The 144,179-nt window shown below is 40.1% G+C and overlaps 5 protein-coding genes across 13 annotated transcripts in view; 2 read left to right on the top strand and 3 right to left on the bottom strand.

Moving 5' to 3' along the window:
* Nucleotides 1–56,034: 56,034 nt before the first annotated feature.
* Nucleotides 56,035–90,494, bottom strand: gapvd1 (GTPase activating protein and VPS9 domains 1). Of its 7 annotated transcripts, none has more exons than XM_088076995.1 (30): nucleotides 90,346–90,494; nucleotides 83,456–83,674; nucleotides 82,299–82,566; nucleotides 81,620–82,192; nucleotides 81,451–81,534; nucleotides 81,223–81,357; nucleotides 80,166–80,358; nucleotides 79,464–79,544; nucleotides 79,168–79,191; nucleotides 77,060–77,214; nucleotides 76,595–76,724; nucleotides 76,130–76,255; nucleotides 75,793–75,966; nucleotides 71,637–71,774; nucleotides 70,210–70,344; nucleotides 69,449–69,568; nucleotides 69,040–69,117; nucleotides 67,900–68,246; nucleotides 66,897–66,984; nucleotides 66,056–66,088; nucleotides 64,677–64,748; nucleotides 64,448–64,576; nucleotides 64,231–64,357; nucleotides 63,362–63,474; nucleotides 62,495–62,654; nucleotides 62,157–62,344; nucleotides 60,850–61,063; nucleotides 59,609–59,681; nucleotides 59,282–59,479; nucleotides 56,035–59,001 (listed from the first exon to the last, which is right to left on the bottom strand). In XM_088076995.1, exons 2-30 carry the CDS (start codon nucleotides 83,638–83,640, stop codon nucleotides 58,861–58,863), a joined length of 4,482 nt encoding a protein of 1,493 aa, XP_087933121.1. In that variant the 5' UTR covers nucleotides 83,641–83,674; nucleotides 90,346–90,494; the 3' UTR covers nucleotides 56,035–58,860. The 7 variants fall into 7 exon arrangements, with proteins under 7 accessions (XP_087933121.1, XP_087933122.1, XP_087933124.1 ...); XM_088076996.1 differs by having other exon boundaries at nucleotides 64,457–64,576; XM_088076998.1 differs by lacking the exon at nucleotides 66,056–66,088.
* A 3,644-nt stretch (nucleotides 90,495–94,138) lies between these two features.
* unm_hu7912 (un-named hu7912) lies at nucleotides 94,139–102,405 on the bottom strand. Its single transcript, XM_042488286.2, has 2 exons — nucleotides 102,153–102,405; nucleotides 94,139–98,788 (listed from the first exon to the last, which is right to left on the bottom strand). Exon 2 carries the CDS (start codon nucleotides 98,734–98,736, stop codon nucleotides 95,527–95,529), a length of 3,210 nt encoding a protein of 1,069 aa, XP_042344220.2. The 5' UTR covers nucleotides 98,737–98,788; nucleotides 102,153–102,405; the 3' UTR covers nucleotides 94,139–95,526.
* Nucleotides 102,406–111,027: 8,622 nt separating this feature from the next.
* syn1 (synapsin I) lies at nucleotides 111,028–122,191 on the bottom strand. Of its 2 annotated transcripts, none has more exons than XM_042487959.2 (14): nucleotides 122,053–122,191; nucleotides 121,313–121,780; nucleotides 120,203–120,260; nucleotides 118,987–119,078; nucleotides 118,659–118,815; nucleotides 118,448–118,537; nucleotides 117,887–117,949; nucleotides 117,641–117,783; nucleotides 117,467–117,541; nucleotides 117,275–117,377; nucleotides 117,052–117,186; nucleotides 116,066–116,135; nucleotides 115,382–115,916; nucleotides 111,028–114,219 (listed from the first exon to the last, which is right to left on the bottom strand). In XM_042487959.2, exons 2-14 carry the CDS (start codon nucleotides 121,642–121,644, stop codon nucleotides 114,084–114,086), a joined length of 1,989 nt encoding a protein of 662 aa, XP_042343893.1. In that variant the 5' UTR covers nucleotides 121,645–121,780; nucleotides 122,053–122,191; the 3' UTR covers nucleotides 111,028–114,083. The 2 variants fall into 2 exon arrangements, with proteins under 2 accessions (XP_042343893.1, XP_042343894.1); XM_042487960.2 differs by having other exon boundaries at nucleotides 111,028–114,181.
* On the top strand, nucleotides 122,180–131,170 carry vgll4l (vestigial like 4 like). Of its 2 annotated transcripts, none has more exons than XM_088076994.1 (8): nucleotides 122,180–122,316; nucleotides 123,714–123,855; nucleotides 125,487–125,679; nucleotides 126,203–126,327; nucleotides 128,032–128,155; nucleotides 128,271–128,520; nucleotides 129,614–129,695; nucleotides 129,829–131,170. In XM_088076994.1, the coding sequence occupies exons 3-8, from the start codon at nucleotides 125,672–125,674 to the stop codon at nucleotides 130,116–130,118; spliced, it is 879 nt and encodes a 292-aa protein (XP_087933120.1). In that variant the 5' UTR covers nucleotides 122,180–122,316; nucleotides 123,714–123,855; nucleotides 125,487–125,671; the 3' UTR covers nucleotides 130,119–131,170. The 2 variants fall into 2 exon arrangements, with proteins under 2 accessions (XP_087933120.1, XP_042343896.2); XM_042487962.2 differs by having other exon boundaries at nucleotides 125,484–125,679.
* Nucleotides 131,171–135,869: 4,699 nt separating this feature from the next.
* The window catches only part of slc20a1a (solute carrier family 20 member 1a), an 8,410-nt gene continuing 100 nt past the window's right edge, over nucleotides 135,870–144,179 (top strand). The window contains exons 1-11 of the mRNA XM_042488800.2: nucleotides 135,870–136,035; nucleotides 137,409–138,028; nucleotides 138,171–138,311; nucleotides 139,061–139,146; nucleotides 139,533–139,629; nucleotides 140,914–141,033; nucleotides 141,303–141,512; nucleotides 142,713–143,184; nucleotides 143,274–143,459; nucleotides 143,540–143,624; nucleotides 143,716–144,179. The exon at nucleotides 143,716–144,179 is cut by the window's right edge and continues 100 nt beyond it. Of these exons, the coding sequence (XP_042344734.1) occupies nucleotides 137,683–138,028; nucleotides 138,171–138,311; nucleotides 139,061–139,146; nucleotides 139,533–139,629; nucleotides 140,914–141,033; nucleotides 141,303–141,512; nucleotides 142,713–143,184; nucleotides 143,274–143,459; nucleotides 143,540–143,624; nucleotides 143,716–143,871 (1,899 nt within the window). The 5' untranslated portion in view covers nucleotides 135,870–136,035; nucleotides 137,409–137,682 and the 3' untranslated portion in view covers nucleotides 143,872–144,179. The remainder of the gene's footprint in view (nucleotides 136,036–137,408; nucleotides 138,029–138,170; nucleotides 138,312–139,060; nucleotides 139,147–139,532; nucleotides 139,630–140,913; nucleotides 141,034–141,302; nucleotides 141,513–142,712; nucleotides 143,185–143,273; nucleotides 143,460–143,539; nucleotides 143,625–143,715) is intronic.

The raw sequence follows: 144,179 nt of genomic DNA, 5'->3' as shown, positions 1-144,179 counted from the left end.
CCGTTGTTGCACCTACCCCTTATTATTTCTGGCACATGGCTTGACAACGGTGTTAGTTTCACTGTGGCACTGATCGATTAGGCGTTTGTTTCTCTTATGACACAAATGGGATCCTTTTTCTTTTCAGCTTAGAAACTGTTTCATCTTGCGACGCCAGACGAATCAGTCAATGCATGGAAGTAATATTAATCAGTAAAATATTTAGTTTAATATTTGATATACTATACTGGATGTAAGTTTATCAGTTAGCATAAGGAAGTTCTTCCATATAAAAGAAAGAAAGAGTATTAAAAGCGAACAATTCCATGACAGATTTCCTCATGCTTGATTAAAGACACTATTTCTAATGTGAAATTTCCTTGAGTAGAAAAGCTCCCAGACCAGTAATAACCTAATTGGAGAGGAGCCTCTAACTAGTGTTGCTCCTCTGTGTCTCTGTGTATAAATAGAGTCTATAATGGACCGAGGTGTGATGCCATCATTCATCTCTGCTCAGAAACACTCCAGGTTCAGGTCTTTGCTCATTTTCCTAATGATGCTCTTGTTTTAGGTATGTTTTCACTTTAAGGTTTGTAAGATTCCAGCTTAATGGATACTATTCATCACAGGCTTCTGTACCCAAGTCCAGTTTACCCAGCAAACTTATTTGACGTAACAAATTGCCAAAATGAAGGAGCCAGGGAATTGGTATATTTGTCAAACCAAAAGGTAAATGTGTGAATGAAGAACGCGTCCCAGTCCTCCCTTCCAGGTCAGTCTCTATTTTCGGTTCAGTGTGAGCCTTTTCTCTGCTGTGGTTATATGATGGTTGCAACATCACTGACAAATGAATCTATTGTTTGCTAATTTACTTAACATGCCTGTGTAAAGTGCTTTTTAATTTTGAATGTTAATCGACTAAAAGAGGCTTTCAGTGCCAAATTCCATTGGCACCAGCTAATGGGAGGTCTCCTAAAAAAAAAATTGCGTCTTTTGGGAAGCATATCCCATATGATAGCCCCCGGTTATGCCATGCCTTTATGTGGTAGATTACTCCTTGGCTGTAGCCCAAAAAAAGCCTGCTTTTTAACCACTGCTTCTCCCATTTGCCTCAGGATGCTCATAGGCTGGCAGGTTGCACAACACATTACCATCCTGCAGCAGCTCTTAAAACACATTTTAGTCCTGAAACACAGCTGGCATCTTGGCCAGCACTGCTGTGTTGGGCATGGGAAGGACCAAACGTGGATGTTGGAGCGAAATTAAAATGGAACCCAGTTGGAATAATGAGAGTGGATCTATGCCGCGGTGTTTGCACGCTTCTCATTCCCAACACATCCCCTGTGCTGAACTAACAACTCTTTGCAAGAGCAGGCTTTGATTATTGCAAACTAATTTGGAAGACATTATACATTCGTGAAAGAGGGAGTTCACTGTAATGCAGTGCGTGAGAGGGTGCTCACATGCATGGCTGCCCCTGTGTGCACGGGCTCATGCCAAATTCAGGGTCTATGTGTAGAGTTATGTGTTGCTAAACATCACTAAGATCCAACAGCCCAGTGTGATGCCTTTGGTTTCCAATCTCATGCTTCACGCCTGCTGCCCCTCTATCATGGATTCTTATTTACAGGCAGGACCCTCGCCGAATCCCCTGAGGAGCAGATGATGTGCAGGTCCAGGTAGAGACCGTATCCCATGAATACTGTCCCTATCACTATGAATACTATTCAAGAGTTCCAGTAACTGATACAACTAGCTTTATACATGCAGGGCAATGAATGCTGTCAACCTGAAAACCCTTTAACTCCAGAATGAGGTTATCTCACATGAGTAGATGTCTATTGCCAGTTTCAGGAACCACAGTCAGTGAGAACCCTGCAGATTATTAATCTCTGTGATATAAATGAACTAATGGCATTGACCGATTCGTTTTCTATATCCTGGAGCCGCTGTGGTTTTATTTAACAGAGCGTACAACTCTGCTCCACATTCCCTCGTTTTAAATGCATCATAAATTATGTCCTATCTTTAAACCTGCCCAAAATGAAATGTGCAGGAGGAGGAGACAGTAAATATGAGCTGTCCGGTGCTCCTCTTGTCCATGTCATCAAGATGAGTGCATTCAAAAGCACCATGGGAAAGCTAATTGTGGATTTCTCACCCAGAAACGCAGGACACCATAAATAATTTTAAAATTTATTTATTGTTTTTAAGGATTGTACAGCTCATGTTCTCAGGACAAAGATAGATGAATGCTTAGAAGTTTGTGCGAAGGCACTCAAACACGAAATAATGATTCTGACGTGGCTAAATAAGTCACTTGTCACCCCTCACCATAAAAACTGCTGTGGATTTTTCTCTACGACACTGTAGCAGAAGCCATAAATGTAGACATATTATTCTACAAAAAGGCACATTTGAGGCCCACAGCAAGATTCCTGTAACCCCCCCACAAACAAGTAATATATATAATAATCATTATTATTGTTATAATGTGGTTATTACTATTTAATCAATATGTATTAAGATTAAGAGCCACTGAGAAATCAACACAAATAAACAACTTAGTTAGCAAACAATAATAAATAAATAACAAACAATAAAAAAAAAAACAATTGTTCTTCTGCTTCTTTCAGCTACCACACCCCAAAGTACAGAGTAGTAAAAATTAGACTTTCTGGCTCTGTGGACAGTTTGAAATGACAATTCAAAACTTTTTTTTTTTTTTTTTAAACATAGCCTATAACTAGCAGCAGCCTGTTTTGATCTTTAAATTTTATGATTTTGTCACATTTTTTATTGAATGAGCGTTGAATAGTCTTATGGGTTTTAATTTTATTTATTTATTTAACTTTTTACTTAACTGTCCAAATGGCTTTTCATTTTCATTTTCTCCTTCTCTAATGCACTCGACATATGTCCTAATTCACCTTTCCCATTTTGTTATGTCCATATTGTCCATTATGATTTTTTTTTATATCAAAAAATGGTGCCCAAGGCAGCTATCCACGCCGATAGAAAGATCCACCTCTGTCTACAACTAATACATTGTGATGACATTATGTTGGGCCACCACGTTGTAGCGTCACAATTATGTATATTTTAGGAATTCTTTTTAAAGTATACATACACTATTGTATGTAATACATGACACATAAATTCTGATGTTTTACAAAACCTTTAATTGTGGAAAAAGATTTCACACTTAAAATACTTGAGACAACTATTTTTACAGTTCTTTTTTTTTCCAATTTCTGACTCAAATCAGATAAAAAAAAAAAAGTCAGAAACAACATTTTACGTGCTTTTTCATTTTCCTGTAGGAGATAACAGATTAGAAAAAAGCATGCAGTGAGTGGCACTGCGCTGATGTAGAAGAGGTGCGCAGTGCAGAACTTTTACAATGGCACACGCTGTTTTCGGCAGTCAGATGGATGCAGGAAGTTTGCTGAAGTAACCTGATGTGGTGGGCTGAAGGTGGATATCCCACAATGCTGCAGCCCGCCACCTCCCATTGTCTTGATAGGGGAGCAAGAGATGTACAGCGGCCTCAAATGGAGGTGGCATCTGGTGCCCAATTTGTCATGCCTGAATTACCCAGGAGCTGATAAAGGCTGAAGTTTTAATAAAAGTTGGGAGCAGCAGATAGCAGGGTGAAGGACACTGATGAAGTGTCTTGGGGCCTATTTCCAGCTAGAGATAAGAACCTACAGAGAGAGGTGGGTCGAGGGTCCTGCGCAGTGTGATAATACGCTGATGCTGGGGAAAAAATAAAAAGTGCTGTTGAAATGCAACACAGCACACATAATGGAAAAAATAATAAATAAGCAAATAAATAATGATGATGATCTAAACGAGGAGAAGCCAGGGTGGAGGCTGTGGAGTCCTGAAGCGTCTCTGCCTGTAATTTGGCCACCCGCCAGCAGCCATTGCTCACCCTCAGCTGCGACGGCAAGCTCCAGATGTGCCAACGGCACGTTTTGGATTTTGCCAGCTGACTGCACCGTTTGATAGCCCGCTCTCTGGATGCCCATCACCGGCCGCAGAGATAGAATTAAATGATGATGATCTTCCCACAAGTTGGGTGAGGAAACAACGCATATAAATCTTGATTTCATCTCAGCGTGAGAAGTCTTTATCCATCATCACTCTTAATGAACAAGTCATTAGCCGCGATGAATGGCGCTCTGGGCTCCTGCTCGCCACTGCTGCTTTTGTTTGCAGCTTTCAGGGGCAACTTCCTGTGCCCTTTGAGAGGGTCAAACTCATTTCTCCAGATGTGGGGTAACCTCTCTGCTCCTGGGGTGGCTGCACACCCATGTACTAAACAGGGCTGGGAAAAATGAGGATATACTGAGGGTTTGTCTGTTTTTGCCACATTGTCTGCTCCTCAGCAAGTCTCTGCATGTGCTATCATCCAGAGAAGCACATTAGCAAACTCGGTGGCCGCCTATTATGGTAATTATATGTGCACAATCTTCCACTTGATGCAAGCGTGCTATGTAAACAGAAAAAGGCTTTTTGTTGTACTGTAATAGAAAACTACTGAGGAGATGTAAAAACCATGCTGTGCTCTACAGCTACACTGTTACACAAATGTATACCATCAACAGTGACTGCACAGGATATTTCCTGCATCTGCAAAACTTGATCAGTCTTTTATCTGAACTGATAATTCTTCTGTTTGAAATGAATGAGCTGCTTTTAAGAACAAGATTTTTTTTTCAAGACAAACATTTCCAGGGAGCCTTCGTTTTTATTTACAATCACTGTGCCGCTAAGAGCATTGTTAAAGAATTTAACAGTGTGCACCATATACCCCGAGGCTACCCGAATCTAAAACACCTACATAAAAGTTGGATGAAACTGTTGTGATCTTCTCCTCCTCCTCCTCTGAAGTACAACACTGCTTGAAATATGAAAAGAGGGAAGGCATCAATCCAGCTGCATGGCGGTAAATGTGAAGAGATAAAGGTTGACACAAGATAATTGAAAATATCTGGCACTAATACACCAGAGTCTGTGTTTGTATTTGAACATAAAGGAGAAGAGTGGCATGTGACTTTCCTTGTTAGTGACAGCTGCCATGTTCCCCAGTCTGCAGGGACGTACTGTAGTGGAGCATTCATCTGACTTGTACAGTATGTCTGAAGTTCCTCAAATCCCCCCGAGACACATCTTTACATGTTTGATGATTTTTCCTGAAGAGGTTCCAGTTAAATCTTTTCAGAAGTTTTGCGCCTTGAATTCCCCGAACGTTTAAGTCCTCGAAATAACAGAGGGACCAAACGCAGAGTGAAATTTGTAGCTGCAACTATTTTACCCATGGGATTATTTCTGCTCTTTTAAGATGTTATAATTTCTAATAGCAGCACACCCAGTGAGCAATGCGACCACTACGCTGTGGTTTCCTAGTGATCAGTCTAATGCTTCAGTTGATGAAATAGAAATTTACTGATGTTGTGGATACGCACCATATTTATCTGTGTTTCCAGTTTCAACACGCGCTCAGTATAGGTGCAGAAGTGAAATACCCATTACTGCATGTGTCAGTGTCATAAACAATAGCGTCGACTCCTCGGAAGGAGGCAGGGCGGTAATGGAGGCAGTGCATCAATGTTCAGCACAAGGTCTGCAATTCACACCAGGAGAACACTCACCTGAGCATCAGGAGCGCTGCTAGGAGACGGCATTACCAGGAGCAGATGTGAGGAGGAGGACCGGCTTGTAAAACCAGCTCTGTATGTACATACACGACTTAAAGGGTCAGTTCACTCAAAAATCACATATTTCAATTACCCTTCGTGGTATGTAGTGATGTAGATAGTGTCAGTTGCATTAGCTGAGGTTGGGAGATAACTGCCACAGAGACTTCTTCCAGCGCATTAATTCAGAGGAAGTGAATGGAATATCATTGTGGGGCTCAAACTGATAAACACAACAGAAATGACTCTTTCTAGAAATGCCCCGTTATCCACAGACCTCACTGTTAACTGTCTTTTTTTATACTCTGTATAAAATGAAATAAGTTAGAATTAAAATTAGAGTTAAAATTGATTCAGACAATAGATGTGTTGGGAACATCTGAAGTCTCAGTGTTGGGTAAACCTCAAAAAGTACAACCAAAACCATCCTCCTCACAAAATTCAAGGCAACATGTGGTGAGCAATAGATATACAAAAACTCAACCTGCAGGTGAAGTACCTCCTTAAAAAAGGTCAGAACTGGGGCGACAGTTCCTCATTAAGTTAAGAGACATGGCCGGCTGCCAACATTACCTTACTAACATCTTGAAATTTCGGTTTCAGCATGATTAGATGGGCAAACTGGCTCTCTAAATTGAAGGAATACGGCATACATGGTGCATGTGTGCCTGCTGTTCTCATTTACTGGTCTTATGTATACCCATGAAAATGCAACAGTAATGAATTAGTTTTTCTTGATGCAAAGAAAAACACCAAACACAAAACAGTTTATCAAAATCTAATCTTTACTAAAGTGATCAGGGGTCATACACATGTAGGCAGTCAGTGAAGACAGAAAAATCAGAAATAATCAAAAGCAGTTTGTATTTAGGCCTAGCATGCCCACTGAATGCATTTCCTTAATCATAAAACATTTGAAAACATAAATTTTAGTCTTTTAAATCCTGCATTGTTTGCATCCAGGTTTTCTACTTTGCAGTTTCCATTTTCCCTACTTTTGTTGGAACATTGTTAACTGACTGTCTGCAGGAGTGTGTACTGCACTGTGTACATGTGATACAGACAGAGCAAGGGCCCATTCATAAAAACACTGCTCCATGGCACTACTACTGGTCATAAGTCCACAGGGTACCTTTAATGGTGTACTAACGAGGGCTTTACCTGTCACTATTGTCAAAAATTATTAAGCGCCATTTCTGTTATTTAAAAAAAATACTATAATACTATAATTTAATTAACTTAAATTAAACTTTAATTGATTTCTCAGAAAAATGCCACGTACATATATCTGACATTAGTAATAGTTACCCCGGTTTCTTGCAGTGCGTTTAAATAATCCTAGAATAAAAAATAAGACAAAGAAAAGTATTCAGAAACTTTATGAGGCTTGTCTGTCTGTTCATTACCATTAGGACATTTATTTTGATCCTCCATATCGCAGGTCAATAAGTCTTCTTTACTCTTTCTCAGCATGAGTGCATCAAAATTCAGCTTGGCCACTTGAAAATGAATAATAGAGGAGCTAAAAGTCTTTAAAGGGTTTATGTCTATAAAGCAGTTACATGGGTCTCTCATGACCTGCCATGTGATGGTGCCTGAGGCAGAAAGTGCAATTACTTGAAGAAAAAACAAGCTCAGAGGGGATTCCTAATCTCTGAGAGAACATGTTTAGAAGTTTTATTCAGATTATAACAAGCAAAAAAAAGGGGGAAATTTAAAAAGGATTCCTATGTTGTTTTATTTTAAGCGACACAAAAAAATGTTGGTCTGAAGGATTTGTTGCAAAGTTCCTTTCACCCTTATTGAGACTCAATTAGTAAAACCTGTTTTCCAAAACGGAAACTGTGATTGCAGCTCAGGATGCTTCTTTGCCAACTCGAAGTGGAAAAAGCTAAAAGATTTAAAAAAAAATAAAAAAAATTAAAAAAAAAGAATAAAATGCAAATGGCCTCCTTGACAGTAACAAGCAGGTGCTACATCATGTAAAACTTTTATGTCATTTTAGTCATATAAAACAAAGCAATCACAGAACAGCAGGTAGGTAAATTCAAGCTCCCGTTCAGTCCTTCAGCGGTGCAAAGGTTTCGAGTAGTACCCAGTAGTGCAGCTTTGAATATGTGAATATGGCAGCATGATAAGAGGCTGAATGTGTGAGTGCTGCCAGCTCGTGGCACCTCTTCTCTTTGACAGTCTGTCACTCCTCCACCCCAGTGGTCATATCGGCAACCTTTCCATGCCGCGCTCTGTGTCCTTGAGTTTTGTTTGGTAGCAAGCTGGATATTTTCCCTAGGGGACCTCCCTCAGCTCGTTGTGCTGCCCCTGGGACCAGAGTCTCAGGTGAGGGTGCCGAATTTTTCGACGTGAGATGATGAGCTGTGGGTCATCTTGGTCTTACTACTGCAAAAGTGAGCTCATTCCCGCTGACCCAGGTAAAGGAAAATGACTCTTTTTACAATGATAGTGATGGTTATATACTGCCACTGCTTACACTCGCGCAATGTTGTTCTTTCTGCTTAATGTGCACCACAGAAGTCAAAATTCTCAAACTTGCTATGAACTGATACTTCATTAGTTAGTTTCTCCTATAAAATACAGAGCAGTATAATTCCACAGCTTCTGTCAATATGATGCGGTCCAATACAGCTGCATCATAAATACATGCCCTAAAAATGTGCCATTATATATATAAGGCATAAAACAGGCAGAAGTGGAGTTGATTTGAGCTGTTTTCTTGGCAGCTAGGAAAGAGACAGTTTAAAAAGAGGGAGAAATTTTAAGAACGCTTAAAGGTCTAGTGCGTAGGATTTTGTGGCATCTAGCAGTGAGGTCGCAGAACTGAAACTTCTCCTTTGCGAAAGTGTTCAGAACTACAGAGACAAAAAAAAAAATGCAAAATGCTATATTTAGAGCCAGTCAGTGCGTTTACGTGCACAATTTAGTCGAGCTACGGTTATTGATTAGGCCGTTTAATTGGATTGGGATACTTGATTTATTGATGAAGTGATTTCCTACTCTGACACGGTTGGTGGCGATTTGCCCCCTTTCAGCTAGTAGCTATTGGACCTTCTTCTGGTTAACCTATTACATCTCATACCAAACAAGTCAATGAGTGACAAACAGGTTTCGCGTCGAACGGTGAAAACACGGACAGCTTCTCGGCCCTGTACGTTTCGTACATACTCTTGTTTTTTTTTTTTTTCCCTTTTTCTTCTTCTATTGTTTTTTCCCAGCTTTTTTCTACAAATTTATGCTGCTCTATGGAACAACTATGGAACATGCATAGAACATCTAGGCCAATTCGTATTCGTATTCCATGCGTATTCATGAAAGAGTAAATCGACCCCCAATAACAGTATCTAGGAGTCTTGGTCCATCTTCGAAAAATGTGACTTATAACGATTTCAGTCAGACTAAAATGTTAACATGTATTTTAAAAGTCCAGTTTTAGTTGGACGAACATAATAATTCAGTTTTTTCTAACATTGTACTTAGTGTTTGGTTTGTCCATTCTGGGCTACTGTAGAAGAGGATCCACTACATACGGCTCCACTAATGAAAACTCAACAACTCTTATTTTCAGGTGATAATACACTAATGAAAACATAGTTATGAATACTGTATTCCATTTCTGCCAGTAGATGCCCCTAAATCCTACACATTCAACATTTGATATTAAATGTTACTAAAATGCTTAAAAACTTTAATGGATTAGAAAAATCATTAATTTTTTCAATTGAGACATTCAAAAGTACTTCCCACAGACACTGAAAAAAGCTAACTGGCTGGCTTTCAATATCCAAATAATATAAGAAATCTTGTCTCTGTGACACTGCGAGCTACAGCCCAGTAATACAGCAATAAGCAGAAATGCAGTCCTTCTGATAAAAGACACCGGTACTGAGAGTTTGATGGCACACTGGATCCAAGCAGCTTTTTTTTTTTTCCAGGGAGCTGTTATTTCCCTGGTTTAAGGTGAACGTAATGCAGCTGCTGATGGGTGTTGTTGGAGAGAGAGAGGCAGAGCGATACGGTGATGACTGTGGCCTTGTCAGTAATTCAGCAGATCAGATGACACTTCAATAGAAGAGCCAGAGTGTGGGGTGGAATTTGAAAATTGAGTTGACAACACCAACTATAAAGGCGTTATGGTCTCTGGTATTGGTCTTTAAACGGCTGGTGATTCTGTTGTTGAACAATGTGCTTGTGAAAGATTGCTCTATGAAACAGCAATATTGCCTCTTGTACTTAAAAGTTCTGGCTTTAATATTTTGGTGTAAATTGAATAACGGCACGACGGGGAGTCTGAGTAGGTGTGGATAAAGTCTAAATGTTGCAATTCAGCTTGGCCTGTGCGGCGTGATAAATGCTCATATTAGGTATTCAGTAATTCTTGCGAAAATAAGTCAGGAAGCAGCGTTTTTATTCTTTAAGACCATCAAAGAGTGAAATTGCGTAGAGATTATAAAGCGGCAGTGATGCAATATTTTTAAGAGGTGTGAATGTGCTGGATTTAAACAAAAGCAGCTGTGGTGTAACATTAGCATTGCGCTATCCTGTCAAGATTTTCCGTTTAAAGTGTTATTTTTCACCCTCGCAGTTCTGTCTGATTTAAAATGGTTTGGAGGAACAGTCTGCAAATCCTCCTTGAGCGGATTACAGCTGAGGTTGGAAAACTTGGGGCAATTTCATGTACTTGCTAAATTGCATAGATATCAGTGAGTCAGAGGCATATAATACTGTAAAGTCCATTTTCATGACATTTTTTTTTCCTCCTAAAAGCATCACTGTGACTTTGTTGCCTCCCTGTGCTGAACGTAGAAGTTCATCTAAAACATTTTGTCTGTATATATCAGTTGTTATTATCAGAAAATGTGCATGCATTTCATATAATGTATTATGTCTGTGTGGTCCTGTGTTAACAAAGCTATGGGCGTTCTGCATGTACTGAGAGTGTGTGATTTTCTAAAGGAATTGCGTCAGCTTCTGAAGAATGCCTTTATGTTTTCAAACCCGGCTCTTTAACACACATTTCAGAGGAGGGCTGTCAGCTTATGGCATATTAGCTGGATGGGTCTGTTTCCCATGGGACGCGAGAGGCTAGCTTGGAGGGATCCCAGGGAAGAAATGGAAGACACACTCTGTGAAATGCTTTGCTCTGTCATTCCAATTCAGCACAATAAAAATCAAATGCAGCTTGGCCACAGACCACAGCTTCACCTGGAGCCTTGCACAGTACAGTACCAGCCTCAGACGCCGCGCAGCTGCTGTAAAAATACTGCTGTCCACACTTATTTTATACTTTATAAAACAGCAGACTATAATTGAAAAATAAGCATTTTCCTGCACGGCGATAACTCACACACAGCATTCACAGCAATCTAAAACATAAAGAGTTTGTACTTTAAACAGCATCTGAATATGTCACATTGTTATGTTACTGTGGATCGCAACTCCTGTGTGTGCAGAGTAATTCTGAGGTTGAAATTAAAGAGAAAAACTATCATTTAAGACACTACATCTGATTTGCCCTCTATTTTATATATTAATAAAAGTATTCTTTCATCATGTCTTTTTATTGTTTTCTCGAAGCCATACTTTTTGCTCTCGGTGTTCGCTCCTTGTCGTCCTCTGCATTGCTGACTGAGTACAGTAAAACAACCTCCGCCACGCTACTTGCCCTTATGGACCCAGAAAAAACATGAAATCAATACTGCATGCATTTCAAGCAGGAAAATTCTGTTATTGAGTATACTGCTATATAATGGTTTCCATTATTGACATCTATGAGTTATGAAATAAAACCTAATGCAATGAGGATGAGGAAAATAGTATTTGAGGGTTTTTATTGGATCAATTTAAAGTCAGAGCAGTGCATTCTGATGACAATAAAATGCTAATCTTTTCCCGTATATACGACGCCAAGAAAGGTTAGAAAAGTGCAGAGGTATCAAAAATGTTAACACGAGCGAGCGTGAGAAATAATCGTGGCGTCTACTGGTTTGTCTTTCTTTATTTTTGGAGTTGAAATTCTGCTGGAATTTAACTTGACAGTGGTGAATGTGATCTGTTAGGTTCACCAAAGAGAGAGGGATGGGCTCAATGTAGGAAAATTTTTTTCACAGATAATTCAGGGAGAGATAGTTGATGTGATGTACATTTAAATAATTGAGTTATCGCTTTAACCCTTTGAAACCTAAGCAAATTGGCTTGATTTATTTCGAAAACATGGGATGAAGGCAATGAGCAACTTATCAAGAAATGGCCCAAAAATTAGCAAAAAATTAGTTAAAAGTTACGAGAAAATTAGCTGAAAACAAGAAAAGCAGAAAAGTTAAAAAAAACAAAAGTAGATATGAAAATGACTTTAATGAGACGTGAAAAATAAAATAACTGTGACATAATTTTAAAAGTATAACTATAAAAATTAAAAATATAGATTCCTTTTTTGGATAATCTCCCAACAGCTATTTTTCAAGTAATTTTCTTGTAACCTTTTACTTTTTTTTCTCTGTCAAATTTCAGGACATTTTTTTCCAGGTTACTCAGTGCCTTTTCCCCCCAAGTTTTCAAAAAGAAATCAATGTTCCATACATTTAAATGCCTGTGAAAGCCATCTGAACGCAGCGCAAGAAACCTGAGGTCCAATAAAGTTCTAAAGGGTTATTTATCTATGTGGGGAAAAAGCAACTTTATTTTCCTTCTCCTGCTTCTGACAAAAGAAATGTAGTGCATGCTGTTTCTATCTTTAACCTGCGCTCAGTCTTTTTTCCTTACCATTTTTATAATTATTATTTCCACGCTTGTGCAGCATTATTTGCCAAGTAATAATCGGGAAAATCCAAATGTGTTTAACGTTCTCTTCACAGAAGAGCTTGTGCATACAGTAGTCAGCAGGACTGTGCTATCGATGCAGCCCTCTGAACATGGCTGATCTCAGATGACCCGTCCTCTCTTCTCCCGCACAACCCCCCCGTCGCCCCCCACCCTCCCCTTTCTTATCCATTACATGGGAGCTGAATGATGGTGATTTGGTTGAGGCCCAGTGAGTGCCTGTAGAAAATTGGTTGGTTGATAAAAACCCTCCTATCAAAGGGGGCTACTTTCTCATTTACATTTAGATGAGTATTGATTATTTATTTACTCAGTGGAGTGGGATTCTTTTCCAATCTTATCTCTCGTCTGTGCCTGTCACCTGGAAAAAAAGAGATAGAGTTCTTGACACCGCACTAAGATAACGGCATTTTGTAGAGCAGATAAAACTTGGAATGGTGGTCTCTGCCTCTGTGTTCCCCCCCTTTTTTCCTCCCACCCAATTTTGACGGAAAAGAGAAAGTTTGGAAAATTAAAACTGATAGCCCTTGTTCAAAAGGGTGAGGGAGGGGGGTGCAGGTGAAGGAATCTCAATTTGCAGGGGGAACAAGTCAAATTGGTTGTCCAGATATGGTCAGGCTGTTTCCACTGGGAGAATTCTTATCTTCATTGTCTCAATAGTTTAGGATTTCTATCAGATATAATGTAATATTGTTTGATAATCGTGATGTGAAACAATACTGTACGTTTAATCTGATCCCCCCCTATAATAAGATTGTATCGCACAATGCATGCTGAGTTACATATGATCCCGGTGTTTGCAGACTGTGTGGAAATGAAGCCCCTGGACGTGTCTGTCATGTTCTAAGTGCTAAACTCTGGTGATGTTTGGCTGGTTGAGCTGGGGATTGGTCATGCATTGCCAATGAGTCTGGAGGCTTGTGGCAGCGTGAGGAGCTTTGCGAGACTGACTAAAGGTGTTTAGGGTGGGAGGTGCAGCATGTGGGTGCTCTGTAGGAATTGGGAACCCCTGACAGACCCTGCCTCTTCTTCTCAGCTCTTTGATGGAGAGTGAAGAGTCTCTTGAGGTGGCCTCTGTCAGCTCTACTCCTCCTCAAAGCAGACACGCGGCTTCGGCACAACGCTGCCGCGCCTTCTCACCCTTCACCCCCTGGGCCACTCCCATCCTCTCATGGTCACTTTTCATCTCCTCTGTCTTCGCGCAGAGGATGTTGCCACATGTAAATAGACTGGTAATCACTCTATTTGGAGTATCTAATGGGGAGCTTGCATATGCTTTGACCCCGGAGAAGATCAAGGTTGGCTGTTTGCTGTAGGTTGGCACAGTGAGCAGAGCTACATGGACAATGACTATTCGCTACTCCCTCACAGAAGGTGACTTATTATGCTGCTCAAGGATTACAGCCCATTTTTCTTTGTTAGCCAGTCAGTCATTAGCCTAGTTACACATCTGGATCCCCACAGCAATTTAAGGATATGGAAGGTTCCCTCAAAAAAACCTAATTAGTCCAACTGGAGAGGAGCATCTTGTTTTCCTACACCCCTAATGGATTGGACCAAGGTCTTTTGAAATGCAAACCCATCAAGGAGATGGCTGAAAACAGCCCCCACCCCCGCCCCCACCGTGCCTCAGAGCTAACATCCTCATTGCTAACCTGCTACCTTTGGTGCCTTCTGGAGCATATGCAGCTTTCTGCATTCATATCATTTCATATATCAAAAAGCTCATTTGCATGTGTAGCTTAGTGCCATTTTTAAAGCCAGCCCCATCGCATTATTTGCTAATTAGCTGCTTTTGATGGACTTGTGATACAGTAACCACAGTTTTAACATTTTCAGTGGCCTTCATGATGCTGTCTTCTGATGCATTTGGGATATTTAACGTGACACACCAGAAAAACGGACAGAAAAGGATTAGTGATTTTGTGTCAATGGGAGAGGAGTTTTAACTCCTTGTTTTTGTGTGTTTTTTTAAATGCACATGTGCATTTATTTTGGTGCAAAAGTGGTATTTGTGAGCAATGCTAACATTTTTGTTTTACCTTTACCTTCCTTTTGATCAGGAAAAACTGTATTTTTTATAAAATTGTTTTATATCGCGTCAAAAATGTGCATGGTATTATCCTCTGAAAAAAAATGCTATATCACCTATAAAGTATAATAGTATGATGCATAACTGAATCAACAGAATGAATCAAAATGTTCATTTTAGGAACTATATTATTTTTTTGTGATGTGTCAGAAAAAATGGAAGGTCATCTTTTTTTTTTTAATATTTGGAGGGCCGTCTATACTACTTGAGAGAGCAGAGGAGGATGTTTTAACTTCATCTCATCCACAGTATTGTGGTGTTTAAGTCCACCGCTGCTGGTTCACTCATTCAGTGGTTGTTATAGTGTATAAAAATAGGTGACAGACTGTAATAGTATAGGCTAATAGTTAAGCAGCTCCTTATTCAAAAATAGTGGCTGTATTTTTGCTATAATGTTATATTTGCCATAGATATATTATTGTGATGTTTTGGAGGAGTACAGTACATTTTTTTTTAAGTCAGCTACAAAAGACAATTTATTAATGCTGTGGATAGCATCTTTTTTTAATATATATAAAACATAACTATCTGCCTTCCTGCCCAACCTAATACTTTCTGCACAGTCCCTTAGCTCATTCTCAACTAAACAATACATAATGAAAATTTGATGCAGTCTGTAACAGCATCAAGATTTTGTCATGGAGGCAAGAGTAAATAAAAAACAACCAAATGTCGATGTTTGGATTTACAAAAAGTAGTATTATGGACTGCGTCTCTTTACATCTCAACATAGCACATCCACGTAACGTTGTGTCATAAACATGCCAAACATCACTGTGTCTTTGTCACACGAGTGCTTTACATAAAGCCTATAGCTGGCTGTAGTAATGTTAATCAAGGTTGTCAGAAACTTGCCGGACGGGAAAAGAGGGCCAACAAAATTCAGAAGCTCATCGTCAGTCAGCCTGTCATATCGCTCAGATAAGTAAACAAGCCAGAGTCTCTTGTAACTAACCCACATTACACTCACTGTTTTGCCCACAGGAGGAGACCCCGCATGTGACTGGAGCTGTGTGACAAGTTGCCATGTTGTGAAATCCAAATGTAAGTGACACGGAGCTGCACTACATTTCATGACCACACACATTAAGATCTTGGTCATCGTTTCTCCTTTTCAATTTAATCTTGTTTTTTTTTTCTATCATAAAGTATTCACAAACCAAAAAAAAAAAAAAAAATGTCAGTACGCATGTAGCACACTGAATCACCCTGACCTCTCAGAGTGCATGCGTGTCTCGGCTTTGTTGCTGTAGCCGTGAAGGAAGGGAAGTGAATTGGTCTATCAGCTTTCTAACAACAACAGAGAGTGAATGGCAAGGTAAGTACAGCACAGACTTGGTTAGCTCGCTGATTAGATGACAGGCTGTAAGGTTCGGTCAATCAAGTACACTTCAGAACTGCTCATTTAAGGCTCTCGGTGAGAAATGACGTTTTCAGCTATCCCCACAGGAAAGCACAAATCCAAGAAGAGATCTCATATTTCTATCTCTTCCTTGAGCTTGTTGTAACACGAAGATGAGACGAGGGAGTTTCCTCCGACTTGTCAAATTCAGCTGAAGACAACAACCACAAACCAATAAAATGAGAGGGCGCTCTAAAGGAGGAGGAACTACAAACTTATGTTTGCAAAAACAAGAACTATTGTGTTTTTAAAGTCAGCGTTTTCAGTGCAGTAATGAACTAAAAGAATAAATTACAAGAAGTCCTTATATGAAGAGGTTAAATAAACACTGTAATCTAGATTTATTTCTTGATTGTCCAAGTCCATATCAAATTAATACTAATATATGTATTTCATAATAATACATGCCATTCTATTTTTTTTTTTTATTGTATTGTTGAGTTGATATCATTTATGTTAATATCATTAATTATAAAAATTGAAGGCTTGAATTGTTTTTTTTTCTATATTTTTTAAGCATTAGGTCAAAACTATGTTCATGTTACTCTTGTTAAATTATAGTTAAAACAATTCAAAATATAAAAAAGCTTAAAAAAAATTTGCTTTCTGCTGTTTAAAAAAGTGTTGTTTTTTTCCCCTGTATGCTCTTAGCAAAATTCCTATCAGTGTGCAGGAGCAGATTATCAGACAAAAGGCCCCTCCACCTCTCCTACAGAGAAGCAACACACACATTTTATAGTTGTTTAGCCTCTGTTTGTGTTACATTTATTTATATTCAAAATGTCATAATATTTTTGTTGTTCTTGTATCTTTGTAGTTATTTTGTGTCTCTGAGCAAATTTTGCATCTTTTTGGTCATTTTGTATCTCTTTGCGCTAATTTTGCATCTTGTTTTGGTCATTTTGTGTCTCTTAGTGGTTGTTTTGCTCCTGTTTGTAGTTAATTTGTGTGTCTATGCAGCTCCTTTGTATCTCTTTGTGGTCATTTTGAATGTCTTTGTTGTCAGTAGGTTTTAACTAAAATTAAAGACAGTTGAGGGCCAGGGTGGGGTGGGGGGCCCCTTACTGGTCGGCCCATTGAGTAATCCTTCCATGCTAGCATAACCAACTACAACTCTGATTTCTTGCAACCACCAAATGCATTTTTATTATTATTTTTAATCATTTTTATTAATATTATTTGTGCGCCCAAACTCTTGACAGGTGCTTCTGCAGAGTTGGATTCCTGCTGCCAAAGTTTTGTGAACACGAGAAATTTCACCTTTGTCTCAGATTCCCATAACCCGTTTGCTTTCTGCAGAGAAACAGGGCCAAAGGGCTGAGAGGAGGACCTGTCTGAGGCATCACTACCTCCATTCCTCATGGCTACATCTGCCAGAGCCTCCTCCCACCTGTCTGATGCTGCTGAGATTTATGTGGCTGTATATGAGGAGGCCAATCCAGTGTGCCAGGCCATGTGTAGGCTTCCTCTTATACTGACAGTTGTGTGTATGATACTGTAGCTGGCTCTCAGCGAGGCTTGGCCCAGTGTATCTGAAATCTGTCATAAGTGAAAGCTTGAAAAGGTTAGGACAGTTCAGGGAAGATAAATGGTGAATTGGGAGGACAGCTGATGTAGGAACACAAACACTTCAAGACGATGGAGTGGAGGCCGGTCTTCCTATCCCACTACACACTGCGGTGGGTTCCTCCTCGGCTCACCCCCCTACCTGCTACAACCATCCATTGTGTGCTCCACTAACACAAGTTTTCACAGAGCAGGCCATTCGCATGAGCCACTCTATTACTCTCATCAAAACAAATGATAAAGAATGGTTATTGGGTTCTCACAATGTCTTTTGTATAATAAAGCTCGTTAACTGCATTGCGCAAAACAAATGGGCAGAATAATCAGTATACTTATTGACATTGTGTCATTTCTAGTTAGAGCAGGAAGAGGACTCTCACTACGGCTCCGGGCTTCGCCTTCTATCTCTCAAGAGGAAGAGCGCTAATGGCTTCTGAAAGCAGGGATCGAAGGAACTCATAAAGCTCTGCAGGATGAGACGAGAGGAGGAAGAGGATTATTAATCCTTTTTTCATCTGAATACACGACGCTCCGTGCTGCACAGCATCAGGGCTCCAGACCTGTATTGTGCCGCATCTCATTAACTGATTGCAGATGGCGTTCTTTATGGTGGACACTTAAGGAGTCAGACGGAGAAGGACTTTAACAGTAAACTTTTAAAGATTTTAGGGATGTGGGCTGAATTTACAGCTTTGTCTAAGAAAAAAGAAAAAAAACTCATGCAGAATTATTTACACCACCATTGATCACATTGAATTTAACTCCAAAACTGATCAAACGTTAAAAAACAATGAATTTTGTCTAACCCAAATAGTACATCCAAATTGTGCATATTCAGAAAGGCATAGCTTATATATTTTTGTCAGACAAGAAAAAAAAACTTCTTTTATAACACTGCAACAAAGAACTGTGTCTCCAGGATCTACAGAAACATTAGTCACAAAAAAGAAGTTCCAATTGTAAAATGTTGTTTATTATGGTCATATAATGAGCAATATATGCCTTTTAATCTGAACTAAATCACAATGCAAACAAAGCTTTTCTCTTCAGGGAAAAAACTAAACCTATTGTTTCCAGGTAATAATAATAATAATAATAATAATAATAACAATGCTATATTACCATTAAATTTATTTGTTTTCAACAGCAGAATGTGAAGATTACAGTACAACACTGTAGCTAACCTGCGTGTGGCTGCTGTCCCTCCATTACGCCTACTTTTGGTAAAATAAAAAATACTGCAAAACACCGTTAAATCATATCGCAGCCTACTGATATAAAGTACATTACTGTAAAAATCTGGACTTTTTTTTTTTTTTTTACAGCAATTTGTTTGGTATTTGTTGGCAGTGTATGGTAATATGAAGTAATTATGAAGTTATCACAGCAGGTTAGCTTAGCTTAACTCAGACACATAATCGTTTGTAAAACGGAGACATGTTTCGTCGCTTAAACAAACAAGATAAAACATGTTAATCATTGAGCTTCAGAGGTGGATTTTGTTACCTTCGAACAGAGCGAGGCTAGTAGTTTCCACCTGTTCACAGTCATTATGCTAAGCTAAGCTAACTGGCAGCTGGGTGTACCTGCATACGACCCCTCATTGAACTATTTTGGCAGAACATCTTCCAAAACTATTTTTTAAAGCATATTCTGCAGATTGTTTTTATGCTCGGCCAGTATATTATCCACCAGTGTTAACTGCTCCTCTGCTGTTTTAGATATTACTCATGCGTCACCCCCCGCTGTTTTATATTTGCTAATAAAATCTGATAGATAGATAAATCAAATGTGTGTGTGTCTATGTGGCCTCGCAGGTCAAACTCACAGCGAGCGAGCTGCTCCGCTTCCCCGTTATTAGGAGATGATTGACAGCTGTCATGTCTTCATCACTGCAGACTGATATTTGTCAGAAGCCATCTCTTTGACAGAGGATCTGAGGGTCTTCTCAGGCAGGAGACGGCTTACTGTATGACTGCTTCAGTGCGCCGCCAGGCTTCACCTACAGCAAAGTGATGCCTGTAATCAGCCTTTGCAGATGAAATTATGTCCGTGTTAATTTACATTACGTTTTGTCATATCAGAGTACAATATATCTCTGTTTTTATTATTATTATTATTATTATGCACTTTATTGTGTCATTTGATCATGTTGTTATTACCGCAAAAGCAATGTAGCATGAACACACCGCTGGATTTACGGTGATGATTATGAACTTGAACTACATTACTTGCAAGGAAGACAATATGCATACCTGTAATCTGTTTCTGCATCAAGCTTGTTGTCTGATTTTTAATGATGCATACTTTATAATTTATTTAAAAGTCTATCTTTCACCGCTCGGCTGTGCTGGGTGTTTATCATCATTTATCATCTGCATCAATCTGCCCGGCTGTAAAGAACCATGCTGGGAGAATGAGTCTCGGCTGTTACTGTTGCTTTGTACCGCTACCTTAACAACCCAATCAGCTGGCCCCCGCTCTCACTTCCCTCATCAATGCAAGCTCCGTAATGTATGATAGAGCTATGATTTATAATCCATGCTCAAAATTAAACAGCATAAATTACTCTTATTTACTCTGCAGGTGATAAAGATCCCGTCAAATAATGTCACTTGAGCATAATTTTTATAGAACAAATGAAATTTGTTATCAGGGAAAAGCGGGTCAAGTTCATCAATTAAAAGTCTGCTCTTTTTTTTCCCTGCCTTCGCCGTAAATGGTCCAGTGCTATTTAAAATGATTGATTTTATTATTTCTTCATTTATTAAAGTACTACGTGAGGCTGTAGCGTGAGTAATCAGGACAACAGAAACTGACTCAGCATGAATGTCTGAAACTGGCACCTCACAATTCAGCGGCTCAGACTTGTCTCTTTGTGACTGATTTGACCACATCCATTAGGCACAGCACACTGAGGAGGTTTCTTGTGACATTTAAGATGAAAATTCAGGGAAAGTGACATTTCATGTTGTAAAAAGAACCTATTTAAAGAAACACCCCGGTTCCAGTTTGAGTGCAGCACAGATGTTAAGTGCTTTTATGTCTGTCAACCCTTTTGGGAAATGACTCTGTGAATAATATATACAGCGGAGGGAAAGTGGACGTATTTTTAATAAATGCCTTGTCACTTTCTTAAAGCATCCTATGAATGAGACAAATCTATTTTTACGTAATGTATTTTAAATTTTCATTTTGTTATATCTATGTATTCCAAATTGACCCGCTGCTGCCGAGGCCTGAAGGGGTTAAAATCTGTGCTACTTGGACTGTGTCCCCCTCCCCACCCCCCCACCCCACCCAGAAAAGGGATGAGGTCCTGGGGAATGTTTTACAGATAAAATAAAAAGAATCAGGAGAATGAGGGAAAGAAGAGAAGTTGAATATATATTTCATGTGATAAGAGAAAGATGAAGCGCGAGAAAAAAGATTCCATTACAGCTGCGACAGTTACAAAACTGCTGCTGTGTGGAGTAGCCTCTGTTGAAAAGATTGATGCAATAAGGACTGACCTTGGCTTGGAGCAGGAGTCGGTGATGTATGTATGAGCATCTCCCTGCTAAATGGACCCAGATTTGTAGCACTAATATACATGGAAGCCCAGTACCAAACTCGCTGCGGCTATAAATCAACAGCCACTTTGGGTGTCATTTCTGGTTTATATTCTACTATTGTTCTGTGCTTTTAATTCGTGTCACTGCCATCTGTTCATTTGATGCAGTTTCATACTGTATGATTTGGCTGTGGAGATACTGCGGAGACAATCCCTGTTAGACCATCAGTGTAGATTAACTGTGCCGGGTAAATTCCACTGGGGCTCTCTCAGTCGTATGTAAATAGAATCTGAATTGAGTGAAATCTTTACACGTTGAAAAAAAAAAAAACTGGAATATAGAATGAAAACTTTTATGGTTTGTCAGAAACTCTGCAGGGAAGTGGTCCAATATAAAAGCCACTAAAAAGATGAACAGAAAGAAAAACTCCTGTTAAAACCCCCAGTTAAAGTGCTTTAGATCCAGGTCCAGTGTGTTTTGAAGTCACATAAATTCTATTTTATTCACAGTCGAACTGCAAGTTTTACTGAAAGCTAACATAAAACATTTTGAACAATTTCGTTTAAAAGCTGTACTATGCAGCCTCCTGATTAAGCTCATTCAGGGGCAAATTTTTCCTTATTCAAACCAAAGAGTGTATAGATAGAGCGGGTCAAATGTTAAACGCACTACAAAGCCCTTCGAGGTAAATTTGTGATTTGTACTACATGAAAAGAAGTGACTTGCCTTGACATTCTTATGCAGGAGCATTTACAGTACATACACTATAGAAAATGACAACTTTACCATTGTGTTAGGTGTTTGAAGATCTCTTGTTAGCACGTAGAAAAACATATGTTTTATCACCTTGATACTTTAAAATGTTTCCATTTTTTTGTGATATCTGCAATGTAAAAGAAATTGAACTGATAACAAGTTACAAAAGTCCATAACAGAAATGGACACATTACTTCTGTTTGGAGTCTTGGGGATGAGTTCTCAAAAAGGATTTTGTAGCTTTTGCAGTCGCTAAATCCACAAAAATAACATAAAAAGAAGCTGTGTAATTCTCAAAGCACCCGCAGGGCGTGAGATGCACCTCTAGCTACACTTGCCGAGCAAATACTATCTAAGTGCTCCTGTGCAATATGCATATATTTAAATGAGGTAATATGAAATACATTTGGTGCAAAATTGGCCCCTTTCTATGCAAAAGAGCCTCAATGCAAAAACAGCCCAATTCAGAGATATCAGCACTAATTTTTGAGGATTGTTTCTGCACCTCGCCAGTCAAGACCAAAAAAACTCACTCTTCGTTTCCTCTCTGCAGTCGTTCTTACTATACCGTGTTCTTGGCACAAAGGCAATACTTCTACATTGTCACATGGATAACTGCAATCAGACGCAAAAAAGGGGAAACTGCACTCAACTACAAAACTCCATGGGTGTGTTTGCGGTGTAAAATTCTTAGCGCAATATCTTTTGTGAATCGTACCTTGAGACAGGGCGGATAGCTTTTCAAGTGATGCCAAATTCGTTTTGCTATTAGTGGCCACAATCCATTCTTTGTGAATTCACTTGAGTCACCAGCGGGAAAATACGATAACATGGACACTACTGTACATTTCTTGCTTTGTGACTGACTTTTTGGCACACTAAACAAATAGAACAAAAAACATTAAATATTTCCTTGATTGGTGTAATGACAAATGTTTATTTTATTTTCATATTCTGCCACCTTCATCAAATGTGCAAGCCTAGTTGGTGGTACACAGAAGTGTTACCACTTCAATACTTTTCTACATACTGGGTTTTAATACAATAGAATATAATACTAAGGGGGAAAAAAATTATTATGACCCCAAACAATAAGGAAGTAAAGGCAATTTCAAAAAAGACACATGGGTATTTAGAAACATCTGTGAATTTGTTGTTTTTACACTGAAGCCAGATTTCAGCAAGCCTGGCAGCTACCTAGTGTTTTACATGCAGAGAGAGAGGCTCTGAAGGAACAATGTGACTGATTAAAAGAGTCATTACCAGACTAGATTAGATACTGGTCAACCCTGTCCTCATCTGCAACTATAATACACCAGGAAGACTGAGAAGGAATCTGCCACTAAGGAGAGATAAAATGACTTGATTCACCCATTGAAGGACCCCTTACTTTTGAATTAAGTGACGCTATAAGACACACAAAACAAACCATGGAAGACTAACCACACAAAAAAATAAAAATTCAAGATTCACTTTGAGAAAACATAAAAAAAACATCAACAAGACTCTCAAGAGCTGAATTCAATACCTTTGATGATGTAAAGTTCTCTATAAAAACTTTTAACTTCTCCCTTACATGCCCTAACCTCACTTTTCCTCTCATTCCCAGCACATATAGGATAATACTTTCTCCTCCTTTATGTGTGTGTGTGTGTGTGTGTGTGTGTGCGCGTGTAGGGGGTGGAAATACACTGACATAGGTCAAAAAGGCCATTTTTGTTTTCTCGTTTAAATCCCCTGGCAGTGTTGCAGGACATTGTGTCTTAAATTGTGTACATCACCCTAAACCTAAAATCATCCTCCGGCGCCTTTAATAAAGCCCCCGATAAGTCCCCTTTCATCCCGTGGCCGCTTCAATTTTAGTGTGCCACCGAAGTTATTTAATCAGCGCCGCAGTCTCCCATTCACAGTGTATTACCAATTCTGTCTGCGATCTTTATCAGTGCAGTGATGTATGTATGAGGCAGATGTTCCAAGAGGCAGAGGAAACAGAGGCCATGAATGAATGAATTATTGGACTCACGAAAAGGAGCTATAGATATAGAATTTTGAGCCCTGTAATATGTTTGCTTTCTCTCCCTTATCTTGCCCGACAAAAATATACCTTATCTCGGACTGCTGGGGTCTGCATGAATGTGGAGCCTCTCCAGATCATCCTCTTGTTCAATTTCTTTGTGTTGCATCTGGATAGGTTGTTGCTGTTTGTCGGGGCTGTTTGCTGTTGTGTTGCTCCTCTGCATGTAATTCAGGACGGGCTCTTCTGCTTTGTTTTGTGTCATTGCTGCTGTCGGTGAGGGCGAGGGGGGCGTGGGGAACTACTTTTGATACTGAGCGTACTTGAGTTTATGCAAACACAACATAATCACCAATCCAAACGCGCACGAGGCATACTCATGCAAGGCCACACCCTTCATTGTGCCACACACACACACACAAACACACACGTCCTCCCTGTGCCCCAATTTGGGCGCCTTGACAACAATAAAACACAAGGATGCCAAATGTTTTTGCCCATGTTTCCTGTTTTGTGAATTTGCAGTGAGTGTGTGGAGGAAGGAAAGGGCATCCACACACACACACACACACACACACACACACTTACACATACAGCTGCGAGCCAGAAATACACTAGGCTGCTGGATAATGAGGGTGGACAGGGCGGAATTATCACTTCACATCACAATAATATTATCCTTCTCACAACTCCCGCAGCATCTTCCATGACGGTGTGACATTTCCATTTTACTCGAGTTTAATCTTGGTCCTCTAAATAAAACTGTAGCCTACAGGCCCTTCCCAAACTGACCCAGTCCCATTTTAATCACATGGAATTAAATAACTACAGTTTAACACTGTACTTGTTCTGACAGCAGTCATGACAAGTAGTTTGCACAGCAAACTTCCCCTCTAGTCAAATAAAGAATAAAAACAAAGTAAATGGAGGCTGAGGATGACAGGAGTGATACTTACTATTACTGAGAACTAAACTTAAAGAAAAAATGTATTAACAAGAAATCACAATTTGCAGTGTGACTCCCTTATATTTTTCTCAATAAATACAGTTGCAATATACATTTACCAAACTGCATAATAGAAAAATGTATTTTTATAACTTGCACCGTCAAACATTTTAAGCTGGTTTGACTGAAAAAACCTACATTTTCCTAGGGACTTCATTGTAATTCTTCCCTTAGCAACTCAAATTCAACCATCAATAACTGAATTTTTAGCAACTTGGGTGCAGCAGAAACAAGTTGTTAGCGCAACATATTTTGAGTTGATATGGGGAACCTGTTAGCAGTTGCTTATTTTACACATCCAGCACTTACAGAGCAAATTATCATTTTTTTAGAGTCGTGTTTCAGGCCACCTTGTGAACTCAAGACTAATGTTCACTGACTTTTAGCTCTGTTTTTGGTCTCCACCAACTCCTGAGGGAAAAATCTAGCTCCATAGCCGTTAAATCCCTTGCTGTTCACTAGTCACTAACTGGAGTTTCCTTATGAGCCCAATTATGGTCAGCTTTTGTCTGTCTTGGGCCCAAGAACAAAAAATACCCAAGATCTAAGTGAAAAAATGCGAAAAAAAATATATAATTCAGTTCCTACCGCCCTTCACAACAAGATGAGGCATCCACAGACAGCGATGACAGTCCGGATGGCAGGTCAAGCAGCTCCACGATGTCACCGATCACAGAGCGAATCATCCCTCAAAAGAAACAATCCTGCACATAGGTGTGCAAGAAAATTAGCATATTGTCCTTATATAATTGTCCATTTCTCAAAATTGACTGAACCTCAGTTTACACAGAATAAAACACTTACTGTAACTTTAACATGAACATGAACTAAATTGTCTCTCTTAATTTCCTGCATGTACATTTTAAACAAAAACATATATTGGGCCATTCACATGAAAATACACACACACACTTGCTTTCAGCAGCATTTTAAATGTGCACAAATGGCTCACGTGCTCTGCAGGTCTACAGCTGCAGCTGCTGTATGTTACTCAGCTCAGCTAACGATAGCGAGCTTATAGCTTATAGCCAACAATAGCCAGCTGCTAAAAACATTACACCGCCAGCTATGTTCTCTTTAAACCACACAAGCATTATATCCTGACGAGTTTTGACTTTTCACCAAACATTATTAAATAAATAACACACAATTCAATCACCTCTGAACAACTCTTTAATGCTAACTCGCTAGCTTCGGGTGGCTAAACTCACCGGGATAATTAGGAGGGAAACGCCGGTCAGAGGTCCTGCTGAAGTTTCTGTCCACCAGCTCGCAGTTCTCCGTCTCTTACTCTCTGGCGACACACCAACTCACTTTATACTTCTGTGAAAATACAATTTTTGGACACACACACCTGCCCGTGCTCCAAATGATACATTTACTGAGGAGGAAACGAGGAAAACTCCTAGATAAATTTGTCTGCGCGCAGCTTCCGTCTCTGCCTGTGAGGCGTTCAGGGAACATCAGTAAACTGTTGCGTCACTAACACCTGGGTCATACTGTGGGGCGTTTAAGTGACACCTGTAAATTATAGCGTCTGAAAATAACCAGGGTTAAACTTCTTTGTAGGTTCATCACTATAAGTGACCACGTACACATTCTCATATAGTTTCACAATTAGATTTGATGCATTGTTAGTATAAAAGTAGTGATTATATGCCCCCTGAGCTGAGTGTACACTACATTTATTAAACATCAAATCACTAAAAATTTAGACTAAAAGCCAGAACAACTCATGTTTATAAGTCCTGATAATAAAAACTAGCAATTTGATTTGAATTAGCAAATTTAATGAAACTTTTTTTTTATGTTAAGCTTATGACAAAAGATTCAATTCCATAAAATTTCAGTACAATGTTTCAAATTGTGTTTAGATCAAAGCACAGCTAATTTTTGTCTCACGTTACTCGCACATATACTCACGTTACTCGCTTGCCCACTTTTCTCCAAGCCCTCTCCCTTTTTGTTCTGTCTTTTTAAAGTAGGTATTGACGTTGAGTTGTAGAGCTCCAGATACATAATGACAATAAGTTTGTCTTCCATTTCTGATTTTTAGTGACATCAGAAGAATATTTGTGCTGACAGGCTTTCACAACACAGCATCAGTCAAAGTTTTTACTAGAGTTTGAGATTAAATGAAAAATTTGTGTGATGCCACAGATGCATATTTTCCTGTTGTCCGGTGCAAACTTGTATCTATACATCTTTGCACTTTGGCTGTAATTGTGTTGCATGAAAACATTGTTCAGTCTGAACTCACCTTTGTACTGGGAAGTCTACAAGCTGCCGTCATTTACTTCTCTTAACAGCTTTATAAACAGCTAGTTTATTTAAAAGCAGGAGAGACTACATTGTATTTAATCGAAAATGTGTCAGTGATTCTCACGTTACGTTGCAAATGTTGTTATCATCACCTCTGGTTTATCAATGTGATGTCAGACTACACTGTTATTTTGACATTCTGTTCGTAATATGATTTCTTGGAAAGATGTGACACAAACATACAATCGCATGATATTTTTATTGGCACCTTTATTTTTTTGTTCAGGTCGAATAACACCACAAGAACTTCCATTTTGCATCTCTTGTCAATTCAAATGCTGTGCATCTCTCCCTGTGAGCCGGCTCTCCTCCTCCATCTCATTCCTTTGTTGCACTGGGGCTGAACACTATGTTAACCTAGTAATTGGCACTGGGCCTTCCCCATTATACGGCTTTCTATTGAGCCGTTCTACATGACTAGTTAAAGAAGATGGCATGAAGATTAATGAAGTCCAGCTAATACAGGAGGGGGGTACCTCTCCAACACTTCCACCGAGGAGATAGCAGAGACCAACAACAGTCTGGCCCCAGCTCAGCCGTCTTCCTACACCTTTTTTTTATATTGCCTGTTTTAACCCGTGAACTCTGGACCTTCCACTTGTGAAGCAAAGCCACCGCAGCGTCCTGTTTGATTGATGTCGCTTCAGCAGTCAGTCTTTTCCCTCTGAATTGAAAGGCCCAGCTCTCCAAAATAGATTTTCCAGCACAATTCACACTGGCTGCCAGTAGATAGAATGGCAGGGCAAGCCTTTATGCAGTTTCATTTAAAACCATGAGGTAGCTGACGTGTTCATTCATTTTTGGCAAATGCCCCCTTTGGATAAGGTCTGCAGTCTTCACTTTCATATTGTCTGAAATGGTTTCTTTGCTGATCTGGAGCAGTGAGATGGTAAAGCATAAAATGTGTCCTCAATGTTAAAATAGCAGGAAAAAAAAGCCAAAAACACAATATTACTGCAGAGTCGGTTTAATACAGAAATTATTATGTGTGTACCTGTGTTGAAATGTCCTGAACTCACTCCTTAATCTTTATATTTCTCCTTTTATGTTTGGATGTCTGTGATATTTTCTATTATATTTTTCTCTAAAATATCAATCATTGCAAATTATTATTTTTTATTGAAATGTGCATTAATTTCTGGATTATAGATATCCAAAATGTACAATAGGACTTGCATAATCTAAAAATAATCTTTAACAAAACATTTTTTGGCCACTTGGGGACAGCAGAAACAAGTTGTACACAAAACACTGACATTTAATCACCTTTTAAGCCAACATATTAGCAGACAGTTGCTTATTTACGTATCTAGCAGCTTCAGAGAAACATTACCATTCAGGGGAAGTTGTGTTTCTGGCCATGTGATAAATTTGTCCAATCATCACTCAACTTTCACCTCTGTTTTGGTCTCTACTAGCTCTGGACGGATTATTGCTGTGTTTAAATGGGGTCGTGTTTACTGTGCCCGTAGAAATTTTCTGAGAGCTAAGAGCTCCTAATCTCGTGTACACAACTCCCCTGTCAGGAGTTACTGTTGATTTCAGCAATATTATTATTAAATGTTCCACTATGTTCACTTGGTAGCTGCTAATGGGAGAATGTCTATGTTCCCTACGATCAGTGCCTCTGCCAATAAGGTGATGTTTTTGACCCCATAACAACATGGGCAACCCTAACCCCAAACTCTAACCCTGAACCCAGCAATGGAGGGACTGGTGCTGATGCTGAGGGAACATGGGGCTGAGGGAGATTAGGTTATTTGTTTAGTGTTTGGTGTTGGGCATGTAGCACTCAGTGGCGTTTTAGAGCTTCTTTTTTTTTTTTGCTGAAAACAGCTCCCTGATGAGAGACTAACATCAAACCCAAACATTAAAGTTGCAGTCCATTAAAACTAAAACAGCTACAAAAGCTACTAAGAAACTGCAGCAGGGTGATAATTCCCCTTTGGGTTCATCATACTAGTGACTCATGTCACAGTTGATGCATTGGCAATGCAAGAATATTGATTATAGCTACCTGATGAAAGACATTGGTGCATTTACCAAGCCAGCATATGTTGGCCTTTTCCCTGAGAGAAAAAGAGAAGCAGCACACCTCATTGCTAACCATGACCGTGCCACACTGATGGCCTCGAATACACTAAAACCCCAGAACTGCTTAGATGCAACACTTGTGAAAGGTTGCCTGCAGCTTGTTCTTTGGGTGCTCTTGTAATCAGATAAATTAACCAAAGCTATCAAAAGATTGCAATAACACTCAACGCCGCCATAAACCTAAGAGCTGCAACTGTGGCGGGAGCTTTATGACAGACGTCACTAGAGCACTCTGATTTATTTGTGCACCCCTGTCCTATCGATCTTTTGTACGGAGGCCTTACTCTGCCTCTCAGGAGAGACCTCTCAAGCCGGGTTCTCACCGGCAACCATCAAAATCAACTCTAACGCAGCGGGATATTGAATGTGCATGTGTGTGTGTGTGTTTGCACACACTTGTGTGTGTCACTGCTTTTATGACCGCGGACATGTGACAGCCAGTGGCTGCTTTTTTTTTTCATTTTTAGTATATGCGTGCATGTATTCCTCTGGTGTTTGTGTAACATTAGTACATCAGGAAAGAATGCCGCTAATGAAATTAAATAGAAAGCATGTGTGGGTAGCAAAGTGACCCGTATCCCGTTTGTGCATGTAATCAATATTATAGCTTGGCCTCTCTCGGTTGTTACTTTAATCAAGAACAAGCTCTACCTCTCTTAATCGCTTGGTCCCAAGATGAATGTTTCACAAATGCTGCTGAACATATGCTTTGATATATGCATCTGATTGGTGCGCATAATATACGAGGGCTTTCTTTTTCAATTGGTTCCGAGAAATTTTTATAATTTGGATGGCAAATTTCATTAATTATTCTTATATACTGAGACCTTTTAGGAATCTCTCTTTTTTCATGAAGACACCTTTTTGCAGTTTTTAATCATAAATGAAAAGTATGACACGTAAGGGCACCCAATCATATGGTACATATTGCCTCATCCTTTTAACAAATATGTTTCATAGCCCTATTAAAAGGGGTCTTCATCTGTCCTGTCAAAAGGCAGCCTAGCAGGGTTTTTTAGTTTAATTACACTATCCAATTAAAAAAAAAAAAAAAAAACTCAGCCGCATTCTGATCCGCCTCTCCTTGGGTTTGAGTGGATATGACATTTACAAGGCTCGCCTTTCAAGCAGACAATGGCGTGATTGATGAGGTGCAGACGCTATGAAGGAGGCGATTGCCATGTGGAAGCAGTGCTTAGTGCACTTTGATTTATTTATCATCTGTTTCTAAAGCAAGGCTGGCTGCTCCAGGTCCACGCTGCTAGGTGAGGCTGCAGGAGGACTGTAGCCTTGATGCTCTGTGCTCCGGGTTTAAACAGCAGCGAGGCTGCAACATGACACTTTAACATAAGAGGTACCCCTGTAAGACCCTGAGTGGCAGTATCTTAAGGAGTATCAGGCCTCCAAATTGTTGTCCTCATTGTGCGGTGGTGTTGAGTCCAGTAAATGTTGCTGTTATTGACATTGACACGCTGTGGTCAACCAGCAGGGGCCTCTTGTTAGCTGACTCTTGCTGTTTTGTGTGTTTAGAGAATGATTAATTCATTCAGTAGGGAGAAAAGCTGGATTCAGTCCACAGACAGATGCTGACGAGCAAAAAGAAAAGGCTGCGAGCACAAGGATGCATTGCCTTTACATCAAAAGTCTTTCATACAATATAAAAAATAAAACCGTTGATTTTTTTTTTGTTTCTGGGTCTTTGGATTTCCACAGAAGTACACAAAAGATTTCAGCAAGACACCAATAAAAATTTGTAAAGACTTTATTATTGCATTTCAATAGGCTTTTTATGAAACAAAAACATACTGAAATATTTTATTCCAAACCACATTATTAGGACTTTTTAGCCCAAATTCTGGGTCTAGTATGCTGTTACAAAACTCACTTTTCTAAAGGAGACGGTAACATCTTGATTGGAACATCTTGAAAAGCGCAGCTGCATTGAAACTCAGTGAGGCGTGCTCACTCGCTGCAGCAGCAGCACCAACCTCATCAGAATCCACTGATGAACTTAGCCTCTGACATCTCTCTTGTCTTCACACTTGTACAGCGATGGAGTCAGAATAATTTCAAGCAATATTTCATTTTTCAGCACGTATACCTCAGTTACGGGTTCACGAGCAGTTAACCACCAATCCTGGCCGCCTGAGGTATCCATAATGATGTCTCTCAATTGCTCTCACTTTGAAAAGTAATTACAAAGGGTCACACTTTTTTACTCAATACGAATGGCATCAAAACGAGAGAATCTTTATTCTGTCTTTTGCTTTTCTGGTTTAAATATGATCTTATTTTAGAACTGGGAAAAATGAATTAATTTGAGTCAATTTTAATAACATTAAAGGTAAACTTGTGAGTGAAGGTGATCCTTTTTGTGTTTAAAAAAAAGCACCTTAAATTTCCACATCATATGTAAAGAAAAATATCTAAGGCAGAAACTCTCTGATTCTTCAGCATTATCTCCTTCATCCCAGTCAGGCTCGGCAGTGATGGGTGGCACTGTTAACTCAGCGTGATGATGGTCAGCCCTTGGAGAGGGAGCAAGGGTGAGCCACCTTTGTTGTTTATGTGCTGCCTCCCTGGCAGCCTCCACCATACACAGACTGAAGGGGGGAGTCAGGAGACAGATGCTTAACGACTCCCTCAAGGCCACGGCTCCGGCCCTTATCTCATCCCCAGTTTGTGCAGGTTGCCATAGTAACTGACCTGAACACTTGAAAGGATGAGTAACACTACAGTATATATTGGCCCACAAGCTACTAGAAGAATTTATTGAACACATATACCAATAAAAGCCTGACGTAATGTTGGCTTAATGCGGTTATAATGCTCACTGCTTAGTGTTACTGTTATTACAATTACACAAGTGCATTTTTCTCAGCTAAAATAGGTGTAACACAGAGCGAAAGATAATGCATTTGCATGAAAAAGTCATTCTGCCATATCCATATGCCTATAGTGACTGTACCCCACAGTCCTCTGGTGTTATGGGCTACTTTTTAAATTGTACATTACATTTTCTAAGAAATATGAAGGTTATATGTAACATAGAAATCCACACAGATTCAATAAATGACATCATTGTCACGGAAGGGCAGTGCAAGGATTTTTTTAAGATCTCCACAACCTTATTTTCAATAGATATTTCAGTCAATTCATGTAGAAGAGCGCAGGAAAATAAAAGTCCATGTGCAGAACGAATACTGCATCCTGAACCAATCTGACTCTGAAAGAGACAACATGTTGGTGAGAGAACTTGTTACCTGTATTTACCTTCCATATTTTTAGTTAAAATTAAGTTGTTAGTAATCAACTAATTTGGCGTCAATGTGCAGCTGCTATGATGCATGCAGCTGTAATCTGTTTATTATGAAAAATTGACAAGGATAAATTATTCTACATACGCTGTCACAATATTATTTTATATCCATCGTCAATGTGTAACTCACCCAGAAAGTACATTTCTAAAAAAGAAAAGGGGATAAATCTAATAAACTCTATATAAATGCGACACCAGGTGAAATTCTGCCTCTTGGGTTTACTCTTGCACATGTTCAGTTATGTTAAGAAAAAAAATCTGCAGTGTGTTTGTCAGCAGAGGTGTCCATTGTGTAGTCACAGACTAGGCCTTGAAAAGAAGACTAAACTAACAAGGACTGGTTGCACTGTTGCTGGTTGCACCAGCATGTGCACCATGGTGATCAGACAGGTGTTTTGACATCTCCCTCTCTCCTCTCAGAGAAACATCTGGCACTGCTGCCAGGCCTAATTGTAACAGTATTTTGCAGGCTGTCAGTAACCTGGACACTAACAAGCAAAAACAAAATTATAATAATGATGCAAGTAAAACCGTATAGAAGACTTAAACTACATATTTCCAGGAGACATAACATGTATTTGGCTTGTTATTATTTATTTTGTGCTTGACTTCCCCAACCAATTTAAATTGTCTAGTGTAAGACTATATATCTGCAGTTGTTTTTTTTTTAACACACACTATGTATTGAGGTCACTTTTTTAAAATCGTTGTCACAACAGCAGTATGCAATACTTTGGTGAATAAAATGTGGATTTTTATTGTGGAGTTTTATTTTGATAATAAACACTTCTCAAAATGTATCACTATTGTTCATTATTACAGAAAAGCTCAACCTGCAGCAAAATCATATGCTGCTTACTGCCAACTTAACAAGTATATCTACTCTTTTTATTGTATTATGTTCTAGATTTTAAGGGTAACATAACACAAAAATTACAAAATCTATATGAAATGTTTCTGGAGCAATACTGTGAATATTTTCCCAGTGTTACAAAAATAGCTCAACCATTGCTGTTTCCTGTTTTCAGCTGTACATCTGGACACTGCCAAAGACAGACAAGTGACTGACACTTGTCTTCTCACTTTACTCTCCACTCCTTAACCCTGTCCACCCCTCACAGAGGTGGACAGTTTATGACCAGTGACCACATGGTCAGATGTCCCTTGTGGATGCAATGAATGCTGGCAGAACAGACAGCAGTATAAATGTCACTATTTTTTTAAATATAATATAATATAATATAAATAAATTAAAAAAAAAAAAAAACAGGTTGTGGTAATTTTAGCAAAACATAATTAAAACAATTCAGTTTTCAAACATAATTTTATACACAGCAACAGAATATCAGTATAGACTTTAGTTGATCACTACATTTTAGTGGTGCAGTTGGTAATAAGTGCTTTGCAATGATTTAATGTGGTGTTTCCCAAACCTCTCCTCAAGTCCTGCATGTTTTCGACCTCTCCCTGCTCCAACAACAGCTGATTCAAATGATCAACTCGTTATGAACCCCTGAAGCTGCTTGATAACGAGCTGATCATTTAATTCAGCTATGTTGCAGCAGGGAGAGATCTAACATGCAGGACAAGCGGTACTGGAGGAGAGATTTGGGAAACCCTGCTTTAATGCTTAAATGCCAAAATAAAGCATTGCAGTCTGTATCCCTATTCATACATTATATATTTATATTTATATTTATATTTATATTTATATTTATATTTATATTTATATTTATATTTATATTTATATTTATATATGGGGGGAGGGGGTTCTGTTTATTGTGAATGGTCTTTTTATTTCAATTTGTATCCATGCTTTGTTCTGTTATCAAGGATGAATGAATGGTGGCACAGTTAAATCAAACATTGTCAGTTTACCAATAAGATGTCATGCTATGTAGTCATTACCATATACTATAGAAATGACAGCATGTCAGTCAACAGGTGTTTATAGCAGACTGTAAACAAAGCTCCACCTCTGATTGACACTGCACTCTGTATGACTTTGATTATCCCATAATACCACAAGCCCTGAGCATCGGTGTGTGTGTGTGCTTGTGTGTATGTGTGTGTGCTTGTGTGTATGTGTGTCCTTTGACAAATAGAGAATGAACAGTTTTATAAATGTAGACAAAGGGTGTTAAGTAGAACTGTGCCAAAGAAATTAAATGAGTACAATAAAAATGGTATGAGCCATTTTACGAGTGACAAAAGATGCTTACTTTTACAGCATCCAGAGGACAAATTCCTGTGGCAATTGTAAGGAACAATTACTTAAATAATTGGGCTTTCAAAGAAAAGATTGATTGTCTAAAAGCTGTTTTCTGTGGAGAATCCATTAGGGGAAACCATTTTTTCTGGCTCCTTGACATAGTGTTTTTATTAATTTCTACTCGCAAAGATGCATGATTCTTTGGGTTTTTTGCTGCTCTGTCGCTGGCCTGTATGATGAACTGTGCTGCGTGGGGAAAAGTCATCAGATGAACAATTTAGATTCAACCTCTGATTTACTGTGGCTATATACATATATATATTTCTCAAGAACAAATTTTCTCTTTCAACTTAGGGAAATGCACTGAAATAAATGGGGCCAGTGCTGCTGGATGCTCTGAGATAACTTTGATGTCTTGAATGCAGATAGTGTGCATTGCTGTGGCCACAAAAGTATGGCATCTTCTTTATATTCACAAAGCTTAATTAGCACCTATTCAGTACATGCGCTTCACACTGCAAGGAAAGGCGAGGGATGGGAGGCTGCTGAAGGTTATCTCCCAGACAAGCTGCTCGGAGACGCTGCAGCCTCATTCATAGTCGACCACGAGGCACGTCAGGCAGGTCGTGCCCCGTCATCTTAAACCTGATTTTATTCTGTCTCATTTTAAAGAATATATTTCCTCACCTAGATCCCATTTTTAGGCTCTATGCGATAGGCTCTACCCTTGACTTTAATGTAATACTGTAAGTACCCAGATGATTGATTCAGCATCTCCAGCGTAGTGTGATGAGGGGGCTGGGGTGAGGGGGGATTTGGATGTTGTTAAAAACGTATCACGCTGGCGGGATGATAAGGCGTCTCCCTGAATGCTGTTAATGTGAGGGGGGCCTGTGGCCATCTTGAGTCCCCCTTCTGTTGTGCTGATGGGACGGAGCCACTGCCATCTGCTTCCCATCCTCCCCGTTCCCCCACCCATGGACGCGGCCGCTCTCCGATGCCCTTTCATCCAGCACGCCTGCATTGTCTTCCATCTCTCCTTGGAGGTCATGCGGTGTGCAAGTACAATGGCCTTAGCAGCAAGAGTGAAACCAGGCTGATATCCTCTGAATATGATTAGATCCAGCAGAAATTAGGAGCAGGTACTGCAGCAAAAAAAAAACAAAAACCAACACATATGTACAATATATGAAAAAAAACAATGCAATAAACATGTTTTGAATTGCACTGCTAATATTTAGGAACCTGATGTGAATTCCTGGCCAATCCTGCAGCTACATGCATCATCACATGACTCCATAAACCTTGGGGGCTGATAGAAGTGATGGTGTGCATGGTAGAGTATTATGTAAATGGGTGGAGAGGGAAGTGTATTCCAGGAAAAAAAAAATCGCTTTATTTATGTGTCCTACATCTCAACTTCTATTTCAATCATCCCACCCCCCCACCCCCATCCCTCCCTCTGAGAAGGGACCCGCAGCTTTGCTCCGGGGCAGTCTGGTCCTCCTGTGACTGACACCCTCCACTGCTGCCCCCCCACCAGGATGCTTCACACACAACCTGGGGGGCCCGTGTAGAATTAGCTTTAAAAGTAGGGCACAGATAATTGTCTGGACAAGAAAGTGTATCAGTGCTCTGTCATGTTCAAGTTCCTGCCACTCAGCCTCATAAGGCTAATCCTGGGGAACTACCTCGCGCTTAAGGGGCAGAGTCGCTCTGCTTTTTGACTTATTTCTCCACGCTGGTACATACATGTTAATGCACTCCTCAGCCCAAGGCAGCTGAATATAATTAATATGTATGAAAGGTGAAAAAGGGAAGAAAAGAGGTGTTTTTGATTAATTGTTCCTCTGTGTTGGCTTTACCATATTAATAACCAGGAGGATTAAGAAGGTCAGGACTGACCTGGTAAACATTAAAATTTCATGGAACTACTACACATAGCTGACAGTAAAAAGACAGTAAGCATACACACGCAGGCTCTCACGCTGGCATGAATATAAATTACTCACACAGCGTAACACCAACCAAATCTGAAAAGTGTGCTGGGATGTCATTAATAATAAACAGGCAGGCTCCCATTTATTAGAATAGTGAAAAGTCATGTTTTCTCCAATGTGGCCTATTTTAAAAGTGCGTCTGTGGGAATAGAGGAAGCGCTCCGTGCTTGTGTCAGAGCAGGCTCTCCGGGTCCCCGCTGGGAGGAGGTATGGCTCACGAGCAGCTGAACACACTCCTCATTCTGGTGGGACAGCACTGGGACAAATAGCAGAGGGAATATTTTGCAGAAGCTAGATTTCCTTTACACTGTGTCTCCATTGTGCTTATCATGTAAAGATCTGGGATTTTATTAGCCATGAAAATGTTCCGTATATTTTTATGCTTTGAGCTATAAAATGTAATGAAAGGGGAACACCCCACGGTGCATAAAAAAGTGTTCAGATTTTAGCACGGCACTGTAGGATCCAGCTGATACAAGGCCAAAGGGTCCATTTTTATCTTTTGATTCTCGCATTAACCTTCCATTAAAAATTATCTATGTTATCATCACCCTAGATTTAGCCTAATAAATTCCACTTTTATGAGCCATCTTGGAGGAGAATCATCATGATGTTATAGTTTAAGTAACATATGTTCCAATTTACTGACATCTACTGGATTTGACGCGGCATCAGCCATCCATTCACATCATCATCATCATTTCATGGCATGAAATTCCCCGCAATAAGTCGCCTTTGGATTTTGGTGATCAAGCAGCACATGGAGCCAGAAATGAATGAATGGGACTGGTGTAGAAATGAATGGGCTCTCCATGCTTATTATGATCATGCAACATAATGTAGCAGAGTCTCTTTAAATAAGAAAGGAGACAACCACTGCACTGAATAATGCGCCCCATTTTCTCTGTGAGAATCCAATTTGTCTGTTATGCTGAATCCCTATATTTAAGCACCTTATTGAGTGGAGCCCTATTAGCAAAAAATACAAGGGATATCCAGGTGATTAATGTTATGAAATTGTTTTTAAAAAATCATTTCAGTTTGTGCTATACTTTATTTCCTTTTGCTGATGTACTGGACAGTATGTAGCAGAGGCATAACTGTTGTATCCGGTGATTCATTTTGCGTGAGTGGTAATTGATGGTTGATATATAACTACAGTCAAATATTTTCTGAGGTCATGGGAGATGTTTGGAGTCTCGAAGGTGTTTATTGCCAGGTTTACCCGGTGGAGGCTGACAAATGCAGATGTAAATCTAATTTTTAAAGGTTAATGCTTTAGAGAATTCAGAGTCATAAAAAAGGGAGTTGCATTTATAAGTTTTCCTTCTGGAAAGCTGATAAACTTTTACCTCATGCTCACTTGATTTTTATGTCAGTGAAAAAAAATAATAATAAAGAAAATGCAGTATAAGTTTAATGGCATACATCATGTTTAAAATAAATATTTATGTATGTAGTTAAGGGTGATGATTTTGACTGAAAAAACGGTCTTTTTTTTCTTTTGTTCACGACACACTGATGGCAGTAATATGCTGCTGTACTGTAGAGAAATGAGTCATAAAAATGTGACAAAACTGGAGTGATATCACTGAATGTCTGACACCTCTACGCGGTGCGAGCGGTAGCCTTTCAGGAGGTCAGCTGGAGTCAGATGGTGGGAGGGAGACTCTGGGGCAAAAAATTAAGCTTTTCTGGACAGCTGCTGCAATAACGTGAATAGATGTCTTCCCCTCTGCAATTAAACCCTCCCTGATTACGTCTCTCTGGCTATCGATTGGAAACTTTCACTTAATAACCACTAACATGGTCTCTTATCTTAACCCCAAGGTCTAGCCTTCAAGGACTGACTGTGCCGAGATTTATGTTCGCTTCCTTTAGTGACTCCTCTGGGGCATTGTGTCATTTCTGTATTCCAAAGTGTGGAGAGGTCTGTTGATTTCTTGTTAAACCACATTATTAAACACTGTGCTTTCCCAGTTTGCAGGTCAAATCTTTTTGTAGAAGTGCAGTGGAAATAAATGAATAAGGGTATGAAACAGCTCTCTAACTTTCCTTGATTGCCATGGATTATAAGTTGGTAAAAAGCTGCATTAAAAGTGTATGACTTTATTGCTTTTCAAAACCATAACTCCAATTATGTAGCTCCAGTTCTTCTAAAAACTCAAAGACTCAAACACAAATGTTTAACACAATAACAATCAGTTCAGCTGCTCTCGACATAGGACTTCAGTATTGCTTACTTCATTATGCTGAAGTTATCATGAAACAAAAACTGCAGTGTAATGCAACCTGGTTCTTATTTTCTTAGTTTTTATGGTTATTAACAATCTGGAATCAATTTGGAAGAGCAAGAACTTGGGTCAAATTGTTACCTACTTTTAACTCACTATTACTGTCTGTTATCAGACTATAGTATATCCAAAAAAAAACCTGACAAAAAGTCATCATACAGCATGTCGGGAAAAAAAAGTCATAGTTTTGCATGTTGAGAAAAATGTCATGGAATGGTTTGTCAACAGAAAAAAAGTCAGAGTAGTCACATAGTCATAGCTATTGGGCCCAAAATTACTTTTTTTCTATTGTTTTTTTTTTTTTGACAATATGAAAGAAATGTCTGTTAGTCAGCAGCATTTTTTTTTCACTACAAATAGTCCACGTCCTAAAGGTTATGAAATCCACTAACAGCCAAATCCAGTTGTTTTCCTGCTGTCATTCACATAAACCAGACCGAGACTGAGCAGCTGGGGGGCAGGGTTAAAGGAAACATTAGTGAGCTTGTTCTGTGGACCCATGGATGCACATAATCTGGGTAACTGCAACCCTGGAAGTCCAACTTCCATAGGAATGAACAAGGCCTCAGCTCCAAAGCTTTATCCAGATCTCTTAATACATCCATGATCGAGTGTCATAAGTTGTTTGCCTGATGTTCGGATCAAGCTGCGTTACAGGGTGAAATGAGGGACAGTGTTGTTGCGGAGGGCCCCCGAAAACTTCTGTAGAATCAACTGGCAGCATTTGACGAAACTGTAAAAACAAATATGCAGGTTAAAAATAATGCAATTTATGCTTATAATCCGTGACATTCTGAAATTGAAATTCCCCAGAATCCAGTGCTGACTAGATATTTCCAAAAAACAATACGCCAATATACAGGAAGTGATGACTTTATGTCAGCATGAAATAAATAAATGGAACTGTGACAAGAGCAGTGATATATCTGTGACTGAATAAAGAGGCCCACCTACACAAAGTGAGAACTCATTCAGTAAATCCACAGACATTTAAAAACGTTTTAAAACAGCACAGCACTGACCACTTATTAGCATCATGCACATTTTAGGTAGCATCTCAGTACTTGTATTTTACTTGTCATGTTGATGAATGGGATTTCAGTCAATATTTACTCTTAACCCTCGTGCGATAACAAAATAAGACGGGGGATGCAAAATTCCTCACAGCCTTTGATAAGCTTGCCATGAAACAATAGAGGCGCACTCTGGCTTACGAGAGGAAAAAGTCACAATGCGTGTAAATGTTTCCTGGGACAGCTCCAAGCCGCTGTTTGCTCCAAAAGCAACATTGACTTGTATAAAAAATTCACCCTTCACAGCTCACGCCTCTGAATCATACACCTGTTTGGTTTCAGCGTGCCAGTCTTCCTCACTCGCTCTCTGCTCAGCCATGTGAACACAGCGCAGGTTGTCCACAGTACTGCCCTCAGGCCCCGCAATGTGTTCATAGCCCGGCTGGCTGGCTGGCTGGCTGGCTGACTGGGTGGGTGCATGCATGGAGGGAAAAAGAGTAGAAGAAAAGGAGGGGGAATTAAATAAATAATAGCATGGCCTTTCTCTGGGTGAGTAAGCAAAGAGGGAAGCAGAGTTTCCAAGTGGCAGACACAGTGCCCTTTTATTTTCCGGAGCTTAGAGACCATGCTCTTTATAGTAAACACGAAGCTTAAGATGATACAGTATGTTTGCTGAGTGTAGAAAAAGCAAACTGTACCATCAAAAAGAAGATCCACCTCAACTATGGTTTGAATTTGTTGGAAAACTAGAATTTGGATGTGAAATAAACCTGAGATGGTCATTTGAAGATGTCGCACATAGTGGGGTATCATCTTTTGAACTGCATCTTTCAGAGGGATAGATGGTTTGTTTTCTGTTCTCTCTGTCTGGTGTCTGATCTTCAGCTAACTGCTGCATTCATCAAAGGCCTAGTCAGACACACAGAGACAATAGCTAATGAGTAGAAGCTCCCAGTTGGGCTGATCCGGGCTTTGGTGCTCCAGACAATGCAACAACATCTGTGCTGCTGAGTGCTGGTGTGCGCTGACAGAAGCATCCCCAGAGAGAGAGGAGGGGGTGGTGGTGGTGGTGGTGTCTTCACATGTCCTGGACATACAACCCCCCCCTTAATCCAAGCCCTCTCATCACCCATCTGTACAGGGTCTCGCCGCGCAGAAGGGATTGGTGCAGCGAAACCGGGATCCATTTCTCACCCAGGTGCGCCACTTGCACAAAACTCGAAACGCCAACTAAAGGCGCATTCGAAATGTCAACAGTTTTGAGTTACCACTGGAAGAAAGAGAGAGATGATTTTTCCAGAGTGAGGAGCAAGAGGAGGGGGAGGAAACAGGTGTGGACCTCCCTGTGGATAGAGCTCCTCAAGGGGAGGGTTAGCAGTGACTGGGGCTGGATGGATACCTCCCCACAGGGAGAGAGGTGCACATAATTCAGGGAGGATGCCGGCCTCTCCCATATACAGAATTAGTTAGCAGTGACAGGCCAAGCATGAACAATAAGATCCCTTATTCGCGCTTGAGCATTATGTTACAACGTTTAGGGGAGGATCTCATTGTAAACATGCAGGTAGAGATAAAGCAGGTCTGGAAACAGGCACGTCTGCACACTCACTCCCACCAAGGCGGTGACCCATCAGGAGGACAAGGTGTACCTGGTAATTAAAATGCAATCTCTGCTGCTGTGCCCCCTGGAGTGGCAGTGGCAGCGGACTCACCCAGGAGCCTGGGGGCGAGAGGTGCCACCTGCACTGCCACACCACCTGCGCCACCACTGCCTCCCTTCATTAAGCCCGGTATTTATACGAGCGTCTGCCCCCCCTCCTCAACAGCTCTGGTCTTCATGGGCCCTGGTAAGGCAGCGCTTTATTAGAATTAATGTGGCACTTCAGAGGAGAGTGTCAGTGTGGCGCGTACCGGGGTGCCAGGAGAAAGAGTCCCCAGCTCTCCTCTGTCACATTGAATAAAGGCGCCACAGCCAGCCCAGAGCTGAGATGAGCGTGGACAGCACATGACAGAACTGTTTTCCAGGGCCAAGGGAAAGCAAAGTATTCTTTATTCAATCTGTTCTCATGTTTACAGGATGAGCTATTATATTGTACATGGAGAAGATCAAAGCCTGGTAGAGAGCGTAATAGCGCGAGACAGAACGTTGTGTCAGGCGTTTAGCAAAAACCGGACATTCGACAAAGCTCGCCGGAGAACACATGTGACAGTTAAAGAAAATTAATATCAAATGGCCCCTACAGTCGGAAGGTTTAGCGGAGCCTTCCCGTCGTTCTCTTTTGAATGATGTAACTCGATTGGGTCTCGATTTCATACATCACACGCGTGACACCCAGCTTTCTCACTTTACATGATGCTTTTTCACCCGTCACAAGCTTTCGAGGGCAGCCAAGACTCTACATCCTGGGGACTGATGGCGTAAGTATCACATTATAAACCAGTGCTTTAATATGGGCTGGTAATTAGAAAGCAAAATTAATCTAAAACAAACATGATTTAATAAAGTTCTTGCATGAGTCATAACGCTGCATCGTTGGCAGGATTGTCACAGATACTTTTGCACTTCTTCACACGCCAGGAAATAAAACAAAACTGTGGCATTTAGATGCATTTAGCATCTAATATCTGCATGTTGTGGGGGGAGTTTGTTAAGAGTGTGTTTCAGGCGTTGTTAGCGGTGTGTTTGGTCATCTCTGCAAGGATAGATGGAAAAGGAGGGGTGGCTACACTGATGCTACTTGTAGTCGGGCAGCAGGGGAGGGCATTAAAACCTAGTTTGCATCACTCAGCGCCTCCAATTAAACACGAATAACCAGATACAAGTTCCTGTCTTCAGATGTGTTTTATGAGCTCCTGTGCAGCAGGGGAATTCTCCAGAATATACTGTGCATCTCCCCGCAGTTTGGCGATCTCTACTGCACGCCTCAGTTCATTAGTGTTAAAAATGGTAAGCATTTTAGAGCCAGATGTACTTTTTTAAGTCTTATTAGCTTCAGATGATGTTGTTTAAGGGGCATATGAGGCTTCCAATTAAAGCTGTAGAAAACTAAAACAGAAGTTTCTCTAATATTTTTTTTCTTTCTCGAGTTGGATGCAACTTTTTCTAAGCCATGGGCCTAACTGTTAGCACCCTCCTTATCAAAGGCAGACATCAAAGGACTTCTGCAGTCTGTGCACACACGGCTATATTAATCCTTAAGACAAAATCTTACAAGCTGGACTCCAAAAGAAAAACGAACAGTTCGATTGCGATTTGTTGATGTTGTCCATCCTTAAAGTCGCTTGAAGGTAGCATAAGAGGAAATGTAAATCCTGGCAATAGAGTAGGAGTCTTTACATTTTTCGGGCCAAGAACCCCTTTGCTGAGAGAGACAGAGCAGGGACCACTTCCTACATTACCTATAAAAAAGTGAGTTGCACTTGAGATAATTCTCTGAATACTTTCAGAGAAGACTTGAGAGTATTCTCTCAAGTCTCTTGCCCAAAGAAAAGTTAAAAAACAATTAATTGTTGCTCACAAGAATGTCTGTACACTTGGCATACTGCTAATAATACAGCAGACTAACCAAAAGATAAAAAACAGAGGTGTCATAATTTAGCGTTAGTTAGCACACATTGCACAAGGATTTATGTGCAACAGTTAGCCTGTCAATAATGCTGTGTACTGTATGTCCTTATAGGACAGTTTGTATGGTATCGTCAGAAAAATGCACATACAAATGTTGGTATGAAATTCGTATAACATTAGCCCATGTTCTTCATGTAAAAGTTACGGAGGCTGGTTTTAGGCAGCATAATGAGGAGTTATCTTAAAATCAATCAAAGTTCACATAGTTGCAAACACCCATTTCCTGGGAAGAGTCCCTAATTTTGCGACCTAGCCACTACCCCAACATGCCTCCTTACAGACTGCTTGTTTACTTCCTTGTTTACTCCAGTCGCTGCATCGGTCACATGATCGCTGCTTCCAAAATGTTTTGCACGAATTACTGGCTCATTACTGGCATGATTACGAATTGACGTACAAATTTGGGTGCATTACTTTTTGCAGGAAAAAGTTTCATCAATTTATGAGAACAGCTTGACTGTAAACTAAAAAAGTGTTATGAATGGGCCAATTTATCTTCACATAATAATAATAATAATAATATGCTGAGTTCATGTTTATGTGTATTTTCAGACACATTTTGCATTTGAAAATAAAAAGTTACATTTTTAAGTAAACTATCAAGAGGTAATTTAGCGGCCCCCTGCTGTAACTTTGGGGCTCACTGAACCTCTGTTGAAGACCCAAGCAATTAAGCACATTAGTTTGATTTCTTTGCACATTACATTAATGTGATACAGTTGCTGAAGCTTCGGGAATGTTTTTAAAAAATCTGCGCTGTTTAAAAGTTATTTCAATTTGTCATCACAACTACTGGGAAAACGCTCCCAAGATTTTTTCCTAAATATGTCCAACTCTACTCTGACCAAAACACATCTCTTTTGGTGCTCTAATTTTGCACTGGGCCTGTTGTTATGGGTTCATCCTGAGCCACAGCAGAGGCAAAAACCCTTCAGCATCTCCCACTACGGGGAGGAGGTGCACCGAGGCCGGGCCATGCTGCACTCCCAATCCCCTTACAGTGCTGTCACTATTCATTCACGGTCTGCCCTTCCTCCTCGCGCCACAACCTCAACAGGGGCATCGCTCATGATAGAAAACAATGAGCATGATTTGTGAACTCTCGCCGTCTTTGTAATTTCATCAGTGTAATGGGATTATATTTCAAATCACCACTCCTTTGTTCATTACACATTTAAACTCCTCTGACAGACAAAAACTTAAATAAAATGTGCATGTCAACCCTGGTTGACTTTGCCTGCTCCCGCACTTGATTAGACAAACAGCGCACCGGGGCTGCGGAACGGGGGGAAATAATGTGCTCATTTATTCATTTTTCAGACAAGTCACAATAGATTTTTAACGACCAGTGTCTGACCTCCCTTAGGTACTTCTTGCTTAGGGGGGTTAATAAAGCCTAACGCTGTGGCGCTCAAGCACTACGGCGAGGAGCAAGCTGAGAAGATGCCTGTGATGAAATAAAGACAGGCCCAAATCAAGAGTCTCCGAATGCCGGCTCCAACCCCGGAGAGAAGAGCAGAAAGAGTGTATGGGGGTGGGGGGTTGGTGGTGTCAAGGGGGTGAGGCTGGAGAAAGAGACTGGTATTCCACTTAGATTCCAATTCCACAGGTCTCTGAGGGACAATTAAACCAAGTGAGGAAGAAGTACTCTCTTTTCTCAATGCACTGGGGCGTGCATATTAGACGCCGCAACCATGGTGATACACTCACACACAGAAGAGTCTGCCAAGATTTAAACTGGGAAGCTTGTAAAAAGCCGCTCTGAAAACTTCACATTGACATTTTAGAACACAGAGAGATCTCTCTGAATGGTCCTCAAACTTAATGTCAAAGCTGCGCAGTTAAAGGATCCCCTCTGAGTCATGGCAACATTAAAAAGAAATGTGTGTCTGCAAATCAAGAAATTGCGTAATTCGTCGAGTTTTAAGTTGCATGTTTGCGAGCCTTATTAAGCGCACATCCAGCCGGCTTTAGATGTGGTGTATCCGAGGGAAAATGTCAAAAGTTTGGCCACACCAAACACACATACACACACACACACACACTGCCAGAGAGAGAGGGAGCCTGTGCAGATGTGCTGCCACTAGACATCCATCTTGTTTTGCCGCTTAGCTCAGTGCTCTATTTGTCTGAATCTATGTCATTTTAGCTCACTCAGGTCAACGGCAATTCAACCTCCTCTTTCGTCTGAGGCACTTCAGAATCATAATGTGATGCATGTGGGATAGGAACCTGCTAAACACAGTCCCTGTCACTGCTCAGACATTGCTGGATATAAATGATACACGCCCTGCGCTTGCCTTCCCCATTCAGAGCCACACTACATCCTGTTTCCACCTGTCCATGATCACTACTTTGTGCAAGCGTTCTCTCCCACACCCTCTCAGGTACTGTTCGAGATGTGTCACGGCATTAGACTATAATCACACCTCCAGAAACGGCAGGAGAAAAAAAAATAACTCTCAGTGATCTGGAAGAAGAAATAGAAACAAAAGGATTTGTTGAGAACAGTCAATATTTCATACTTTTTCTGGGCTCAGCCTTGTTTCTCTCCTTTTAGTTGGTGCAGTTCTCTGCTGGGTGCCTCTTGGGAGCGGAGGAAATTACATCCTACCTGATAATTAGCAAAGTTCAGAGCAAACTAAAATCTGCCCCACTCTCTTAGCTCCCCACCACTGGCAGCTTTCTCTTAGCAACTAATTAAGTCCGCCTCTGAGGTTTTCAGACAGCAATGGTGCTGGATGCTGCAACAGCAGAAATATATATATATATTTTTTTTTTTTTCTTTAAAAAAGGGGAGAAGAAGGATGGAAATGAAGAGTGAGAGTTCATTTTTTATTATGTTTTTCCGTTTCATCTTTTTATACTGACAAATAAAATATGACAATGGTATTCCTGGAGGGAGTATTATTATTTCACACTTGGATGCATTCTTCAAATAGAAATAACAGTGTTGGCCGCCATTACGCATGGTAGCAAATAGCGAAGCGCCCTCTGTCCATAATGTTCTTTAATTATTATAATGTCATCATCCATATCCGGCAATGTTGCATGAAAAAGAAACAGCAGAGCACACCGGGTATTAAATGCAAATCACTAATCTCCCCGCAGTTGAATGAAATCGCACCACACAGACAGCATTATTAGTGATGTTATCATCACTGTTGCAAATCATATTCTTATATGAGACTTATAGAATCAGGCTTGACGCATGTTTTTTTTTTTAGCTTCATGTTATTCATTTGTGATGTTTTTTGTTTTTTTTTCATGAGTTGTCCCAATCACTTCAAATCTTAGGAGAGCCAGGAGAGCAAATAAGAATTAGTGAGAAAGTCTGTGATTCAAGTCTACAACAAAAAATAGCTAATTGTAATCTGTCATAAACCTTGAGTTAAACACTTGAATACAAGTTGCTCATTAGAGACGCTTGAGCCATTGGGCCGCTGATGACTAGCAGTGTAAATGGAGTCGGCTTTAAAAGGCAACTCCAACAGCCTCCTTGATAAGGCTCTTGGTTGCAGTGAGACTGTTTGTGATGTGCAATCCATGAGAGACGGAGGAAGCAGGCAGGCAGGCAGTCATTATTTTCTCCACAATTACCTGAAGTCCTTGATAACGAGCAAAAAAAAAAAAAAAGCCATATAATTAGAAAAACACCAGCAACACCATTATTGTCAAGAGAACACAACAGTATAATGAAGCAATTATAAATGAGCAGCTTTGTGCTTGTCATTAATTTCTGCTTTTAAGGATGTGGAGATGAAGCATGGCTAAACGTCAGAGGGAGCTGAGAGGATGTTTAGGTGGGGTTAGACTACGAGGAGGAGAGCACTCCAGGGTGTTATGTGTGTGTGTGTGTGTGCGTGTGTGTGTGTGAGGGGCTGCGGCACAGACAGAACTGCCGGTGATGAGTCCACCAAGTCTCAGCATGGACAAAATGTCCACTGGGGGACACTTTGAACACGTTATAATAACCTTCTATCATGCAAGTGCAGCTAACGCTTCCAGTCTGAAATGTGTGTTTACAAATATGCACAGATGAGGACACGCAGGTTCCACTGCGGCCACAGACGGCCGGATATCATCACAGCGCGTTCAAGTTGTTTATTTTGCATCAAGTGGAAGATGCTCGCTTGCCAAATGAAAGGTAATGAGGAAAAGTACATGCTGGGCGAGGAGCTTGCCCTTTTCACATATCATCACAGAGATTGATCTCTCCTTCCCTTCCCCTCACTCGCATCCGGTCTCAATTGAGAGATACTACATTTGAAATTCATGCATATTTCTCCTTTGAAATGTATACGGTGCTCCTGATGCAGCCGTGCAATTAGGTAACATGTTGCATTTCATTAAAAAAATTCCCCTCCCAACCACTGAGTGGATTAGAGACATGTCTTTTTATTAATGAGCCTTTTTCCTCTCTTTGATTTCTCCACATATTGAAATGAGTGGAGACAAGCTGGAATCCCAGTTTCCTCCTGATATGTCAGGGCTACTATGAGCTCGGTTGTTTGCCACCTCAAAGGCATCAAACAGTCCAAAAATAATTTTTAAAAAAAGGTGAACAAATAAGAAAGACAGTGAGTGAGTGAAGTCACTTGGTATACACTGATAGTGCAACTCCAAAGCACTGTCCTCCTCAGTTAGAAATGCCATCTTATTAACACATCCTACAGCACACTTCATCACATTGTCTTGAGAAGGCAATTGTATGGAAGGGGCAATTAGGACAGAGAAGCTGTGAGGTTGCCATTATTTTAGAATTTAATGACCACGCAATACGGAGCTAGATGTAGAAATGAGGGCTACAATACTACAATTATGCATAATCTGGCAGATCTTACCGCACCCCCCACACTCCTCTTCCTTTCGCCTTGAATAAATTTACATGGAAATGCATCTCTGCCTAATTTATTCAGAAAAATTAGAATATACATTACAAATATTTCCATAGACGACATCGGCAACATGCGGTTGTGAATTTAATGACTTATTTCTTTGTATTCATGCTTATGGATTAGGTCAGGAGGGCACTTTCCCCAAGCAGTTGTTTTTTTGTTTTGTTTTTTTTAAAGAAAACAGATAAATAATTAAACACAGGTGTATATGTTGATATTTATATTCATCTTTCATTCCCTCCCAGCTGCTTTGCCACTCAGTCTATGGCAAAGAAAGCTTAAAACAAGAGAGAATACACACTGAGGAAATGTGTGCAAGTGTATATGTGCTGTGAAAACCAAGTGTGTGTGCCACTTGTAGTGGCAAGATGCATGACTCTGGACACAACCCAAAAGCAGGGATTATTGACATGGATGCTCCACCATTAATAAGCCGCCGTATCCTTTGTGTTCGGGGTCGCCATTGCTGCAGTTAACTATAACTTGTCAAGGCTGCTCTAGCCGCACAATGCGTACCTCATGCATCTCCTGTCAGCAGGCATAATTCCTGGATGCTGGCACGCCGCTGATTTCTGCATAAGTGATGCGAGCCTTCTAGTAGAGTTAGGAGCACGAGTCTTTTGCCATTGAGAGATGTTCATCATTCTTGATCTGGCTCTGTCAAGACCTGGTGTTTTAGTGCCTCTCACGATTAGGCAGAATTGACAGGCCAAGAAGGCAGTGAATAGCAAAAATGTGTGGAACTAAGGGGGTGTGGTGTAGGCTGTAGGGTGAAGTGGAGTGTGGCCGCCATTTAATCTGCAATTTATCAGTTTAGGCTGCACCATGTAACATCAGGGAGATTACATTCCGGAGAGAAGGAGCTCTATCTCTCCTCCATCCCCTCCTCCTCCCCTATCTCCTCTCAAATGCCTCCTAATGTTGTCTGACGGCACAACGCCGAGGACAAAGAGGGAGGACTGTCTTTATTGTCACCATTATTGTTTCTGAAACCCTTAATTAATATATAGCATTGTGGACTCCTCTGTGAGTAAGCAATGAAGTGCGGGTGACAGAGAGACAGAGCATAAGAGGTTTGCTGCAGCGAGACAGGCTGCATCTTTTATAGAGGCCGTTTGTCATAAAGGAAAAAGTTAAGGCCAGATTTAACATGCACAAGCAAACAGACTGCATTCAAACACACACACACACACACACAAGTTGCCATTGACGTCTGCACATGACCTCTGACAACACCGATCACGTTGGGCCAATAAATGCTTAATTGCCATTTTTCCGTTGGGCTGCTTTATTGATGTCATTTCAAAAGTGATTAATATGAACTGTTAACTAGCTGTTGCATTTAGCACTAAACAAAACTGAACTGACATGTTGAATCATATTGATTTTTTTATTTAACTAACATTGTGCAGAGATAAAAACATTTATTCAAAAATGTTGTGTTATTAAGATTGCAGATTTTGTTTGGGCGGGACAAATTTAAAATGTGATGTTTAGGGGTCCTTGCTAGAAAATTTGGTGCATTAAAAACATAATTTCCTGCATTCTGGTTTTTATGCACCGATTCGTGCCTTTTTGTACATTAATATATGGTGTAAATGTCTTTCATTTTGTCAAAATAAAAATCTTACACTTGTTTTGTGTTTTGATTAGGGGTGACAAATGCACATTCTAAATATTGTGGGGGACATGCCCCCTGCAGCCAAACCATACAATAACATTATACTAAATGTCTTTGCAACTGGAAGTTAATGTGCAGGAAAAAAATCTTAAGTTAAGTGTTCTAGACTCGAGGATCAATGTATAAACGGCTTATTTTTTATTTATTTATTTTTTTTCATTTTTTTCATAAGCAGCAGGAGGACACAGGTGTCTTAATTTAATTTTTTATATTTACACAAATATCATAGACAAACAAATCCAAAATATTTTCTCACATTTGTGCTCCTTGCACACTCTCTATGGTGTTTAAAGGGGTCATTAACAAGGTCACTAACTCTATTAATATACTCTGGTGGTGGAATATACCAGCATGCCTAGCTCCTCTGTTTTTATCTCTCGTTCTGGGAGGGCAGAAACAGAAATATGAAGACGCTGGCTTACAGGAAGGAAACCCATGGCAGCCTGATATTAAAATGGTTCAGGAGTCAAGTAGAACAAGTCAAGTAGCTGCAGGGCAAACAAAAGAGAGAGAAAGAGGAGGGAAAGAACAGGTCATTCTTAAAAGCTAATGGACTGTCAATGGTCATATTGTATTATATCGAATATCATAAAATATGTTTGCTTCTTGTAAAGACTGCACTGTTAGTCATTGGCTGCCTATTACCAAGATTATTGACTAACAGCAATAAAAAAAACATTTTGACAGAACAGAAATTAATTAAATTTACATGTTTTAATTTGAATAATGTATTTTATGGGGGTTTTTTTACAGCTAAATCTATGAGCTTCCAGTGCAAATATTGCTTTTCTTTTTCAAAAACTCACATTCACAACCACACACTTTCCTTTTTTTTACGTCTTTTTTCTTACATCTCGGTAACCTTTCCAGTGTGGAGTCCATCTACCAGCTGTTGAGATCAGAGCTCGCACCGCTGCAGCTTACAGCCCTGTCCACCAGATGGACTGTAGCCTGAACACCATGCAGGGCTGATACAAAACACATTTTTGTGTCTGGACACACAGAAAAAGCAGCCACTTGTGCAACAGAATTCACTCAACTCTTTATTAGGTATTTGTACATTTAAAATCCAGTGGATGCAGAGTGCACACACACATTGGTGCAATTTATTGCTTCATGATCACCAATAAAGCCACCTTTATTAAGCGTGCCTGTATCCCGAGGGTTATTTTCCAGACATTCCCAGGAGGAAGTATGACCCGCTACACTTATCTGCACAGCCTCTCTCCAGCGACAGAGAGCTTGATCCATCCTGAAAGGGGGATTGAACTCTCACAAGATGAAGACATGACATCTTCGGCTTACTTGATGTCAATGATAGGACAGCTCACTTGTAGATCGGGCATGTTGCCAGCCAGCTCTCCCTGGGTCCTGAACGCTGCCTCTGAACAGAGGCCAACGACACAGATGACATCCGGGGAAGCCCGTCACCTGTTGCTTAAGGACAGAATAATCAAAGTGGGTCATACTGGGACGCTGGCCTTGCGGTGTGTGCAAGGGCTGATGTGTTCATCCAATGCATGTGTGTGTGTGTGAGTGTGTGTTTCCTAGACTTGTCAGGGCAGCAGTCAGAGATGAGCCCTGAAATCCACCCCAGTGACAGAGATCATCAGCATCAGCAGCAGATCTTCAGCCTAGATCATGTTCACAATGAGAGCTGTGCCAGGCAGTGACACCACTGCACTGTCCAGTTGTACAAGAAAAAAGAAAAAAAATGCTGCCTGCCAACACATTTCTGAACATTGATTTAACCCTTTAACACCTGAATCCACATCAGTTTTCTTGTGCTGCGTTCACACACTTTTCACAAGGTTTTAAACCTCTGAAACCTGAGAAAGGTCCTGCAAATTGCAACCAAAAAAAAGTACACGTTGACAAGGAAATGACCTGAAAAATGTTCCTGGAGGGGGAGGGGGGCTTTATCATCAAAAAAACTGGGGAAAAATGTCCAGAAAACTATATTTATAATTGTTATAATTACAAGTTATGCTACAGAAAAAAATTACACACACACACACATACACACACACACACACACACACACATACACATGTATATATATATATATATATATATATATATATATATATATATATATATATATATGTGTGTGTGTATATATATATATATATATATATATATATATATATATATATATATATATATATATATATATATATATATATATATATATAAGCACTTTCTTACATTTTCAGGTTATTTTCTTCTAACTTATATATATTTTCTTATTCCTTTTTGGGCCATTTTTTGTTAAACTCATCCCCTTCCCATCTTTTTGAGAGAAATCAAGCCAGTTTGCTCAGGTTTCAAAGGGTTGAAAATGTTTAAATCAGCAAATGTGTATTACACAATCTGAGCATTTCTCAAGGCAATAACAGCGTTCAATTTTAGTATAAACAAATAACTTTATTGATTTACACGCATAAAATACATGTTATTGTTGCCCTTAAGGGAGTTTTTTTTTCTCCTTACGATCCATGCTTGACACATCCCTAACAATATTGCTTAATTGCAACCTCAATGAAACATGCGCGTTCAATCAGGGAGGGAGTTTACTGTCGAATTTATGGAAATGCGTGAAAGAGGCCTGTGTTAGTTGTAGGGTACACCTGCTCTTGTCAAGGTACTCAAGTACGCTGGGTAATTGGCTGTTGATTGCTGCCATTAACATGTGATGGCTAAGTGCATCTAATTCCTGTTCTATTTCCACGGTTCAATTTGATGTCACCACCCACTCTTTCTCTCGCAGGTGATTAGCTGTGCATGTGGAAATTGTTCTTTTTCTAATGATATAAGCACAATATATGGAAAGGAGTGGCAGCCTCAGAAGCGCCATTGTAACTGACACCTTTGCTTAATTGATATCCTTTGTGGTGAGCAGTAAAAGAAAACATGGGGAATGTCATTTATTACTTCTATTTTAGACTAAACCCAGTGGGTTGAACACCACAGTAAAAGTGCAAAGGGATGCAATAATCTACATATCTGTCCTTTGGAGTGATGCTATAACATGACTGTTTGGGTTACTGTATTTCTAAGGTTTAATATTGACTCTTTGTAGCATCCTCCTAATAAACCAGCTTTTCTGTTATTTGTTACAAGACACAAATCTCCTTTGTCTTTGTAGTTTAAACTAAAATTATTACAGAGAATGGTGCTCACTTTTACTATTTGCATCTCTTACAGTATCACCACCTCAGGGCACAGAGACTTGGTATCCCTTTGAGTTTTAATCTCTTCCTCTGCCTGCATCCTCGCGGCTATTTCATTTAAGTTTTAATATGTGTATTTGACATTTTTGTTCATTTAGAGCCCCCTCCTCCTCCTCCCTGCACTTAATTTAATTGACGTGCTGCTGCCTTGTGTTGTTTATTCTGTCCTTTGTGAAGATTTCCCGCCACAGCCAGCAGATTAGTCCCAATGAGATATGTTCATATGGACCTGTACCGTGCAGGGCGTGCGCGTGAGGGGCGAGAAGAGGGCGCGCGCTTTGTGTAATGACACTTTTTTACATGACAGAAAATTCCACGCGGAACCTTAGTCAACAACATATATTTTTTATTAACTAAATAATAAAAAGTATTACACGTAAATGCCTGTCCATATAATTAGTGTGTAATTTTTAATCTTGCTACAACTGAAAAAAATAATAATAATGATAATAATAATAATAATAATCAAAAATATATATTTGACGAATATCCACAATGAACAAAACAGATCCAGTTCCAGACAGCGAGTCCCATTGGTTTTAAATGTCAAGCCGTCGTGCCCCGTGGTGTTCTTTGTCTGAGCCGCTCTCAGATCAGATCTGCAGAGCGTCGTCGGGAATGGTGCGTCTGCCATCTGCAGGACACCGAGGGGGAAACACACACGTACAGTGGGTAGCATGTACAGTCACTGAGGAGAGCAGTGCTGATGCTGTTTGTTTGTGTTCCTGCAACTAAAAGGTTTTGTTTGAAAATTTGCGATCCCTGCTTCAGATATAGCCAAATGCTTCCATCCATTTGTGGTGTGTGTGGGGGGGGGGGCACGCCACCTTCAATATTTAGACACACAACCGGAAATGTCACATGTGAAAAAAAAAAGTTTGTAGTATATAATAGGGGTTGAAATCAACAGGCCCCTGGATACAATATTATCTCGATACATAAGTCATAACATGATATTATTGCAGTTTTAAACAGGCTGCGATATGCTGAGTATTGTGATATAATATGATGTATTGTTATAACATTATAGCCCAAAAGACAAAATTTGTCAGCATTTGTTTTATCTAAAAAGATAAAAGTTTTCAGTGTGTTCATCTTACTTCAGTCATTTTTACTGCAGCAGAATGTATCCGTTGGACTGATTACATTTTTCTAGCAGGCTACCAAAAGTTTACTTTGCATCTGTAATAACAATTTCTATTTTTTTTTAAATCGATACCTGATGTTAGAGTACTGTATACAATATCGCCACACAAAAATATTGCGATACTATGCTGTATAGACACCCCTAAATGGTGTAATTTTAACCATGCTTGGACTTCTTCAATTTAGGCCCATCTTTATTCTTCTGTGACCAAATTTTTACTATTGATTATGGATTTTCATGACAATCTAATTGTTGTACTGTTAAAACTGTTTGCTAACTTCACATTGTTGTATAAAGTTGGTCAGCGCTTTACAACGTTTGCTTACAGGAAGTCAGTTTGTGTGATTTCATGACATCATATTGTCAGATGCTGAGCTGGTGTATGATACAGTTACTGTTTCCCCCCACAGCCAGGAAATACCAGACCAACGTGTGAAGTCATGCACGAGCCCCGCTGGACTGATCATCTGTCATCCCACAGCCATCTGGGTGAGACCTCAGGCCTGTTTATGTCTTCAAGCAACACAACCACATCAATAGAAAACTCAGATGAGTCTTCTTCACTTGATCCATCTGCCATCACCTGTAAAACAAACCTCTGCTGCACTGATACCTCATCTAATTTGGGAGTAATATTACACTTCATGTATGTGATGTGTCTCCACACAGCTTCATGTCGCCTCTTCTGAAAAAAAAAAAAATCAGCCAATAAAAACACAGCATGTGGAGCAGCGTGAGACAAAAACAAAACCAAGCCCCGTTGTATCTCAAATCAGCTAAGTGCCACATAGTCAAAAGATCCAATCTCCAAATCTGGCCTATCTAGCCAATGGCTTATGCAACTAATTAACTTCACACACCAAAATTTGAATTTAAATTAACAATTGCGAGATATCATCAGGGGACACAAAGCACCCCACGAAGAAGTTTATGATGAAAAAAAGATGAGTATTAGAGGCGGCAATCGGTGAAGTAAGGAGGGCTTTTAGATGAGGGGATATCTCCAATTACAATCCACCGTACACTTGTCAGCAGTAATGAAATGTTTGCTGAGAGGTTGCTATTTGTGGCTGCTAGATTGGATGATGCTGCTCCACTGCCCCCACTAACAATTATATTCCGCGCATACATTTCTCCACCATCTCTGCTATTGTGTGAACTGTCGGCCATATATACCTTCAACTGTCCAAGAAGCCGCGGCATAATGAAACTATTGTGTACAGTAGGTGTGACATCCTCCTACTCGCTGCAAATGTACCTAAAGAAAGAAGAAGAAGAAAAAAAAGGGAAAACTTCTGCTTCTTTTATTGTTTTTAAAGAATTACATAATGCATTAATCACAGTAAAGACAAACCGGCTTTCCCCGCATGTCATAATTGTGCAAGCTTACAATTAAATGTAAAATTAGATGTAAGATGTAAAACTCTTTTCTTTTTTTCTCTGCTCAGCTTTTCAACTCAATTGCACAGGGAGCAGAGCAGTAAAGCTTTGAAGAACAGGCCGACTCTTTAGCCTGCTCACTTGACACCACTGCCCAGTGGTTTGCATACAATCAGAGCTAAAATTACAGTTGCGATCACAGTCATAAATATATTTGTGTAAATAATCTGGTGTTTTGATCAGTACTTCACGGGGGTCATCTGTAGCTGCTGCGACGCTGAAACATAAGCCAGGTCCAAATAATTTCATCAGATTTGTGCAGTATGTATTTCCAATTAAAGTGACATCACATAAACCTAATTAGTATAGATGCAACCTGCAACTTGATTTTCCAGTGCATGGTTTTCTCATCAAATTGATTACACAGACTCTGCGAAGGAAGTCTACTGCACGTACGAATCTGGTGCTTCTGTAGGAGGATATAAAAAAATGCATTTGTGATGTTGCACATAAGCTTGAAAAAGCAACAGCCGGGTGCTTAACTCCAGCCACTCCGGCTTTATTCTAATTACAATATGTTAAATGACTGCAAAGGCCAGACGTAATGACGTTTTTCTTTTTTTTTTAAATGCACTGCTCCCTGTCAATTTTCTCAGGAAAACACATCTGTTTTGTGCAAAATAAATCATCGAGTTCTGATATGCAAGTATCACGGACACAAAGAGAAGCTTTGCATCCTCTTGCAGGTTCAATTACTGGCCTGTAGGGCAGATGCTAATCCTATTCTACTGGTTTATCATGATTGAGAATGTACAGACCGTTCAGTGACTTAATGCAAGAGGAGGCAGAGGGTCAACCAATCACACCATCGTCTCACGCGCACTCACTAGATAAAAAAACACACTCACGTACTACACCAACCACTTTTTAGCATAAACTGCAAGTCAGTAACAAGTCAATAGAGGTGATTATTTGCTCTTCTATCCTACTGTGTATTGTGCTGTCGGGTCAGTCGCCGTGAATGGATTATCGAAAACTATAATACACGTGGCACGTCTGTGCACAAAAATGAAGCAAGAGAGAGAGAGGGGTTTGTAGTCACTTTTGGGTAATTAAAGACATGCTTGTACTAGATTTGGAAAGTTACAATGACACTGGGATATCACAGCACGTCAAATTGGGGAGAGAGAACAAAAAACAAACAAAAAAAAAGTGCACATAAACACGAGTCCCTTTCTTGAACTTATGAGGAGGTAGAGAGCTAATATCCAATAGTTCACTCATCTGCCCATGTGGACACATGTGGCATCTCAGGTATAAGATTAGAAGCTAAAATTGTTCGCTAACAAAGGCTTGTGTTAATTAAGGGTGATGTGAACAAGCATCACAGCAGGCCAAACTTTTTCCTCCCTTCCCCGCGCTGTTTTACGATTTCCTAGCAGTGCAAAAATATGATCCAGTACTCCGTTGTCAACCAATTCAGGACAGTCATAATCAGGGTCATTGGTTTCAACTCTGAGGTAGGATCTCCAAAGGGGATGTTTGTTCAAACTCAAGTGCATTAAAGGGACTGAGCCATGACAATCAGTGATGTGGAGATGCCCTCCTGCAGCGAGGGCCGGACAAAGACGTGGTTGGCTCATTGGAGTGTGCGTGCTTGTGTGTGTGTGTGTGGAGAGGGTGTAGGGTTGGGGATAATATCTATGCTGGGTTAAAAAATAATAGTCAAAAATAATTACCTGTACAGAGCGCCCTGCATCAAAGGCACAATTTTCAATATTTCCACAAATGCCACCGCTACTGTGCATGAGTTGACCCTGTATCGTAATGCCCCAGCATCCCCACCGACTCTGCTAAGGTGCCTTCCTAACTCAAGCTTTTCTAGAAAATTTTATTTATAGTTACACCACTTGCCTCAGACATCTTGAATGGGCATGATATGCATTTTTCTTTAAAATTAGATAAACAAAAGCATCAAATAGAATTACAGAAATAAATACATTTTTATTTCATATAAATATGTGGGCCCTTACGTCCAAATTGTCACTGACACGTGTTTTTTTGGGAATAAGACGAAGTAAACAATTCATGAAATAAGCTGCCCTACTTGTTTGATACACTTATGAGTGGTATGGTTATTGAGAACTGATCTCAAATGTTTATGAGTCTCTAAATCCCGTCCGTAACCACCACGCACTGTAAATCCCCGACGACACAATGCGTTTAATGAACATTATACCGTAATTTAATTGGAAGCCCTTCCCTCTCACTCAGGGGGGGAATAAAAAGATCAGTGATCACATCAAGGAAGTCTGGTCCCTTTATATAGGATTATCTTTTAGGTTTGATTTAATGTCATATTGGTAATTGTGTGTATATATATATATATATATATATATATATATATAAAATTTCTAATACAGACCCCAAACATGATTGAAGAGACAAAAAGGACAAAAAAAAAAAAATCAGGTTCAGAGTTAACATCTTGCCAATTATTTCCCCAAGGCCGTTTTTTTTTTCAGCACGGCTTAAACCCGGATTTGTCCACATACATACAGTAATATATATTTTGTACTCTTTCAACGTCTCTGGCTATGTACAAGCTATACAAATAAAGAGCAGGCTGAGGGCCAGGTTTTATAAGCTCTGCAGAGGGAGCAGTTGGTTGGGAAGTCTCCCAGTCTCCCGGCTCCTTCCCCCGCAGTCTGCCCATACAGGTGGCTGTTCTGCTTCACTTGCGATCGTCGATGGTCTTAATGAATTCCACCGCCGCGGTGAACTGCATCCACCAATAGCACTCCTCCCCACTCAGCCGGCTGGCATAGAAATTATTGATGTACTGAACGGTGGACAGCAGGCAGGGCGGGTTTGCCTGGAGGGGAGGAGATGTAGGGATGGGCCCACATTAGCCGCTGAAAGAACCTCACGCAACGCCGTGCGGATTACAATCATAAATATGTAAATATGTAAAATGTATCCACACAGGTTAGCAGATAGCGGTCTTTATGATGCCCTGTAGGTACAATACAGTCATTTGGGGAATCATTTTTTAATGATTCTTCTTAGTCTTCCTTTGTAAAAGTCAAGCGATCAATACTGAAGAGCTGGTTTAAAGTACTGTCGACGAGGTGTGGAAAAACAAACTAACTTACCCTTATGAGGACAAAGACAAGCACAGGGACAAAGTCATCCGCTCCAGGGACGGAGTCTTCGTTGGCCAGGCTGAGGAGGTTCATGATGGTGGAACACATGCGCAGTATGCATTGGACTTTGTCTCGTGGCGTCTTGTACGCATTGATGGTCCTGATCTCAGACTGTGCAGAGGGCCAAGGAGCCTCCTTCAGGTAAACCTGCAAACACGAAAAGTTCAAAGAACATCTTTATAATGAAAACTTTTGAAGTTACATGTTTCATCATGTCTGACTTTTTTCTCGACAAACGCGTGAAAGTGATGAAAAAAAATGTCAGCAAGAAGATACCTCTGGGATTTGAAGTGCTTTGTGATTGGCTGTCACAACTTTTGTGAGCCGCTGGATGTGTTCATGGAAAAGCCTGTTAGAGACAAAATTACTCAGTGTTTGACAACAGAGAGTGTGCAGTCTGTCCAAGCTGTGCAGCTGTCCAAATAACATATCAATCTAAATAATAATACATATGAATCAATTTTTCGCTCTGTTTTTCTTGTGATTAATAAAGTGGCTTCAACTCTTTAAAAGAAAATACACAAATTAATCTTCCTGGCTTCCTAGTAAATATTAGCCGCTAAAATGAGCTTTTATGGTTTATAGGATTGTGCGTTCTCTCTTTGCTATACATACAACATCATGACTTTCAATGAAATTTTGTAATACAATTTTTCTAGAAGTAAAAATATATAAATTAACTGTACAGAGTGCTCCGGAGATGAAGTTGGCGTCCCCCTGGTTCCCTTGTCAAAAAGCCTATGGGATTTTTCCAGTGGATTTTCGATTATTGCAGAAAATGAGTTCTGTGGTAAAGAAATGTCTATGATACTTACTTGTTTTGTTCAGCAAGATAATCTTCATTAAAGAACACCACTTTTATGAGTTATGAAGGCTAAATGCAGTGGCCGTAATTAAAAAGCAAACATTAAGCTATAAACAAAATACACCACGGTCACATGACTTCAACGTCACCGCCACAACAAGGCTGTTAAGCCATTTTGGGCATGACGACGTTCTATAGTCTCATTTAGCCACTTGAAAGTCTCTTAAGTTTGTGTTAATCACAGACACAGACCCATTGACTTCCAGATGAGGGAACTGGGAGTGCTAAAACGCAAACTCATTTCCGTGTTTTAGGACTCCTGGGGCACTCTATCGTCACACATCACAGCTTCAAATCATTTTTTACAGAAAAAATACATGACATGATTTTAAATGATTTGCGTACAAACACAATAAGGGGGGGTTAAAATTTCAGTTCTTTCTTCCATATACGTATGTATATGTAGAGGACCAATAAAATAGGTCTAGCCAAAATGATTTTTGCTACATAATAATAGCATTTGATCGCACTATAAAAAAGACGAAGACGGTCCAATTCTAGGATTTTTTTTCACTCCAGGACAAAACTGCATAAATGAATTTGTATAAAAAAAACATTATTTCTAGGTTTAAAATCTTTGTAACATAATGGAAGTAAACAGCAACACTGCCTTGTGAGACTGTGTGCTACTGGTGTCATTCCAGCTACTCACTGGTCTCTGAGAATATCTCCATCCTGGTTAGGGTAAAAGGCCAGTTTGAAGATGCGGTTCATAACACTGCGCTCGATAGCCATCTGGGCGTCCTGCAGCTGGTCCTCGCTCGCGTACTGCCAAATGGCATCACGGGCCATGGCGCCATACAAGTAGCGCAGAAAATCCTCCACTGCGGCTGTCTTGTCATCCGCTGCCGTGCAACCCTGGAACGCTGGAGGGGAGCAGAGAAACAACAGATGTAACACCAGCACAGGAGCGAGCTGCAACCTCGACTGTGCAGCTGTAGCATTGTTTTAAGTGAGTGAAGTCCAGCTTGGAGATAATGTTGTTTTTAGGCTTAAAGGCTTTTTGAATACTTGAAAATACATTTTGATGTTTTATGGCATAGTAATTTCCATGTTTAAGCACAAAGTGCTTTTTAGATTAAAAGATTTACAAATTAAGAACAAAAAAAATCAGAGACCTGTTTCATGACATACAAAAATTAAGTACACAAGACCACATATAAACAGATGGAGGTGCAAGTGCAGAACAAAAAATAAAATAAAATAAATGATTAATACATTAAAAAGTAAAATACAGATTAGAGAAATAATTTCATATAAAGCAGGTCAAATTTAAGTAAAAGGAATAACAACATATACAAACAAATAAGATGCAAATACAAGAGACGATCTAAAGCAGACAGAATGCCAATAAAAGAACAAACCCTTAAATTAAAACCGATAAAATTGCAAAATAAATGGAAGCGCGTAAAAAAAATACTAACATGATTTATTACAACAAGTACACTTTAACTATGTAATGACAATAAGGTAAAAGATAAAACACCATTAAAGAGTAATGTTTAGTCTCGGCCTTCTTGTAAAAGTGAGTTTTAAGGAGGCGCTTAAATCCGCAGTGGAGTCTGCTGATCTCACACTGAAGGGAAGGCGTTTCCAGAGAGATCAACCTTTACTTTCAGTCTGGTTGGTGGAACAACTGAAAGGTTCTGATCAGCTGATATTGGGGGCCTGGCTGGGTTTTAAGTGGTTAAAAGTTACTAAATAAAATCTGGAGCCAGACCTTAGACAGCCTTGTAGGTGATTCATAAAATTTTAAAGGTGACTTAAGTAGCTGGGGATGGACTGCTTATATTACAAATATGTGCCTTTTATGTTCCTGTTTGTTTGTGAATAATATATAATATGCTAAAAGCAGGTTTGAAAATATGACATCAAAAAAGTCAGGATTGTCTTTACTCTCTGTAAAGGACAAACAAGTCAATATGTCCCCAGTGAGTTCCACTGAGTGTGAAAATGTACCTTTTATGAAGTCAAGCATCCTGGACTCCATGTGTTCCAGGAGGAGCCGGACACAGACGGTGGTGAAGTAGCGGTTAGCCACCTCCTTGTCTCTCAGCACCCTCTGAAGGAGCCTCTCCAGGTGAGCCTGAGAGGTCTGCAGGCCCTGACGACACCTGGTTAGATAAGCTATGTATGGTGCCCGCTTTCTAAAGAAAACACACAGAAATTTGTATTCTATTATTGCCACTGAATTGCTGGCTACATCTCTGTGGTGAACAAAGTAAAGATAACAAAATGAAAGACCCATGGGGCACTCTAAGTGAGCTTGCATCAACTCTCCAGGCCTCCTTAGTTACCTGTAATCCTCCGCAATGGCAGCCAGCAGCTTCCTGCAGGTGCGTGCGTCGAAGCGGCTGACACAGCGCGTGGTCTCCTGGATCTGGGCCATCTGGTTCTTATCCTGAAGGTTGATGGCCTCGGCGAGCTGGACCTTCAGGAAGCAGACGATCTCATTGTCTGAGAAAAAGAGGACGATGGGGAGACAGCATTAGACGACATCGCTCGCTGCTACAGAGAGGAACGACTGGCTGCTGTAATCTGATCAACCTGCTGCCGCCGCATGACAACGTGACTGATGGCCACAAAGATGGAGTCTTATGGTTTGACTATTTCACAGGATGTCACTTGATTGTGCCTGCTATTGTCCTGATGTGAAGGTGGTTCCCTGAAGGATTGCTCTGGGGAGAACTAAGTCTTTATTTTTGTGCAGCATCAGAATACTACTGATAAAATGTTGGCACAATATTAATCTTTGTGGTTACATGAGTATATTTAATAGTGGTTTAATAATGTGATATTTCACTGACACCATATGGGAATTCTCTTTGAACATCCCCCTCTCTTTTAACCTTGCCCCAAACCTTGGAAAGCAAGTCAGAAGGTGAAGGTGGTACAGATTTGGTGTCTTGCTTAAGGACACTTTCAGCAGGTTGGAAGCTTGCCAGCATTAAGGGCTTGTACCCTGCTCCCCATGGAGAAGGTGGGACAAAGATACCTAAAGTCTGCTGGACAGTAACAAGTTCACAACATCTCTATATGAATACACACTAAATCTTGACATTTTTTAAACTGAGCTTCATGATCAGTTTATACGTTATCACTACTTGTTACAGTCATTACAGCAGCACTAATACAGGACAGACTGATGCACAAGGACTGCCTACCTTCAGAGTCCATGTGGTCAGGCAGCCCATTTCGTGTTGTTGCTGGAGCCATGATGGGCAGAGCCACTGAGTCTGCAGAACACAACGCCAACCGCAACTTCTTCTTTGCATCACTGGAAGACACAAAAAAATTCTAATTAACAGCAATGGCTGAGAGTATCTGCCTAGAAAACTAAAACATGTTGAGTGATTGATTGCAGGGATGCTATGGTGAGCAGATTTTCACACAGAGTAATTAACTTGTGACTACATCGCTGTTACAGATTACAACAGAAATTACAAGATATATGTCAATGGTGCTCAATATATATATCAAGTTACTGCTAATGTAAACCGAACACTTCCTACTGATGCAGCTTCACATTTAACTGGTGAAATACAAAGACCTTTATCATGAAGTAGTCACATGAAATGTGATGTGTATCAGTGAGTTTAGCACTTACCGCGATTGTTAATCAAACAGGTGTATAAAAAACAGGACCATGGTCATTTTTGGCATTTGCCGACTGCAGATCAGTTTGAAATATGGCAAGGAGCGACAGAATAGTCAGTAGCAGCCACAGTGAGCTGTTAGATGGAGAGCTGCAGGCGACAGGATGCACACCTCCAACTTCTTAACGATTTAACGGACTAAAATCAAATCAAACAAAATCCTCCACAATCATCTTGTCGGTCAACTGTTCTTTTAATCTGACCCTCTGCTGCAGCAGCTGTGCGGAGTAGAAACTTTCATTTCATAACTGTAGCATCCGTCGTTCAACAGTTGTGGGGAAGTTATGTAATTGGTGTATGCCCAAACATTGTGTAACACCAGTAACACTGATAATCCTTAGTGATGATTGTACATTGGGTTTTTGTGCTTTTCTGACCTGAAAGAGAACTTGGAGTCATGTTGCTGTGCTGTCTGGCTGGCTGAGTCTGGGAGGTCATCTGTGGAAATGTTCTGCAAAGTGTCTTCTCTAGGAGAGTCGTGCACGCTGTCCTCAACACAAAGATCTGTTAACACATACAAAAAAAGGCAGATTACTCATTTTTTCTGAAGTGCGTATAATAGTTAAATATACATAAAAAAAGTGTTTTTCTAACCTCCTGTACCATCGTAAGAAGCTCCACCTGTGGCTCCATCACTTGGACTGGTCCTCTTGATGTTCCTGTACTTGTCCAGGATGTCTTCAGCTGCCTGCGCATGAGAGCTATGTCTGGGCAACGGGTCATCTGATAAACCAACCAACACACAGGATGCATTAAAATTAAAGCCACTATAATAAACATCTGCATTTTGTCCATAATTAAATTAAACTGAACCAGGACAGACCTTGCGGGACACGCTCTGGGACAATGTCGTCTTTCTCCTGCTTGTCCCTTTTACGAAATGCCGCTATCGGAGCTGTAGAGGAAAGACTGGTGATTAGTGGAGCAACAACCTTTCACTATCGCTGGATGACAAGCTGATCATGAGTTGCCTGCTGACAGCCACTTTAGTAAATTTTTGGTATTTTTTTAATGGTTTGTATTGAGACTAAAAATCTCAATGTGGGATGTATGGTATCATACACCCCCCCAAAAAAGTCTTGTGTCAAACTTTACTGAGAAAAAAAGCAAAATTATACTGAAATGGTTATTTTAAAACTATTGGTTCATAGCAGAATATCACAAAGGTCCACTGTAAGTCATTATAAAAACTCCAGTCAATATAAATGTACATAAACCCACTGATGCTTATCCTATTAAAGGGCAACTTCTGTATTTTTAAACATGGACACTATTTTCCCATGTTTTTATGTCTAAGTGACTAATGGAGACAACATTTTTGAAAAAAGGTCCAATATTGAGAGAGACCGCTGCAGCCACAGTGGTGAAACAGGTAACCATTCAGAACAACTGTGCACTGTCAATTTACATCCTCTGAAAGTGCTTGTTTTTGCCACTGACAGGCTCAGATTGTTATCGTAAGTGTCTGACAACATTATGGGAAAGACCTTACAGAGACACTAAATGTTGACTGAAATCTCTCAGACTTTTCCACTTTGTTGAAACAAGCTAAATATTCAGCCTTGAGGAGCCGTTTCCACTGTTGTTTTACGTGGAACAAGTCATCTCTCGCAAGACTTCTCCTTGAGCAAGAGTTAGTCATGATAACAAAGACAGAAAAAGGCAAGAAAAATGTTTCATTTTTCCAAAGGGTCATTTCCAAAATGTTGTCAGATACTTTTAATAACAATCTGTGCTTGCCAGTGAAAAACAAGCAATTTAAATGGATGCGAATTGATGGTGCACAATTGCCGGTGGGGATTACATTTCAGCCTGCTCCCATGAGTCACCCAAAAACATGGGAAAATAGGGTCCATGCTGAGAAATAGCAAAGTTTCCTTTTAACACAAAGGTGCAAACAGGACAAACAAAAGACAACCAGGGGTCTACAATTTAATGACAGACAGAAAACAGTAGGTGGAGTATCTACATTGATATTCTGTATTCTCCATATAGTAAAATGGTAACGTACTGTAGCAAAACAAAAGAAGGAGGGTGATAAATGGATGCATGTATGAGGAGTGTGGGCATGTGATCTCAGGCTACAACCATGTCACATTACAGCTCTATAGCTCTAAGGCGACATCTACAAAGCAGCATGGGCGCGCAGCCGCTGGCTCCAGCAGTAAAGCTAGCTGAATGACGGCAGCGTGGAAGCGTTACCTGGGACATCACTCTCAGCCGTCCAATACAGCACTGTGAGGGACACAACAGACAGATTTGGCCTTTCACACACAGGCTGCCGCTCTGATGGACAACTGACTGTGCGTCACCATGCAGAGCAACAGGACAGACACAATGGACTCTACAGAGGTTTGGCTGGAGATTGGTGGTTTAGGCTACACGGCTCTTTACTTTGCCATGTGCACGCTGTCCTCCATTTTATGAATATCAATTTAATGTTTACTTAAGAAACATCATTATCTCAAAGAGTAATAAGCAGTCATTCTGTGTGGGCACAGCTCATTATTTCCCAGACAGATGTATGAGAGATGGTTGTAGAGTAGAACTGCAACAAGAGATGTGTCATCTATCAGTGCTGATGACAGAAAGGTCTATCTAATGACCATTAGCCGCTGGCTGACAGCACTGCTGGGAGGGCTACAGCCATACAATCTACACAGCTAAAGCTCCTGTGATGACTGATTAGCTTTGAAAAGTCTATATAAATCTGCAGCCAGTGAGACGTGAGAGAAAAAGGACTGGACGCGTCTCTGAGGTAACTTCAAACAACAAGAAACATGATTTTCCAACTGGAGCATCAGCAATGGAGTGGACAACATGGATCATCATTCTCTTTCTCACATTATAAATTGGTTTTCTCTCTGCTCTTTAAAGTGTGATATTTCCTGTCGGTTGTGATTAAGAGAACTTTTTTTTTTCAGCAACAAAAAACAAAAAGGAGTGCTGCAATCAAACAGATCGCTTTCATGTGTATAAAAGTTGATTTTTGGGTTTAGAAAAGACGACATGCTTAAAATGACCAAGTGGTTAGTTTTCTTACCTTTGGGAATGGCTGACACAAAACGTTTCTTCCACCATGGCCGGTTGCGATCAGACTTCTCATCATCACTGTCTTTCCTGTCCTCAACCTTTGGGTAGAAATTACCAAGATACACATAAGCCTCTTCAGCAAGCAGGTCACACATTAGCCATACTAGCTAGGAAAAAAAACCCTTTACGCTTAATTTCCTCGTAAACTTATCATAAAACAAACGTCATTCAAGCTCAAAAGAAATAATTAAATAAAACTCAACCAAACCATCTTGGTTATTCTTGCCAGCAATCTAGTTAGTAACTCCACTGTTCCAACAATAACCAGCTCCAGTTTGCTCGAAATAAATTGTTAATTCACCGAGTTAAATGTAAAACACATGCCGTTACTCTCCACTGTCTCTCTTTTTCTGGCCACCGGCTGTTTACAGTCCGGTAACTTCACCACTAGGAGTTGCTGCGTCTTTAAGCTCAGCTGCCTGCTCCACCCGTAGAGACCAGAGACTCAGCTCTGGTGGTGTGTGCTGTACACCACATACAATAAGGTCAATAGAAAGAAGAGTGCCTAGATTTATGGCTGTATTGAAAAACATACATTCGGGATTTCTAAGTATACCATAATACCGTGATACCACCCAAGCCTAGCATGTGATTTGGGACAAACCAGTTTCTTTTAGCGTATCTGACTTTTTGGGTCATGGTCACATATTCTGAACCTGTTCTTGATGCCTGATGTTTTCAGCATCTTGCTAGTGAATCTGTAAGCTTTTCACATTGTCAAACTGTCCAAGTTCCAGTAGCGCTGGACTGCTGGCGACTGATGATGAGGAGAACGAGTCAGAATTACACAGCTATCTCTGTGTTTGAGAAAAACTGGCAATGATAAAATCTTGGTAGCATTCTGGTCAGCTCAAATTATGACACACAACAGCTGGAACTCACCACAAAATAAACTATTTATTTCTCAGCTGCTCCTCAGCAGCAGTAGTAAAGACACAACTGTAGCTGCTCACCTCTCCTTTCAGGGAGTCCTTGCTAGGGGACGAGGACGGCCCTAAGGCGTAGGCCCCGGCAGGGTCGCGCTCTTCAGCCGTGACCCGCCGATTAAGGCCGGGGTCGCTTGTGGGGCGGCGGCCTGGGCACACGATGTCAGAGCTGCGGCTACGGACCAGCCTGTCAGGGAAGGAGTGGCGCTGCTTGGTGTGCTCCAGCTCAGCCTGGGCCAGGCAGTGGGGCATGAAGAGAGAGTGGCGCGTCTCCTGCCCCAGGGCACTGGCTTCAGGGATGGGAGGATCGGGGGGAGGGTGAGGGGGCCTGGCGTAATGCACTTTGGGCCTCACTATTGTTCCAGTGGAGGAGCCTGAGGTAATAAAAGAGAAAATAAAAAGGTTTAGAAAATACGAAAAAAATAAAAGTGGATACTATTTAAACATCTGAGTGCATTTTATATCTGTATTCTCTTTAATGTTTAAGTTGCTTACTTACCAGCTCACTGCAACAATGGCTTCCCTAAGTAGATGTTTGTGTTTAACTCATTTTAAAGCCTTAAATAAACTAATAAAATCCTCCACATAGGTTTAACAAGAGGTAGTTCTGTGGCACAAAATCTCACTTGTTTCTAAAGAGTAGATAAACATTACAAAACCAGTAGAAAAAAAAACACCTAAAAAGTGGGGGAGAGTGCTAAAGAGAGATGTTGGTGGGAGATGAGCCCTAGGTATAGGTAGGCCACCTGTTCCAAGGGTAGACTCTCTCCTGAAAAGCTTCCAATGGCAGCCTCGTGCCATGAGCACAGTGGGACAAAGGGACAGTGCCAAAGAGCCTGGGGTGAGGTCTCTCAACCTGTCATCCCTTCACCTTGCCACAGACACAAAGCCACGACCATTCCTCTCTCACACAATTCCCACCTGCACTGCAAACAAAAAATGCACGGGAACAAAGACTGCGAAGAATAATTTGGGATACTAAATGGGCCAAACAAAATGACATTTAATTTGTGCTTCTAATATGAGCAGTAATTGGGGTAAGGCGCACTTTTGGTTCGTTCCGCAGAGCTCAAGCTGTTCTGTGAGCCTGTGACATTAGGGAAGGGATTTAATGATACTCATTTCTATCTCTGATTGGATGTAGAGCATTCTGGGAGCGCAAATTACCTTCGCCAGAGGAGAGGGGATCGAACATGGCCAGTAAGGAATCGGCCTGTGAGGGTGGAGATGTCAGATGGTGTGCTCCTGAAAAAACACAAGAGGATACCAGACAATTAAGAGCATTTACTAAATTAACCACTGATACACAAAAGCACACCGCTCTTATTTTAAGAAATGGTTTATTGCGTTAAGTTAAAAAGATAATAGCCTGGTGACTCCCCAGCTGGGCTAACGTAGAATATTTAACTCTACACTCAAACTTCATGCGACAATTACAGTTACTGACAACAGTGATTTAACTTGGTGGCAGCTGCTGAAGTGACAGGGATTGATAGCTCTGGCTGATTATGTTTAGACCAGATAGACACTGGACTGGTGGCTTAGCTGGCTTAGCGGGGATGTGACACTCTCCTACCGTGGCCTGACTCCTCCCCATCTGGACTGGTCACAGAGTCCTTCCCTCCAAAGTCTGAGCTGCACTCTGATCGCAGGTCCTCGATCTTGTTGGGGATGTCTTCTGAGGTTGCGCTGATGCCTGCAGCGGGAAATAAAACAAACATAAAAACAGTTGACATTCAGGACAAAAGCAACTCAGTATCACCTCTACAGTAAAATAAAAGCAGAAACTGCATGTTCAATGTCTCTCAAACAAAAGGGGATATTATTCTCTTTACTTTACTGTATGCTTTCTCTGTGATGGGAACCCACTGGGAACTCTAAATTGGTAGCGTAAGCTCCCATGGGTTAGGGGAGAGACATAGATAAGAGTGATCATCAGATGCAGACTATCCATCGGCTGGGTCCCGTGGGAGGTTTTCATGTGAGCTGAGCCACGAACATCACCGCTGGCTTCTTAATCTAGGATACTACTTCATTCGTGTCAACAAAGCATGTCCACCTGAGCCCACGGAAAAGACAACCAGCAATAACCTGTGTTACACGGAAATATACACACTGACCTCATTACACTGGTTAACAACCCTGCCGGCAACATGACCGCTCCGAGTAGAATCAAGGAGGATAAGAACAGATTATTTAACCAGGACTTTTTTAACTTATAGAGGACAAAAGCGACTAAAGAATCAAACAGAGCTGAGGAAGTCAGAGAGAGAAAACCCAGGCGGACAAAGTAAATGTTAAGATGAGGTTGGGGGAGAGAGTAGGTGAGATTTATACCTGAGACAACACTGAGGCCTGGTGTGCTGGGTCTCGAGCTGACCTCTCTGACCTCTGTGTCATCGGAGGTGCTGCCAACCCCTGAGCAGCTCTCCAGCTCCTGCAGACGCTCCTCCTGTTTCAGGTCTGGCGCTTCTGCAAGTGGACCAAGAGGGAAAAACACATATCTATAAATTCTCTCTTCAGAACAAAAAGGCATATAAGACAAGAATGCGTGCCATTCTCACTTGAAGTGTGGATAAATTTAAAAGAAACTCATAATCCACTTTACTTGTGTCAGTTTGCAAAAGATGATGGTCAGTCTTTCATTCTCTCTCTCCACCCGCCCCCACAACCCCCACCCACCCAACCCCTCCTGTTACGATCATTGGGAAACCAAGTGCGCACATATGCATGAAATCAAACAAAGCATACATTATCATGTCTTATAACTGCCAAACCAAACCATAAAGCTAGTACGGCCAATTCTTTGGCTACCCAACGGAGCTGTTGGGTCGAACCCAGAGGCTCCATACTAACAGCAGTACTCATTTGCATGCTCGTTAGTAATAATGTGTTGGTGAAGTGCTCTTCAGAGTGTAGTTTTCTGCTGCCTAGCCATGAAACAAGCGGTCTACTCGAAGCAAGCCTCCGATCGCGCCATTACCGAGCAGAACAGGGGCAGCAAACGGAACAAAAAGCAATCAAGACACTCATGCATGTCATTTCTGCGCTGCACATATTGAAATGGTGTACTAGTTCAATTAACATGAGGCCCAGGCTTTTCAAAGAAACACTTAACGCTGTTAATAAAGCACTCCACTGATTTTCACAAAACACTGGTTCTCAAAAGGGGGAGTTAAGCACATTATATCTCATTAATAAAAGCTTTGAACTGGATGTTAAATTTGCAAGAACAGACAAAGAAAGTGTAATCGAAGACTGTAAACGCATTTGGATTGGCACTGACAACTGACGTGAGCTGATGCCCTTTGTGAGTATTGTTATAGCAATACAATATGTAAACACCAGTCTCACAGCAATGCAATGTAAAGTCTAGCCAGATAAAAAACTGACACCATGTAAACTGACTGAGGACAGCTGCTGTCCTTGTGCTTCCCTCCCCACTGCTCCACCACAGGTGCAAACACACCTGGTGGTCCCTCTAAGGAAACCCTGAGCTGCCTTTTACTGGCACACGCAAATCTGCCCTGAAAGACAGGCTAGTGCACGCAAATATGATGACAGATGCACACACACATTTTTGGTATGGAATGCCGTGCAAGCGCACCTGGTGCCCCAGCCCCCACTATGTCGAACAAATATAAATATGCATGCATACATGTGCATGCAAGCACACATTTGAGACTGTCATGGAGATGAAGTATAAGAAGAATCAAGAAAGTAATCGGATTAAAGAGTCGAAGAGAAGGAAACTGGCTCCCTACCTGAATCACTGGGAAGGACCTCAACGCTCCAGGCCTCGCTTGTAGTCTCCGAGATAGTGGAGCCATAGGGGTCCAGCAGTACTGAACCCGAGCCAGGAAGACACAGCAGGCTGCCGAGCATGTTCTCTGCAGCTGCCCCTGAGAGCACAAAGAGAGAACGAGGAAAAGAGTTAACCTCCTTCCACAGCATGAACCAGCTTTTTTCTGTATGGAAAAGTAAGGAGTCACCTCTACGGTCGCAAAGTCATCTTAAAGGCATCTTTTTGTACTTTATTAAATCTCAATGTATTGTTGTAGCCCTGATGTTGATTCATATTCTGTAATTAGTTCTGATAAATTATTCAGATATAAATATGAGCAACATGTGAGGTTCAGAGCGCCACTACAGAAATGATGCCCACAGGATATCAAATTTTATATGATACTGGGGCTGTTAACTTTTTTTTGTCAACTGAAAAAAATAATACAGGGTTCCTACAGCTCAAGGAAAGATGAATTTGAATTTTTTTAGTGCCACTCAATATGAAATTTGAGACCATTTTTACAATAACCAAAATTGAAAGGAGGAAAAAGAACATAACTGACATCAGTAATTAAGGGTTAGGGACAATTTTGCCCATATGTCATATGTTTATTGTGACAAAAAAAGACTTTTTTTGTTACTGTGTGGGACAAAGGTAGAACAAACTGGGAAATACCTTTTTTGGACAATATTTGTGTTTCTCACTCTGAACGTGGGACTCCAGTGTATTGATTCCTATCACGCCAATTTTGAAAAACTTTTTGCATGAAATACATAGAGCCTTATATACATTGTCTTGGTCAAATAGCCAATTTTTGTTTAATTTGTACTTTCCCTTGTTGTCATGGGTAGCAGCTAGCGGACAGAGGATCCTCTGCTCGGTGCTTCCCGGGCAGACACAAAATATTAGTTTGTTGTGGAGTTTGCTATCCTGATCGGCGTGATGTCATTATACCTAATGTCCCTCGTATTTTAGATTTATTTTTAGATTTTACATTTAAGTTCAGAAAAAAAAGATTCTCAAAAATTCTTCTTCTAATATCTTTACATTTTAAAGACTTTTGAAAGATTGATTTGAGTCATTTCAACACAAATTAAGGTAGTAAAAAAATGTCTTTTTAAACTTCTGAGAGCCCAAAGTGAAATCTTCAAAGCCATCAAATTTTCAATCATTTAGAACCTGAGAAAAGTACAAAATCCTCACATGAGAGCTGGAACCAGCAAATGCCTGGCATTTCAACCTGATGAATGACTAAAATTACTAATCCATAGGGCTTTTTCTTTCAAAAATTGATTTTCTTTCAATCCACTAATGAATTCAGCGAGTAATTGTTTCAGCACTATATAGCGCCGGATGTATTGCTTTCACATTATATCTTAATTAAAACCCATTCCACCACTTTTACAGTATGCCTTCGGGTCTGACTTTCACACAACACTGTGAAACGGCCTGAGATAAGCACAAACACTAGAAAACACCCTCTGTGAATGGTGTGTGGATGGCGCTTTAGACACTGCGAGCTTTGCATACAGAGACATAGAGAGAGTTGGAGGTCGCGTGCATTTCATGCTGGGACCCACAGGCACGTATACCACTGTGCCAAAGGTCAGAGGTTAATGGTAATATCTCACCCTGCCCCGGCCTCCAGGGCCATGACTTTGAGCCGTTGATTAAGCCTAGCATTACTCACAACCAAATTACCACTTCGCCCACCCTCCCACAAACTCCTCAGCACGCCGTCCCTCCATCTCCATTTGGGAAGCCATGGTTTAACAAGGTGGAAGAATGCGGAGGAGCTAGCAGGTGTGCGTGGGAGTCAGCGGCCAAGGCTCAAGACCAAAAAGTCGGCCTGTGGTAGCCTCGCCCCCTGGTATGTCACGCTTCCACTTCATGGCACACACACGCCATGAGCACGCATACATGCCAGCGCCCAGGCAACAGTGTGTACTGATGTTGGCGGGGGCAGGGCTCTCATTGGCGGCGGGAGAGCTCTATCCCGCTGTCCGTGTTTACAGTCTTCAAGGTAGGGGCGCAGAGTACTTGTCTTTCAGGTGGATGATTAAATGAGTGGCACAACAAGAAGTGAAACAATTAGAATTTCTGCCTCATTATCATGGTAATCTTATCAGTGGGATAATGAGGTATTAATGGATATTTAATGTGCATCTCATAACCCAATCCCTTGGAGAAAACACATAAGGAAATCGCTGTAAATTCACTTAATGATGGAAAAGTCCCCCAACGCCATATTCCGAAGAATGAAAAATGGTGGATGCAAATGAGAAGGAACCAAGGTCAATAAGACTGCAGGGACTGAGTGAATGTCAGAGAGACAGAAGGAGAGAGAGATGGGCAGGGGGAAGGCTGAGAAGGAAAAGACTGAGGCAGAGGAGACAGGAGGATGTGGGTCTGAATAACACGAAGGCCCGAAGATTCTGTCTACAGCTGCTTTCACATTAGATCAACCTGTCATTTTTACAACCTGTGTCCTTCCCTCCACGGCTTTGACTCACAGAGTGCAGAGGCTGAACCTGCACTATCTACTAAAGATGTTTATCTTTTATATCAGCATATTATGGTTACGCATGTACTTATTAGCTGCCACTGTGATAATACAAGCTATTTTCAGGATACACTTAAAAGACACATAGAAAAAAACTTATTTTGTTCCCAGAGGCCATTTTTTAAATTTAACTTTTTTACTGTTTCCTCTTCACTAGTCTATTTTATCAGTTGGACGATCATTTCAAATTTAGTCAAATCTTGGAGTTAGTGACAGTAGAATGAAAACTAGAAAACTAGAATGAAACATAAACTTTCCTTTTTTTTGTTGGAAAACCTCATGATCAAAAGATGAATGTTGCCAGCCACTGAGTGTTTTTTCTTAAACTGCAAAAGCATAAATACTAAGATATGCTGCATTACTTAAACCTAGCATTGTGTTAAGTTAAATGTCCAGTGTGTGAGATCTAAGGGGATTTAGTGATATCTAACGGTGAGGATTCCAGATTGTAATCAACTGAAATCTCTTCCGTTTGGAATCCCTTCAGTGTTCATTGTTTAGGAAAGTTTTACTGGTAGCTGAATCATCCGCAGAGGTCTCTTCCTCTTGAAAACAAACAGAGCAGGTGATTTGAAACAGTAAAAATGCAGAATAAAGCAGTTTAATGCTGCAAATCAGTGTTTCTCTGACACTGTTCAGCACGTCAGCTTGTGCTCAGCTTTTATTCCCCAAATACTTTAAGATCCAAACATTCAGGAGGTTTTTACCGGGAGCCGAAAAAATGCAGAGGTCTCCTTCTCTCCAAAACAAACCAGGACCAGGTGTTTCAAACTGGTAAAAACACTGATTTTTTTTTTTATTTTTCCAGCACTGCTTATCGCAGAGGTGCTTCTAACTGCAGTGGCCGGTGTGAAAAATGCAAATGGCCCTATCTAGAGACAGTTTATGGTTTGTCCATTCTGGGCTATGGTAGAGACATGGCAGTTCAACACGGCGATCTATACTGACAAGGACCCACTCCTTATGTAGATATTAATGGCTCATTCTGTGGTAATGAAAACACAGCAATTTTCATTTCAGGTAATTTATACACTAACAAAACATATTTATTACATCATATTTATAGCCCCTAAATACTAGACACTGGACCTTTATGATTTAGCATTGAGATAGAAAACTGCACTTTAGCAATGGCACTGAATTTAAAAAACAGGTAGACAAATTTCAGTCATCTACCTAAATGCTAAATGCATAACATTGTATTAAACCATGTGCACACAAACAACTAGACACACTGGTACACTATATTAGTACAGTTCAATTAGGTAAAAAATGTATTTATGATGTGATCTGAAATTCTGAAATACAATCTAAATGATTTATTTTTAATGACAGAAAACTGTCATGAGAAAATGCAACTGAAGACCTGCTTTTTATTGCTATTTCGCCCTTACACCACAAGGTGATGACATTTCCCTAAATCGTACTTAATCAACAGTCAGGGAAGATCCCTGCATGCAGCAAATTCATCTCATAAAATGTATGATGATCACACACGCTGTGCAGATCAATCACTTTGCTTCCTGATACAGAGAGTGAATAAATGTCGATAGAGGTCAGAAAGCCCCACCTGCTATTTCCTGCAGCCGATCTTCATCCATGTTGGGGTCAAAGTCACTGCCGAGCACATCGGTGCTCCAGGTTTCGCTGACCGTCTCAGAGATGTCCCGATCATCTGTCAGACCCATCATGTCTCTGATCTCAAACTTGCGCAGTTTGTCATCAAGGTTGTCCTGAGTAGTGGCTGAAGGAGACATATGCTTTGTTTGACCGGGACCGTTCACAAATAACGTTCATCTGTAATCTTTCTTATCTTTCATGTGCTTGCAAAATTGCCGTATTTGAAAAATATATATTTTGATTTCCAACTCAACCTTTTAGCAGCATTCAGAAATACACACACATACCTTGTTCATGCTCCAAAAGCTGTAGCGCCTCCACTCCATTGCTCCCTGATGGTCCAGCTCCCAGTTCAGACACAGACTCTCCCTCCAGGTCCAGAGATGACACAGAATTAGAACGATTGGATGGACCTGAGAGGGGAAAAAAGAATGATAAATGAGTATTAGGGGCTGTCAGTAATTCAGCCAGTCGACAGGTCATACACCAGATATGACCCTGTGACATTTCAAAATATGCAATGGAGTGTTAAAGTGAGTTGTATCAAGTTCTTTCCCTCATTTAATGGCTTCCAATTCATAATAACACTTATGTGCTAACCCCAGACTAAATACAAAAACACTGTTTACAACTTCTCACAAGTTCACAAAACTTTTTCTGAAAACTACTCTGAAAATATATAAATATTAAACACTACATATGAAATGTTTTGTAACGTTTTTGCGTCATGTGTCGTCCGACTGCGGACTGACCCTCTGAGATGCCTTCCAAGTTGTCACTGCAGAGCGAGAAGCGCAGGGTTTTGTCTGGTTTGCCATGCAGCTTCGTATCATCTGCATGGCCATCCCCCTGGGCCCCATCAGCCATCTGCAGGTTCAAAACCTACAGAGCAATACAGAAAGGAAGAGCACACATAAAAAATATCACTTCTGTCTGGTTGCTAACATGCTTTGCCATGAGTCACTCTTGTTAGAGACATTATCTCATTCATAGACGGGAGGGGATCGTTATATTTGGATCAGGGAGTGGGTTATACATGAGATACAGGGTTTCTTATCAGTTGCATAAAAATGTAAGCACACGCAAAGCACTGCAAAATTCATGACACCGACTCTGTGAAGTCTTACTCCCCTTTAGTGACAGGAAAAAATATGACACTGAATTTATCACATCATCATCTCTCCTGCAAATGAGTACATTAATTCAAGTCACATTACCTCATTCTCTGACATCATCCCAGGGACAGACTGTGGACCAGTTCCTAGTGAAATCACCAGCACCTCTTCTGGCATCAGCTCCTGCAGGGACTCCTGGGAGCTGGCCTCTGCCTCCCCCTCCTGGGCTATGTTGGTACGGCTACGGCTGCGAGCAGCTGCTGGTTGGGGAGTTGGAGGGAAATAAAGGGAAACTCTTATTTTCTGATTGTTACATTCAGAAAATACTAAAAATGAACATATATGCTTTAACCCCCCCGCAAAAAAATGTTCAGGAATTTGGAATTCATTCAGCGTGTTTCATAAAATACACAGGTCTAGAGCTTAAAACTGGAGAACCAAGACTCTCATGTGGTATGTCACACCATTGTGTTGCCTGTAACTGCTATTAGCAAGTATTGAGAATGACTTCCAAATGAGCTATAAGTCAAAGCAGCTTTATCAGTTTCACAAAGAAAAAATTTAAAATGACCTTTTAAATTATTACCAAATCTTTCCTTGTGTAGCTATACACTGGTGTGGCACTAAAGACGAGTTCGTCTCTCATATTTGGATGTTAGACTGTACTTAGTCAGTAATGAAGGCTCAGCTTTCTTTTAGCAAAAATAACATTTTTCAAATCTGAAAACGGTGTTCCCACAGTTCGCTGGTTAAGCTGAAAACAGAAACACACACAAAAGCGCAGCTTTGCTGATGATGTCTCTAGAAAAAAACATATGCCATATCTGTCATATCATCTGAACAAAAAATATTTTGTCCACACTAGTGTGTAGAACATTTAACGGACTTACTTCACATACACTAATCAACATGTCAACTCTTGATAACATTTGGTATTTCCTGCTCGACCTGTGTGACCTGCTTTCACAGAGTTTCCATGATTAAAATGGCAAGCCTGACATCATGAAACACTTAAGCAGCACATGACATTCATACCACTCTGAAGACCAGCCTGACACTTATCAGCCCTTTGTTTCTTTGGCTGTAGCACACAGCATTGGCTCTTTAGCTCCATCCACTGGATATATCTCACAAATGTAAAAAGAGCAGCTAAGTACAGGTGCTACACAAGTTAACAGAGGTTCTGGATTCACATGGGATGTCTAGTACTCACTTCTCCAATCATCTCAAGAGAATCACATGAAGGCAATCAAGACAACTGACCACATTAAACTCACCCTGGAAAAGTGTTTCCTTCTTATTACAAACGTTTTTATGAAAAATGTTTCCATCAAAGCATGAATAGGGATTAACTGAAAAATTTGGACAACTTGAGTAAATCACACTTTCTTCACTAAGACACATAATCTCAGTTGAGTATTTTAAACATTCAACACTGACTTTGTTTACATGCACAAAATATTACAGTTTTTTATTGTGAAAAAGACAATATTCCTACTAAGCTGTTTACATGGCTATTAAAAACGAATATTCCACTAACATTCACGTTAACATGCAGCCATTCACATGGATTACAAGTAGGAGTGTTTCTTCTTCCAACCCAAAATGCAGGCTTGCAAACTGTTGGCAAGTTGGTTTGTGTGCAACGCACAGAGCTCACCATATACAGGCAGGAGGCAGTTTGTCGCAAACTGTGATAAAAACCCCAGCTGAGACACATAATCCAAACGTGCTGTTTTGCACGTGTCCAAAAAATGATCCTAAAACCTGAAAAATCCTAGTAAATCCAACATATCTTAACGAGAAAAATGCAAAATTCGGAATGAGGCCTAATTCAGATCATCCATTAGGAATATGCCATTTACATGACCCACATCAAATTCAGAACACTGTCAAATTTGGAATAATAGTGGAATCTAAGTGTGGCTGTAAACATACCCAGAGACACTTAAAATCCTCCAAGTCATTTACAAACACAAAAAGGCCAATATACCCACTAAATAACCACTTCCCTGATATCATCACTGTAACTCATTTTGCCCTTAAGTTCTCAGAGATGAGTGGAAACCATATGTGCTTTCATGATCACAACCACGCCATCACAGATCCACTATCATTGTGGGATGTAACTACACTAATGTCTCCTTTTATTTGACCACATCTAACGCACAGACCAGAAGCAGGAAAGGTAAGATTTTTTCCCACTCTACCTGGTAATGAAAAGCCATATTCCGCTGAATGAGGAAGCAAAAAGGGGAAAACTTAGAAAACAAAATGAGTGGAAAAACATTTGAAGCTCTAACAGTAAACCAAAGCACTGTGCAAGGCAAAGCAAGCATGGTGAGAGCACACGGACAACAGCAGTGCTAGGCAACAGTGGCGAGGCGGGGCGGGGTTACTGTGCAGTTAGGAGCAGATGAGTGTTATCTAACACGCAACTGGGTGAAACAACAGTTACATGGGTTAAGTTCTACTCCAGCTCCAACACGACTGACCGGCTACCCACCAAAAGGGGTTACTAATGGAATGTGAGCAGACAGAGTGGTGCTTGTGGGGTCCCAGGATGTTATAGCGGCTAAGTGTTGTCCTGGTCATTCAATGGCAGCACAGGAGGAAAGGAGAAGGACAAGATTGGGAGTTGGAGAGAGATTACAAAGTACATCTCAGATTGTTTTTTTTAAAAAAGTATTTCAAGTCAAGATTGTGTGTACAAACGTCATATTTCAGAGTAGCAAGCACAAGTGGTTCATTTCTAATTAAGGGGGTGTTGCTACAGCATAATTTGTCTTGAGAATGCTGATGAAGGTAGTCTATGCATCTTTTCCATCCATTCCAATTAAAAGGAGTTCATTTATATTTGGTAATTTAATTGGTTGTCATTTCTGTAATTGAGCCTCAATCCAGGCCATGCTAATTATCTTTATAACAAGCTGAGAAGAAGCTCATTAGCTTCCTATAAAACACAGGCCTTTCACTAGTCATCACCGCTCAACACTACTTGTTTATTTTGCTTCTCATTAGGCAAAATATTACACTTCCATAGACTACTTCTTGTTTCAAATTGTGGTATTCCTACAAAGCAAAGTCTCCTTTAGATCCCCACATCAGGAAATTACAGGAGGTTGCATCACTTTGAGCACATCGATACATGTATTCTAAAAAGAGGCAGGATGACAGAGGCTTAGAGGCCGTGGAGTTAGGTAGGTACCTATGGGGAGCCTGTTCTTCTTGTTGGCAGGAGTGGTAGCCGGGGAGAGCTGGGGGGTGTTGGAGGGAGTGAGCTCCAGACTGTTGCTCTTCACAGTTCGAGACTGGGGCACGTTGGCAACCAGCGTCTCCAGAGCCATGTGCTCCTCCTCCCGAAGGTGGTCTCCTGCCATCACATTCCGCACAAAGTCCACCTATGCAGGACGCGGAAAACAGTAGAAAGGTAAAAATTAGGAGGGATTTGTTGTCCCCCCCCCGCCAACTGCCTGACCCATAATGGAATGACATTCCCACCACGTGGCTTTTGTTTTAATTTCTGAACTGTTTTAGTTTTGCCTTTGTGAACCCAAACCGAAGCAGCTGAAAACAATGTATCATCCTTACACTGGTCTGACTCAGAAACCACACCTCTATGAGAGAACCTGCCCTTAGAAGAACGGCATTTTCTCACATTATGAAACCTTTCACATACTGCTATTGGCACTCATGAAACCTGTGTAGTTCCCTTTTTAAAATCTGATCTTAACAGACAGCTGAACTGCTTCAACTGTAAACGCCGCAAATTGATGTACTGCTACAAAAGGTCAAGGTTAACAATTATGAAACATATGCCAAACACAGAAAAGTTTCAACGACAATTGTTCATAATAAAACCAAAAACAACCAGTAATAAGATATTTGCTCGACAACAATTTATACCTAAAGAATTAATGATGGCACTGAATAAACATCTATTGTCTCAAAAAAAAAAACTAAACAAAGGGAACCTGCTGCAAAGATTTCTATTGTTCAGCATTTTTGGGTTTTTTTGTCCACTGCCTGTGCATAAACTCTGCACTGATACATTTAAAGGAGTTGTATAAGTTTCAAGGATATATGGTAATGTATTCAGCAAAGTGCTCCAAAAATCTTATCAACTCGCTTTTTCAGTAGAGGCTACTTAAGAACCTTAAAATGTATCATTCTTGAGCTCCACCCTGAAACAGGGAGGCTGCACATAATAACTTTTAAATGGTATGCTAATGTTACATTTAGATGTCAGCCGTATAAGAGCCTACCAGCACGAGCAGCTGATTGTGCGTAATATACACCGCAGTCCGACTGAGGCCTTCTAGAAGGTTCATTGAGGACATGGGTGGGGTCTCCACTGCTCTCCCTCCAATCACCACATCCAGAAATGCAGCTACACAACTCTGCAAACAAAGACAAAGAACAATACATGATTACAATGAGAAACATGTTGCACTCAGACTGGAATTAACTATGCATCACAACAGTTCGCACACCTTATCAAATTTGGACAAACTGCTTTTCCGCCTTGGGTCTGCATCATCATCAGCCATGGCCAACTGCTGCAAAAGCTGCCCCACCTGTGTAAAAACAGAAATATGCAACATTAATCTAAACTGCAGAATGATTCTCACGTGTAAACAGAGTACATGCTGTGTCACTGACCTGCATTAGATTGAAACGGGCTACTTCATTGATGGGGGCGTCTGAGATGATACCATACTGCTCTGGGTTAACTATAGCTGGGCAGATGAAGCAGGTCAGCAGCAGGTCAGTGCACATGGTGCGCACCTCGCCCACCTCGAGACGCTCCACACATGACAGAGTCTTATACATCTGCGACACAATCCAGCGCAGGCTGTGGGGAAAGCAGTAGGTGTTCTGCTTCAGGTAACCGATGAACTTGTTGACCAGAGCTACCAGCTTGGCCTCGTTGGCCTCCACGGCTGCCTGCACCCTTTGTTTGTAGCCCTCAGATCCCTTCTCTCCGAAGCGTTCCTGCTGGGCCGGAGTGAGGCGCTCTGTCACCTTGGCGGGGTCAGTCTCCAGGTGGTCTTCGTCCTCCACCAGCAGCTGCATAATGGGTTCATGGAGAGTGGCAGTGAGGAAGAGTTTTGCCGAGTAGAGGCCCTCGGAGAAGAGCTTGAAAAGGATGCTGAAGGCACAGGTTCCCCGTCGCAGTAGACGGCGAGGGTTGTCACTCTCCTTCAGCTCAAATTCCACCAGGTATCGCAACACCTTGAAGTGACAAGAAAGTAAGTTGCATCAGATTAAAATATCTTACTGAGAAGCTATTAAATGATTTCGTAAATGTGTAACGGTGCACACAGGTAAGGCCACTGACCTGCAGCAGGTAGCTCTCATCCTCCTGCATAATACAGTTGCCATAAAGCGAGGTGAAGACTGTATGGGTGACCCCCTGGTTGTGCTCCTGGTTAAGCCTTTCTCCTGCCACTAGACAGGAAGCCACCAGTCTAGGGTTCTCCCTTAACCTGGCCAAGAACTCGCCATAGATGGTCTCCTGGAAGCCCAGAGTCTTGTAGCCATCAACAAACTGTGTGTCTTCCAGCATTTTGGCATGTTGGCAACATTCAGCTGGAGAGGCCTCCGCACTGCAGAACAGAGTTGTTTCATTAACAGTATCCAACATATAAAGTCTCTTGTCCAAACAACTATTAATCATTATATACTGTAATTCCCTCTCTCCATGACAACCAGATCCCTGAAGACGCGGTGGGTCTAACAGAGTATATCCTAGCTTTTTTAGAGGTCAACAACACATCATCCAACCTTGTTGGAAGTGACTTAATATTCACCTTTAGACAAGCAAGTACAAGTGTTAGATCACACGCTCAAAGATCAAGGGGATGCTCCGTCTCCGCAGGCTCCATTTTTATGACAACTGATCTAAACTGTAGTGACAGGACGTGTGCACACAAGAACAGCATCCAGTACCAAACTTGCTCCTGGTTTGTTAGGTTAGAGTGTGTAAGAGCACAATACAACTTACACACAGAAAATGCTCACTACATCCTTAAAGTTTAAAACATGTTTAGCATCTGAACTTTGTGCTAAAACTCATATTACGGAGAATTTTCGCATTTATTGGTATTTTAATTATGTATTGACAATATACCATATATTGCTTTCAAAACTGCTTTTTGTTAAGTAAACCAAGATATAAATAATAATAAATCAGAGGCAGGCATTACAGGAAAAAACTCCCGCAATAGACTACAAATGATAATTTTTACATTCCTGTTAGGGTACAGAGGTGCTGGTAGCTGGTATATTTTTACCTTTGAGAGAGTCAGGCTAGCTGCTAGCCCCAACTTATGCTAAGCTGGGCTAAGCACATGCAGATTCTAGCCATGCATTTAACGCACAGACATGAAATTCTGATCCATCTTCTCAGCCCACTTCTAGCAAGAAAGCATATTTAGCACATTTGGCAAAACGATAGTATTCCTTTTAAAGGGCAGCGTGGACAATAGGTCTGACCTGGTGAGAATAAGACGATCGAGGTTGATCCTCTGCTGCTTGGCGATCCATGCGGCTCGATACAGCCTCTCTGCTGTCTTCAGCACATCACTGTTGAGCCTCTGGATGAGTTGCTTCTCCGATGCCACATACAGCCTCTCCTGCTTCAGGTGGTGGGCCAGAGTGTGGATGTCTGGCTTCACCATCTTCACCAGCTCACACAGGCAGAGAGGGAAACGTCTGGAGCCCAAAAGGGACAAGATGGGAAAGAAACAGGTAAATGAGATAAAATATCTCAAAATGAAACTAAAACCCAAATAACATTTTATCAAATGATAAATCAAAATAGCTAAGCAAGACAAAAGTTAACGTTTCTTCAGTGTGCTACGTTAAAGGAGAACTCCCCAATTTTCAACAAAAAAAGGAAATTTTACTAAGCTGTGAAGAGCTGAAACAATAAGTCAATGAAATGATTAGTCAACTTCCAGAAATAACTTATTTAACTTATGTCAAATAAGTCATTTATCAAACAAAAATGTCAAACAATCTCGGGTTCCAGCTCCCTCGGTGAGTAGATTCATTGCTGTCCTGTTTGATATTACTGTAGATTGAAAAAAACAAGACCAAGACATTTGAGAAACTGTGATGAACATTTTTTTTTTACGAACCTAACATGGGCAAAGTCAGGATATGACAGCCTCTGCTGCTTCAGATTTTTAAAATCCTTTTTTTATCTGCCTCATGCAATTCCCTAACTTTATGGAAGTGGGGTATTAAAAATTGCTGATGTACATCTTTAAGATTCAATTCAGTGAACTGCAGAGATTTTTTCCATGCACACACCAGAACAGCCTTCATCCTTTCGCTTTTTCAGAATGTCAGTGTTGTAACTTTCTGGCACTGGACTTGTAGCAATGCTGTGGGACTGTGTAGCATGCATATCTGTTACCAAACAAACATCCCAGTAAACTCGAGTCAGTTATCATTCTGAGCTAACCTCTTACCCTTAACCATACAGTTGTTTAACTTAGCATCTTTAATCATTTTTAGCAGATAGTATCAATATTCATTTCTTGAGCTCTGCTACAATTTAAAGGAAATGTAATCAAAGGAGAAGCAGGAAAAGGTTCCTTTTTCTTTTAAGGTTTGGCTGAAACGCTAGCTCACACATGATGCTTGCGTCATGCAAGGGAAGTGATCATTTGCATTCCATGTGCTTCACACACTGGCCCAGCGACAACAACAAAAGCACGCTTTGCACAAGCTCCAGGAGACGCTCCATAGCAGAATATGCAAATCAACCTCCCTTTCCAGATATACACAGCCAAGACATACACACCAAGCTGAGTGCATGAAATTTGAATGATTTCTCCGTGAATCTTTGCACAAAAGCCTCTTTGTGGCTGATTGCAAACATAGCAAACACGGATTTAACTGTGGAGTTATGGCTCTGGGAAGAGAATGAGACTAGACTGGAGAAAACTGCCTCAGAGTGGGAATGACTGCGAGGCACCATCATTGTTCACGAGCTAACAGACAACCACAACGTTAGAGCTGATGTGTCTGACAAATCAAATTGGTTATGCAGATTTAAACTCATAATGATAGCCTCCACAGAGAACTCCCTCGGCAAACCAAGAATAAACAGTGATTACTGATCTCCAATTACTGTGATAGATTGTCATAATTTTTGTTTAAAAAAAAGAAAAAGAAAAAAAAGTCAAGTTTAAAGACCCATTTTTAGTTAAATACCACTATAATACAAAGAAACATTCAGTGTGTCATTTTATGGTTTGTGGAAGAAAATGCATATTTATTTCTTCATAAGGCACAGCTGCTCCTCATCACGTGTGGAAAATGATGGCTGCCTGTGTGCTGCAATCAACAAAAATAGCAGACAATCTCGAAAACAATTAATCGTTCATTAATTCATAAATTGTCATTTATCAGTTAAAATATCAAACATTTGCTAGTAATGATTTTTTAAAAATGTGTTGGTTTTGTCATTTTATCATTATCAGTTGAATTATTTTGGTTGGCTTTTAATGGCACTTTTGACTCGTATTATTTTCCATACTTTTTGTCATTTTTTAGAATAAACAATGCACTGAAAAAAAATCAAATACCAAACTTGATCATGAAGACAATTTACTTCAAAGTTTAAGTTCCCCTATGAAGTATTTATTTATAGTATTTATTAATGCTTTCGTCAACAACTAAAACTCCTCCTGTGGGGCCCGCAGAGGTGGGTGTATAAACAGATATGACAATACACTGAATCACTGCTGTAATAATAGAAAACATGTCTTCATAGGAGAAGTTAGAAATACTAAGAAATACTTTATATTAATCGACACTTACGAATGTCCTCATAGCTGCTTACAGCTTCATTATAGTCTAGGCATAGATAGTCTTGTCAGTAGTTGAGTTATAGTGCTTACTAATACTGAATAGGGGCTTAAAGTGTGACCTCAACATGTAATAGTTGTGGCTTAATCTGAAAATGTGTATATCTGCTTTAACGGTGATAAAGGTATGCAGTGAGTGGTGAATGGCGGCGACATGAGTTAGTTTTCAACTAAATAACGATTATTTTCATTATTGAGTAACCTGCATATTATTTTCTTAATTAATCGACTAGTGTTTAGTCTGTAAAATGTCAAATATTAGTGAAAAATCCTTATCACAGTGTGCACCGCCCAAGGTCCTCAAACCGCTTTAGTTCTGACCAATATTCCAAAAACCAAGAAAACATTATGTGTACCACCATAGATCTCTATAAAAACAGGTACATTTTTACATTTGAGAGACTGAAAATAGTAAATGTTCAGCATTTTTCCTTCAAAAATAACTGAAACAATGAATCAACTATTATTAAAGGAGTTGCTGGTACTGGACTGCTTGAAAAATTACAAAAGTGAGCTGTGCTAAAACTAACTGCTAAAATCTACATTCAGGACCTTACTAGATTAAAAGATATGGACAGTACAAAAGGCAAGCAACGAAGGTGCTTTCTTTATCTTCCGTTTCCATTTTACATGTGAATGAGCCGACAGGTAACAGGCTTACGAGTACCCTCAGGGTGCACTTCCACGTATACACTACTCATGTTCTTGAATAAGCACATTCCTCACATACTTGGGAAGGAAGCGAAAAAAACAACTACGCTAATAAGTGGCCAGTAGAGGGGTTAACTGCCATTTGTCATGGCCTCCTTTGCCCGTCAGCTCCAACACAATTCACTGCATAAAGCCACCTGGTGAGTCAGCCATGGAGAGTACTGAGGAACTCTAAAGCAGAAGAGAAACCAAACAACAGACATTGTGAGGGAAGGCATAATCTGCAGCCTTCAGAGTTGTGTGAGAGCAATCGTAGCCGTGGCTGGCCATTGAATACTGTTACCATGAGAGACAAGTGGACCTACCATTCAATCATAGCATCAGTTTAAGCACAATAATATAACAACAAGGTAGCATAAAAGGCAAGAGAAGGGCAATGACAAAACAGATGATTTTAAAATACCACAGCAAGTCCAATCACGTATGTTATCTAATGACAAAGTTTAAAAGCTCAAAAATATTTTTAAAATGCGAAGTGCAAAACAACACCTCTTTATGAAGTAAATATCACAGCACCAGAGTAAAGGTGTTTGGAACACAGCCCACTCCTCCCACACACACATACAGACCGACCAATGGAACAAAGTGCTTTTTATAGATATTCAAAGGATTTCACTTTCTACAAAAAGGTATTTGTGTTTCTAAGCCAACATCCTCTTCACACTTCCCTTTCAGATAACTCCTTACACTGCTCAGCAAGCAGGTACCGTAGACCAAGAAGCCCACATGAGGTTTAAGAGTGACCTTTCTCACCATTTGGGGAGGCTACTGAATCTCATTGCTTCTAGAGTACTGTCTGAGAAGAAAGAGTACTAATCCTTCAAAAACAGTCAACAAATTAAAACTGACATGGAGTATTTGGACTGATTCTTAGAGTTGGTCACTCTTGCACTGTCACCAGCCAGATTCATCATGTGAGTCTGGGGAGCCAAGAAGCACCTTCTGGCCACAGTGCCCAACTCCCTGAATACCACTGCCCAAAACGATGTTTGATCATGTCTGCAGGCTCTGACACAAGAAGCTGTCTGATAGCACAAAGAAAGACAAAGTAATACACATCATAAACTGTGTCCTAATTCAGCTACAGAGTTCATGTTGATACACCAAATACAGTGCGATGGGCCAATAAGACCTGTTTCATGTGGCTTCTCCATATTCAGTTGAGAAAACAATGTTTAAGCTGGATTTCCTAAACAAACTCCACTGTATGATGCTTGGATATACGGTTAATCACAGGGCGTTGTATGGAAGATTTATGAATAAACAGTATTTATCATTAACATGAATCACTGTTTATCACTCGTTCGTCAGGTGCTGAAGTTACATGTTACGGCTTGCAGTGTGGACTCGGGTATCATGGGACTTATCCCAGTATACTATTAGGGGCTGTCACTTTATCTGTTGTCCTGAAGGCAACTTCCTACTGTTGGAAGCTTTTGATTTCACCAGCTGATAAGGAGCACCACACTGCACTGTTAGTTTTGGTCTCAGTCGGGATAGACCCCCTCAATTGGGCAAGTGGGGCAAGTAAAGCCGAGCTTTACGGTCCTCTGGCGGACCCATGAAGATGGGTCGAACCATTTGTTGTTGCCCAAGACATTCACTTACATTATGGAGGAAAAAGGCTTCAAAGACATGATAAAACATTGGATTTGCAGTGTGCAGTATGAATACACAGGCATTTTGCCCAGAACAAAATCCTTAAAATGTACAGCAGCTGTCATGACAAAGTGAAGCAAACAGCACATACACAGATACACACACACACACACACACACCACCAGCTCTGTAGTTCACTATCATCTTTAATACACCAAATTGCAGTCATCTCCTTCCCTGACTACAGGTTCTTAGCAATGGTATTGAGTTTAATAATACATTGGGACATGATCTAAAGAAGAAGTTATTTTAACATATATAAACCAAGGATCGGGTAAACACCTATACATGAAAGGAGGCAGATCACAGTATTGCAATGTATAAATTAAGTAGTAGTATAGAAACTTCACCAATCAAACAATATTTGCATTAAATCGTTTTTGTACCCAGATCTAAAAAAAAGACTATTTGTATGTGTGTAGCTCACAGCCAATCAGCACAAGGGTTCATCAATGTAATGTAACGTGTGACTGGCCGACAACTGCGGCAGCTACAACCCATACAGTCTGTGGTGTGGTAAAGAGCTTGTAGTTCAGATTGGTGAGATGCCACCAAAAACAGTTGAAAGTATGGCTTTACTACTTGCCTGTGGCATCTGATGGCATTTTCCACAACTGAATGCTTGCATTTACGTGATGGGTATCGAAGGAAGAGGAAAAAAGGATTAAATAAACTCTCCAATTGTATCAATATCACATTTTTTTAATGACCGTCATTGTTGCCAGTTATCTGCAAAGTGTTCAGTACTGTGCATTTCAGTTGGAAAAATTACGCCCATTTCAAAGTAATGCAGGAGCCTAGGAAATATAAATCCAGTAACAAAGCAACAAGTATGTGATCCCACGGTCACACTTGAACTTAAAAGTCATTCCAATCTCAAACCATAAAGTAAATTGACCCCATTTCCAGGCAATCTGTACTTATCACTGTAGGAGAAGAAAGTCCTGTTGACTGAGCCTCAATGAGCGCTGATTAAGCTTTAATCATACAACGGAGTGAATTTAAAAAAACAACTTCTGAAGCTATAATGTAAACTCATGAATTGCTGTGCAATGTGGCATTTGGCACAGTGTAAAATATGTTAGTCCTTTTGAGGCGAGTGGATACAGAGCTAGGATCATTCTGCATCAGCACACTGTGACACCAGTTATTGTCATTGTAATGACCATATATTTGCGTTGTTATGAGGCCTAATCATTAGTTTCCAGCATTTATCAACTTCAAGTCACAATTCAACAGAGTCTTCAGGTCTTTCACATATTTCACCTGGCAAACGCCAAAAACACAAACATTTACCACTTTATGATATAAAACAGAAAACCGGCAAAAGTGGTAAATCATTAAATGGCATTTTAATCTAATAAAAAGACTTGACTCATGTTTGTCTCTGACAAACCGCTGCAATAATATTGGACAAAATGTGGAGTTGAGTACCTCTATGTTATGAAGAGATAATGGTAACATCCAGTGTTTAAACATTAATGATGTTAAATGGAAGTACGCTATTATATCTCACGGCCTAACAAGCCGTAACCCTACAAACACTTAGTGGTTGTGTTGTTAACCAGACATTCCCATCACAAGTTAAATGGATGGGTGTGGACACATCTGACACAAAAAAGCTGTCACATTTTCATGTCTGGCGTTAAGTTGCAAGTTTACATTGTCCTTGATTTGATGTTGTGCTAGGCAACCGAGATTTAACGAACAAATCGAGATGTGTTGGGATAAATAAACGCCTCTTACAGCTTTCTAGGTTACCTCGTATTAGATTACCATGAGACGAGCTGAAAAACATATCAAATAAACCACGTAACTATCGTTAGGTCAGCTAAAGGCTATGGAGGAAACTGACACAACCCAAGACATCCAGGTGTTAGCTAACGTTAAAAGGTACCAGTCAAGACGGACTTGTGTTTGCAGTGATTTGAGCACAGATAACAAGCTGGTGAGCAGGCTAACCTAGTAGCAGCCTGCTAACGTTAACCAAGTTAAACTCGGCTAACGTTTGCTAGTAAAGCAGGGTGAGCTAACGATAAGCTAGTTAGCTGCGTTAGCTTAGCTTTAGATTGCAAGCTCCTCAATGACCAAATGTGATCAACAAAACATGCTATCATGAACTCAGCAACTTACCAATCGTAATTAAAGTGTAGTGGTTGGTCGCCTTTTCTCTAATCACAGCCGATCATACGATTTCTCGAGTCAGAGGGATTGTTTGTTGGCGGTTAGCCGTCTCACACTGGCTTCTGCAGGAGCGAACAGTGCTGTCATTTGCTGTCATCACGAGGAGACCTGCGCAACACGCATGCGCAAAGGCTTGTTAAAGGAAGCTTTCCCACTATGAAAAAAAAACCAAGGCCTGCACCCTGAACATCATATTATATTTGTAATAAAGGCCAAGACTTTGGTGTAATGTCTTCCAAATCTTACAGCAATTTTAGATGAAAACTGCATACTATAATCCAATCTTTTGTAGGCTATAGCTAACATGTACCACATATTGTATATATTCTTATTGTTATTCTTACCTAGTATATCTCTGTTGTTCATTGTAACATTGAACACATATTTATATTTTTAGCTCACATACTAGTTTTATGCACTGTGTTGTTGCATAAGGCAGTGTTTTAGGCTATATTTTACACACCTTACGCACATTACGCACTCAGCACATAATCCATATTATGATTCAAATATTAACATACTAGTGCTAATTGTCTACTACTGTATTTCTTTACATTTATATTTTTATACACTTTAATTTTTACATATTATGCTTTTTGTGTACTACTGTATGTCTATTGTTACATTTCTATTTTTTTATACTTGTGCTGGTACTTACTTCTACTTGCTTTAATTCTCAATGTTTCCATAAGAGCATCTGAAAGAGTTTCAAATATTTGTTACTTTTATCATTATAATAATAGGTTATATCTTTTATGGTAAAATAATGAGTGATGTTACAGTCATAACATGAGAACTTAAATTAGACAAAAAGATGTTATGATATTTTACTCTGAAAAAAAGGATCATTTGCCTGCCCACAGAAAGAAAAACTATTTGCATTTACATATCTAGAAATTACTGGATAGATTGTATGCAATATTTTGAAATTAACTTATTTGACTTTGTTAGGAATACAAAATTTATAAGGTAAAAGCCATGTTCTTTGCCAATTAATACCTTCCAAATGTGAGTTCCAGAAAAAAATCTCTCTTGGGGAGACTTTTAACTCTTTATATAGCCTAGGCTATATCTCTGATTCACCGCTGTTTTAACCAGTTAATTTGGCCCACATTAATGGTCGGTAGTTACTAGTGCACTGGAATAAACATGTGTTAAAGGGCTCTGGTAGTTATCAAACGTTACTGTAGATTGTAAGTAACAGACGGCTGTGTTCTGGAGGCCTGCAGTTTGTCCCTCTGGAGTTACCGTATGACAAGAAAAAAAGTTGTTGGAGAAACCGCCACTATTTTCGGGCTCATGTACCTGTGGGAGTTTTTCTTAAGGAAAATAAAAGGGCGGCAGTTGCTGTTGGAGATTTCACGTCTTCCGGCCCGTTTATTGTTTTGTTAATTATCCAGTTAGGCGCTCGGTTACATTGGTGACAGCGGTGCTCTTCAACAAGCCGCTCTGAGGACTTTTCCGCGGACGTGTGGAGACGTTACCGGCGCTGTTGTTTTTAGCTTAGCTGCCTCAGTATAGCTAGCTAGCTATTTGAAAGATGGTCGCCCGGCAGGGACTCGACCTGCCCCCTCTCCCTTCGCTGGTGACAAGAGCCAGAGTTTCACCACCTGGGTGAGGCAACAGGAGGAGACTGCAGCGGTGAACTGGTGAGGATTTACAGCTGTGATGATATACAGTACAACAGCACTCCCTCTTGTGTGACATTGCTTTTATATAACAGCTCAACTTACTGTCATTGACTATTTAACAGTAATAAGCACCAACAGATTCTGATTTGCTTTTTCATCTAATCATTTTTTGGCTCCACCAACACATAGTAAATAGTTCAGTTCAGCAACCGCTGGAAGTGACAGCTGTGATGATATACAGTACAATGGCACTCCCTCTGTTTGTATAAATAAAGCTGGCCTAATATGGCCACATTGCAACTCTGTTACTGTACTCTGCTGGATTTAGCTGCTGCAGAAAACAACAGGAGAGGATCAAGCTAAAGGTTCACATTTTTAAGTCTGCCTTAAATCGGCCTTCAGGTACTCATAACGACATTTATTTTACTGTGCTAGCTGTAAACATTCCCCCTGTTCATACTGGTGGCACAGAGATCCCTTAAAACTCACCAATGTAGGCTATATCAATGCGAGACAAGATCTAAGTCCTTGTTCCATGCAAACAGATTTTAAAAATTATTTAATTATGAGTTAGACATTTCTAGTGTGCATCATCCAGACTTTTTAGTCTTGAGTCTTTTTTGTCCAGAATTCCCCCTTTGTATTATTATCCCTCCACCACAAATCGATGAGGAAACACTGTCTGGGGAAAAGCAGAAAGGGAATTTTACAATTAACAGACTAACTTTGGAATAGGCTTTCTTGATTGACAAACTCCATCTGCTGAAACTTCTAATTAACTTCAGATAAACGTTAATTTAATTGTCTATATGTGGAAACCTTGTTTTAAACACAGACTTGAACATTTGTGAACCTATACTTTAAAGCTTAAGCATATGCATAAGTATAACAATTGCATTAGGATACAAAAAACTTATATGAATTTAGACTTTACAGATAAATCACATCAATGTGTTCAATGATTGGTTAATTATGTTAATTTAGCATATACATATGCAGGTAATGGATTAATGCAAACACCAATACTGTAAACACAGACCTGTCAATAACTGAATAGATTGGAACACATGTTGTTCTTAGTGTCTAGATCTAAAAGTCAAGCAGGACATTTACCTGAACTTTATTCCCTAACATTATATTGCAGCACAATAACACTGGAAAAACAATAAGCCATCACATTTTTCATTTTTATGAAAAATTTCCATTAAGGACAAAAGTATGCCTTTATAAGGGCTGTTAATATGTTCTAAATGAATAAAGACAAATGCTGAAGCAACCAATAATGTGGTTATACTGTACATGCACTGATAAATAACAATAATACTAATAAATAACAATTCATAACCTATGTATATAACTATACATCTGCACAACGTGTTCCAATCCAAACAAATATGGACATGATCAGTGCTGTTAAAAAATGTTTTAAAAAAAGAAAAGAAAGAAAGCAAGAAGTAATGCATGCATTTTTCCACTAGGTGGGAGTCTTATAGCATAGAATAAAGTCACTTAGGACAATCCTTGAGCAAGCTACTTGTTACAGTAATGCAAATTCAACATATTAAAGCACACTCACAGGGAAAAAACGATGAGAGGATCTCCAAGCATCAGCTAGTTAGAAACTCTATTCAGTTTCTTAACAGATAGGACAATAAACTGGGATATGGAGTGATGCTGTTTGGAGCCCATGGCTAAACTTGCACTATTAAGCAGCAAGTCATATTTTGACAGACACCAAGTCTTCATCTGAGTGATTTTACTAAAGTGTAAGTCATTATAACAGTGTGCTCCATACCACATCTCTTCATACCCTAGATGATCCCGACCGGGCGAGAGTTACCCCCCCACCCCCCAAAAAAACATTTTTTTCTTGTTGTGAACTCTTATATTAATGCTGACAGACTGTCGTTAACAATATATTCAGACAGATCATCAGATGACCATCATAATAATGATTCTTGATCTATAAAACTTGAAAGATTTCGATCTACTGGCATTTGGTGTTCTAGTTTTTGCACTTAATTAATTTCTATGTCTTTACTGTTTTCCTTAACCCTGCAAATGCCTACTATACTACTCTGGAAGAGAGATACAAAACCACAAGGTCAATCATTAAATTCCATTTATTATATATTTATATATGGGTTATAAACATCACAAAATAGAAAGTCGAGGAAGGTCTTGCACAAAGATATATGTAATCAAGTAAAAGAGCAACCTTAGATTAGTCAACAATGGCAATGGAAGCAGGCATATCGTCACATCTGGGTTCAGTGCTGCAGCTGTGTTAGGAACATTCGTATTTTATAATTTATGTTTTAGTGCAAACAAACTCTTTGCAGCTCTTGGCTCCAGGAAATTATTATTTATCAATAATAAAATAGGATTTTACAATATAGATGTTAAGGTTGCTCTTTTATTGCATATTGTTTAAGAACATACTGTGGTATTAGTTACAATAAGGTCTCAAGGTCATGATGTTCAAATGAAATAATATTCAATATATAATATACCTCTTACATTTCTAAGCATCAAATGGTATCTCATTAACATAATAAATTTAATTATAAGCAATATCAATATTAAAATACCTGAATATAAATAACATGCTTTGAGCAAAATAATTGTTCATTTACAATGGTAGTTCAAACAACCTATGTTAAGAGCTTTCAAGCCTTAGAAATAGCTAAACCTATACATTGCTTTGTGTCAAATGCATTTTTTTTTCGACTGAAGGCCACTTTCAAACAAAGCAATTTTTACAAGAATGACATCAAGTCTTATCACAAGATGATTTAAATTCCAACTAAAATTCTTCATGAAGTGGGAAACAAATGGGTGGTTTGATTGTACTTCTTTGTCTATCAAACACTAATTAATATAGCAATAATAATAAAAAAAAAAAAAAAGAACCCACACGACTACAGTATACTTAGGAAATAATACTTAAGTACTAATAAACTGTTGTAATATTACAACCACCGTAACAAGGTATAATATAAATTTCTGATATAACATTTGTTGGAAAAATCAATAGTGGATGAATGTTACAATATGAGACCCAGCTGTGCCTACTATCATGTGGTGGCAATGGGATGTGTACTTCATAAATATTGTGTGCTTCATACATTGTCTTCAGAAACTGCACAGATCATACATTTCACATCTTAAATACCTGGATAACTGGGTTTGTGCCTAGTCTACATGCAGGCTATTAACTCTTCTGAGTGCAACAGGATCAAAACAAGCCAAAAACAACATAGGACAACCTTTAAAAGTGCGTGTGTATATACTATATGTGTGTGCATCTTAGTGTGTGAGTGTTTGTGTGTGTTTGGCGACAGAAGAGAGAAATAAGAGAGAGAGAGAGAGAGACAGAAAGAGAGATTGGTCACATATATACACACATACAATGTTCAGTTTGCTAAACCACACCATGTATTAACAGTATGTACATTTAGTGTAGCTGACATCATTATCGTTACTATTTAGTGCTGTACTATATAATATCATCCAAGAGATGAGGGGTACCTACCCAGTCCAGTGTTCTTGGCTCGGACGCAGCCATGATCATGCACATAAACTGTTTCCCTGTTCTCTTATCTATTGGGTAAATTGTAGTGGGAGTGAACCTTTTGTTGCTCTCCACAAACTCACACAGCTGATTATAGATTTTGGGGTACTCGTGACGAAGGAAGACTCCCCTGGTCCTGAGCTCACGCTGGATATTGACAAAGCATACCTCTCTGGCTTTCCTTCCCTCCTCCCCCTCCTTGTCAATGTCTGGAGTGCCTGGAGGTGGAGTGAGGATGAGAGTTTCCATTTCACTATCCTTCCTGAGTACCTTTTTGTCAGGGCTTGAGGAGGCCAAGGACACCTTTGCATATTTTCGCACTGTTGGGGCTTGGACCCTTGGGGACGGTCTGTTAGGCACTAGTTCACCAACAGCTACAGATACATTCAGAAGGAAACATTCATTGGGGTCGTACTCGTTACCTGCATGCTGCAGTTCCTTGCAGTATTCGCCTAGGTTGTCCTTGAAGCCATCCAGCTCTCTGAGAGATAAGTATGTGGGAGACATAAGGAGGCTCTCTAGTCCAACTTGGAGGAAGTTGTCAGCTGTCTCCGGATTAGCGAAACCCAGAAAGAGAACACCTCTCCCCCTAGAGAGGTAGCCAGCTTTAGCAACGCGAGAGAAGGCTTTGTGGATCTCTGAATTCTCTCTGCAGAACTTCAGTGTGTGTCGACACACACTGTTCACACGGCCGTACAGACAGGTCTCTTTGTGGATCTCCCAGTCATCCCTGCGACAGTTTCGTGAGCAGTAAAATGTGTAGCAACTGTGACATGATTTGAAGTACAAGCAGGCTTTGAACATACTCTCAATCCGGTTGCATTTCTTGTTAGCGCACACCATGGTGTCATCTTCATCTGTGCTGTGGTCTGGAGAACATTCCTCTGCACTTCTTTGTAAAGCATCACAGCCACTATCAGGGTCTTTGAATGTGTCAGGGCTTGATTTAGACGATGGGAGCTGTGTGTTCAGACATCCTAAGTTTTCAAGTCCAGAAGATCCCCTGTCTTTGTCATCATCCTCAGTAATAAGTTGTTTCAGCTGGTCTAAAAGGTCTTCACTTGACTTTCTGCTGATTGGTGGCTTGTAATCAACAACCAAATCAGCTAAGAGTTCATCCAGTTGCTCTAGACTCTGCTGGAGGGAGAAGTTGTTGTGTTTTCTCTCTTTGGTTATGTCTGGTGTATTTTGTGGCTGCTTATGATGCATTTCTTTTGGAGATGGTGTCTTTTCCCCATCCAACGTATCCCAGCTGACAGAGTGCACATCACGCCGCTTGCTGTTGCCTGCACATATGTCATTGTCTGTTATGGTGATCTCAGGAGTTACAAACCAGTGTCCACTCTTGGTAGTCCTCCATGGATTGCTTGAGCTCCTCTCTAATGAGGTTTCAGACAGTGAAAGGGCGGCGTAGCGCCTTGGTGAACTTGAGAGGTTAAGTATAACAGGTTGAGATGTAACATCAGTGGATGCTGCTTGCTTTGCTTGGTAAAACAGGTTCTCATAGCTTCGTCCACGAGGTACTGATTGCTGTCTGTCATGCCGTGGATATAGAATATTGTCCCAAGACTTGGAGTGGTTTCTGACCTCTGCTCCTAGTCTACTCGACTCCACAAAGCTGTGAGTAAACCATGGAGGTATACTGGGGTCTTGCCTTACTTGTGGTGGCGTGTGCTGAGAGGACTGGTTAGAGTAACCAGATATACTTGAGCGATACCAGTCATCTGAAAAGGCCTGTGACATTCGAGGGCGTCGTCGACCCTCTGTATGGTATGGCCTTGGTGGGTAGTACTGCTCCTCCGGAGAGCATGGTTTGGAATAAAACAACCGTGAGTTACTCATATGGTATGGATTAAACCGGCTGTCCTCTCCATAGTAAGATCTAGACAGTGGAGTTGTAGAAAAGTATGATCCTGCCTCACTGGTGGAGTAAGGCCTACTATAAACAGAGTGTGCTGGCTCTCTGTTGGTATAGTTGTCTGTGTAATACGACCTGACAGGAAGGGTGTGTACCCATCGGGTCCTTGGGTCATACTGACTAGTCATTGTACTACCATGGCTGGTTAGACTGGACCGGTCATCCTGAAAGTACGCTCTAGAATAAGGATGGACTGGATACCGAACAGGATCCTCTGTATAGAAGAACTTGGTTGGTATGTTAGGATTAGAGTAAGCTCTTTGTTCTTGACTAAGATATGGTGCTGTTGGTGATGGCATTCTGTGCATGTCCAAATGCTGGTATGAGATAGGAGACATGCTGGTGGTATAGTGGTATCCTTGTCTAAAATCTCCACTGTAGCATTCACTTGGAGTTGGCGTTGGTGAGGAGACAATCTGTCGAGGTACATACAAACCTCTACTGCTACTGGCCTGGGAATATCTCTGCCAAAGATGCTCAGTCCGTACATTGGGCACCTGCCGAGATGTGTGCTGCAGTACAGCAGCATCTGGTTTAATGTCCACCCGGCACCTGACATGAGGGGTTATGGCTGGTTTATCGGGTTTATCCCCCTCAAAACAGTCTGAGACATAGAGTGGAGCCTGAGGCTGCAGTTTGATAGGATGCACCTCATTCAAAAAAGCCCTGTTTGAGGGGTAGGATTCCCGCTGTGTTTCTGAGGTCCTCAAGGTGTCTGATCCAACCTGAGGCGCATCCCTCCCCTTCCTGGCTCCTGGAGGAGACACTGAGATTGGCACAGGAGTAAGGGTGGACTTTACTCTTGGAGCACTTCTAGATCTTGTTCTCTTTTTAGAGTCTGACCATGTTAGATGGCTGGTTTTGTCCTGGGTGGTTTGCTGCTGAAACTGCCTGGTGTTGAAAAGATCTGGAGATGAAAAGCGAAGGTGCCCTGGCTGATCGAGTCCATTCCACATTAGATCTTTGTTTAATGTCTGATGCTCAGCCCTCTTATAAGGGTACTCCATTGAGGAAGAGAAGGACTGCGGGTCATCCAGTGACTCAATGAAGTCAAAGCTACGGCAGTGTCTTTTGTTGATGATTTCTGGTTTGTCGATCATTTTCAAGTCACACTGCTGCGAGGAGTGAAGGGAAATAGAGTGGTTGGTGATGGGATTGAGAGTAAAGTCCTGATATAGAGTCGACGCCAGTATATCAGGAGGATGCGTTCGTGTCATCTTAAAGGAACCTCGGTGCTCTCCATTCAGTGTGATTCAAGATCAACACAGCCTATGGAAAAAAAGAGAGAGAAAAAAACAAATGCACTTCAATGCAATTTAAATGTACAGATGTGAAGTGAATGACACAAAGTTTTTTTAAATAGCTGTATTTAAAAACATCTATAACACTGAATCAGATGTAAGTGAAACTGAAAAGCAACCTGACTACATGATACAGAGACCCGTGATAATAACTGTGTAGAAATTAACAGATGCTCTTTTACCAACCTAGTTAATTTTATGCCAGCAGCCACAATACAACTTTGTATGTGAGCAACATGACAATAATTCATTATTTTTAAAAAATCTGAGACTATTCATATATTTGAAGGGGCAGTTTGCATGTAATCAAACTACAAAAACGGACATCATGAATTTTAATTAGACTGAAGACACTGTATACTAAAACTGGGTATTTACATGATCCTGCAATGCTAACTTGGAGGGTTATTATTATTTACAGGAAAATGCAAAACATAACTTGCTTGACATTAAACCAAATCGCTGGTATATGTATCTCAAATTTTATGTAAAAAAAACAACACACAGCTATAGACAATAATATCAAGGTTACTTTAGAGATTTTCTTCTTAGAATGTAATCTCAGAAAATTATTTTTTATTTATTTTTTATTATATTAGCATATTAATTGGATGCATTACTCCAGCATGTCTTGGTTTTACCATTAAATCTTGTAACCTTCAAGCAATTTCAGTACACATTAGAGACCTCACAATGTAAAACAAAACGACAATGAAAAGTTAGTTTGCGTTTCAGTAAGTGGCTATCCTTGTTTGGAAAAAAAAAACATGCAGCGCAACAAACCATTTCTGTTTACTGCTGTTTTAATTATTCACATCTTATAAATAAATAATATACATACAGCTGCTGTCAATCTCTGCATGAACATCCAGAGTAATTTTTTTAAGACCTTTGAACATTTCCATGTACAAAACGATTCGGTCTCAACAATGGATTTATGTGTCACACACACACACATGGGCTTCCTTGTTGGCACCCACCCACGAGCTAACCCTGAGTTACCATCTGTTCATCGTGATGAGAGAGGACTGACCAGCCATCTCCCTGTCATGTCTCCACAACACACCTAAATATCACGTCCTTTCACACATGACCAACCGCGACAGACAAACCAGCGCTGTTACCCACTGCTTTGCATGGTTCCTTAAAAATTTTTTTTGTTTCAAAAACAAATTGTGGGATACCTGTGCATGCATTTTGCTGTTCTTAATAAAAAGAAACACGGCAGCTACAGTAGCATACAATGATGATTTTTTTAATTTAATGATGACTGTTTCTAGAGTTGCATGAATGGGTTCGAGAGGGTAAAACCATTGCAAATAAATAGTTTACCAGATGACATTGTTTTTGGCAAGATTGATCACCTACATTCAGGACAACACATTTTGCATATAGAATCGTCTTTTTCATATGTTTATCATTAGTTTTATCCAGTTACATGAACTTCTGTGTACTTTGTATTCATGTCATGGCTAGTTTTTCAGCTGCACAAGTACATTACTACAATACAGGTTACTCACTGTACTATTACCCAGTGTTCTATCACTATTGGGACTAATGGTCACTAATGGCTAATTGACAGCTGAATGTCATTATAATATGAATACTATCTAAGGCTAATTCTGGGTCATTTGTGCCAATATAGCAGTCATAAATTCATTATTAATATCCCATCAGTGACGAATGTGTAAATGATGATAGGATGGAGACTGAAGTTTAAACTCTGTCACTAAATAGGAAAGAAGTTCCTTAAATCCATCTTACCTCAGTCTTCCTATTAAATAGATGAGATGAGGTGTCAGCAAGATGGCAAGGGCCTTGATGAGACTTCATTTTATTGTAGAGCATTAAAAATGTCTAATAATGTGCAGGATGTGAAGAGTGAATATTCAGCGAGTAGTTCATCACAACCTATCTGTCTCTAACAGCTACCAAGCTTTAATACATCAGTGGATATGAACAGTAGCTCCCCATCAGGTTATATTAAATGATGTTTTTAAAGGAGATATTTCCGTTGCAAATTGTAAGCACTTTTCTTAATCATTTACTGGTAAAATTAACAATCGATTAATCGTTATTTAAAATATCATAAAAACTTTGCTCATTTCAAACAATACCAAATGTGTTTTTTTTGTCAGTCAGAACTCACAGCAAAATATTGCATATAATATGACAACATTGCACAACCTATCTATTGATCGATTATATTTCACATTTGATTAAATTCTTAACGGCTGATTAATTGATCATCAATTCATTGTTATCATATCTAGAAGGTATGAATGTGTTTGCAAGGATACTGTAAAAATGGTCTCGCAAAGCTGCTACAAATCCCAATAGGAACGATAAGAGAGATTAATAAAATATCAGACTTTATTATAGGTCGACAATAGGTTACCGACATCAATACTGACTGCCACCGACATGCTTTTAAGTCCCTGTGGAAATATTTGCCTTTTTCTAGCGTAAGGGGTCCAATTTATTAACAATCTAGGACAAGAAGGTGAGAAAAAAAACACCACATTTGTTTTTAAAATTAGAGGCCAGGACAAGAATTCTTTCCTCTGCTCATCTTCATAGTCTAAAGGCCTCAGGCTGTTCTTGAATAGAGGGACTACACTTTCTTGCACAAGTATAAAACCACATGCCACATACTGTCTCCATGGCTACAGCACACAGCAAAGAAACCATGAAACACTCCTCGAGGTGCACACCGAGGGCACAATTTCAGTGTGGATAAAAAAAATGGACTCACAATCAATATGAACTGCTTTAATATTGTCTGTGTGGGCAAAATCCATCTGTGACACACAAGTGCGACTTTGTATTGACTTAGTCAAAGGATGCACCAATGATGTTGCTGTTATTCACAGGGCCAAGGGCATTTTCCTGTGCTATTTTTTCCTGATGATGAGGTTCTGTATGCGGTCTTATATTAATTGGGCTCTTATTCATTTGCTGGTTTGTCACTAAACACAACTTCGCAGGATGTATTGTGCCATTATGCAAGCTTTTCCAGACAATAACAAATGTGATTCGTCTGAAACCTCCCCATGGGGCCATTCACCGAGGCACATTCAGCCTCGAAGCGTTACCAAATACTTGCTCTAACGCACTTCGACACCCCTTTTTATTTTGGTGCTGCGGCACGGACGGCCCTCCATCCTTTGTGGCTGACCTAATGCCTTTGCGCACGGAATGACATCATTTGCGGAGAAAGACATTAGGAAAAGCGGGTTCAAACCGGGACAGAGCCCGCCGGGGGAAAGGGGTTAGATGAGTTCGGCTAAGTTTGGAAATGAAAGATTGCGCGAGTGAATGAGGGGCCTTACCGTCTCGCCAGTGAGTAGATCGGATGCGGTGGACATGGTGAAGCGGCAGCCTGTTCTCTGCGAGGTGCAGCTTCACCCGCTACCGCACCTGCTGGGAGCCTCCCGGAGCCGAGCACTCGTCCTTCATGCTGCCTTTACATGTTGTCCACTTCACCCGAGCGATGCTCTCACACTGTGGCTTTGTGTGTGTATGTTTGTGTGTGATGGAGGGGAAGGAGGAGGTGTGTCTGAGGCTGCGCTTGTGCGCGTGTCTCTGGAGGCGTGGTTGTGCGTGTTTTTATGAGGAGGGGAGGGGAGGAGGGGTTGGGGGTGTTGGAGGAGGTTGGGGTGGGTGTTGAGTCTCGGAGCAGCAATGCGGTCCCTCCGTTCATCTCAGAACATGGAGCCCTGAGGACAACCGCACGGGCATTTCCGGGGGAACTGCCGGTCGTTTGGTCTTCCTGCAGTCCTGCAGTGTAAGGTGCTTTGTAATCAGCTTTCTTCATCATGAGGCGAAGCGATTCTGACATTTACATTTTTAGAAAGTTTGCAGACACACTAAAAAAAAACACTGCCTGCAGAATAGCCTCTCCTACACTTTACTGGTCACTTCTGGTCTTCCTCCTACACTGTTGCATTATACATGGTGATGAGAAAAATCAGCTTTGTGCCAATATACTGAAATTTAGTATTTCTGCAACAGGATTTTTTTTTTCATCCAGTTACCACTACAAAATATAATCTTGATGAACCGACCAATCATTAGTTCTGTAAAATGTAAAAAAAAAAAAAAAAAAAAATAGCTTTTATAATTCCCCATAGCCCAAACTGACATTAAAATGACTTGCTTTATTTGAGATAAAAGACTTTCATACATCAAAGCATCAAATCATTGCTCTAATGTGCAGTGGCACCCCCAGAAATTTTTCCTAAGAGTGGCCAGATGGGGCCACTAATCAGGTTGGCACACCAAATCCAAAAAGCCGTAACTGAATTTCAGGAATTCACTTTTGCTATTGAAGTATTTAGGCTAGTTGAAATCTATGTGAATGTGGAGAATTATTGAATTGTGTACTGATAAACTTTGGTTTCTTATTTTACAATTAATAGTAGTAATTATCTGATGTTCACAGACTAATACTGGTACAGTTAACATTTCAAATTCTGCAACAGTTCTGTTGTGAGTATCTATGCATGTGCTTGGCGACCATTTGTCCTTTAAATAGGCTGGTGGTCCTTTTTCTTAAAAAGACAAATAAAGCGCATTAATGGCAAACGACAAAGCATTCATGGGGAACAAGCCCTCTCAAGTTTAGGGGAGACATGTGGCTATAGAAACATAAACTGTGACATCACTCATTGGTTTGCTCCTGACATTATGGAGCCTCAAGTTAAGCATTTCGCCCATTGCCATTTTGGTTTTTTGGAGCCAGAAGTGACCATTCTTGTACGGGAGGGTGAAGCTGTGGATGAGTCGGGGGTGGATCTGACTCATAGACTGTGGGGACACCTTGCAGACAGCCTGTCACTCAAGTGGCCACCCTTAGATATGCAACTTTTGGCCTTAATAAAATGGAATCAAGTGAGATATAAATAGTTCTCCTCCGTACTGTTGTCATAAATGTTGAAGTCAGCTATAGAGACCAAAACTGTTTTTTTAACAGACTGTAAATGTGTTTATTTCTGCGGTTAAGTTGGGCATTTCAATTTTGGGGTCTATGGGGATTTACTCTGTTTTGAAGCCAGCCTCAAGTGGCTGTTTGATGAACTGCAGCTTGTTTGGCCTCTTCACATTGGATTCATTTTTCACCTCAGGGGTTTCTGATGGTATAGAACTTATTTTCATTTGGATATCTTGATGTGACAGTTTAAGGGAACTGTCAAGGGAACTGTGACATCAAGATATCCTTTGAAAATGGCAGTGCCCGTTGTTCCCTTGACAAAATTTATCCTAAATTTAGAGTTTTATTTAGCCCCCTTTCCTACAACTTATACCAACATGGTTGGTACCAGTGGGTCCCGCAGGCTGTTTGTTGCTACTTTTGCGTTAGCCACTGGTAGTGTGATAGTCTGTGTATCAAAACGTGACTGATGTGGTCTAGAGTTGCTCCTCTAATAATAGCCTAAAGTCTGGAGAACAACTCTTGTACCATACATTCAGATGTGCACCTAAAGAATTCCTCGTTTTCTTTAGAAATATCCCTTGAACTTTGTTGCAACATGAATTTGATACAACACATTGTTACAGTGGTTTGCAATCTTGCAAAATTATAAAATCAGCTACTTTATGTTTTCCTCGGCGTGCCCTGTGCCACACACATCTGCCCCGGAGTCTCACCTCACCACAGGCTTCTGCATTGTCTGAATTGATGATGGGGACAGCTGGCTGTGAGCCTCAGCCGGGAGCATGTGACTGCCGCTGGAAAACTGCTTACTGAAGCACTCTCACGCTAGATAGAAATCACTACGGACAAACTGTGCTGATGGGGCTGAAGATCGCAATGATATTTAGCTTTGACAGAGCTCATTTTGTTACAGGAAAGACAGCTTTAGACGTGCAGGCACACAGTAGATGATCACCAATTTTTCCATTATATACTCTCCTGCATCCTGGTACAGAACACCATAGCTAACCGAGACTCCATCTGTGACACACCACGTGTACGAGATATGATTCAGAATGACAGTACAGTGGATCTCACATTGTGCGGCATCCAGCATCCCTGAGAGTGGGATCTATCTGAGCATGTGTGACTCACCCTCTCCAACACAGTGCACTGGCATCAGTTTATGTCAGCTGTTGGTTAGCAGGCATAAGTGTCTGTCAGCTGGCTGCTAGCAGGTGTCTCAGGCACCTTGTAGGCTCTGTGGAGAGGAAATCAATGGCTCTCTGTTGATTAGAGTCCCCTCTGACAGGGATCAATCAGGATTATTCCACCACAAAGTAACAACATTAAAGCAGAACGCCGCTTCAGTCCGCCTCCACTGCTCCAACAAGCTTTCATGCTGCTCTGACATATCAGCCATAATGAGCCATAAGGAAGAATCTGGACGTTCTGCTTTGTTCTTACACTGCTCCGCGCTCATGCTGGCACAATAAACAACCTTCGATTCCCCAGCTGTCTCCAATTAACTCTATGTAAGATTAAGTGACTCCCTACAAACTTTCATTCTGATTTCTGTGCTCCCATTGGAGAGAATTACATAAGAGATGCAGGGATGCTCACACAGCCAGGCCCCATTGCTTACAAAGTCCTGCCCAAAATAGCCAGTGTGGCAGGCTGATACAAAGCAATGCTCAGCTTCGTTTTTTTTACTGTAATGATATGTCAGAGGAAACAGGGAAAACACATTAGACAGCGATGTTAAGGCAAACACATTTCAGCTGAACTGCTTCAAAAGGAGTCCCCAGGGAAGCTCGGGATGTTGTCCACGGTCTCTGCAGTGGTGAATATTTCACACAGCCAGAATTAGACCTCTTAGATGGACATATGTCTGTGTGTGGGTGGTTCCTTTATATCTTAGAGGACCTTTCCAAGCCTTGTGTAAAATATGTATGATTCAGTGGACTTCGAGGGAAGTGAAACGCAGCAGCAGTGAATGTGAAGACTCAGTGGGAGATGCACCCAGTCTTCCCTTAATTCCAAATGAACCCTGATTAAGTCCTAAACAAATTAAACCGCTCAGTCTTCTCCTTCCAACTTCCTTGCCCCAGACATGATTTACAGTTGTGGTGTTCACGTGTTTTTGTGAGGATTTGGATGCATCCAAGTGAAGTATTTTGATGCTCTTTTGGCTCAACGGGGAACCAAAGAATCCACGTTGGCATAGCTTCTTTTCCTGGTGGATCAGACTAGATTATATTCAGCGGATTTTTGGGCTTTTCTAGAGTGCACTTGAGTTACTAGAGACACTCTTACTAGTGCCCTCGTGTAGCTGATACAGTATGTTGTAAGCTAAAGGTGGCAAATGTTTGCAAATGCCTGAAGAAATCTTAAGGGATAGTTCTGTTTTTTTAAGTGTGGATGTATGGACTACTTATCTATATAGCCTACAGTATATTACATACAGTACATGTCAATCGGCATGACCCTAGTTTAGAGAAGCAGTTTGAACTCCGACATGGAAGCAAAGCAATCTACTGCCATGGAGTGGTCAGCAACAAAACATATTTTAAGTGTACGTGATAGTGAGAGTATTTTTTACTGCTTTACCCCAATGTCAAAAAATGGTTTTCAACTGGAAAATCAAGCCAATAAGTCACTCTCTTCAAAGGCAGAATCCATTGAGAAAAACAGTGATTTAACATCGCTGAACACAAGAGCTGCTGGTCTACCATTGCCTCAAACATTTAATTTGATTGTGTTAATATGTGACTTCGACATGTGAAAGTCAAACAATAACACATGCTAATGACTGATCAAAGCAGCAGTAGACCAGCAGTTCCTGTGTTCAGAAAAAAAGACCAATAAATCTACCTTATACCTTCTTCTTCTAAAATTAATCTTTTTCTAAATAGAGTCTGGTGGCTTTGATGAGAGCATGGATGGGGAACTGAGGCCGCTAACTGCTTTCCCATAGAAAGTGACTGTCTGACAGAAAGGTAAAGCAGTGAAATACTTTCAGTGTATATAGTGTATACTTAAACTGATATCAATTTTTTAAGGTGGGGCATTTTTTAGGTGGGTAAAATACATTTTATTGCTGACCCCCTTCCACAGCAGTACATTGCTTAGGTTCTGTGTCTGCTTCAGCCTGCTTTTCCAAACCTGGGGGGGGTGCCGACTGAATTCCTAATGTGTGTAATAAACTGACCATGAACAAGTGCCCCATACAATTCCTCTTTAAAAAATCCAAACGATCCCTTTAACCAAATGGGATCCTCTGCACCTTGAAACCTAAAAAATGGAATAGAATAAAATAAAACAGAATAACAATTTGAATGTGTTGTTTTCATGTTTTATTAGCTAACTATGTTTACTTTGGCTGCAGAAAAAAAGAACATTCCAATCCACTCCAAGTAACACTCATAAACAAATTCATGTACAAGCCAAACCATTTGGGAGCGGTATCCATGGTAACCCACACTGAGTAGGAGCAAAAGAGACTGAATTGATTTCAAAGGGAATGAAGTAAAGTGCTGATGGGAGTCTTCCATGGAGACCATAAAAATCTACGTCACGAGGATGAGACGAAGGGATGTGAAAATTGCTTATAAACCTCCAAACAATCTGCAAATGCGCCGCAGGAGGGATTGAGCATTGCAGCTTCGCATCAACCGCACGTTTAGAGGAAACGCACAGTGTCGACGTCTACTTCTGTCCCAGATTATCTAAAGCAAAGATTGACCATTTAAAGTAAACATAAGGTTTACCATAAGGAGAGCCCCCCTCTGGCAGCCTCATGGTGAAAATAAGACAGGAACAAAGACTGATGTGGGCATAATCTCAGATCCTCCTCTCAGTACATGTAGGTCAAAGTAAGAATAGTGTAGGTATTATTCACAGCTGCACTGAGCAAACACAAACTCCTCTGTCCTGGTCTCTGGAGCCACAGTAAGACGTCCCATGGCGAGTCTTAATTAAATCTTTACTACACACTTCTCTCTCATCCTTCATCATCTGCCATTTTGGCTAAGGAATCACGCAGTCATGTGTGCGAGTTTATTAAAGGGGAAACACATTTGGAACGAAGAGACGGGCCTCTCGGCGGGTGCAGTTTCTTTCCGAGGCCTCCTGATGGTGTGAATTATTTGTGGTTGTGCATTTGTCACTATGATATTGTTATGTAACCGCACAGAGACAGAATGCAGTTATATTACATTCTGAGAGTTTTGACAAATTCTCAAACTGTGATTGAGGTCAGCAGGACGTTTTATAATGCAGGGCTGTCATTAAGGTCCGGCTATTCAAAACTGGAGGGACAACAAATCTTTTGTGCCTCGGTTAGGAAGAATCAATGAGGTCCTTCTAAATATGGATATCTCTCGCTTTCCTTCCCGCAGCAGTACAATGCTAAGCAGTACTGAGTTGCACTAATTGTGCAAAGCTGCAGGCCATGTATAATAGCTGTAACAGCCACTGTTTCCCATTCAAAGCCTACTATCTTTTCTGGATAAAACAACTGAATTGTGGACTGCCTTTTATTTTTTCCTTCATAAATGCATGATTGAGAACACTTTTATTCTATTCAAGCACTTGAAATGAATGAAACAAATGTGACATGATCCTTGTGCCTGGTATTTTTCCCCACTCAAATCCTGTGCAATTTGCACATCCAACCATCAAATTAAATGTGCAAATCAGTTCTGACACTTAATGTATGTAATTACGCATTCTGGTTGGCAGTTGCAGCCATCCAGATGCACCTGTGCTCGCAGCTTCTCCGAGCTGTTTAAATGGGTCAGCTCTAGAAATATCCTGGCTCAGAGAAGAAGTCGTGAGGGCCCCTCCCGTAACAGAACAAGACCATTGCTGGCAATATCCTTGAATTCTTTGTTTGTGACCTGCAAAGTCATAGGAGTTGTATTAGGATGATTACACATCATCGCAAATGTATGACTGCAGTTGGAGAAAATCACATTTTTTTGTTTTCTTGTGAATGGATGGCGTAGTTTGCCAGATAGTGATAAACTCTGTCCAATAACAGCCTGCTGTCCTCTATCAAGATACTAAAGTCACTCCTTTGCTAGTGTGGGCTCAAAATGTGAGGTGGTATGTGTGAATAATGCTGACGTACGAATATTAGATGCCAAAAAAGTAGAGTGTAATCATCTTCCAGAACAAGTTCAGCACGAATGTCTCCTCTGATCAGATGAGCCTTTAACTGCTAACTAAACCTAGATTTGTTAGGAGGGAATGGTACGGCCCGCTGGGCAGCTAGATAGCAAATGCAAGCAGGCAGACAGAGCTTTAAAAACCACAGTGACCTTTTGTGAGCGTGCTGCTATATAACATCCTGCCTGCAAATTGGATTTTGCACTGGAGACACTTTTGTCTGCAATGAAAACTTTCAAGGGAAAAATAAATTGATCCATTTGGTGATTAAAATTGAGCTCTATCCCTCACTGCATTTAACCAACCAGACAAAATATTTAGATAGGGCAAGTCATTTTAAAGTTGTATGAGGGAGAATATCTTGATTTTAATGCATTTTTTTCAGCCATAGATGCAGTCATTGATTAGCACAAAGACATAGTCATTCTTTTGACTGCATGATACTATTGGCTACTTTCAGCTGCAGCTGCTGCATTCAGATTTGCAGCCCTAATGAAAGCCGAAAGACAGTGGAGCATAATACATGTGTTTTTCCACAGGCACCATAAATTAGACCTTTATTCTGAGAAGAAAAGATAACGCTGAACTATGATGAGTGGCATTCAGAGAGCCATTTGTTTGTGTGTGCCAGATTAGTTTTGTTTAATGGGATTATGCACACATTGGTATTTATGTTTTCTGTGTCATTACGACTCAGAGCCATGTCTTTAAAATGTGTCTCAAGACACACAGAAATGAGACCTCTTTGCTCTTTATTAAAAGACAAAAAAAAATCATGTCTCTGCAACTTTACTAGCTTAATAATGGTTCAGTGACTTACTGACATCTCATTTCTAAAAAATAGAGATCCAAACAGTGAACTGTAGCGCTGGAAATGCTTGTTCTTGGGTGTTTAAGAGGAATGTGCTTCCAGCTTTTGCTATCTAGATCAAGCTCCTTGCAAATTGTGCTGAAAGATGCCGTAACTAAAAAGTATTTACCACATTAATGTAATGTAATTTAATGAACTGTTCTGATCAAACAGATAGAGACTCGAAAGGGTATGCTCATTACACCAGTGTAAAATGAATTACATAACATGATTCATCTAGTGCAGGATTGCAGGCTGTGGTAGTCAGACTGCAGGCCCACACCACCTTGTGGTCACATTAGTATGACTGCTATTACAACACTGCATGTCAGCACAACAGTAAGATAAGCAAACTGTGCTCAGTTTACACTTTGCAACATGCATTTCATACAATCCATAACATATTTTATTGCATTCAAAAGTTTAGAAGACTTAGGGACTTTGTATAATTGTTGCTTACTGCCATACACAGTACAAATAGCAACTTGACCCAGTAACAAAACAGTCAGTGTTACTTAGAGACACGAGCACATCTTGCACAACTCCTACCTGTTTAACATGGCCTAAAATTACATTTCCAGTTTCTTGATCTGGATGTCATGTCGGGTCAAGACAACATACAAAACATACAGATCCTCTCTCTATTAACTTGGAATAGTTGAACGACACTTCAGGAAGAACAAAGGAGGAATTTTCACTTCCAGAATGGGCAGACATGATTAAAGGGGAACACCACCTAAATTAAGAATTCAGATATATTATTTCCATGGGTTAAGGAAGTTCAGACAATATTTATGGACCTGGGCTTCTCTCAGTCAAAGCCAGAAACCAGAGGAGTATACTTGAGGTCTCAAAGGGTCTAAAGTCTGGAGCTGCTCCACAGACAATAAATTAAAACCTGATTTTATGGACCCATAGAATTTCCTTTTGTTAATGATCATGAGTTTTATTCTATTGTAGTGTTCTCAGTTCTGAAACAGATAGTGTAGGCTACACATGAACTCATTCTCACTGGGAGCTTTCAGTGTTATAGGACATCTTTCACATAGCTCCAGACTTTATACTTGATGACATCACAAATTAGAGTCACTCTAGTTTTTGGCTTTGGGAGAGGCTTTGTTCATTTTTACTAATACGTTTGGACTGTCTTCGGCCATAATAATAAAATGTAAAATAATGAAAATAGGCGACCTTCCCCTTTAAGTAAAACTTGGACCCAAAACACTTAGTATCGAGGCCTATCTCCAGCCAATAACAAATGTAATAGTCATTGTTGGCCATAGACTTTATTAGACATGTGCATGTTTTAATAACATACTCATTTTCACATAATATAGCTACATTGCATATAACATCAAATATTTTTTTTTACATTTAATTCAATAATCCACCATGATTTACATTATGCAGTATCATATTTTTGATTAACAAAAACCTCAGCTTTTTGATTCTTGCACTTACATTTATGATTTTTAAGTCTGGCAGGCATCAACTGACAATCAGTTTCACTCAAATTTGTAAGGATTCAATCTTTTCACGATGATTATACAATGCATTTAGAAAACAATAAAACTAGCTGTAACAAAGAAAAAAGTACATTCACAGTCAGATATAACCACCATAAATAATGTAAACCTTTCAAAAAGAAATGTGTGAATATCAAAAACATAAACACATAAAACTGCTTCTTTGCATCGCTGTCACAGCTCATCCTGTCAGTCTCAGGAGGTGCTGTGGCAAATGGTATGTCTTAATGTGGCCAGCAGGCCTCTGAGCGACAGAATGACATTTTTCAAAGTTAACCATCCGTGCTAATTGTGATGGCTCATTTTCATAAATTACACACTCAGTGTAACAATCACACAAAGCTGCTCTTACTGATTCTCTTGGCGTTAGGCTGTGCCACGATAAATCTGACAGTAATGCACTGACACTGAGTCATTGTAAAATTTAAAAATGACGCCCTGAATCACTCATGCATACACTTACAAGCCCCAGATAGTCCTGCCTCATTGAAAAAAATGAAGCATGTACAAAATAATCAAATGAAAAAACTGCACAAATTTAAAAAATAAAAAAGTTCAGAGACACACATTATATCAACAAGCACAAATAGCAGCAGGGGATAAATGTGACAATCTGCATCACTCAGAGCTCTGTACAACACATCTATTTGGTTTGACCAGTTACGGAACGACATTCACACGTTTATGCACCATTGAGCACAAGGGATCACTGTGGCTACACAAAACACAGGCAGCATGGAGAATCTGCAGGGGAACCAGGACTGCTTTATACTTTTGGCTATTGGGCCTTCTCTAAAAGCATGATATTGCCATACTACATCGACATTCGAATGGAAAGCGCTCCTTCTGGAAGACATTTTAGTGCCTGGAAACTGAAAAGTTTTTCCGTTGTGATCAAAGAAAGGGTTGTTAGTGTGAGGAAGGGGTTGCAGGAAGTAAGAAACCTCCTGTAGGGGTGCATCCCACAGTCTACATTCCTTTACCTTTATGTATAGTCTCTTTTTACACACAAGGAAAACCGGGAGGCATATAAGGAAGCAGAAAGTCTGCTGCAATGTATGATACAGACTCAGGTTTGGAGTGACTTCAGTGCAAAATCACAATGTATTGACTAACTGCTACACCCTAAAATCAACCTGACATAATCCACTAACTGACTGTACATCCACTAGATTCAGAGTTTGTTTACATTTCAATAAACTGCTTTGAAATTAAGGGATTATGAAATAAAAGTCTCTGTAAATAATCTAGTTTTATCTAACTGTACCTGAACGGTTGTAAACCCTAAACCTTATCCTACTGTCTCACACCTGTCACAGACACAGCAGCACTCCAGGGTGGAGTTGTTACTTTGTCAAGTGGCAGATGAATAAACCTGAAAATATACACTTCATACATCAGTCAGTGTCGCTGTATTCAAGTATAAGTTTTGCAATATACTGTGTGTGCAAAAGCATCTGAAATAATAGAAACATTCTACCTCATTAAAATGCATGCTTTTCCCTTCATAATAAGTAAACAGCCACAATAAAACTGTAATGGAAGACCCTCAGCCACATACAAGTGTCACAATCAATTGGACATCCCTGAGAAAACTCCATTTGATCTGACGTTCTTGTCTGTGTAAGGCATGCTTTCAAGGTGGAGAGCTTTCAAGCTTTTTGCTCTTGTGCAACAACAAACGGGAAGAAAAGTGGCGGCAACAACATACTCACAACACCTACTGGGTTACTTTACTAACTAATTCAACTACATGTGACGACACAGTTACAAGCGCCAATGTCAGGGGTTGGAAAATGCGACCATTGCCTCCTGTTGACATGCAGCTAAGACATCACCATGAGCGGTCAACAGCTCAAACAGATCTAGCATTAGCTAACACTGGACGTTCAATGTGTGTGTAGCTGTGCTGAGTTAGGGACTGTACAAAAATGATTAGGGACTAAAAAAGAGAGAGAGAATATTGTCATTTTTATTTTTGTTAAATGGAAGGTAGTCTAACTTTTATGGGAGAACAGGGGAGGGTGTTTTTATTTATTTTTATCGTACCTCCATTTCTCTTTTTTATGTTATAGTTTATGTTTGTGTGACTAATCACATAAATAAATGAAATAATGTAAATCATAAAGATTGCTGTTGTTTGTGCCGTGGAGGCACATTTTCCCATATGCAGAGGATATAATAAGTTTATCTAGCAAGCTCTTTATCCAAAAATAGAGTGGCTTCATCTTCATATGTTTGACATAAATATATTATTTAGAGATACTGAAAAACAGTGGGGAGGACCTTACTTTTTTTTATAAAACAAAATATATTAGATTACACACTCCTCCCCATCTTCAATAATTTTTGTACAGTCCCTAAATTAATTTGTTTGTTCGGCGAACCAATCAAAATTTGAACATAAAGATCACAATTACTTTAGGGCACCAACAAACAAGTGGGAGCAGTATTTTGTTGTGTACGTGTGCTCATGCATATACAGGCTCTTTCGTGAGTTTTATTTGTGTGACACCGTGAGTAGATGACTTACTTAAGCTTGAGGCGAGGCAAGGAATGTTTCAGTTATCAGTGCCTAAATTTACTGTGAATTCTACTTTTTGTTCATTTTAAAAGGTTTTAAATATTTAGGCAGTGGGTGTCAAGTGTGTACATTTTCATATCAGGGTCATTGTACATAAACTGGAGACGGCATCCTGTTGGTCCTTGTTGGTTGGGGGGATTTGTCCTTCAGTGTGCCTGTCCATCTTTCTGTCAGTAGGAGGAGGGGGGGGAGGGGAAAGGGGGGGCTTATGCCATCTCAGTCTGAGAAGAGACTGGCAAAAGATTTGCGTAGATTGCGTATGGTTTCAGCCTTCACCTCATCCTGGCTAAGGCTGGCTCGTGGCGCTGGGGTTTCTGGAATGTTGAAGGTATTTGTAAGAGACTGGGACTTGCTATAAAGAGAAGAAAATGGCAATAGAGGAGAGGAAGAGGCTATTAAAGTCATGCAGCAAACCCATGGAATGAAAAGACTGGAGCACGGCAAGACCGAGAGAGAGAGACAGGAGAGAAAAGGCTCAGTAAAAGATGATAAAAGCGCATTCCTCTATGGTCATTCAGTATCACCATATCATTTCAAATTAGCTCTGATATGATATGAACAGTGAATGACTTTTCTGGATTCAAAGAGATGCATGTTTTTTTTAATCAGGAATTGCTGACATCTTTCTTAGGTCTCTATTTAAAGACAAGAGAGCATAATGCAATCTGATTATTATTATTATTATCCAAAATCAGGATTCATGTGATTCATTTGTCTATGAAAACCATCATCTAGAGAACGTATCAAACACGCAGGTAAAAACGTTTATACCGATCTTTATTTATAACACAGATCTGTACAGTTTGGCGTTTTTTTGTCAGGGTATTAGTTTGATTATATGAAAACATAAACGAAATATTTTTTTTATGTTTCATTTTATGGTTCAAATATATTTCCTATAGTTATCAAATATGTTGACCCACTTATTAGTTAAAAAATAAAAATTGTGTCAATTGAAATTACTTTAAATGATATGGCAATAAAAGCGCTTATTTTAATTGTTTCATCAAAAATCATTTATATCAAGATCGCAAATTTGACATTTTTCTCAGAAATTAAACAATAGCCCACTTCTAAAATTTGAATATTAATAGCTATTTAGTTTTTATATCCATGCCTGCTACAAAGAGAAAACTGATTTAAAAGTATGATTTATGTAATTTAGTCACTTGTGTCCTGGAATATGGATTGTGGCAGATGTGGTAGAATCAAAATGATTATGAACAACTGCAAGCCAGCTTTAGCTTGTTGTTGTTTTAATGTATCACAATGTCTCCAGACAATCTGAAATGTTATGTTTTGTGAAACTGTTGCTGAAGGATTGAAAAAGGAAGAATAAACAAATCATGCACATTCAAGTGGATCGTTTGTCAATAAAGAGTATGAACAGATTTCCCACGGGGCATGCATATCTCAATGCAGGCAAAAAGTAAGAAAAGATCGGCTGTAAGGTTCACTTTATGAAAAATGAGAGGAAACTGATCCTAAATCATTTGTCATACACAGTTACTTACTTTAGTTGTGGAGAGCCGCCCATAGCCGGGTTGTCCTGACTGGGCTTTTGTGGGGGCTGAGGCTTTTGCTGCAGGGGGGGTCGTCCTCCTGGGCCTCCTTGGCCTTGGGCAGCAGGTCGGGGCTGCTGGGTGGTGGCTCCTCCGGGACGCCCTTGCTGGCCAGGAGCCCTCTGTTGCTGTGTGCCTCCCTGTGACTGCTGCCTAGGGGGCTGAGCGGGCCTCTGCTGCGTTTGGCCTGCCGGAGGTTTCTGGCCAGGGCCTCCTGCAGTTTTCTGCTGGGTGACAGACTGTTGCCTCTGAGCTTGAGGTGAACCTCCCTGGCTTCGCTGAGGAGAGCCCTGACCAGAAGAAGGTCTCTGGCCTTGAGGAGCTCCCTGACCTGGTGGCCGTGACTGGGCTGCAGGTCCTTGGCTTGCCTTAGCCTGGGCACTGGGGTCACCGGTAGCAGGGGTTGCTGCAGATTGCTGGGCCTGTGCAGGAGGCTGGCCTTGAGGCTGTGGGCGCTGCTGAGATGGAGGACTTTGCTGAGGACCACCTACAAGAGACAAACAAAGGCAGCAATTCAAATTCAAATACATTCCTAATATGCTTACCTAGATTTAGAAATAAAGAGAAATGATTTGTAAACTACAACAGATGTTATCAGTTAATTTTTTTGTTATTGTGAAAAGGTCAAGTTCTTACCCTGAGGTGAGGGGCGCTGTTGAGCCTGTGGTACTTTGGGCTGTGAGACAGGCTGAGGAGATACTGCTTTCTATAAAACACACCGTAGGTAAAAGGGCGAATGTTTGTCAAAGGAGAAAGGAAAAAAAATAAATAATATTTAGAGGAAAAATGTTCAAGTCTTTTTGGTCTAACAATTGTCTTAATTTGCTTAGAAAAATATTGCTGGATATTAGATATTTAGAGGGCCTAGCAACAAAGAAAAGTATATTCTGTGCAGGGACATTTTTTGCTGTAGAAAGAATAGTTCTTGACTTGGTAAAAAGTGCGAAATGATGCCAGTGCTAGGTGTTTGATTCCCTGTGGTCCACTGACACAGAGAATATCTGATGTTGTCTGCATCAAAACCATCTCTGATCTCTCCTCTAATAAGTCCAGAGTCCTCTAGGGATCAGTTTTGGGCCATAACAATTCTTTGTGCGTGTGTGTGTGTATGTGTGTGTGTCTTGGGTATGATACTCGAAAATATGACAAATCTACACTTCTACACTGACAACACTAAATAATATGCACCCACTAAGCCTTAAATCTACTCAAAGCAGTTTGTCTGATACTCCAGAATGTATCAGCTCACTCACTGCATTATACAATACTGTAAAACTGAATGCTAAGTACTGGTCTGGTCAGACATAAACATCTATATTTCAGAGTGATCCTAAATATTGATGGCTATCATGGCTACAATCTCACAGAGTCAGAGTGCTACACAATACTGTAATTTGTTACCTGTTAATGGCTTTTGAACTAATATTTTAAAACATGTAGTTCTTTAATTTTTGTTACATGTCCAGAGTCTTTACCATGCTATATTTCCCAATGATTCCAGCAGCTGCCTTGAGTTTGGTCAAAGCAGTAATGCTAGAGTTCTTACTATATCCAAAAAGTAAACCACACAACACAAATTCTACACTTTACTGTATTTTTTTTTTTAAATCTGGTTTGAGCACCTGTGCTGGCTGCCCTGCGGAAGAGCTTGACGTGCGTGGAACAACCTGGTTCATCCTTGAAATCACCAGCTCTGCAATCTGAACACGATCATCGTCCTGCTGGTCCCCAATCAGTGGCATTGAGCAGTCATCAACCTAAAAATCCACATTGTATGGTTTGAATGGATTTCCTTCTGATCACAGACAAATATTTTCTTGATATCCTTACACTGCATTGCAGTACCTCTATAATGTAGTCCTTGCCGTCTTTACCGTGTAGAGCCTCCACAGCGCAGATATCCAACCCTCCAAAAATGTCAGAGCAAGAGTCCACCCACATTCTGTACCTGTAATGAGGTGTTAAACAGTGCTATAATAGTAGAGTGGCACATTATGGGATTTACATGTCATCTCATCTGTATTTGTGTGCTCTTACTTGTCTGACATGGCCACCTGCTCAAGCATTGATGAGCCAGTGTTGGTTTTCCAGTTGCCGGAAATTGATGTTCTCCTGTTCATTAGAATTTAAAAATTATTGTCATTGTTTAACCGTTTCCATTTCTAGTAATAATATATTGGTGTGTTGGCTCTTTTGTAGTCTGAAACTCACATGTAAGCTTTGTAATTGTTGCCAATCTTCTGGATGCGAACATCATACTTTGCATCAATGAAGGGCTCAGATGTGGCGTAAGTCTTGGTCAGTGCTACAACACTGGCAATATCTTGAAAATCATATTGATTGTCCACTTTCACCTGAAGTAGCAAAGGTCAAAATGTGAACATAGTGGCATATACTGGCCCCAAAAATATTGTGTTCACATTGAACTGAGTAAATATTTGAGCACTCCAGTATTACCTTTCCCATTCCTGAGTGAGCATGGCCCATCTTTACCACTACAGGGAACCGAGGGGAAGTTATCTGTAACAACAGCGTTTTCATATATTCAGATTCCCCACACATGAACTTCATCATGGTAATGTAATGATTAAAATAACATTTTTAATATACTTCAATCTTTCGGCAGTGCCACACAGCACCTTTTCTCTATTTCTGCAGGAGATTCTGATTCATATTGATGGCTTGAAAGCCAGCCCCGTGCTGTCAGCCTGTGACTGCAGGGGTGGAGATGACTGCTCTGCAGCAACAGACTCAGTGTAACTGTACTGTCACTGACTTGGCAGATGAATAATCAAAAACTCTGCCTCTACCCGGAACGAAAATAACAAGACACTCCCCAGAAAATTAGATTGGTCTCGGCTGCTCCGTGAGATGGAATACTGACATGGAAGTGAATGTGCAGAGGGATGACCTGTTTGTGTGTGTCCCTTTAAGGGTTCAGCATCAAGAGATACCCATCAGCACAAGTGAAAGGGGGGAGGAGAGAGAGAGAAGGAGAGCAGATGGCAAAGGACTCACCATTTCCTTGTGGTTTGGATAGTAAACCTGCTCTATCAGTGGGAACTCCTCTGGGCCCAGTTGCTTGAAGAGTCTAGACATCTGAGCGAACTACAATTGATACAAATGTTTAAGAAGGAGCATTTATAATAAAAAAACGAGTTTTGTATGTCTAATTGGCTGAATTTAATGTGCAATATGGTTTAAAATTACTCATTTAAATAATTCTTACCACCCATGGCTTGTCACAGAAATTGTAGACAGAGTGCAAAGAGTTAACACTTGGCAGTCCAGCATACTGCAATCCAATCACTATGTTCCTGTGGTCTCCATTCTTGTCCATGCTGAAGGCATGCTGTCTAATCAGCACAAAGTCTGGCTTAAAGGATCTGGGACAGAGGACATTAGCAAAATATTAAACGGCATTGCAAAACAAACTGAGCAGGTTATGAGGCACTTTCATTCAGGTTATAGTGGAATTTCAGCAGATTATAACATAACCTCAAACAGCAGCAGCACTGTGGATTATCTGAACTTGAAATATTTTGCAGAGTACTTACTTAGTAACCTTATGCCCATTCCTGATTGCATCAATGTCCACATTGTAGGTGCCCATGGAATTGACCACCAGGCTGATTTCAGAGAATTCTGCCTAAAAGGATAATGTCAAGGTCAACTGAACACCATACAAAACGCTGGCATCATGATCACAGCAAAGACGATGGGGAATGACAACGTATTCTACACGAGCCAGGTTTAACACAGTATAATTATACGATGGAAGACTTCATCCAAAGTGTGTTCTTCCTGTTTGGAGGCCTCTAGGGAAATAATGGAAACGACAGCGCAACATTATGTAGAGGGACAAAAATAGAAGGAAAGGAAAATGCTTCAGGCAGCGGAAAATCTTTAAAAACTTTCAGGGTGTCCTCAAAGCGCTGTTGGGCCACTTACACATACTGTGTAAGTTGCTATTTTTATGAATATTCTTATACGGCTACACATTACTATTCATACAGCTATCAAAACCATTATCGGTCAGTTGTAAGGCGACACAAACATCTGATTTATTATGTTTCTCTTGATCAGATGTCAAGAGAGCGAGTGTAAGAATGAATGCAGCAGCCCCTCCTATATCAATGCTCACTCAGTGGTGAACTGGACTTTGGTACATTTATCATTCTGAGGGATCTCTATGAATGCAGTAATAGCTCCCATTGTACTGGATGATTCATTTGCTATTTACTGAAGAAACCATGAATCATTTTGTGTTAGTATCGAGCCTGTTTTTGATCAGTGCACCTAAAATACAAGTTGACATATTAACAAAATGATTCACCAGGGGACTAAGAGGTGACACTGCCTCAGAAAACAAAGATATGTAACCAAAACAGGATCAAAGTGAAAACGAAGGATAAATAATATGTGCATGGGTACGTCTTTCATGGATAACAACAAAAGCAATCGTCCTATAATGATGCAATGCGTTCATCTACAGAGAAAAATAAACTGATTTTTCAGTTAGTTTTTGACAGAAATAGACCACATACAAATGTATTTATCAACAAAACAGAAATTATTAATTTCTTATGAAAGAATGATGTAACATCCTGCCAACTGAGGTTCACAGTCTAGCCACAAGGCTCAGTGAAGGCAGGCTGGTTTATTTCAACTACTCCAGTCACTCTGTGCTTTATTTTCCAAGTTTCCTGTCTTTCTAGTAGGGAGTAAAGATGACCACTAACAAAGCAAATAGTGCCATGTGTAAAAACCTACCTGTTCCACCTTGATGTCAAATTCACCATGGACTTTTCTTCCTCTGAAGACCTTTACCCTGCATGCGAAATGAGGATTTGAGTCCAATTTGTTTCAAGACAAAAAAAACATGAATTTCATTTTGCTAAAGTCTCCTGTAATTGACAGCTGACATTTTCTCCAGCAGTTGCAGAACATTTCAGAGCTCTGAGAGTATTCCTGAAAAGATTGAAATGTGATGTCAGATAGGCTACATGTGATATAATGACATCAAGAGACTGACACTCATTTTCTCACAGATACCGTAATCTGTTAGTGTCCTCATTCTGCGTGCTAAAATCATTTGAATTAGGCAGTTTCAGCCCTGTTGAAGGCACCATGCAACATGCATAAAAAGATAAAGCTAAATTAGGTAGCTTAATGTAACACTTCCTTAACCTATCTGGTGCACCAGAAGACATAAATACCAGTCAATGCATTTTACATGCACCCTATGAGGCATAAATATCCACATCTCCTCCCTGATGTGACAGAGTGGGAGAACCACAGGGCCTCTGTACTGTGGGATGGCAGGGTTTTGATGTGATGATGCACAGATCTGCATAGTTCATTATCACCCAGGGTGTCATTTAGGGTGCTCAGTGTGCTCAGTGTTTTATCGCCTCTGCCTTGTGCGCAAAGCTCCAATAAGCATGCATAATGTATACTGGTGAGGAGGCTTGACTAACCCATATGCATGCATTTTTTTTGCTTGTGCATAATGTGCTCTTACATCCACTTGACTTGAAAATACCTGCATCATCATGGTGGCATCAGCCCATAGGGCTAATATTAAACATTTTAACGGCAGATTGCTTCGACATGAGCAAAATCTGATCGTCAAATGAAAATGGCTTCTCTGCCTTCAGTCATTTGCGCTTTTTTCTTTTGTTTTTTTTAACCATGGCACTATCACACATCTGCAGGGTATTTCAGGTCTGAGCAACAAGCCAGCGGCTGTTACACGTGATGTATCTCACAGCACTGGATGAATCATATGACCTTCTAGATGTTAGGGCCAACGCAACCCACGGTCTGGCACACATTTTTGTCTAGACGAGGCACCGCGCTGGCAATGCGCACTGCTCTTACCAGTCGGTCTGCTGGTCATCGATAACCAGAAGGATCTTGGCACTGCTGGAGACTCCTGCCCGGTCTGCTGCCTCGGATAAAGTCGCAGCCGCAGCAGCTGTGGTCTGTTTGACAGCATTGGATATGGATGAGAAGAAGCTGGAGCCTCCACCTCCAGGCTGCTGCTGCTGCTGCGGCGGCGGCTGGCTGGCGGACTGGCGCCTCTCCGTCGGCCCGGGCGACACTGCGGGGCTTTGCTGCGGCGGTTCGGGGCGTTGGAGATCAGTCATGTAGCCATTGGGCAGGTTGGACATGAAATTGCTGTCCGAGAGTCGACGACGCAGGTAGTTCATGATGGAGACTTGTTAAAATGACGAGGAGAGGTGTCAAAATATCCTCCAACTGGATGCGACTTACAACTTGGTCTTCAGTAAGAAAACGGAATGACTAGGCTACTTTTCCATGTGCAGAGACGGGGATCAATGATACCTAAAGGGGGAAAAATGGTGGTATCAATTTGGTGCAGATTTTTAATATCTGATCACAGCAGCAAAGAATCGTGACTGTAAGGAATTAGCTCAGGTAAAGCAAATATGCATCACACAGTCTCCTGAAAATCGCTGAAAAAATAAAGGACTGACTCATAGAGTTAAATAATTCACGTTTATATCTGATGGATTTTCTGAATTAACCCACCTTTCAAAACAACCTCGGTAGTATCCTTATCAACAGTGACTGTCATAACAAGATGGAAAGCCTACCTGGGAGTGTGTCCAAACTGATCCGCCCCAAGGATGAGGTGATGCCGCCTAATAATTATCTACATATAAGTGACTCTCATGTCCTCTGTGCGGGCGGGCGGGTCGTGCATCGGGCTTGAACCTGTGAAATGAAAGCTACAGTCCTTCCTGCATCACCGCCGTTCTCCCTGTCCTTACCCTCAAGCCCTAGTTTTTTCCGTCTGCCCTGCGTCACTCCCAGTCATCCTGAGGGAAAGGAGCCTGCAAGGCTGCACGAGAGTCAAGGTAGGGGAGTGTGCGGACACCGACTTCCGGGTGTTCATTTCAAAATAAACGCATGTTGATGATAATGATTTTTTTTTTTTTTTAAATGAGGTTAATGGAATTATTCTGACAATAAAATGCATGTAGTGAATCCAACTGGCATCTAGCCTAACACGTTATTAATAGTTACACGTTTAATTGGAAATAGGAAAATTAAATTCTCGTTTGCAAATCAATGCACCTTTTTCATAATTCATTATGTGTCCGAGAGGACATTTTGTGTTGCAGCAAGTGTTGTTATTATTCTTAGCAGTAGTAGTAGAAGAAGAAGATAGGGTGAGATGAGATAAGATTAAATAAAAGAAGATAAAACAAGATTAGACTTTATTAATCCCACAGTGGGGTAAATTCACACGTTGCATAAGCTCAAATGTCAGAAGCAAGACAAAGGCAATAGATAATCACTCAGTTAAAAGAAATAATAATATAAAATCTTTATATAAATTTATATATAACACTTTTCATTTATGGGTTCTACAGATACTGTATGTGTGTGATTGGTTGCACAAAACAATTGTTATACCCACATGGCGGGTATTCTTACCAGCAAACATACAGAAATACATAAATCTGAACATGGTAAAATATTGCATAATATGAAATTGCACAGAAGTATTACACAGTATAAATATAAAGGAAATGTATCAGGATATGTACATGTAAATGAACAATGGTGACTATAAGGATATGTATAACAAAGTATAATTATATAATGATATAATAGATATAACATACCATAATATATGCATATATTAAGTATGTATTTCACATAATGTTTGTATAGTAATTATAAACACTTGATTCTTTTACTTTAAATTTGATATCAGCATAGGTTTTAATTAATTGTTATTGTTAATGTTAAAATATAGAGATTTATTTAGTTATATTGATGTACAGCCTTTGTATGTTTTAGATAATTGTATATTTAATATTTGGGTTTGTGGCATATTAGTTATTCAAAAGAAGCACTATAAGCAAACCACCCTAGGGATTTGTAAACAACAAGAAATTATATTTTATAGAAATTACTTTAATCAAAATATCATATTTAATTCAACTATCTTGGCTTTTTTGAGTCTTTTAAGCTATGAAAGGGAGTATTATTGAACTTCCTGTACTGGTCAGCCTGTGTTTGTCTCACTTGATGCAGCTCTGTGTTGGGATATGATGGTGGTGCTGATGAGAGCAGGGTGTCAGGGGCGTCGCTCACTGTCAGACACGGGCATGCTGTTGACTCCACGGGGTGCTTATGAGTGTTGATGTGATATTGCATCCTGTTGTGTTCAATAATGCAGCAGTGACACACTTACTGTTTCCCTTTCAGGCCGCTTACACAGTGTGTTACTTTTGATTTTCAGCAGTCAATACAGACTGTGAGGGATGCGCCATCTGTTGGTGACACCCAGAGAAAGTGATAAACACAGACCCCCGGGGAGCCCCGGGCCTCTGCTGTGGAGGTGGGGACTGAACCAGTGGACATGGCTACATGTTGCTGTGAATGTGAGTGAATTTCGTATCTTAGTCAGCTGCATATTGCGTGATAGAAAAGGTAAAATAGCTTGTTATACTCAGAAAATAATAGAAATGCATAGTTTTTGGGGGGAGGATTTGTAGGATATTGGACTTTAAAATGAGATATTTAATTACCTTTTCTGCATTACTAAATATGTATTAAATTGTCATTGATATTGGATCTTTCCTGCACTTTCTTTCTTTCTTTCTTTTATTTATAATTTTTTCAGTTTTGTATTGACTTACTGATTGATTGATTGTCCAAAATTGCTGCCATGACAGTGATGGGTTTATTAAGTTCTGAACACACTTAAATACTGACTATTATGCAGTGATGGCATCACTTCTCTTATAGAGCAGCAAAAGTAAATAATAAATAAATAAATGGCAAAGTAAAGATTTAACGTTTTTGTTCAAATTTTGTTAAAGTATTTAATGTTAATCATTACATTAACAATTTCAAAATATTTAATATATTATCCGTAATATCACTATGTCATGTTAATGTCTAGTTGTATTTATTTATTTTAAGAATTCATGATGAATTATTAGTTGAGTGATGATAATTTCAAGCAACTCTCTGCTTTTGATACATGTTGAAACTTTGGCCTTCTTCTAGAAGGTCCACTGAGGCAAGTACAGTTCGTCGTTGTTATTGTCATTTATCATAGTTTTAGCAATATCAATTAGTCATTTTAATGTCTGGAAGTTTCAGTCCAAATTAAAAAAGAAATAAAAAAAGTTAATCATCACAACTGACTTGTGCAGTTGTGTGTCCGGTCTGATGTACTGCCAAATTTAGGGAAAAAACGTTGGAGATGTTTTATAGAAGTGAAATGAACATTCATCTTGTCAAGTTGATTTAACTTGGAAAAGGTTGATTGATTGATTATAACAAATTGCTGATCATAATTTAAGGGAAATGTATCTATTGATACTGATATTCAATTAAAGAAAATACATTTAGGGCTATTTAGACTACAAACTGACTTAGTTTTGCTGCACTATGATAACATCTTTCCCCTTTTTTTTAAGAGGGAAGAGCAATGACAACTTTGTAAATAAAACAACCAGAAAAGAAAATTCTTAACTGTTTGAACAATTAAAAATGAATGCTACAAAACTAGAAAAACACAGTGGTGAGGTTTCCATAAGTGTTGTGTCCAGATTCCTAACATTTTAAAAAGTTTACAATATTTGGAATTTGTCAGTGAGCAAACTTGTTTTTCAAGAAGAGTGTATAGTAAACAGCACCTTGCTATTCTTGATTTATTTATTTTTTAATGCATATGCAGTGTGGCTTGTTATTGCCCTGTATGACTTAGGGGTGGCACTGTTGAGCTGAAATTCAACATAACACATTTCATGCGTGTATTCACAACAAGCCCTTTATATGTGCAGCTCTCTCTCGTTTTGGTCTACAGCTGCTATCTCCCTGCTAGGATAGTAATCAGTATTAAATGGATCGAAACAATATATCAGCCAATACCAGGGGATCATTTTTATTGATTCCCATTACATTAATCTACAAACATTATCAATCACATTCATTTCCATGATTGATATGTTTTCATAAATCAACATATTAATTATCACTCTTAATGATTTTTTTCCAGCAGGCCTAATGCCACACAGTATCCGGCCTCCCAAAACCTTTCTACGTGCGACCAAACTCCTCAGTATGCTCAGGCGAGATTGTTCTCATGGCAGCGGCATTTTCAGGACTTAGGAGTCTTTGTCTGGCCATCAACAAAAGCCTTTGGATTACTGGTGAGGCAGGCTCACAGTACAGCTGCGTGCGTGTATGGGCAGGTCAGTGGAATGACTGGAGCTCCGGTGGGCTAAGAGCTCGAAAAAATGCAGTTTGGTGAGATTGCAGATTAGGAGGGAGGGAATGAGGGAGGGAGGGGAGATGGACAGGTGGTGATCCCATGAAGGCAAACAAAAGGCACACTTCACTTTCTTCATAGCTTGGGGTGAAATCTAAATAAAATGTGGAAACAGTGATTCAGGACCAGAGATATACAGAAGAAAGTATTGGGGAAAAAAAGCAAAAGCTTCTCTAATCATTCTGTGGTCCTTTGACATTTAATAACTTTCCACCTTTGAAAGTGGCCTATCTGTGAGCTCATTCCTGTAGGACAATAACAACGCTGAGTGAATGAGGGCCTTTGATTGGCTCCTGCAGCAGCCAATCTGAATGCAGGGAGTGAGTCACAGGGAAGCCACTGCACCTATCTGCACTCACCTGATACTTTACCTGGCTGAGCTCAGACCCAGCATCTCATTACCTTTCCAATACAATCTATAACTGAGGCTCATTGTGTCCTGTAAGCTCCAGCAGTCAAGGTGTCCCTCTGTGTTTGGCTTCACTCGGGCAAAGGCAAGGAGACATGGCTGTGGCTAATTTCCAGTACATTACCCGGATGAGCAGTGGCTTTAAAGTCTACATTTTAGAGGGTGAGTTTGACTACTGCTTTTCTTTTATTTTCTTGTGTTTCTTGATGAGATTGATATTGCCTTGATCTGACTTTACTGTGATTTCTAACACTGGGGTTATACATGTTTGGATCTTGTGTCATGGCACAACTTAATGTCATATTTGTGTTTATTACAGTGGCATTTGCTTTTGTCGTTTGCCTGTTTATGTGTATATAAAATATATCATCATGACATCATCAATATAATCATGACATGCTCATGGAAGATATACACTAACAGCAACATTCAGCTTTTTTAATGTTTTGTGAATAATGCTGTTTTTGTATGTAAAAAAGATAGCTTTTTGACATACAGAAAAGACAAGCAAGGTTAATACAGGAAATCTATTTCAAATAAAGAATAAAGGAACTCACTTTTAATACTCACTGTCTTTCAGGATCCTTCTGATTAAACTGAGATTCTGTAAACTGTGTTGTCACTCCTAACTATGCGGAGTTCCTGATGGATATCCATACAATCTGAGTAAACACAGCAAAACAGAAGGTCAGGCAGCATTTTCCCTCCGCTAACAAGGAAGAAATATCCATGCCCGAGGCATTAGAAAATCAGCATAGGTGTGGTTATACCTGCCCGCCCCCCTCCTCCACAATGGCACACTGTGCGAAGGAGTAGCTCACAGGTGTTGGAGTGTTCAGCCAGTAGGAAATGTGGATTGGAGCGAGCACTTGTGGTGTGAAGACACAGTAGACAACTTTCATTGTCTCACAAATCAAAGCACATAATCACCTCATTGTTCGATTTCAATACGTGTTATTGTGGTTTCTTTTAGGGTATTGAGTGGTTTATTTAAATACAGTTGAGGGAACTTTGAAGGACTCCCGCTGCTGCATCAATGTGGATTTTCAAGTGTTAACTGAGTATACAGTCAAACAATAGGCTGAGTTTAATTATGCTGCCATTAGGTTTTCAAACAGTTCTTGTGTGTTTTGACTGTATTGCATGGCAGTTTTGAACATAAGAGCTCACTAATGTGAGTCCTATTGATTTAAAACTCCCTTCGCCTCGGTTAAATGTAATAAGTGATGTACCTGATGTTATAAAAGCACAAAATATCATTTTGTGGGTTTAACTTGCAGTCTGAATACACAGTGCAATTCTCTTATTCTTCACACCAGAGACATCACCAACTCCTTGATGCTGATTTGTTTCAACTTTATAATTGCAAAAAATCCACCGTGTGTACTTGTGCTTTCACTTTGATGGGCCCTTTCAATGGTTGCCGCCCAAATCAGGGTCGTCAGAGACTAAAAGCGGTTAGATGTGCGGCACTCCATGCTAATAAAACCAGTTGATTGTGCCCTTTTGACTGTGTGATAGGGCTAAATGCCAACATTATGCAGAAAAACAACATTTACCGTTAGCACTGAATCAGCTGTGTCGTGTTGTAACCCTTGCTGATCAGGTAGATCGAGTTCTACGACTTAACGGAGTTTACAATTAACGGTGGCAGAAAAAAAAACATTTTCCCACGAATAGTTGTCATGCAGGTTGATGACATGGATCAAAACAAGCAGTTACTCATTACTGTAGTAAAATCATCAGTGCCAGTAAATGGTTCATTGTTTTTTCTGGATCTATTTTTCTAACGAATAAGCCATAGCCAAAACGGCTTTTTATTAAAGCTTCTGTGTTCTAATTTTGCAATTTAATTTAATCTTCCAGGTCAGCCCCACCTCAGGAGTGAAGACAGATACAGACATATGGCAAATGACCGGGCTCGCGCCCCGACGGCGCATCCAGTCAAACGCAAGCACAGCTACGAAAGAGGCCTGACATTGGAGGAAAGGTTGGTGAACCTGGCTTGTTCATGTTTACATTAGCAATTCAACATTAAAATGAGGATTTATTGAACTCAAATACTGTCAAAGACGTGACAATTTTCTGACAAATACATGTTTCAGGCGAGAGCGGGCTCTGAGCAGAAGCAGTGGCAAAGCTGCCCAGAGAGCAGCGCCAGCACCAGCAGTGTTCAACAGGCCGCAGAGCCCCACATCGACCTGGAGTCCAACACCCAGCCCCACCAGTCCTCTGCCCACTCATGTGTACTACGCTCCAGTCATGGATGAACCTCTTGCCCTTATCAAGAAACCAAGAAAAGACCCTGAAAGTACAGAGGGACAGACTAAAAGCTCTGCTACCACTCAAATCCAGGTAATTCACACAAAAAGCATGAGCTCCTTGTGTCCTTAACATTTTCTGTGTGATTTTCTCAAAGGTCACGAATGTTTGGGTTGTCAGAACTCATGAAAAGTGGCAGTACTGTGTGTCTTTGTAGTCTCAGTGTAGCTCCAGGCTACCCGCAGGAGTGGTACATCTCCCATCTGTAGTCAGTCAATCCAACTGCACATGCATTCTTCTCCCAGGAGTGTATACAGGCCTAAGCTTGTTCAAGCTATGCAATCCAGCCGGATTCGGGAAGAAAATGTGAGCGATGGAGGGAAGAATGCCCTCAACAAGACCAAACAGACTGCTCTCTCTTTGACCTGCATATGCCACCACACTGGGAGTGATGTGGCTCTCCTGGGCAAACCCAACCAGTTTAATCGGTTTTCAGATGATTTCGTTTTCTAAACTCTGCACACTATCATGAGATAAAAGTGCACAGCCAGGTTTAGGATGATATTAAAATGCAGTGGGAGGAGGGGAGGGGGTACAAACAGGGTGCTCTAAATGCAGAAATAAAGTCCCTTTTCTGTGTCTTTCAATTTAATTACGCTCTGAAACCTGAGCAAATTGGATTGATTTCTTTCAAAAACACGGGACAAGGCAATGAGCAACTCAACAGCAGATGGTTCAAAAATTAGCAGGAAATTCACAAAAAGTTACAAGAAACTTTTTTGGATAATAAGTGGAAAAAATAAAAGTAAAAAAAAACAAACAAGAAACTGACCCAAAAAAGCACAGAAAACTTAAAAAAAAAATTGTATGATTTTTTTTAGTAACACAAATTCAAATAAAATGAATATGAATATTAATACAGTTATCTTGACATTTATTCCTAGTGTCTTGATAATTTCCCAATAGATCTCCCTGAATTTTTAAAACTTTTTTTAAGGTCACCTTCTACTGATTTCTTGCCATTTGTTGGTCATTGCCTTTTATCCCCATGTTTTTGAAATAAATCAAACCAATCTGCTCACTTTCAAATGGTTAAATAGCTTGTGAACACCATCTGAATGCAGTACAAGAACATTTCTGTTAATTCAGATTTTAAAGGGTTAATGATCCAACTTTTTTTCCCCAGATGCGTCCCTCTGTGATCACTTGTGTCTCCTCATCCAGAAACCCCTCCTGCAGATCCGAGGTCCACAGGGGCCCCTCATCAGGTCAGTCCTGCACTCATGTGAATCACCTCATCCACCAGACGGTCACTCCCTAATCGTCACACACACATCATAACGCAGATACCCGCTCACTTTCCTGACTCACCAAGGTGTGTATTCACCTTTTCCCTTCCAGTGATTTCCAAATCCAACTATGATCACGTCGTTGAGGAGCATTTCCAGAGAAGCCTCGGCGTGAACTACCAGAAAGCTCGCTCCCAGCAGCTCTCAATCAGCGTGTCTGTGGACGACCACTTTGCCAAGGCTTTGGGAGACAAGTGGCTACAGATCAAATCCAAGTCTTCCTCCTGCTCTTCCACACCTCCCAGCAGTCCAAGTGTCACTCACTCCCCCACCTACAGCCAGTCGCACAAAGAGTCCACCAGCAGCTCATCACCCACTTCCAGCCACTGGTCTGTCAATTAAAGCAGAAACGACCTCTGATACGGACTGTAACTTTAAATAATGCCCTGCGTGCAGCTCTGCTTGTCGAGCAATGGAAATGCCAGCACTAGTGTTGTGAGGGCGAGCTAACAGATGCAGGAGTGCTGTCACTTTGGACCGCCGTGTGTCTGAATTTGAGACACTCTGATGCAGATGAATGTAGCAATAATTCCCTGTTGTGTTACATTTCTATCCTCTGCTTGTCGATAGCACCTGAATACCTGAGATACTGTAGACAAGGGGTGTCAAACTCATTTTAGTTTGGGGGCCACATACAGCAAGATTTGATGTCAGGTGGGCCGGACCAGTAAAACCATAAGATATTTTACAGTTTAAAAAACTTGATACAGTCAGAAGGCTTGATTTTGAGTGTGGGTGTAGTTTGATATGTCCTGAACTCAACTATTTCAGTTAATGTCAGTTATTATGTAGCAATGTGGTTTCTTTTATAACGCCTCAATTTTCAGATTTGAAGTCATTTCAGGATAGAAATGTTGGACTTTTAATTTGAAATATTTTTAAATTTATTCAATCAGTTTTTGTGTCTGTATATAGCCAGATATGTCCTCAACTGAAATGTACCAGTCATTGTCAGGAATTATTTCATTTGTATTTCCAGCAACCCAAAATATCATAACAGAAACATTTTCCCCACAATTAAGTGGTATTTACCTCTGAGATAAAAATCAGTTGGACTCTGGTATTAATTACTTATTTGAAATTTCAGACTTTGTAAAGTCATCCAGAGGGCCAGATTCCAGCCTCTGGTGGGCTGGTTCTGGCCTGTGGGCCATATGTTTGACACCCCTGCTGTAGATGGTGATGTGGGATGATTGAAAAAAAAATCAGCCAAATAATCCTTAACATTTCTTTGAGTTTGTGTTGTTCTTTTGATGCAGCCTGAATGCCACAATTTTGTTGTACTGTATTATATTTATGTTCTGATAACATATGGGTTCCTTATAGTCTCAATGACTAGCCTGTCTGCTGTATAATATGATGCTTAGCAGCTGTACACAAGAGATTTTTTAAAAGACTTTAAAGAAATAAAAATATAAAAAAAATCCTTTAGTGTTTGTCATATGTAAAGGCATATTTGGAAATGAGAACTTAATTTAGCTTTGTGCAAATATGAATAAAACTCCTTTTATATTTGAGGGTCACGAACAGACGGACACCTTATGAGACCTGGGCAGGGTGGTGTACCAGACAGCCTAATTTCAGCAGTGAGTCAGTGTACGTCTGCAACACGTCCGGTGCCTACATGCCATTTACAGTGTGAACTGTTGCCACACACTGAGTGGAAATTAAATGGATGCATGAGCAACACGTTCGGGACTTTTTCCTGTAAGTTTGAGGGAATGTAGGGTGCATGTTCTAGCAGGCACCAGGGCTTGTGTTCTGACATTCCTGTCTCCTGAGAAAATGACTCTGTAAGATCCTACAGATCCTGTTTGGCAAGGGATAGGAGGGAGGGAAGAGGGGAAGGAAGGGTTGGGCTAATATAGGCCTGAGCATGAGAACCAGCAGAGCACTTCAGTTACTTATTTGCATGTCCTGTCTTGTCTAGCTTTAAATATGATAGCCACATTAAGCCACAATTAAAAAAAAAATTCCAAAGCTCCTGTCTTTGAAATTACAGAGTTTGCCAATTTGAAAGAAGTGGGAAATAACCGAAATGATCTGATAAGTTGGAACACCTTGGTAAGGAAGTTGCAAATCAAGAAGGGGAATAAGGGGAAAATATCATTTGAATGTGTTTTAAACTAAAACAGCTAAGGTAAACCACAAAAGTGTATAAGCTAATGACACTGGGTGGTTTAAGTTGACATCTGCAAAACAAGCCCCTCTTAAAATCCACTGTGCAGTAACATGAAGTTTACGTCAAACAAATCTTGCAGCATGTCCACACATAGGAGCAAAGAGTGACCAAACTGCTGGTTATTACTTTTCTTCATCAAGTTTTGAAACTGGTATTTCCACATGGAGTATATTCATTTTTCAGTGTAACCTGAACAGGGGCATTGCTGCCATCTGGAGGAGCTCAGGTACCTTAAGACTTTTCACAAGTATTTAAATATTTGAACCCTTAAAAAATTGTTGCAGTTTCTTTTAAAAACGCAGGAAAAAGACAATGAGCACTTTAATAAATGTTTCAAAAATTAGTAGATTTAGAATTGAAAAAAAGAGAAAGGGAAAAACTATATTTATATATATCATGATTACATTTTAAATTTTTTATTACACATTTTTTTCCCATTTTTTTTTAGTTTATTTTTGATTTTTTAATTTCCAAATTGATATCATTTTCTTCAGTCTTTTGACTGATTTCTTGTTAATTTTGGGGTCATTTCTTTTGTTGCTTATTGCCTTCTTGCCATGTTTGTGAAAGAAATCAAGCCAATTTGATATAATTCTGCAAGGAGTATGTCCATGTTAGTAATAATTGTTGCACCTATTGAAGTTTGACGTTTTTTTTGTTTGTTTTTTTTATTTCAGGATAGATTTTATCAACACTGTATTTGATACACTAAAACACTGTTATATGTAAGTTAGCTGTACATGATAAAGAGAATACGTCAGGTTGTCAAGCACTGTTTAGTTCAGTTGAAAGCGGGACCTCAAATATTATAAAACAACTGGCCATGAGAATGCTACGGGAAAAAAAACCTTTACAAGCTGCTACAAAACAAATGTGCATTATTGTCTGAAGCAATAATAAAAGATAATTATAATACTGAATACCTCAAACACGACAGAAAACAACATTTAAGTCAATTTTACTGTGGTGGTAGCAATTAAGGATGCACCAAAGTACAGAAGATTGGCCAAGCCCTCTGGGAAAGTTCCTCCACTTTGTCTGGTCTGTCATAAGTTAGATCACTGTCAATACAGCATGTAGCATTTTGTAAATAATCTAAATTGCAACTCTAATCTTTTGAGAACATGATGGCAGTGTTTCTGTTGTGGAGGAGTGTGTGATTCATTTTAATGTTTCTTGGTTCAACCTCTTTGTGTTTAAATGATCAAAGATAATCCAGGATAATTGTTTGAGTTAATGACTGTTCGGTTTCAGTCCGCTGAGTGTTCACAAACCCAAGCTTTATTCAGCCTACAGTAAAGGTTCACTATTTTAACAGACACCAAATCCCTAAAAAACTTAACACATAGTGTTAATGAAGTGACATAACATCACACCAAATGGCCTCTTTCAGAGAAAAGTGTAAAACCCTTAACTTTCTCCAAACCAGACAAGCAGAGAAAAACAGTGAAAGTATACTATTATTAAGGTTTTTATACAAATCAGTTTTTCTATATACAATAACTTAAAATCGATAAGGGCCTTGAATAAGATTCAAGTTTTTAATATCTAGTATCTGGTGTCTTTTAGAAAACAAATGGAGCTCTATGTGACATGGACATTGTTTAAGCGAGTCGTAAATAGACCTGGACAATGTATAGTACTTTTCAAGTCGTTAAACCACTCAAAGCACTTTCACACTACTCATCACATTCACTCATTCACACACACACATTCACACACTAGTGGCCGAGGCTACCGTACCATCATGCCATGCCACCTGCTTCTCAGTTTCCAAACATTCATACACATTGACACCCAGACGAAGCAGCCACCGGGGGCAATTTAGGGTTCAGTATATTGCCCAAGGTTGCTGTGACATGCAGACTGGAGTAACCAAGTATCAAACCACCAACTTTCCAGTTAGTGGACAACCCGCTCTTCCTCTTGAGCTACAGCCAAAGCAAAGACCACCAACGCACCAAAGAGGCTCCCAGACTGATAAACAAAAGAAACTGAACCTTGTTTCAAGCTGTGGGTGGTTAATAGGCAATTATCCAGGATGCTTGTAGCTTGTAATTATTTTCCGAATTGTCTCAATGGCAATATGTTTTGACTGTACGGGTGTGTGTATATATGTGAGCATAAAAGTAATAAGCTATGTGCTAGATGAGCAATATATGTATGTGGCACTTGATGTGAGTTGTATTGTATCTTAGTGGTATTATTACATGCATACAGGTACTCACAGCTATATGTATGGGCCTGGCATATACAGATCATATCCATACAGTACAACACAGAGTATTTTCTACTTGAGAAAAAGGCAAAAGGAAATTTGAAACAATATTTTCAGACATCATTTAACCAACATGAACTGACATGCTTACACACAATGCGCTCATTGTTTCCTATCTGAAGCACAAACTCTATAAAAGGTTAAAAGTGTCCTGACAGCTTCTGCCACCTTCATATTTTTTTTCACTAGAGTAGTGAGTCACTTCCGTTTGCACTTGTCACATGCTTTGAAGAGGTCAAAATATTCCACACATTTAGCATTAGTGTGCACAGGTTGACTTGTCAGATGTCTCAAAACCAAACTACATCATCCAACGAGCTCAAAATAAATGAGTAATGAAGAGGAACTCATCAGCAGATCTGGAGGCAGTGTAGCATTTCAGAGGAGAGTAAATTGTGCTGACAGTGACAGCAGCCTGGCAGGCTTGTGGAGTTTCTCAGTAAAGTGACGGGTGAATAACAGGTTGATCAGTAACATAGTTTGAGATTGTTGCCTAATGTCCTGCTTAGGTACACTTGTGAGCTTTACACACTAGATGTGGTTCTCAATAGCCTAAACTTAAGATCAGTGTGATCATATTGCGTATATACAGTATACTGTATATACCCCAAAGACCCTTTACACATATGTATAGCCACACAATAATATTCCCAGTGCTGCAGTCAGGGGTGTAGCACCAAATTCTGGGCCCTCTGCTTAATCAGTCTCAATGGGCTTTTCTCTCTTTATCTGTGTCTCTTAAGCATCTTTTTATCTTTATTTTTTATATAGTCAATTTTCTTCTTTACTCTTTCATTCTTTTGTGTTTTTTTTCATGTTTTGAGGCCAGATTTCCCTTTTTTGGGGGTTGGGCTCTAGCTGCATTAAGAGATGAATCCTATGCGGAGGGGACGAAACCATTTTTCACCTTTAAGGAGTGAGAGGGGCCTAAGAGGGCCTCTGCTATTTTGCATACAATGTTCATTTATGGTTCTAATAAGTTAGAAAAAAAACAACAAAATCTATTCCAGGCTTTTCAAGGGGCCAGCTCCCATAGGGCCCTTGGTAATCAATCCCATTTTCCCCTCACTATGGGGCTGCAGGGCACAATACACACTTCAACACAAAGTTACTGGATGGCTAAAATAGACTCTTATTTTTATAACCCCAAAATATAAGATTCGGCCAGCAGATGGCACCACAGATGAGCACATGTTGTAAAAAGATAATCACGTGTTCACTTGATCACTCAAATCTGAATGAATAGAGTTTGTTCGTCAGTCTAAACTCTACATGCACATTACGTCTCTTATTTGTATTTACATGAAATAACAACTATACATAGTATCCAGGAATATTATGAGAAAATTACAATAATGAAGGCTGATGACCATAAACACAGGGTAGTCTGAAATATACTTCTTTAAGAACAAGTAGATATATTTAGTGTAGTTGGCATTTGTATGTCTCTGATGGTGGTGAGGATAAATATATTTTGGGGGATTTCAGGTTCGTATGCAGCAAAGCAACATAATCAAGGAAAACTGTAATTTTTCCTCCCTGTCAACAAACAAGCTAAATATTAGCTTTAAGCAGGAGCGGTCTCATGACCGGGCTGAAAAGGCGTGTACTCCACCAGCTCAATATATAAACCAGCCTCCAACAGGAGCCTGCAAACGCTACAGACTCCCCTCTCCTCACACAATAACATCCTTTCACTTTGCATACAGAGGCTTAGGTCGCCTCTAAACACACAGCGGGACACACAAGCTGCGATTGAGCCAGACAGACAGAGGAAAACTTTCACTTTGCTCTCACATGTAAGTATTCAGTCTCTTTCTCTCACAATTTCCCTTTTTCTTTTATAAGAAGTCGCTCCGTTTTAATTATGCAACAGCAGCTAAGGAGATTAACATACCTCAATTTTCTATACTGTGGTGAGTTTGCTCCGAATGATTGAAAGGGCCAATTATTCGCAGCTTTTTGAAGTTTTAAGTGGATTATTTGTAATTTAACTGGAATCTTAAGCGAGACGCTCACTGTGAACCTGTTCAGTGTTGCTACAGGGACACATGTAGACGAGTGGGCAAGTTAAACAATGACAGTGGTGGTTTTAGGGAAAGAGGTGTCTTTTTTTTTTTTTTTTTTTTAAAGGACAAACAAACATAAAGGACAAAGGAACAAACATAAAGAACAAATGTGTATCTGTGTTAGTAAAGTTGTGGAATGATTGTGACAAGGAATTAAAACTGTAGTTGACAAAAATGTTTTAAAAAACAATCATAAAAATTTTTGGAATTTGGATATTGTTTCTTCATTTTGTCTTTCTGTTATTTATTCTATATTTTCTCCTTTGTACAGCATAGTAAATAAGTTACTTATGAGAATATGCTAAGTAAAAAGGGTAGGAAGGTTATACTAAGCATAAGCTTCAGCCTACCTCTTCGGTCTGTATTTTTGTTTTTCCCTTTCTTTTTTCCCTTTTAATTTAGTGCCTTGATTTTATTAATTCTTCTATTATATGCATTCCTCTAGGAAAATTGTGAACAAAGAACCGAAATAAATCACCACAAGTAAACTTTCATTACATAGATGAATTTTATTTCACTCAAATATTGGCCATTGCTGGTCCAAAATCTTAGAAAACCCCACTCAGACACCTCAGAAATTAAAGTGCTATAAAATTAGAACTGTTTTAAATGTCCAGCATAGGTTCCCACGGAAATGATGACCATAATAATAACATTTGGTAGCAAATTTACACACTCAAGCCTTCAAGTAATATAGCATTCTTTATATGGCAGTGATGGATGCTTGTAAAACCTGTACATTGCATTATTTATGAAGATATTCAGACTCTTCTTCCTGTTTTGTTGAGAAAAAAAATGTCATTATATATTTCACGTCATGGCTCTCCATAGCCTCCTGTTCAGAAGATTCAGTAATGTTATGCTTTCTCAACTTGATGCCAACCGTTGTGGCTTGCTGCAGTTATGACATACTACTGATATGAAGCAATTATTCATAACCACTTCCCCCTGCCACAGCATACTAAATCATGCACGCAGAACTACATCATGCACCTTGTTGGTCTCGTCAGCTACTTTTGGGCTTGTTAATATGTAACTCAGCTTTGTTTTTGAACAAGTTAATAAGGAGTGCTAACCTCTGACTTGTGTATGTTTTTTTGCAGTGTGTATCATCAGAGGCTCACTGTCACAATGGATGTCTCTCCCGTCTCTATATCCTGTCATTTTATGATGAGGCCTACATACAAACCCTACATAGCTAGCTAGCAATACATTTTGATTTCTTCCCATTAGCGCTTTTAGAACTGAATTAATAGGTTCTTTAATCCATTTTGTGGTAGAAATTTACACATATTACCTCATAAGTCAGCATCAAACCACAATCATTTGGCTTTGTTTAACTTTCATTGTTGTAGTTAAATTGAATTGGAAGTAGTGATGGATACAACAACACTAGCAACCCTGGCTGCGGCCACCACCGTGGCTCTGGCTCAGTCCACCATGTCAGGCTACTTGTGGCTGTTGGTGTTAGGCTTCATCATCGCCTTCATCCTTGCTTTCTCCGTGGGGGCCAATGATGTGGCCAACTCCTTCGGTACTGCAGTGGGCTCCGGAGTTGTCACCTTACGTCAGGCCTGCATCCTGGCCACTGTCTTTGAAACAGTGGGCTCAGTGCTGCTGGGGGCCAAAGTCAGTGAGACCATCCGAAAGGGGATCATCGACGTCCAGATGTACAACGGCTCCGAACACATCCTGATGGCAGGATCGATAAGTGCGATGTGTGGTAAGTGCTCACATACATATGTAACATAGACATTTATTTTTAACTTGATGGAATGATGCAATTAAAATAAAGTAAACAAGCTATCTGACAAGTGAATTTTCAGATTGTGAGAACAGGCCTTGCTCATCGTTTTGTCCCACAGGCTCTGCTGTGTGGCAGCTGGCTGCATCATTCCTGAAGCTCCCCATTTCTGGAACCCACTGTATTGTTGGAGCCACAATTGGATTTTCCATGGTAGCCAGAGGTTACCAAGGGGTCAAATGGATGGAGCTACTGCGCATTGGTGAATATATATTTTTAGTATCTGTTAGAGCTGTAGTTAGTAACTTTTGTCTTTGATGAAAGTGTCACTATATGCTGACAGTACACGAGACAAATGAAAAAAAAAAAATCACGTTCCTCAAACTCCTACAGCTTTAATGTGTTTTAATTTGCAACGATCCACCAAGCCTGAATGATAACAACCAATGAAACTGTCCAACAAGGCAGCACTGATCAAACAAGAATCAAAATGTCTTAGAAAACATATTTAAGTGTACTGTTAAGCTGTAAAATGAAAAAGTTTGTGACCTGGCTGACATGTTGAAAGCACACTAAAATATGTTTCCTGAACATTAATCAGCGTTTTAATTACTACAACAATGACAGAAAGCATCTTTGGAAAAGATTTAGTTGATGTGTACTTCAAGTTTTTAGTTTGTGCCATATGCTAACATGGACAGGGTACTCTGCAGCCAGCCACCAAGGGTACATTAAAATGTTATGGACACTTTAAAGGAGCTGTCATGTCGTACATCTTAACGCTTCAGACTAAGTGTATTCTTGCAAATGCCATTAGGAGCCCTAGGAGGAGCAACAGGAACAAGAGTTTTCCTTTAGATTATCTATCTAATGTACTGCTTGAAGGATGTAGTGACACTTGCAGCATATATGACAAAAAAATATTTTTTACAAAAAGTTACTAAATCTGAAAGTGCAACTCAAAGTAAATAAATCATAAATCATCTTTCAAATGTCTTTTGCTACCCAAAGTGGCATCCTGGTTCCTGTCACCTGTGCTGTCTGGCATCATGTCAGGAATTCTCTTCTATTTTGTTCGCAAATTCATTCTGAACGAGGTAAGCCTGACCCTAACACTAAAGAGTACATGACTGATAAGTGCAATTTAAAGTCATCAGTGGTGACGACAATGTTAAGATCCTTTTCTTAAGTTACGTATAAAATATGTAAGTACTCTATTACCAGTAAAAGTCCAGCATTCAAAATGACACTCAGCAACCTAAGGGTCAAGTCCCTCCAAAGGATCACAAGATAAATCCATGGGGTCATTAGATGATTAATGTGGAAAGAACAATAAAGTTCTGCAGCATCATCAGTTTTTTTTTTTTTTTTTTTAACTTGACCGCTTTTGGCTTCAAACAGTTAATTAAATTAAACTTTGTGAGGGATTTGAAGGGGTAAGTGTCTCTTTATTTGAATTGCTAACACTCTGATCTCCACACAGGCTGACCCTGTACCCAACGGCCTCAGAGCTCTACCTGTCTTCTACGCCATCACCATGGGCATCAACCTCTTCTCCATCATGTTTACGGGGGCACCACGTGAGTACCACATCCACACACCACACCCATGTTCATTTTGATTCACACAGCAGCTGCTGAAAGCCCTGGCGCAAGATGAGGTCTGAATAAATGTCACTGGAGACACAGAGGAGAGTTGATGGCAATCTTCTTAGGACAAAGTAGGTGATGGGGAAAAAAATGAGGATGCATTTAAAACAAAAAACATTTAAGGTTAGTTTTGTTTTGGTCATTCTGGACATTGTTTAATCAGCCAAAAAAAAATGCATCTAGCATATCTGTCATGATGAACTGTTCTCTTAAAATAATACCAGTGATAAAACAGTCAGACACTAGGACTTGATTGCACAGGACTCAAGCCACCAAACATGACAAAAATGAAATAAAACCACTTTAATGGGGATTTGAGAAAGCAACAAGTATTAAACGGGCAATTTCCACTCCTTTTTGTTTCATTTGCAGGATTGAACTTATCAAGAAGTCAACTGGCCTGGGCCCTTCACTGAAGGCTGCAGGCCGGTGTGTGTGTGGGTCGAGAGCTATAACACACCATATCTCCTGCTATGCAAAATTACAGCGTAATACAGCAGAGTGCACTTCTCACACTGATACTGCACACATGTTCCAGCCAATATTTTATTTTCTGTTACTGAGATACAGAAAACCCAGTATATTTTGTCTCAGTCAACAATGTTTGGCTTCACATCCACGCTGATAATGAAAGCCACTGCTTTTACTGTTTGGCTTTTTATTCGTTGTTAAGCTGCTGTTGTCTACAAACAGGTAAGTTGCGAAAGTGAGGGAAAAATTCAATTTTTCAATACTAACCTGCTTTAAGCTACCTAACTCTATCAGTTACAGCAACAAATGTGTTAGCGTTCAAAGAAATATAAAAGTATACCACCAGTATATCACTGGGCTGCCAGACTGCTCTTTTGAACACTATCTTACTGGAGGAGTGTGTTTGCTTGCTGATACTGCAGTCTGTTAGAGCACACTGAAACACTGGTGCTGCTGAGACATTTTGGCTACAGCTCGTGAAACAGAAAAGGTGTGGTTACTTTGGCTTTTTTTCCTTGGAACTAATACATGATGCCATGAGGGTCAACATGTCAGAGACCTATAAGATGTTACAATATCTCTAACAGGAACATTTTGTAGGACTGCATCACTACTAACAATTTCTTATCTCACTAATTTGAAAGGGGCAGCATCAGTTGTGAATAAATGAAAGAAGCCGTTAAGTATCTGTTTGTCCTTATCTCAGACAGACTTCTCTCTCATGTCCCTGTCTCGTGTGCACAGTGTTGGGTTTTGACAGAGTGCCGTGGTGGGGTACACTGTGCATTCTGCTGGGATGTGCCTTCGTCACAGCTTTGGTCGTTTGGTTCGTTGTCTGTCCATACCTCAAGAAGAAAATCAAGCGTGAGTAAATCCTACACTTGTGGACTTCCACTCGCAAATGCATTTGAAACGAAAACACATTTCAGGCTTATTGCTCTTTTATTGAAATATATTTATTTTGCCTGGAATTGCAAAAATCCTTGTGTAGCCAAGAAAAATAATGAAGAAAAACAGTGTTTTAAAAATAATTTTCGAAGGTGGGTAAGATGTTTTGGAATAAATAAGCTTGTATAAGCATTGCCTAAAATGTGACACACTTGATCTCAGTTAAACACTGTAATGTACTTCAGGAGAAACAGCCCCTGCTCCCTGTGAAACTCCACTAATGGATAAGAGTTCCAGCAAACCTGCTCCAGTAGAGCCGTCCTCGACCCCGTGTGAACCTCAACCTCAGACTCCTCCAGCAGACAGTCAAAGGGTGGCTTTCAAACTTGGAGGTTCAGAGGAAGCTGACTTGGACAACAACGACATGGAAACTAAAGACTTGGATATTGGAAATGGTGAGAAATGAATAGTTTATTTTTTGTTTGTTTTTTAATCTTCCTTTATTGTGAAATGTGGTGATAACACTGAAGGCAAGTGCAGGGATACATAAACGGGAACAAAAGAGATTTATAAAGTGACACAAAGGCAAAAAATAAAAGTACTGACAGAGTAGAACATGGAGAAAACAGAATTAAACAAAAACAAAGAAGATTAAAAAGGGGATAAAACCAGGGTTCAATTTGTTGGGTATGCAGGACAAAAGGCAAAACAAGAAATTAATAGTTTGAAAAATTTGTTGTTGTTTTTTTGCTCGAGGTCTTTTTAATGGTATTTTAAAATCATGTGAAACACAATAAATCCGAGATACAACTGGGAAAATAGAATCCCCCTCCCCCATGTTTCTGCTCCAGCAGAGCCATTATTCAAACAGAATCAACCACACAGAAATTACTAGTACATATATACAAATTAAATGTTACAAAAAATGTATATTGTAAATTAAAACTATTTTTTATAACAATAACAATAATGTTTTTTTTTAAATTGAAAACTTGCTTTGCCCCCATCCCAAGATTTATTTAATCAAATTATGTAATTTATTAATTTATTTACTCCACCTACCTGCTCAGGGACTACGGGTGGAAAATAGCAGTTTTGCTAGAAGCTGGTACAATGCATCTCTCCTTGTTTTATATAAGGTTAATGTTTTATCAAGAACTGTACAATTTCAAGCTAGAAGGTTCTCTCTTGGAGGTTCCTTCAAAATTTGGAGACTGTCTGAAAAGTAAGATCACCAAATCCTTATTTTAATATCACTTCTCTGTTCACAATTTCCCTTTTAATTTTTCTGTTTAGTTATTTACATATTTTTCTCATTCATGCCTTGATGATATAATAATAAAAACCAAAAATAGGTTAAAAAGTAAAATACAAAAAGTAAACTGTGTATAATATGAGCTCTAACAATATGGCACCCTCTTGTAGAATAACACATTTTTTCCAAAGTCAAATAGTGTATAAGGCTTTGATCCATAGCCTAAAGACTGGAGTACATTTTTCCTTCTATTTGAGAAGAATAAGTCATTAGCTGGAAGAGATGAAAAAGCTATAATTATTTTTTGCCTGACAACTAAGATGTACATCTGAAATAATCTACCTTTTTTATATGTATCACTAAAGTTCACCACTGAATTGCAAAAAAACTCTTTTCATAGGTCTGAATGGCACTGTTGGCCCCATGATGATCACTGATCCTCACAGTGGACGGTCCCACACCATCCACAAAGATTCTGGCCTCTACAAAGACCTGCTGCACAAGCTGCACATGGCTAAGGTTGGTGACTGCATTGGTGACAGTGACACAGAGGAGCGGCCCATCAGGAGGAACAACAGCTACACCTCCTATACCATGGCTATTTATGGCATTCAAGGAGATCCCAAATACAAAGACGTGGATGGTGGGCTGCAGAGAAGGTCGAGGGTGGACAGTTACAGCAGCTACAGCTCTGCGTTGACCAATGGGAGTGCAGTCCAGGAGGAGAGCGTGAATCAGGAGGCTGGCAAGGAGCTTGCTCTGGAAGAAGATGAGCTGGAGGTCGACCAGCCAGCTGTCGCTTTGCTTTTCCAGTTCCTGCAGATACTGACCGCGTGCTTTGGTTCCTTTGCTCATGGAGGGAACGATGTCAGGTAGTCAACGGTCGTTTTCTCCTGAGGAATTTATGTTCGTGCTGGGGGTTTTTTTCCAGAGTATTTACATGAGCTGTTTTTATCACTAGCAATGCGATCGGTCCACTGGTGGCTCTCTGGCTTCTGTATGAGAGCGGCTCTGTGGTGTCCAACTCACCAACACCCATTTGGTTGCTTCTTTACGGCGGAGTGGGTATCTGCGCTGGACTCTGGGTATGGGGCCGAAGAGTGATGCAGACCATGGGCAAAGACCTTACACCCATTACACCCTCCAGGTATGCTCCACATTTACAACAACTAAAATTTGGATATATCTGACAGTCAAAGCCCACTAACATGTTTTATTCCAATTCAGTGGATTCAGCATTGAGCTAGCTTCAGCACTCACAGTCGTTGTGGCATCCAATGTCGGTCTTCCTGTCAGCACAACCCACTGCAAGGTAACAAACTGTGAAACTTCAACCTAAATAGATGAATATGATAATTAAGAGCAGAAACCAATGGCCACATCTGATATTTACATCCACACAGGTGGGATCTGTGGTGGCTGTGGGATGGCTGCGCTCCAGAAAATCAGTTGACTGGCGTCTGTTCAGGAACATCTTCATCGCCTGGTTTGTCACAGTCCCTATCTCTGGGCTGATCAGTGCCGCCATCATGGCTCTCTTCATATATGTTGTTTTGTGAGCCACAGCCACACTGTTACTTCACATGTCAGACTGCTGCCAGCAGTTTTTGTTTGACTGACTGATAAAACTGGGCTATTAACATGTTCCATTTGGTCCTATTGATGATTTGTATGATATCATTCAGTGTCATTTCAAGGTCAAGCCAATAATATTACCTCACAGGAATATGTCCACGAATGATGTAGGATCTAATAACACTGTTCAAATATCCTGTGATCTTGTATATCCCTATGTATATTTGTACAAAAGCGATGTGTATTAAAAATCAAATAATGAAATTGTGAACGAAACAGAACAATAATAGTT

This window comes from Plectropomus leopardus, chromosome 4 (assembly GCF_026936395.1).
Source record: "Plectropomus leopardus strain MGB_pleo_1.0 chromosome 4, ASM2693639v1, whole genome shotgun sequence".
Classification (NCBI taxonomy): Eukaryota; Metazoa; Chordata; class Actinopteri; order Perciformes; family Serranidae; genus Plectropomus; species Plectropomus leopardus.
This window is presented reverse-complemented; position numbering and strand designations above follow the sequence as displayed.

What these genes read in the sequence shown, in the direction of transcription:
- syn1 (XM_042487959.2), bottom strand. Translation starts at nt 121,644, where the DNA reads ATGAACTACCTGCGTCGTCGACTCTCGGACAGCAATTTCATGTCCAAC. An exon ending in TCTGTGACAAGCCATGGGTG is followed by an intron (nt 118,538 to 118,658) that starts GTAAGAATTATT and finishes TATCAATTGTAG; the next exon opens with TTCGCTCAGATGTCTAGACT. An exon ending in CAGGTGGCCATGTCAGACAA is followed by an intron (nt 117,378 to 117,466) that starts GTAAGAGCACAC and finishes ACCTCATTACAG; the next exon opens with GTACAGAATGTGGGTGGACT.
- vgll4l (XM_088076994.1), top strand. An exon ending in GGCCTGACATTGGAGGAAAG is followed by an intron (nt 128,156 to 128,270) that starts GTTGGTGAACCT and finishes TACATGTTTCAG; the next exon opens with GCGAGAGCGGGCTCTGAGCA. An exon ending in CTGCTACCACTCAAATCCAG is followed by an intron (nt 128,521 to 129,613) that starts GTAATTCACACA and finishes TTTTTTCCCCAG; the next exon opens with ATGCGTCCCTCTGTGATCAC.
- gapvd1 (XM_088076995.1), bottom strand. Translation starts at nt 83,640, where the DNA reads ATGGTGAAGCCAGACATCCACACTCTGGCCCACCACCTGAAGCAGGAG. An exon ending in GATCGTCTTATTCTCACCAG is followed by an intron (nt 82,567 to 83,455) that starts GTCAGACCTATT and finishes TCTGTTCTGCAG; the next exon opens with TGCGGAGGCCTCTCCAGCTG. An exon ending in GTTTGTCCAAATTTGATAAG is followed by an intron (nt 81,358 to 81,450) that starts GTGTGCGAACTG and finishes CTTTGTTTGCAG; the next exon opens with AGTTGTGTAGCTGCATTTCT.
- unm_hu7912 (XM_042488286.2), bottom strand. Translation starts at nt 98,736, where the DNA reads ATGACACGAACGCATCCTCCTGATATACTGGCGTCGACTCTATATCAG.